Source organism: Xenopus laevis, chromosome 6L, assembly GCF_017654675.1.
Source record: "Xenopus laevis strain J_2021 chromosome 6L, Xenopus_laevis_v10.1, whole genome shotgun sequence".
NCBI lineage: Eukaryota > Metazoa > Chordata > Amphibia > Anura > Pipidae > Xenopus > Xenopus laevis.
The window spans coordinates 135,215,779-135,359,957 of record NC_054381.1 but is presented as its reverse complement, the minus strand read 5'-3'; the positions used below and the strand labels follow the sequence as shown (position 1 = coordinate 135,359,957).

General features: G+C 39.7%; 1 protein-coding gene and 1 long non-coding RNA gene across 2 annotated transcripts; both read left to right on the top strand.

The window, feature by feature from the left end:
* The first annotated feature begins 43,900 nt into the window (after positions 1-43,900).
* Positions 43,901-56,746, top strand: LOC121394895. The gene is made up of 3 exons (XR_005962073.1): positions 43,901-43,970; positions 47,101-47,173; positions 56,670-56,746. It is a non-coding gene; the product is annotated as an uncharacterized LOC121394895 (long non-coding RNA).
* A 22,728-nt stretch (positions 56,747-79,474) lies between these two features.
* cngb3.L (cyclic nucleotide gated channel beta 3 L homeolog) lies at positions 79,475-141,042 on the top strand. Its single transcript, XM_041566541.1, has 16 exons — positions 79,475-81,915; positions 92,872-93,026; positions 95,220-95,438; positions 96,526-96,734; positions 97,518-97,568; positions 99,615-99,701; positions 101,060-101,124; positions 103,483-103,605; positions 109,506-109,647; positions 110,141-110,300; positions 111,506-111,603; positions 114,086-114,169; positions 117,858-117,976; positions 121,022-121,168; positions 123,762-123,933; positions 140,771-141,042. The coding sequence occupies exons 1-16, from the start codon at positions 81,782-81,784 to the stop codon at positions 141,035-141,037; spliced, it is 2,232 nt and encodes a 743-aa protein (XP_041422475.1). The 5' UTR covers positions 79,475-81,781; the 3' UTR covers positions 141,038-141,042.
* Positions 141,043-144,179: the final 3,137 nt, after the last annotated feature.

Below are 144,179 nucleotides of genomic sequence, written 5' to 3'. Positions count from 1 at the left end.
TCACAATATGCTAAACTAAGGAAAGTACAGGTATGAGATCCGTTATCTGAAAACCCGTTTTCCAGAAAGCTCCAAATTACATCTCACATAGACTTAGTGTTGGCCCACCAGGGCTGCCACATCAGGGGCCTATTCACACCTGCTCTGGGCCCCCAACCCTGCCTTCGCCAACTGGTACCGCGACCCCCCCCTCAGCCATCTTTAGGGCCTACAACGCCAGCAGCCCACAACCCTCCTCTATTCACCTCCCTCCCCAGCCCCGACCAGCGTGTACCTGCTTTTCTTGCATCGGTCAGGGCCGAGAGAGAGATCACAGAGCACAGAGTGAGCGCAGACCTGGGTCAAGTGAGCTGAAATCTGGGCCGCCAGCACAGTCCGACCCTGCATAGACTCCATTTTAATTAAATTCACATTTATGAAAAGTATTTCCCTTTTCTCTCTAATAAACGTATTGGGGGCAAAACAATACTATAGGGATTAATAAATGTTTATATGATTTTTTTTTAGTATATTTAGGGTATGGAGATCCAATATATAGAATGACCCATTTTCCAGGTCCTGAGCATTCTAAATAACAGGCCCCATACCCATATTTGCTTTAATATCAACCAGCAGTTAGGCTTGACCTGCTGTGTAGCAAAGGTGAAAAATGAAAAAAGACTGACCCCAACAGCCAAAAACTATTTCTTTTAGAAGGTAACAATTTATTTTTGTTATTCTATTGTTATTCCTATTCAGTTCATCTCCTATTCCTATTCCAGTCTCTAATTCACACAACCTGATATATGTCAATATAATCTTGACCTAGCATCCAGATTACTGCTGAAATTCCAAACTGGATTGCTGGTGAACAAAAAGCTAAATCATTTAAAACCCATAAATAAAAAGAACATGAAGACCCTTTTTTACTCTATGCTTCATGCCAAAAATTCATTTGAAGGTAAACAACTCAAGTATTGGCTTGTCTATCCAATAGGAAGCATAGGTTTCTATTCTTACAACATTGTATTGGCAAATCTCCTGAAAAAAAAGTTGCTAAGAAATCAAAATATTTAATGCAGATTTAGATTTTAAGCATTTGATAGATTTCTGTTGGAAAGTTGTGACTGTAGCTAAAGATAGTCTTTGCACAATTCTGAACAAAATTATAGGCCGGCCCAGATTTTGGCCTTGGGCGCCCTAGTCTGTCGGGTCCTATCGCTGGACTCCCTCGCGAGCCCGCTCATGTACCGGAGAACTGGGGATTACATGTGGACATTCATTTTAAGTCACAACAAGTATGTAAGTATTTGCTAGGTTGGTTTTATGTTCAATACATGCTGCAAAACAAATGTTATCACTTTCTACTAGTGATGGGCTAATTGATCCCGTTTCGCTTTCGCCGAAAAAATTAGCGAAAGGCAATGGGCATCAAAAATTATTTTCACGAGAGCGATTATTTTTATACACGCGACTATTTTGTCCAAATCCATTAAAGTCAACGGGTGTTCAAATAATTTTGAAGTACGACAATTTTTATGCCCGCGACAATTTTGACGCGTGCCTATTTCTTTCCATCGCGGTGAATTTTCACCGCAAATCCATGCCTGGCTAATTTATTCACCCACACAAGACTACATAAAAGGTTACTGATTAAATCATGGAATATTGTCCTCATCCGTATTCTTTGTACTTGGATAGAGAGCTGACCGAAAGGTTGCAAATTGGGATCATAAAGAAAACATTTTCAAGTAGAGCTTTTAGTTGAGTTCCTCAGGGGTGTGTCCTTGGTCCATTGCTTTTTTATTTATTACTAAGGGTAAGGGCACACCTGGAGATTTGGGGAGATTTAGTCGTCTGGCGACTAATCGCCTCTTCTTTGGGGGCGACTAATCTCCCCGAACTGCTTCCTTGTGTCTTCTGCCTGCTTCAATGAAAAAACTTTGCGCCAATGCACTCGCGTCGCTTCGATTTCTGAAGGTGCCCGAAGTTTGCTCACGAGTAAACTTCGGGCGACTTCAGAAATCGAATCAAATCAAAGAAGAGGCGATTAGTCAACAGGCGACTAAATCTCCCTGAATCTCTAAGTGTGACCTTACCCTAAAAGGCAATTCGGGCTGGCATTGTAATTACCATCTCTGTCTTTTTTATTATACTAAATTGTGCAGAGGGATTTGAATAAATTGGGGTACTGGGCAGCAAACTGGAAACTTAGGTTCATTGTTGAAATATGCAATGTGATACTGGAAGATACAGCAAAAGCCTGAACTTGATTTGTCTTTTCTTCCAACCAAAAAACTATGCAACTATGTTATTAGACTATGTATTACATTCTAATACATGAGAAAGGCACCAAACCACAACTGTCCCTGGGAATTTATATTTATATCCAAGCCATGTTTCTGAATGTTTTAAATGAGTTGTTCACCTTTAAAGTAACTTTTAGTATGATGTAGAGAGTGATATTCCGAGACAATTTGCAATTGGTTTTCATTTTTTATTATTTGTGGTTTTTGAGTTAATTAGCTATTTATTCAGCAGCTCTCTAGTTTGCCATTTCAGCAGTCTGGTTGCTATAATCCAAATTACCCTAGCAACCATGCATTGATTTGAATAATAGACTGGAATGTGAATAGGAGAGGTCATGAATAGAAAGATGAGTAATAAAGAGTAGTAATAAAAATAAATGTGTAGCCTTATAGAGAACTTGTTTTTTAGATGGGGTCGGTGACCCCAATTTGAAAACTGGAAAGAGTCAGAAGAAGAAGGCAAATAATTCAAAAAGTAAAAAAAGAAAAAATGAAAGTTAATTGAAAAGTTGCTTAGAAGAGACCTTTCTATAACATACTAAAATGTAACTTAAAGGTGAACCACCCCTTTAAATACAAACACCAGTCACAATCATTAATGCAAAATTCAAATGCGATTCTAAAAAGAGGTGAAGAAGATAATGATGTTAGAAGTAGAAACATTTTCATACTCCAAGATCAACCTTGATATTATTGAAACGTAATACTTGCCAGTATTGCCAAAAAAGTAAAAATGATAATGAAATGAAAAGTCATTCCAAAACCAATATCAACAGATTACAATAGAAGTAATTACATAATGATATTGCTAAATGGATTTTACTGTTGAGTGTATTGTTAGTACAATATACTTCCCGTCATATTATGTTTAATTACTCAATACGATACACAAAAGAGCAACTAATTATAATTCTGATATTATTTTGGATGTGGATGATTTGATGTGAATGAGTGGATTTTGTGATGATACTTAATAAAGGTACCACTGTGGGACTTATTTATAAATAGAATTAGGAGAGAAGGCGCTCACCCTCACAAATAGAATGCAGGGTGCTAATCCATAGGAGGTCTCCACAAATAGCTACTGAATATAATCAAAAAACGGATAGCACACCCAATTAAAGAAAAATAAATTCATTACAAAAAGGAAAAATATAAAAAAAAAATACAAAATAATATTTAGTGAGCCCAACGTGTTTCCACCTTAAGGGGCACAAATGATAAAAAATGATAAAAATTGATAAAAAAAAATGATAAAATAAATTGATTAAAAAATCGTGCCTTTTTGATTTTTTTTTTAATCATTTGTGCCCCTGAGAAAGACCCTTAAGGTCGAAACGCGTTGGGCTCACTAAATATTATTTTGTAATTTTTGTTATATTTTTCCTATTTGTAATAAATTTCTTTTTCTCTAATGGGGTGTTCTATCCGTTTTTTGATTATATTCAGGACTTATTTATAAACACTGGGCAAATCAGCCCATAAGCAGTAACCCGTCGCAACCAATCAAATGCTTGCATTCATTGTTAAACCAGCAGCTGGCTGAAAAAAAGCCAATAACTGACTTGTTGCTATGGGTTACTGCCCAGGGGCAAATTTGCTCAGTGTTTATAAATGAGCCCAACTTCATTACAGACCAACATTGGAAGGCAAACAATCTCTACAAACAAGTCAACTAACATTGATTGTTCTAAAGAACTTCACAGGATCTACAGGAGATCAAGGAAAATGTTTCAGAATGACAAGGTGAAAACTATTTTATAACATGTGATTAACCAGCTGGGGTGCACTGCAAACGTCCTGAAGTATGAAGAAACACAGGGCTTTATCTTGTAAGGTTTAGGCATTTTAACACCTCTCTTTTTAACCTTGTGCCTTTTAAAACGTATTACTTAAAATACAAATTTAGTTCTACGCATTATGAGGCAGATTTATCAAGGGTCCAATTTCTAGTTTATGGGAGTTTCTAAAAACTCCCATAAACTCCCATATAATCGGAATTCGGAAAAAAACAACCAAAATTTATTAAAAAATGAAAAAAAATTAATTCAGGTGATTAGGATCGACCTGCAAACTAGGTCGATCTGAGCTTTTTTTTTTTTCAAAAGTCCACCTAATGACTCCAAATTGATTCTACGAGGTCCCCCCATAGGCTAAAACACCAATTCAGCAGGTTTTAGAAGGGGAATAGTTCAATTTGAATTCTTAAAGGGAATTTTTTTTAAACTCAAATCGAATTTGGACTATTCCCTAGTTGAATTACACTAAAATGGGCCTACTCCCTAAAATGTTTTTTTCTACTCCTACTTTATCTCCACTCGCCTTCTTTCTTATCCTCTAAATTTAGCCATATTTCTGCACTTGTCTGCTCTTTTCTTCTCTCTTGTACAGGAAAGGAAGGGCCTACTGGAAGTTTTCCTCATGTCCTGGTGGGTCAGTCCATCCCCGATCATTCAGAAGCTTGCCATTTAAGGGCAAATCTGACTTATAATATAGTTCAGGTAACACTTTAAGTTTATGTTAAGCCAACTTGAAAGCAAGTGAACCTGTCCACAAATAAACCTGGAGCTGAATAATAGCTATGGAAACACAGAGCCAATCATTTCTGTGCTTGTGCTTGTTTATGAACAGGCGCACTTAAAACAGATGGCTACACAGCAGATGGTTTCATTGAGAAGCTTTCTTAACTTTTGGGAAAGCCATATGGTTACTTGTTGAAAAGAATTTTTTTAAATGTCACTATCCAGAAGCTTTTCATGGTATTTGGCAGACGTTGCAGTAAATCTGTATTGACTTACTTTTCTCAAGCTGTAAGGTGTCTACTAAAACAGTTGCACTTTGGGTTCGGGAAAGCAGTAGCACAGTGTAGGAAGGCCATGGATCTGAATGCAGCTAAAACTCTTCTTTAAAATACTACTTTTTTTATTTGTTCAATGGATATATTAAAAGATTAATACATTGTAATTGTTCTTTAAACCTCCCATTCCCCCCATGGGGAATTGCTTCACTGTGCTCTGTGTATAAATACAGGCATGGGACCTGTTGTCCAAAATGTTCAGGATCTGGGGTTTTCTGTATAAAGGATCTTAATTTGGATCTCCATCCCTGAATTCTACTACAAAACAATTTAAACATTATATAAACCCAATAGGATTGTTTTGCCTCCAATGAGGATTAATAATATCTTTGTTTGTATCTAGTACAGGGCACTGTTTTATTATTATAGAGAAAAAGGAAATCAATTGCAATTATTTGTTTAAAAGAAAGTCTGTGGGAGATGGCCTTCCTGTAATTTGGAGCTTTCTGGATAATGGGTTTCCAGATAATGGATCCTATACCTGTTTAGGGATAGGATCCATAGTATAGGCCAATTTGTAGGAACAACTGGAAAGATTAACAGAGACACAAACTTTGGATTCTTCTTTATGGCTATCAGTTCTCAGCAACTTGTTCTTTCATTGCTACCCAAGGGCACAGACGATTTTCTTAGTGACAAACTAAATTACCTTGTGCATCCCAAATAACCAAACTCCCAAAAAGGCTTTTATATTATTACAGGACTCCTGTCTGCTTGAAGATACGAATCTTGAATCAACATCTGGCTAAAGAACAACATCTCTGACTTTCCTTGCATTTTCGTTGAAGGTCACCTTTTTGTCTTCGAGCAGCCGGATCTACAGGACAAACACAGGGATGAGAAAAAAACTGTTTGGCAAGTGTGAAATTCTTCAAATTTTAGGGGGGCATTGTCTCTAGCAATGTTATTCAGAGTGGATGGCTAAAAACTATTTTACCTGTATGGGTTAATTTATAAATGGCTAGGTGCAAATGCAGGAACCACTAAGGGACCTAAGGGCTCCATGCATAAATCACTTCTGGGGCTACAATAATAACATGGTGCAAAATACAGACATCCATTAGGGGTTCCCCAGTGCTATTGGTTTGCAAATTCTGAATGGCACACACGATTAGGACATGCAATCAGATGCCAACATAATGTCCACCTCCTGTCCTCCTATATGGAGTTCTGCCAAACAACAAGCAAACAACAAAACATACTAAGAGAAACACACATTGTGCATTCTATTACTACCACCCGAAGCAGCAATGAGCAAAACCATCTGCAAACTTGCATGTGTTGTCTGTGAAATTACGTGCAATTGGCTGTGTGATGCCCACACTGTGAGAATTAATGAAAACTTGCAGGAAATTGTTTTGCCTATAAGAGAATATAAAATTTAAGAGGAACAAGAAAATAAAAAAAAAATCATCATAAAAAATTATCATATTAAGGATTTACTAAGGTTTTTTTAATTCAAGGTGAACAGCCTTTTAATTGCTACTTTTCAACCAATAAAAAAAACTAAGGGGCAAATTTACTTACCTCCGAAATTGCGCCAGCGACGGCTTCTCTGACATCGCAACACTTCGCCAGGCATAGATTCGCCAGGACAACGCTAATTCACTAAAATCCGAAATTGCGTCCAAGGTGCAGAATGCTGGCGAAGCTGCGCTAGCGTTACAGCGCCAAGCGAAGCAAAGTTGCACTAGCGTTGGCTAATTTGCATATGGCGGGAAGTTAAAGTTCAATGGACGTATATGTTGCAGCAAATACATTACACTACACAAGCCCAGGGAACCTTAATAAAATAAAATAAAGTTGTTATATTGCCCTACACATGTGCCCAGTGTATAGTTTATGTGCCATATGTTAGGAAATCACCCTGAAAAAGTAAAAGACACCAGCGTTTTTTGGGACTTAGAACATTTTTCAACTAGAAATAGAAGAAGCCCTATACATTCTATTGCAATTCGCCTGGTCTGATGGCAAGTCTGGCGGAACAGGTAACGTTGAGTAAAAGATGCATCTTAGTGAATTTGCGAAGTAACACTCATTCGCCAGAGCGTTGTAAGAGTGTGAAATAGCTCTAGAGTCTATCTCCTTTGCTAGCAAAGATACGCCTGCACCCGTTAGTAAATTGGCAAAGTCGCAAAATGACGTCACACTGGTGAAATTGCCCCAGCGTCGGCTTCTCTGACATCGCAACACTTCGCCAGGCATAGATTCGCCAAGACAACGCTAATTCAATAAAATCCGAAATTGTGTCCAGGGTGCCAAACTTTGGTGAAGTTCAGCTAGCGTTACTGCTCCTAGCAAAGCAAAGTTGCGCTAGCGTTCGCTAATTTGCATATGGCGAAACTTCGCTTGGCGTAAGAGTGTGAGAGTCTATCTCCTTCGCTAGCAAAGATATGTCTGCACTCGTTAGTAAATCAGCGAAGTCGCAAAATGACGTCACACTGTTGAATTTTCGCTAACGTTAGTCACTTCGCCCTTTAGTGAATGTCCCCCTAAGGGAGAAATGTAATAAAAGACAGACGGCCTAATTTACTATTATGCAGGGCTGGGTGCAAAGTGCAGAAAATAGATGCATGTATTTTGCACTTCTGCAGAATAAATTGCAACGGTCTGCACCTTTCTTATGGATACAGCACTGTCTGGGTTTAGCAGTTCTGTATCCATGAGGGATTGGCTGTGGGAGGTCCTTGCATGCTTCTTAGATTGTATTTCATTAAGATGGGCAAACTATGGTTCCCTAATAAGCACAAGGAGCAACAGAGCCCTGTACTTGCTGGCTGCTCATACAAAGCTTAGCAATGCTCTGGACACAATTGCTAACAAATTTGTACCCATACTGCTACTGCACCTGGGCTCCAGTCCCATTATCTGGAAAAATGGGGAGGGTAGCTTCTTGATGTGTTTTTTTCCTAATAAAATCATTACATTTCCATGAAAACAGTAACCTCCAAGCACAAGGAATTTACTCAACTTACATCTCAGAAAACGTTGTAGAGATTGTCAGCATTTTCAATGAGGGTTATTTCTGCTATGTTGGCCCAGAAAAGTTGAAGTGATCAAGCGATGCATTTTAAAGCTCTCTAAGCAGGGTTTTTTTTTTTTTTCAAATTTCAATTTGCATGTTCCACATAGCCTCCATCTGGAAGTCTCTTTTTCAGCCAACATTATTATTATTGAGTAAAAATGTCATGATGCGTGAAAGACGCCAGATGCTGAATCAAATAATAATAGTAATAATAATCCTACCAAGGTGCAAATCATAACAAAGAAAATGAGTTTGACTTTTCCTTCCACCAGCTGACCTAATGCTGTACTCTCTGATATTTCCATCTATTTATAGCCTGGGCCATTGTAGCTCATAAGCCCCATTAAAATGCGCAATTGGAAGAAGAAACATTAGAATTTTATTTCATAATAAAACATGGCCAATGCTGTCCTGCAATTATCCAACAAAACCATTTATTAGCAATAATAATAAAAATATAGAACTGAGTTATATCTCTGTGAAATTTTGAATGCACTATTGGCACTAATAATAGGACCTACACATACTTTTGCTTGGTTTTACTACATCGCATGGACTGGGCTGAGACCTAAGCTGATTTAATTTAAAAAAAAAAAATCTTGTAACTTCCAGAGAATTACTGATGTTCTTTCAGAACACAATGAATGCCCTCCATGGTGGGTCATATGCTGCTATATCTATGGCCCCTCTGTATAGTATGTGACTGTAATATCTATAAAGGTGACCATAGACGTAGCAATTATGATCTTTCCTGCGACTATTGGTTGCAGGAAAGATCATTTGTTTTAAATACAGATGTCTGTGTTAGAGCCGAATCATCAGATATACAGGTAGAAACAATAGAATTCTACCTGTATCTGATGATTCAGCAGTAACAGTGGCCAATGTTTGGGCAGTTTCATCTCTCGCCATATGCACCAAATTTGTATGATATTATCTGTGCATCTAGACCAGGCTGCATACCTTTAAACATGGGGTAAGTAATTTTGCTGATTTTGGAGACAACACAGTATGCAAATAAACCATAAGCTGTTATCATTCGACATCTGGCTAAAAGAAAATCAATCAAAAATAAGCACTAAAATCTTTGGTATTCGCATGGTTTCACTTCTGGTGTTTGGCATCAAAATGATGTCTACCCCCGATTCTATGAGAGTTGCAGGTCACTGTGGGACCCCTGAAGCTACTGCCACCTTTGAGGATGGTGAAGCTTCAGAGTTCCTCTGGGTCAATAGGCCCGCTCTGTGTGATTCATTGGACATTTTAGACTCAAGTGCCTTTAATAAATGATGTAATATGGAAATGTTGCTCACCAACCCCTTGGATGTTGCTCACAGTGGCCTCAAAGCAGGTGCTTATTTTTGAATTCCAGGCTTGGAGGCAAGTTTTGGTTACATAAAAACCAGATGAACTGCCAAATAGAGCCTCCTGTAGTCTGTCAGTCCACACAGAGCAGTGATCCCCAATCAGTGGCTTGTGAGCAACATGTTGCTCTACAACCCCTTGGATGTTTCTCCCAGGGTCTTCAAAGCAGGTGCTTATTTTTGGATTCCAGGCTTGGAGGCAAGTTTTGGTTGAATAATAACCAGGTGTACGTTCAAGCAGAGCTTCCTGTAGGCTGTCAGTCCACATGAGGGTTACTAAAATAGCCAATCACAGCCTTTATTTGGCATCCCATAATTGTGTTGCCCCCAAACTCTTTTTACATATGAATGTGGCTCACGGGTGAAAAAGGTTGGAAGAATAGGGAATACCAAAAAAACAACAGCCCTTATTTGGTACCCCAGGAATGTTTTGGATACTTGTGTGTCTCTCCAACTCTTTTTACATTTGAATGTGGCTCATGGATAAAAAAATAACTAATGCCCAACTTTGTGTAACTGCAAATGTGATCATCTTTATAAAAAATTTTAAAGGGTCATTTATGACCTCCAAGTTGAGTTTGGGTCAGGCAATTGTAGACACAGTTTCATTAAAGGTATTTGTGTGTAAAACTGCCTATTGCACTTCACCACAGTTGTGTTGGCGCTATTACAACTCCATTTTGTCTCCTCTTCCAAATTGCACCTAGTGCTCATTGACACCAGGGTACACTGGAGATATCAACACTTTTGAAGTTCGTTGTAGCTGCAGGGTTCCCACACTGGCCTGGATCAACTGATGCAGCAAACTTGCACCTTGAAGGAACAGTTCAGTATAAACATAAAATCTGGCTAAATAGATAGGCTGTCCAAAATAAATGTTTCTAATATAGTTAATTAGGCAAAAATGTAATGTATAAAGGCTGGAGTGACGATGTCTGACATAACAGAACAGAACACTACTTCTTGCTTTTCAGCTCTCTAACTCTGAGTTAGTCAGTGACCATAAGGGGGGCCACTTGGGACATAACTGTTCAGTGAGTTTGCAATTGATCCTCGACATTCAGCTCAGATTCAAAAGCAACAGTTAGGGCCCATGTGGCCCCCCCCTCAAGTCACTGATTGGTTACTGCCTGGTAACCAATGAGTGGAGACCAAGAGAGCTGAAAAGCAAGAAGTAGTGTTCAGGTTATTATGTTAGACATCCAGTCACTCCAGCCATTATACATTATATTTTTGCCTAATTAACTATATTAGAAACATTTTTCATTTTGCACAGCCTATCTATTTACCCAGTTTTTATTTTTATACTGAACTGTTCCTTTAATAATTAGACATAGACATGATTTTATATGGTATCCAAAAGAAGTGCCAAGTCGAAATGTAAAAAAACAAATGCAGAAAAAAAGTGCCTCTATGTAGCACAACATATAACCAACAATTTTTTTAATTGCATATGGTTGATATTAAAACTGGGCTAGATTAACACGACATAAAAAACGATAATTTGTTGAGTAATAGCAAGTTAGATTTATATAATGTACAACAAACCACCAGCACATGACACATGTACTTCACACAATATATTACAGCTCAGATGGATTAGCAATAACCTCTATGGAACAAAATGTCATGACTTCCATTCTCGTTAATTAACCTGACTCAAATTCTAATTATAAAATTGTACTTTGGAGTAGGGTTAACAAGATATCTGTGCATCAAAATGTGCAATTATAATCTTTAACTAAATTGCTGGTTACGGTATATCGGAAGCACTTAGGAGACAAGCATTTGTCATATTGCAGTGCTGCTAATAAAATGCGTTTTCCATATATACATTATACATTAAATTTGTGTTGCTATCACGAGGACTGTGTTTTTCCACATCCATTAGATACATACTGTATTACCAAGGGACTTTGTTTATGCTTTGAGTCTGAGCCAAGATAGGGTTTTGATTAATTCATTTCTTTATTGTATTAGAGTTTGCCTTCACGGCATGTGGCATGTCTCTGGTATGAACATTTTCAATGGGTTTAATGTATACATATATTTATTTTAAAATATAAGGATAGTAGAAGTCACAGATCACATAATTGCAAACCAGGTATAGGATCTATTATCCGAAATGCTCGGGACTTGGGGTCTTCCAGATAAGGGAGCTTTCATTAATTTGGATCACCATACGTTAAGTCTGCTGAAAATCATTTTAACCCAATAAGATTGTTTTTCAACCAGTATGGATTCATGCAGCTTAGTTACCGTCACATAAAATGTACTTGTTATTACAGAGAAAAAAGAAATAATTTTTAAAAGTTAGAATTATTTTTATTTAACTGACTGTATGGGAGATGGCCTTCCTGTAATTTAGAGTATTCTGGATAAGAGGTTTCCACATAAAGAATCCCATACCTGATCCCATGCCTCAGAGGAAAGATTCACTGGCACTCGAAGGCTGGTACAAGCAAGGACAATCCCTTGCGTTTTTATTTAGCAGAAAGGTTCAACGTTTCTGGGATAAAACCCGTTTGTCAAGCATGGGCCAGGGTGTGCGAGCGGTGCCTCCTTTCTCCATCAGGAATAAAGGAAAAAGAATCATTCTAGATTTGTTTTGTTTTTTTCGGAAGCTATATCATTCGGCAGAAGAGCAGAAGTCTACTTCGTTCATCTAATATCCTGAAATATCACATGGAATCTGAGCATAGCTATAAATGGTAATTGACAATCTAGAGTGGAAGGCAATGTGCAATAACAATGGAGAGTTGCACTTATGAAGCTGCATGACAATGACTGCATTTTGCTTTTTGAGAACAATTTGCTGGAAGGAAAAATCCTTGTAATTCCAAGGGAATATTCTCCAAATGGGATGAGGAACACAAACACATGACTAAAATATTTTGACAAATGTCCTTGCAGATGAACTCTATTCTTAAAACTTTATCTTTAACGTTTTTGTCTTTATCTCAACCCAACAATATACATTGCTTCCACAACCTGAACATCCATCTAAATTCTCCTGCGTAAGTTATTATGGGCAGAATCTTGACAGAATGTTGCTTTATGGTCATAAGGGTCTAGTTTTCCTAAAGGGCATATACTATGCCTGGATCGTGGAAAAGAAGGTCATCAGTAGTGATACTGTTGGTTTTTATGAAGGGATGGCTCCTCTTAAAAAGCAACACTGCAACTCTAATACATAATACTACTTGGAATTAAAACAGTACAGTTGGCTTGAATTGCCCCACTGGGACTGCATTTTGCACATTTCTTCAGACCTTATGTCTCTTTGCTAGTGGTGGATTAATGATACATGGGGCCCTTAGGCTACATCCACACAGGCCTCCCTTCTAGGCAACTGCTGGGTCTGTTTGTGTGCAGATGCAGTTTGGCGCACACCAGGCCTGCTTTCTTCTCCCAGCAGGTGCATTGACCAGAACCAGCAGTGCAAATAGAAATAAATAAAGATAAGAAAATATAAATAATCATTGAAAAACTGATCACACTGGGTCCCAAGGCTATAGTCTAGGAAGCCTGTGCATTAACCCGTCCTGCTGAATGATTTACAGCAGCCAGTGTGTAATAATCACTTTTATTGTACAGTATATAAACGTATATATGGGGTTATTATGTTTTCCAAAAGACATCTTATTGAAAGATCTTACTTTGTTTATTAAGCTTTCCATCATTGTTCTGCTATAAAATTTAGTAAAAAAAAAAAAAAAAGACACGTGTTACATAAAAATATCCAAAAAGTGCTACTATATCATATAATGGAATTTTTTTAAATGTTTCCTACTTTGCAGCAACAGTTTTCCATTTCAGCAAAATAAAAGTAAGGTTCTTACTGAATTAATGTAATAAAGGTACCTGTGCGGTGGAGTCGCCCGCCACACCATCGGCGGGGACGCCCGCCGCATGGTCCTTAAGCACCGGCGCCATGTTTGTTCTAGGACACGCGCCCCCTTGATTGACTACCCGGTTTTGACCCTTGCCTGCCTGACGATTCTGATATCCGCCTGCCTTGACCCAGCCTGTCTGACCATCCTCCTGCTTAATCCTTTTCTACCGTGACCTTCGGCCCAAAAAGACTTTGCTAACAGCCGTGCCCCTTCGCCAGCCAGAACATCTCGCCTTGTACCCCTCGTTAAGTCCAGGTGGCACCCAAGTAAGCTGAGGGCTCCTCCCGAAGCCCAAAGGTGGTCACACTACTGGTGAAGCCGAGCCGAGACCAGGGTACTTGGCACTTGTTCTGGTATTGGGTGCCGGTCGTGACAATTAATTTACAGATATGGAAGTTGAAGAACCTTACTTGGCCTGCATAGAGCCCTCACCTCACACCAACTTAACACCTGTAGGATTTATTGGAACACCTACTGTCAGCCAGGCATGATCAGCCAACATCAGTGCCCAATCTTATACATACAAAAATGGAAGCAAATCCCGCCAACAATGTCCCAACATCTAGTGAAAAGGCTTCCTAGAAGGTTAAAGGGATTCTGTCAAGCTTTTCATGGTGCAATGTTAATTTCTATATTACACTGTTTACACTGAAAATAAATATAAATAATAATTCTACCATATAAACTTTTATAATATTGGTGTGTTGGCATCCATCACATGTCTGATCCTGTGCTTTTAAATAAGCCATTGTTTCTCCGACTTAATAAAACTAAAGGAGTCACAGTGGGACTTGGATTTTTACTATTGAGTGCTATTCTTATATCTACCAAGGAGCTTTTATCTTGTGTCAGGGAGCTGTTATGTTGTTCATTTACCATTGTTCTGTTGATAGGCAGCTGGGGGGAAGGGGGTGGTATCATTTCAACTTGCAATGCAGCAGTAAAGAGTGACTGAAGTTTATCAGAGCACAAGTCACATGACTGGGGGCACCTGGGAAACTGACAACATGTCTAGCCCCATATCAGATTTAAAAATATGAAAAAATCTGTTTGATTTCAGTGCAGAAGTCTGCTGGAAAAGCATTATTAACTGATGTGTTTTGAAAAGAAAATGTTTTCCCATGATATAATTTCTTTAAAGGCTTTCTTAGCAGCAAATTGAGGACCAGCTTCATAGTAATGCCCTTGGTATTGTAATGATATGTTGGACAGACAGGTGTCTGTATACTTTTGACCACATAGTGTATGTAAACAAGTGTTATTTTAAAAAAAATTTACTTCTTTGTGGTTATTAATAAAAAAAGAGGAAGCATACTCTTTATATCAGCATGGTTTTATTCCATTTATTTTTCCTGAAATTGTCAGATATAGGTAAGGTCAAATACATTGTGTGCACACAAGAGCCTTTTTATTTTTAAATGTCATCTTTGTTTTCCTTTCAGATTGTTTAAGATGTAAATGAAAAAAAAATAAACTACCCACAAAATAAGATGGAAAATGTGCTTTGAATGAGGAATTTTATGCTCATTATGTAAAAATGCACAATATAATTTAGTGATGAATCCAGGTGGTTTATTTATATGTTAAGCTCCATCCAGGTATAAAAATGACAGGGTAGCATGGCAATCAATGCACAACATTACTATGCGGATAGTGTTGAGGTCAAGGCTTATCTGCATCATATGACAAAACAGAGACTTGATATATTTGCATATTTGATTGAACCTTAACAAATATAGTTACATTTCGGAGCATTTCCATACAGCTGGATATTATTAATTAAGAATACATTTTCAGCTGAACATTAGAACAGAGCATGTGAGATGAATTTTTGGTTTTAGATGACTGTCAGTATAATGAAGAGCAGGTTTGGAAAATGAAAGATTGCCATGAAGACATCCTGAAAATGCTGATGTTCACTTCATTCCTACACAGTAGTCCTTTTGTATTCAGGAGCAGTCCGGGTCAGTATGGAATCCATTAAACACTTGACTAAACAACTACTATGCTGTAAGTATAAGACTTGTCTTTAGGTGGGTCCAGAAATTTTATTGCACAAACCATTGACATATTGGGGGCCCACAGTGCAGCAGCTGCACATTGGAAAAATGCAGGAAAGCTCAGGGAAAGCTATGTGATAAAGGTATAGTAGCAGTGGGATAATAGTCTCTGGGAAGGGAGTGTGACTGTGGGATAGCAGGTATAGTAGGGAGAGATGGTGCCTATAGTAACAGTGGGATAATAGTCTGTGTATAGTAGGGAGAAATGGTGCCTATAGTAACAGTGGGATAATAGTCTGTGTATAGTAGGGAGAAATTGTGCCTATAGTAACAGTGGGATAATAGTCTCTGGGAAGGGAGTGTGACTGTGGGATAGCAGGTATAGTAGGGAGAGATGGTGCCTATAGTAACAGGAGGATAATAGTCTCTGGGAAGGGAGTGTGACTGTGGGATAGCAGGTATAGTAGGGAGAGATGGTGCCTATAGTAACAGTGGGATAATAGTCTGTGTATAGTAGGGAGAAATGGTGCCTATAGTAACAGTGGGATAATAGTCTGTGTATAGTAGGGAGAAATGGTGCCTATAGTAACAGTGGGATAATAGTCTGTGTATTGTAGGGACAAATGGTGCCTATAGTAACAGTGGGATAATAGTCTCTGGGAAGGGAGTGTGACTGTGGGATAGCAGGTATAGTAGGGAGAGATGGTGCCTATAGTAACAGTAGGATAATAGTCTCTGGGAAGGGAGTGTGACTGTGGGATAGCAGGTATAGTAGGGAGAGATGGTGCCTATAGTAACAGTGGGATAATAGTCTCTGGGAAGGGAGTGTGACTGTGGGATAGCAGGTATAGTAGGGAGAGATGGTGCCTATAGTAACAGTGGGATAATAGTCTCTGGGAAGGGAGTGTGACTGTGGGATAGCAGGTATAGTAGGGAGAGATGGTGCCTATAGTAACAGTGGGATAATAGTCTGTGTATAGTAGGGAGAAATGGTGCCTATAGTAACAGTGGGATAATAGTCTGTGTATAGTAGGGAGAAATGGTGCCTATAGTAACAGTGGGATAATAGTCTCTGGGAAGGGAGTGTGACTGTGGGATAGCAGGTATAGTAGGGAGAGATGGTGCCTATAGTAACAGGAGGATAATAGTCTCTGGGAAGGGAGTGTGACTGTGGGATAGCAGGTATAGTAGGGAGAGATGGTGCCTATAGTAACAGTGGGATAATAGTCTGTGTATAGTAGGGAGAAATGGTGCCTATAGTAACAGTGGGATAATAGTCTGTGTATTGTAGGGAGAAATGGTGCCTATAGTAACAGTGGGATAATAGTCTCTGGGAAGGGAGTGTGACTGTGGGATAGCAGGTATAGTAGGGAGAGATGGTGCCTATAGTAACAGTAGGATAATAGTCTCTGGGAAGGGAGTGTGACTGTGGGATAGCAGGTATAGTAGGGAGAGATGGTGCCTATAGTAACAGTGGGATAATAGTCTCTGGGAAGGGAGTGTGACTGTGGGATAGCAGGTATAGTAGGGAGAGATGGAGGCTATATTAGCAGGGAAACAATAGGATTCAGGTTTGTGTTTATCCTAGTGGAAATCAAAAAGAAGTACAGTGTATGAACTTGTAGCAAAAAGTAGAGCAGATTGTTATATGGCTACAGAGATGGCAACCAGTATCAACCAGAAAACAACCAGTATCCACTTAACTTCTAGGTGCAAAATTAAAATGAATGGCTTCATACTTAAAACCTTACTTTAATTCATACTTTACCTGTTGTTTATATTACTAGTTCTGTCTCTCTTGACAGTGAGAAAGTAAACACATCACCAACACACACGGCAGGTACCGAAGAGATTTGCCTTGAAACATTGTACTACCGCAAATTAAATTGCAAACGCTTGTGGTTTAGAGCAGTGATCCCCAACTAGCAGTAACCCCTTGGATATTGGTCTCAAAGCAGGTGCTTATTTTTCAATTCCTGGCTTGGAGGTAAGTTATGTTTGCATAAAAACAAGATGCGCTGCCACACAGAGCCTCCTGTAGGCTGCCAATCCACAAAGGGCTTCCAAATAGCCAATCATATAATTGTATTCAGCACGCCCAGGAACTTTTTCATGCTTGTGTTGCTCCCCAACTCTTTTTACATTTGAATGTGGCTCACGGGAAAAATTGTGTGCTGGAAAGGTATTCCCTACTTTCTTGGCAGTGGTGCCATCTAGAACCCTTCCTCCTTGACTTCACATAGAAGAACTTTGAGTCCTGGCTTCATCCCACTTTCTCATTTATATTTACCTTTTTCATTTTGCACAAATAGTTGCTATGGGTATTAATGCATGGTTTAATTCAGGCTGGAGACAGATCTTTTTCAGCAGGCTTTTATCCCAGCAGTCAGACAATATGTTGCAGCGCTGTGATCTTTTATCTATACTGTCAGGCTCACAACGGAACTCACACATCTCCAGGTAAACATTTCTGTCTTTTTCTTAATTATGTTTATTGGTTACATTTTCAATGTAAGCAATAAAGTTCACGACCATATGTTTCGTTCAGTTATTCTTTTTGTTGAGTTTTGTTTTTGGCGGTTATTTACAGAAATTAAACATATACACTCCAAATTTCAGAGTGGCAAATATAAGCCCCCACTCCCACTATCTTCCTGCTCTAAAAGAAATGCTTCTCTCCAAACAAACTTTCATGCAAAAAGGCTTCACCCCCAACTGCCATCTCACAAATCAGCACTCCCCCAACCTGCTATCTCCTCAAAAACATTATCCCTGATCAATCACCTTACCTGAAAAAAAAAATAAAATCTGAAACTGAAGTCATAAGACAGAAGCTTTAGAGCAGCAAACCAAGTCCTCCAAATGTTGATGGTGTGTTTAATTGCAATCGCATTACGTTACAATGGTGCTCTGTCAGCATAAAAATAAAACAGCCCAAACAAAATTAACATTAAAACATTAAAAACATTAACTAAACAGTCTGCTACACAATCTTACAGTATATTCCCTTCCCTGTCTTTGTTCCATTATTTTGTCACTGACACCATCCCCATTCAGTCATCCACTACCCTCCTTCCCCCTGTCTGCACCCCACACCCACAAAGGTTGTCCACTGTCTCATCCATTTCTAGGTTTGCACCCCATTTCCTCACTGTGAGCCCCCTTTTTTTTTTACTATTGCCCTTCATTAGTTAATTTTCTCCCTACTGCACCAGTCACTGTTCCCCATTCCCATTGTCTGCTCACATGCACTCACTGTCCCCCATCTCACTCATTTCATACAGGCTGCTCCCTATTTGCTCACTGTCTGGCATATTCCCATTCTATATTCAATCATTATTTTGCTTCCCCTTGAATCTAACCCATTTTACCCTTGGCTGTTGGGGATATCTGGCTTATTGAAAAGAAAATCTAGTTTAAATGGGGTTATTCACCTTTGGATTAACTTGTAGTATGATGTAGAGATTGATATTCTGAGACAATTTGCAATTGGTTTTCATTTGCCTGTCCGCTATCTCTACCTGGATGTCGCAACGTTACCTTAAATTAAACCTCTCTAAAACTGAAATGGTTCTCTTTCCCCCAACTAACACCAGTAACATCCCCGAAGTATCCATCATAGTTAACAATTCCACTATCATCCCCTCTCCCCAGGCCCGGTGCCTTGGGGTTATCCTAGATTCTGCCCTGTCCTTCACTCCTCATATCCAGTCACTTATTAAATCATGTCACTTCCACCTAAGGAACATATCCAAAATACAATCATTTATCACCTAAGATGCTGCCAAAATTCTTATTCACTCTCTCCTCATATCGCGTCTAGACTACTGTAACTCTCTTTTAATTGGCCTTCCCCTCCAGAGACTGTCACCTCTCCAGTCCATAATGAACACTGCTGCGAGACTCATACACCTCAGCAACCGCTCCTCCTCTGCCTCGCCATTCTGTCAATCCCTGCACTGGCTTCCACTACCTCTCAGAATCAAATTCAAATTAATGACCCTGACATTCAAAGCACTTCATAACTCTGCCCCACCCTACATCTCTGAACTCATCTCTATATACTCTCCCACGGTTTGTCCGACTTTCTCCCAACCTTTCTGCTTTCAAGCAGGGATGGGCGAATTTGACCCGTTTCGCTTCGCCAAAAATTCGCCGCCAGCGAAATGTCGCAGACGCCCATTAAAGTCTATGGGCGTCAAAAAAATTTTGCGCGGCGAAACTGTTTTGACGCGCGTCTTTTTTTTTGACACACGCTGCCATACGAGTCTATGGGCGTCATTTTTTCGGCGAAACGAGGAGAAAAAATTCGCCCATCCCTAATTTCAAGAGATCTCTTAAAACGCACTTCTTTCGAGAAGCCTACCCTCACTCTGCTTAACTATCAAATGCAACACCACATACAATACCACATTCCTCACCCACTTCATTCGATCTTGCCCACTCCCACACCTTGTGTATTACTCCCAACCCTTTAGAGTGTATGCTCTTTTGCATAGGGCCTTCCTCACCTTTTGTGCTGGTATTGATTGTGATGTATGTAACTCCATATGTTCTATGTATAGAATTCATGTGATTTAGTTGTATAATCACATTTACTTTACAGTGCTACGCAATATGTTGGCGCTATATAAATACATGTTAATCATAATAATAATAATAATAATATTTTTTTATTATTTGTGTTTTTTGAGTTATTACGCTTTCTATTCAGCCGCTCTCCAGATATCTACCATCTGGTTGCTAAGGTCCAATTACCCTAGCAACCATGCATTGATTGAGACTGGAATGTGAATAGGAGTTGCCTGAATAGATGAGTAATAAAAAAGTAGCAATAACAATACATTTGTAGCCTAAGGATCTGGCCACACGGGCAGATTCGGGGAGATTGGTCGCCAATTGACAAATCTCTTCTTCACAGCGACTAAGCTGCCCGATCTTTCTTCCCCTACCTTCCACCGGATAAAATGTAAATCACCTGGGGGCAGGCACACAGAGTGCCTCATTTTCCGAAGTCGCCAGAAGTTTCCTCGTGAGGCAATTACGGGCGACTTCGGAAAATGAAGCGATCTGTTTGCCTGCCCCCAGGCGATTTAGATTTTAGCCGGGGGAAGGCAGTTCGGGGGATTAGTCGCGAAGAAGAGGAGATTTGTCATCTGGCAACTAATCTCCCCGTGTGGCAAGACCCATATAGAACAGAAAATCTTAGCGTGGTAAATGGCGGAGCTCAACCGTACGCCAGTGCCCCAGTGGTCGCTGCTTCTGAGCGCTGATCCAAGACAGGGGAGGCTTTGGTAATATCAATTTCGGCTTCTTTATTTAAGCACACATAGTCAAAATTACAGCAGTGGGGTGCAAAAACTAACGCGTTTTGTGCCTACAGCTCGGCACTTCCTCAGAATTTTGACTATGTGTTCTTAAATAAAGAAGCCGAAATTGATATTACCAAAGCCTCCCCTGTCTTGGATCAGCGCTCAGAAGCGAGATTGTTGATACGTTGTAGACCCATATAGAGCATTTGTTTTTAGATGGGGTCAGTAACCCCCACTTGAAACCTGGAAAGAGTCAGAAAAAGAAGGCAAATAATTCAAAAACGATAAAAAAAAGGTCAAATGAAAAGTTAGAATTCTATATCATAATAAATGTTATATTAACATTTAAAAGTAATTTGTTTTCAAGCATTGCTAGTTTATCTAGTATTGGAATCTAGATAAATCACATTTGAAATCTTGATCGCTCACATTTTAAACTGTAAGCACATCTTTAATATACCTCTTTGTGTTCCTTGCAGTAATTGATTTTTCTGGGTGCGGTGCCACACAATACAATTATACTTTATGTGGCTTCTGGTTTCTGGCTAGCTTTAGTTAATGACTTCCCACAGTTTTTGTCCTTCACAAACCAAATGGAAAGATATTGAAATTCAGATCCTAATCATAAAACTGTTTGCCTTTAAAGGAAAACTATACCTGAACAACGTAGGTCTCTATACAAAGATATTGCATAAAACAGCTCATGTGTAAAATCCTACTTCATGTAAATAAACCATTTTCATAATAATATACTTTTTTAGTAGTATGTGCCATTGGGTAATCATAAACAGAGAAATCGCCATTTTAAGAACTAAGGGCCGCCCTCTGGGATCGTAGGATTCACTGTGCACACAAACAAACCCTACATGTTAGGTCACATGAGCCAATTAACGGAGAAAGTCTGCAGTATTTCTGTCAGGTGATCTCTGATGCAGCACACAGACAGAACTGTGGCTCAAGGAAATTATTGAAAAGGGCAATATTTATTTAAAGGACCTTTACCACACTGAAATATATATATTTAATATGCCACTTAATAAACTCTTGCTTAAGTATTCATACTTCATACACACTTTTAGTCTACGAGCTATTGGTATCAATTTGCAGTTGGTCTTCATTGTTTTATTTTCTCAACTTTTTTTTTCTGCAGCCCTTACATTTTGAATGGAAAAGGGATAGGAAAGGGATTCCTTAGAAAGCAAAACAATAAAAAGTAACAACAAGAACAATCAGTCCCATAGAGAATACATTGTTGGTTGCTGGGGTCAATGACTTTAACAACAGGACACGGTTTTAGAAAAAGAGGCAGAATAGAACTCTTAAAAAAAAGGAAGATCAGTGAAAAGTTGGTCACTCTATACATATCACTGTAGTCTGTGGACATTCCAATATTCGGTGCTTCATTCAGCAGTATTATTACCATAAGTGGAGGGAGACTTTTTTTCCTCACTGTAAGGGCAGAGACAGACGAGAAGATTAAGGGAGATTTAGTCGCCGAGCGACTAATCGCCTCTTCTACGGGCGACTAAACTCCCCAAAAAGCCTTCCCGCCGGCCAGAATCTAAATTGCCGGTGGGATGGCACTCGAAGTACTTAGTTTTCCGAAGTCGCCCGAAGTTTCTTCATCAGAAAACAAAGCGATCTGAGTGCCTTCCAGCGGGCGATTTAGACTTTAGTCGGTGGGAAGGCTTTTCAGGGAGATTAGTCGCCCGAAGATAAGGCGATTAGTCACCAGGCGACTAAATCTCCCCGAATATTCTTGTCTGTCTCTGCTCTAAGACCTACAGGAGCCCTGGATATTGTATCACTTCAAATGAAAGTTTAGTTCCTCAAGTCTAAAGTGATGATATACTAAATGACTAAATAGAGTTCAAAAATCTAGTGACCCCGCCAAAAAAGACTTATCTTTGGATAAAACCAGAGATATTGAAATAAGCTTCCATCTGATTCCTCACACTTAGGGTAATAAGAATAGGTTCGATGTAAAATAATACCAGTTGAATAATTAGCATTTCCTGTAAACAATGGCTTTTTCTTTTACATACACTGGTTCATTTTATTATTTATGTATTTACTTTACTATAATTCTATTCGTTCACATTTAGAAAATGTCCTGATTATATGAACATTTTCTCATTTTATATTCTTGTTTATTTAGGAAAAGTCTTCCAATGTGTCTTATCCAAAACGTTTTTGTGATTGTAGGTTTGGAGCTGTCATGTTGTTCATTTCATGTCTATTGCAAAACGAAATAAAATGTATAAACACAGAAGCTCAAAAATATGTAAGTAGTATCTGTGTAAATAATAATTAGATTTAAGGTGTTGATTACTGTGTCCTACATTCTTACACAGCCCACAGATGCTTAACTATCTCCTAAAAAGCATTTATTATAAATTATAGCTCTGACTCTTCTTCAATACTCTACAGAGTGACATATTGAGTTGTAAATCTGATTTATGGTTAAACCCCGATTTTATGTTTTCCAAGGGACTGGAAAAAAAACAAAAATCTGGGAAACCATAAAATGGGTTTATGTAAATTCAGGATTAACAGTGAGAACTACAAATAAAACTTGTCATATTAATGGGGTGAATAGGGGTTTTAAGGAAAATGGGGCACTAGGTCATGCAGAAAAAATGCAAAATCCAGGAAAATATAGGGTGTATAAAATAAGGGTTTGACTGTGGTTTCACACTGTTTTGCTACTTGAAGTTTAGTTGCAAAACTACAGTTTATATTAGCAATAAATATTTGACACCCATTGACTTCAATGTGTTTTGCAAATACCTGGGGAATCCCTGGGGGGCAAATTTACTAAAGGGCGAAGTGGCTAACGCTTGCGAAAATGATGTCATTTTGCCACTTCGCCAATTTACTAACGGGTGCTGGAGTAAATTCACTAGCGAAGTGGACCTACTCTAGTGCTGTGCAAAAAGAAGAAAATAAGCCATTCCAAACTCACCCCCTGTGTGTTCTTAGTCTAGCTCCATTAATTTATTGAATTCATCCAGGTGCTCTTCCTTCAGCGTCCCCACTGGAATTATAGTAGCTCAAAAAATGAAAAAAGGTTAAATAAAAAAATGTGGTTTATTCCAACAGGTCACTGACCCACATCGCCTGACGCGTTTCGGGAGTAGCTCCCTTAATCATAGGCTCCCAAAAAAACGCTGCCGTCTTTTACTTTTTATTGGGTGATAGGCTGAAAAAGAGTGAAAGCTTTTTTTAGGGTACCCTCCTTCCCCCCCCCTACATTTGATAACATATGGCACCTAAACTATACTGTGGGCACATGTGTAGGGCATTAGAACACATTTATTAAGGTTCCCTGGCCTTGTGTAGTGTAATGTGTTTTCTGTTGCAAATACGGCCATTGTACTTTAACTGCATGCCGTATGCAAATTTCTGATCGCTAGCGCAACTTCGCAAATGATCGGTAACTTGTGCGCAACTTCGGATCTTCGTGAATTTGCGCAGCCCTGGCGAATCTACACCTGGTGAACGCTGGCGCAACTTTGAAGGTAAGTAAATTTGCCCCCTGGCCTGGTGTCTAGTGGATATGCAGGTTTAGTGATACCACCTCTAAGTGCCAAACCGGTGTGTTTGTATTCTGTAACTATTGATTTGTTATTAATTTGTGCTTACAAAGTGACCTTTTATGACTTAATCACATTAATTAAATGAAAATATAAAATGCACTAGTAGGGGAAGAGGACCTAGTGAATTCAGCCCCCTAAACTTCCCATGACTATTTGAAGGGTAACTGTGGTCTTGCTGTTTGAAATGTTATTTTTAACATGAGAAAAGGCTAATTCCATCAACAACTATAGACCAGCTTTTACGTGGATACGGTACAATGAAATGGCTGAAAGGCAGAGACAATTACCATTTCCAAGGTCAACCGTCTGCACAGAGAAGAGTTTTGTTTGGTGATGAAAGAGAAGACGTAAAAGAGCTGCGAGATAAACCCGACACCATCAATTTCTCAAACAGAATGTGATTCATTGGAAGTGATTGTAAGCGTCAAGGCCCCGTTATCAAGATCAATAGAACACTCCTAACTTTCCTAAATACATTAACAGTCGGTGCATCTATCAAAATGCATCAATGCCTTTACTACTTTGGGAAAAACTTGCGCGGATCAACTCACTTTTAGGGAACAAAGGGAGGGCAGGTACATTCCTCAAAGTGAGAGGAAGGTGCAGATTAGAGATGTTACTCAGTGCTATTTTCATCACTTGACATACACATGGGTCTTTATACCTGTCCTGCTGTCTGTCCGTCTATCACATGGCTGTTAGAAGCCGGGGTGCCCTAATAAGCACAGACAGAAGGTGAATGTAGGTATGTGCAGCGTATTGCATCACATGGGCCACCACAACAGATGCAGAAGAATCTCTTTATGTATAATGTGCATTCCTGCATCCAACTTCTGCCATCTTTTTACTATTCTCCTTAGCTAATGTTAGAAAAACCCTCCTTTTAAATAAATAATACAGGTGCCCATGGCATAAAAAGTATGTTTGTCCTCTTTCAATTTACTGATCTTTAGAGTTTTGAAAAAAAACACAAAAGATAATTTGCCATCTGTCTATCTAATCTATCATGCAATCTATTATCTATCTATTATCTAATCTATCTATTTATCTATCTATCTATCTATCATCTATCTACCTATTATTAAATGTGTCTTTCTGTCAATCATATAATCTATCAATCATCTATCTATTGCCTAATATATCTATTTAATATCTTACATATCTATCATCTATCTATATCTATCTATCTATCAATCTATCTATCTATCTATCTATCTATCTATCTATCTATCTATCTATCTATCTATCTATCTATCTATCTATCTATCATATATCTATCTAATCTATCTATCTATCTATCTATCTATCTATCTATCTATCTATCTATCTATCTATCTATCTACTGTCTATCGTCTATTATGTAATCTATTGATCTATCTGTTATATAATCTATTGATCTTTTTTTCAATCTATTGTCTAATCTATTGTCTAATCTATCTTTTATCTAATATATCTATCATCTATATATATCTGTCCACCTATTATCAAATGTATCTGTATCTGTATACAGAATATCACTGGACACACATAAAAAGGTTATGTTTCGATTTTGCTAAACCAAAATTGCCAACATCTGACATAAATTCTTTGATTTTCAGGCTGAGTCATGCAGACACAATTTGGCAAGCTGGTAAATATAATTATTGGCATGTATTATATATAAATATAGTCTATATCAGGCAATTAATTATTGACTGCCTACCTGATCTAATATTTCAAACAAACTGACTTGTATTGGTCAGTTTAACTACAATTATAATACTAAGGGGCAAATTTATAAAAATGTGAGCTTGTGTCTTGATTCACAAAAAAAAAGCAAAACACATGAACATAGCATCTCAGTGGGCAAAGCTGGGTACACAGAGCCTATCCTATTATATAACAAGAGAATATCCACTTTGCAAACACTATAATAAGCACATAATCCACCTCTGCTCATTGACAAAGAAGCCAACACCTTTAGAAGAAAGAAGGTTTGGATTTCCTTACTTATGTTGAAAAGAATTCAGTCATTAGTGAGTAAAAATAAAAGTTCATTCACGGCCCAGTTTTCCTCCTCTCACCCTATACCAGGCTAAAGGCCCCCCTACACGGGCCGATAAAAGCTGCTGACAGACCGAGTCGGCAGCTTATTGGCCTGTGTGTGCGGCCATCCGAAAGTCGGCCAGATCTTAATCGGGCAGGTTAAAAAATCCCATTAGATCACGGGCGCATCTGTGCGTGTATGCGGTCCCGCGAACCAACCACCCTAAGGCCCGCAATCGGATCAGCCCGCTATTGCCCACTTCAATGTGGGCATACCGGGGGGAGAGATCCGCTCATTTGGCGACATGACGCCAAACGAGCACATCTCTACGTCTATGGCCACCTTTAGTATTGTATCATACAAATTAAAGAAAAAAGCTCATATCTTGTGATATATCAAGAAGAAAAAAAAAGTCCCAGGAGTGAACTCTTCAAGTCAAAGCTGGTGAGTTTCTAAAGAAATCAGTGGGAATTGTCTCAAACTACTTCAGTGATTTAATTCTTCCCTGTTTATTTAAACATTTAATATTTTTAGCCTCATTGAAACTGAATGAACAATGGGTTTTTTCCGCTTGTGAGCAAACTTTTTATCTAAAAAACAGGATGATTCTGTCTGAGTTTAATCTTAAATGAACTAGAATGCTGTTTGATAAATCTACCCTTTCCTACATTGTATTTGCACTTCTGTTACATAAATTGTTGACCTGTTATAAATATCTGTAAAATAAAGCCTTAATTGGATTTTATTTCTACAGTCCAGTGTCAATATGAAATATAATATTCAAGAAACGCCAGTTACTGTGGCTATCATACTTGCTTCTTATTTCCAACGGGGATCTAATGTATAGATAAAACAATTCTTTCAGAAACAAATGGTAATTTGTCATCCGTATGGGATGAATGCAGAGGAAAACAATTAATAAAAAATGTTGATAGGTCTTGATATTATATCTCATCAATTTTTCCTCCATTAAGAAGATTTATAGCAATATGCACCATTACTTGGGTGATTAATCATACCAAGCAACTTACCTTATTAATTAATTTTTACAGGCCAGTTTTCCCAGGAAGGGATACATATTGGCAAAGCAATGGTGCATTGAGTTATCTATCATTAAACTATAGAATCCATCCTTACACCGGGACATAATGATGGTTCACTGATAAAATCATGATAAATCTTCGCTTGGAGATACAGAGTAAAATACATACATTTTTCACAAAGTAAAACACTTTTAATCTCTGGTTTCTTTTCTGAAGTTTGAAGTGGAAACTGGATGAAGCAGTAGGCATTTTGTTATATACCTCGTTCATTTCAGGTTGAACTAAAATGCTGTTTGAAAGCTTCAAGTACGGATAGAAAATATGTATTATCGTTAAGATACAAACATGATACAGAATAGTTGGTTACTCCAGTTTTGGTAACTTTCTCTACCAGTTTCCTGGGATTGAACAGATGAAGACCTTGTTGTTTCATGCTGTGATATTCCTTTTCAACCTGGACCCCCTCCAGGTGGTGGTTCATCTTTAAATTTGCTTTTATTATGTCATAGAATTGCCATTTCTAAGCAACGTTTTAATTGGTCTTCATTATTTATTTTTCATAGATTTTTTAAAATTATTTGCCTTTTACTTCTGACTCCTTCCATCCTTCAAATGGGGTCACTAACCCCCATATAAAAAACAAATGCTCTGTATGGCTACAAACTTTTATTGCTACTTTTTATTACTCATCTTTCTATTCAGGCCCTTTCCTATTCATATTCCAGTCTCTTATTCAAATCACTGCATGGTTGCTATGGTAATTTGGACCATAGCAACCAGACTGCTGAAATTGCAAACTGGAGAGCTGCTGAACAAAAATCTGAATAAATTAACTGGCCGTCAGTGAAGCTATGGTATCCCTGACTCTGGCTCATCACGTCATACTATTTCTTACATGTTCTGTGATTGTGAATCTAGTGAAAGAAATTGTAAACACCTAAAACAATTAATTCACTATAATCTAATCACTATTGCAATTGTCATGCATTTTTTCTAGTTTTCTAAATATTAGCAGATTCTAAACTGCTAATATAATACATTTGAAATCGCCACCTACTGTTAATTTTGGCTGACTGCTCACTTTACTCACCTTTATTTACTAAGCAAAAAAGACATTTGCAATGAACAGCGGGTAGTGCTGTTGTATCATATTCATTACATTAGCAAATTAAAAAACAGCTAATATCTTGAAAACCAAAAAAAATTGCAAAAGTGCTTAGAAGAGTGCTCTGAGTCATTTTACACCAAGGGTGGCAAAAAAACGCCTCTGGCAACTTTAAGAGCCAAATTTCTGTATTAGTGGTGCCCCCCCCCCCATCGTGTCCCACTCCGACTACAAAGTTGCAACTGCAGAGTGGGAGAGGAAACAGAATCCTGGATTCAGTGGGGATCCATTATCTGAAAACCCCTTATCCTGAAAGCTATAAAGCTGGTCACAAGGACCCACAATGAAGCAATGCAGTACTATGACCTGGTTGTCTAAATGGTACCAGTATGAGAGTTTGGCCTTATAACCATTAATAAATGTGGAATAGATCAAGACTTAAGTTGGCCATAGACGGAAAGATCCGATCATACGAATCAAGGAGAGTCCCGACAGTTTTCGTCTGGCGAAGATCGGTCGTTTGGTCAATCGGCCAGGTTAAAAGATTTCTGACGGCTGCCGATAATATCTCTGCGTGTATTGCCGATCATACGATCGTCAGTGGGAGACTGTCACTAGCTTTGGTCGGACATAACATTCGTACGATTGCTGTCAGGGGCAGAGCGTCGGCTGATCTGTTATTTTCTACTTTATTTGATCTGAATGGTTAATGGCAGGTCGGGAGATAGAGAAGTCCGTTCAGTCGAGGATTCGAACGATCAGATCTTTGCATCTATGGCCAGCTTTACTGTAAATGATACTTTGTATGTCATTACAAAAATTACACTAAAGTGCAACATCTGATCATCATATCATACAAATTGGACAAATATTAGTTATTTTTACTACTTTAAGGGGCAGATTTATTAAGGGTCGAATTTCGAAGTGAAAAAAACGTCAAAATTCGACCATCGAATAGGCTAGTCCGACATTCGAAGTCGAAGGATTTTTAAGATCATCCGATCGTACTACGATCATACTACGATCGTACTTCGAATCGCACAATTCGAAATATTTAACCGTACGATCATACGATTTTACAAAAAAATCCTTTGACTTCTCAAAACTTAGCCGAATACTGACTATAGGTTCTAGGAGGTCCCCATAGGCTAACATAGCAATTCGGCAGGTTTAAGGTGGTGAAGTGTCGAAGTCGAAGTTTTTTAAAGAGACAGTACGATTTTCGAATGGTCGAATAGTCAAAGCATTTTCACTTCAAATAGAAGTCAAAGTCGAATTTGGCCTATTCGATGGTCGAAGTACCCAAAAATTACTTTGAAAGTAATTTTTTTGAATTTGAATATTCACTTCGACCCTTAGTAAATGTGCCCCTAAGGGTAGAACTACACAAACGATTTTAGCTGCGATAGCGTCCATTCCGATGCACTGAGACTAAGGCAGATGCGCAGAATCTAAGGTAAGGAAAAGAAATGTCGGACATTGTCGCTGCGTGCATCCAAAAGATAAAGACGCAATATGCAGTGTTGGCATCCGACAGTCGTCGGATACACACAGCGACAAAGTCCAACATTCCTATTACTTACCTTAGATTCGGCAAATCCGACATGACGCCTGCGATTCATCTCAGCCCGTCGGAACGGATGCTATCGCACGTAAAATCGCTCGTGTAGTTCTACCCTGAAACCCTGAGTAAAAGATGATTAGTATCTAAGGAACTGCAACCACATTTTATTTTTGAGTGTAGATCAGCTTGAATTGTCTTCCAACTTATAATGTGCTTAACTGATGAGACTAAATATTACTCCAGGTTTTTGGAGTCGCTTTATATTGAATTGAATTGTAATTGGCATCATTGGTAAAATATTGGTGGAGGACAAACCGAAAAAGAGCAATGCAACAAACCCAGGCAATTTGTTTTATGAGTTCCGTATTTATTCAGCTTGTATTATATTCGCCATAACGGAAACTTTTTTGTAATATCTGCACAATATCAATTACGGCTCTTTCAGATAATGACAGTTTTCACAAACTGTTTTTTCATTTGACAGATTTCTTTGTCAGCCTCAAATGACTGCAACAAATGTTTTCACTCACCGATGCCCTTAATTTATCTTTTTTTCTAACTGTCGATAAACAAATGGAAATACTGAACATTAGCAACACAAAATAAAATATCCTCCCAAAGTGGCATTACGCAATTAATATGTATACAGGGTACAATCACATTAGTGCTCTGTATTTGAATTCAGACTCTGGCCCATTATTGCTATAGAGCTGACTGTTCTTTTGTGTGCAATTAGCTCGTTTTCTTTGGGCACCGCTCTTTTAAATTGACTTTAATGGCTTTTGCTTTGGAGAGCGAGTGACTAAACCCCAATAGCTGTGTCACAATGCAGATGCCCAGCTTGTTGCTGTGAATGGAAATGTTATTGGGGACCGTGACATTATTACAGCACCAGGATAATTGTAAGCTTCAGCTACAGCACTAATATATCATTTAGCCGTCCACAGGTAAAATCGAAAATGTTTTTAAAATCAAAGCTTGAGCTACAATAAATCCATTATTCGGCCTGTCATTAAAGTGTGCCATTAGTCTTTCCACTGCTGAGCTAAAAAACAGGTCCCCTATTTTCCGACCAAACATGCAATTAGAATGGAAAAGAAAACAAAAGACTAAGTATATGTTATAGATTAAAAGCCTGGAACTACATAATGCATTAAAAATTGCTGAGAATATATTATACAAAGTTCTGCTAAGCACCTTTATTATGATGATTATAAATAATAAGGATGATGATACAGATGTCATTCTCATGTGGTGTAAATAATTTCACTAATGACTGTAAATAAGCAAGGAGGGAGTCATTTGTGCGCTTGCATTAGAGAGGCCCATATTACTGATCTGGCTGGAAGAATTAGGGACGGCCTGGAGACTCATTTACCTCTGCTGCTTGAGCTAATCGTTGGTTTAATCAACCCAGTTATCACAACTAATATCAGAGGGGGCAAACCTGGCGTCATTGTTGCAGGACCAGCATTTTACCGACCCTACAGAGCTTACCTGAGATAAACCCATCATCACAAGGAGTGAGTCCTTCATCGCAACACTGAACACTTTTATGCTTAAGAAGAGCAACTATTTTGCCTGCTTCCTAATGAAGAAAAACAAAATCTGAAACCTAATTTTATTTAACTTTCAGAAACACGGGATAGTCATTTTTTTTGGTGTGAACACAAATATTCTGTCCTTGCAGGAAAGTAACTATTTCTAACTAGGTTTATCTGAGCAAAAATTGTGATCTGAAATGTTTAGAAGATTTGGAAAACTAAAGATAAGCAATATTCATCCAGTGTTGGACTGGGGTGTCCAGGCTGTCGTCTGGAAGCCCCCCCACCCCGGTCGCAAGCTCCAGTTCTTCCAAGTGCCATCCCCCGACCCCACAACCTCCTTGTGGCTGCAATCAGGGTAGGTGGGAGTGCTGCCGCCTGCTCTTCTCATCTGGGGGATGGCCCACAAGGGCTGGAGCCCATCTGTTTTTTTTTCCTGGTGTCCCACCGACCCAGTGGCCCAATGTTGAAACAACTATAGAAACATGTCAACCTTTTCAGACCTTAAACTTGGTGATTTTAGCCAGACTTTCCCCCCTACTACATATAAGTTATGGCTTCCAAAAAAGCCATGACATATCCATGTACCTCAACAGATGAACTACTCAAAGGAGCCTATTTATCATACTGTACAAAAAAACAGCGACCAAATACATCACACATCACCCAGAATCACTGCATACAGTATTTATCGATTTGTGTTTTGATTTTTTACAAATAAAATTTTTTTATAAAATTTCAGCCTCAAAGTAAGTAGCAGCTTGAAAATGCTATTGGATAATACTGTGTTCATTTTTTAAGCTTTTCTTTCCAGAGTTACTTCCAAAAACTTACTTGACCCTTTTTTTTCCATTGACAAGCCATGGGAATACAGGTGAAGTATGTCCATCCTTGTCTATTCATCTTCTGTAAAGTATTAAAAATGCTTTCTGCATAGATTACAAATGCACATTCTGTAAACTGCTGTAGCACCAGCATGGTTTCTCTCTCAAATTCAAGTGGTTGGTGCTGGACCACTTGGAACCTCTGTATAATATTTTCAAGCATATTCCCAACAGGCAAGGCGTGACATTATTTTATAGAGAAAACTATTTCCCATAGAAGACACTTTGGATAAACAATAAGACACACCGCCCCATTTTGTTTAAAGTTAGGGAACAGCTAGGATGGAGGTGGAATGCCTACTAGCTCCCATGTCTACCCCTAATGAATATATCTCACTGTATTCTACCGGCAACACTGTAATCATGGGGGCCTCCAGAGGTATCTGTGCTTGAAACAAATTGCAGGGACCTTTAGCAATTCAAAGAGAGTAGAAAGCAGGGTGCAAAGTTGCACCTGTTGTTTGCATTTTCTACCCTTGATAAATAAGCCCTTAAGAGTCTCTCTTTATCTGTGAGTGGAACTAGTGTCTGGACCTGACAAAAACACACAATATTTCTCTCTTGTAACCTGTTAGGGTGATGTCACATGGGCTGCATTTTTGGGCAGTATGGTGTAGCTCCATACCTTCCTTTCATTAACTTGGAATTGAAATTGCCTGAATTAGTGCTGTGTTCTCTAGCAATAATCAGCTCTGCAATACTGCAAAGGGTGCTTTCAATTTAAAGATAATGGAAGGGTGATCTGGAGCATGTTGTCCCTCTTGGAAGGAGCTACAAACACTGTGTCAACAAAAAGCTCCAAATTACCTGTCCTTACACTTGCGTATCTATCACAATACCAGTAAATTCCCAGGACCTCCCCCGACTCAGAGCTCCACTCTACACACTCCAAACACCTTAGTGTGCAGCACCACAACAATGAATCCTATTCATCATTTTCTCCATCTTTTAAGGCTCCGTCAAGAACTGTATGGTATCAGGGAGCTCCATTCATCATTAGCATAGCTTTTGGCCTCTTCTCACCTTACCACCTGCCCGCTTGATCCAATTCCCTCAAAACTTCTCAGCAATACCAATCCTTGTCTAATCAAAGCCTTAACTCACCTATTTAATCTTTCGCTCTCAACTGGACTGTATCCTTCTCAACTAAAACATGCTCTTGTCACCCCCATTCTTAAAAAAAAACCTCTCTTGATCCCTCCAATCTTGACAACCTCCGACCTCTCTCTCTGCTACCTTTCATCTCTAAACTACTTGAGCGCCTAGTCTACAACCAACTAACCTCATTCCTCTCTGACAATAACCTGCTGGACCCCCTACAATCTGGTTTTAAGCCACAACACTCCACGGAAACTGCCCTGACTCGACTAACTAATGACCTTTTAACCGATAAAGCCAACAATCATTTCTCACTACTAATACTGCTTGATCTCTCAGCTGCATTTGACACTGTAGATCACCCTCTCCTCCTCCAGTCCCTCCACTCGCTTGGCCTTCCTGACAAAGCACTGTCCTGGTTCTCTTCTTACATCACCAATCGTTCCTTCAGTGTCTCCTACAATGGAGTAGCATCTTGTCCCCTACCTCTTTCTGTTGGGGTTCCTCAAGGCTCTGTCCTGGGACCATTACTATTCTGTCTCTCTACTTCCTCCCTTGGCAAATTAATCACCTCGTATGGTTTCCGCTACCACCTCTATGCTGACGATACTCAGATCAATCTCTCATCTCCTGATCTCAACCCAGAACTCGTAACTCGCGTCTCTTCCTGCCTGTCTGCTATCTCTACCTGGATGTCGCAACGCTACCTTAAATTAAACCTCTCTAAAACTGAAATGGTTCTCTTTCCTCCAACTAACACCAGTAGCATCCCCGAAGTATCCATCATAGTTAACAATTCCACTATCACCCCCTCTCCCCAGGCCCGGTGCCTTGAGGTTATCCTAGATTCTGCCCTGTCATTCACTCCTCATATCCAGTCCCTTATTAAATCATGTCACTTCCACCTAAGGAACATATCCAAAATACGATCATTTATCACCCAAGATGCTGCCAAAATTGTTATTCACTCTCTCGTCATATCACGTCTAGACTACTGTACTCTCTTTTAATTGGCCTTCCCCTCCAGAGACTGTCAACTCTCCAGTCCATAATGAATACTGCTACTCAATAGAGATGGGCGAATTTGCGCCGTTTCGATTCGCCGAAAAATTCGCGAATTTTTTGTACGGCGGAGAAATTTTTTTTGACGCCGGCGAATTTTTTCGGGCGAATTATTGCGGGCGTTTCACAAATTTATTCACTGGCGGCAAATCTCGCAAATTCGCCGCAAATTCACGCCTGGCGAATAAATTCGCCCATCACTACTACTCAACTCTTCTCTCATTACCTCCTCACATGCTCGCATTCAAGACTTTGCAAGGGCTGCACCCCTCCTCTGGAATTCTCTCCCAGGGGCTGTCTGACTTTCTCCCAACCTTTCTGCTTTCAAGAAATCTCTTAAAACTCTTTCGAGAAGCCTACCCTCACTCTGCTTAACTACCAAATGCAACACCACATACAATATCACATTTCTCACCCACTTAATTAGATCTTGCCCACTCCCACACCTTGTGTATTACTCTCTTCCCTTTAGAGTGTAAGCTCTTTTGCATATTGCCTTCCTCACCTTTTGTACCGGTATTGATTGTGATGTAACTCCAAATGTTTTATGTATATAATTCATGTGATTTAGTTGTATAATCACATTTACTTTACAGTGCTACGCAATATGTTGGCACTATATAAATACATGTTAATAATAATAATAATAATAATAATAAGTAGATATTAGTATTATTAGATACTTTACACAACTGAAAGACAACAGTGTGTCCAGATCATTCAATCAAGCTTTAAAAATATATATCCAAATCTCTTTTTCTGCACAGGAACATTTACAAACAAGAGAACTGGCAAAAAAAAAAATGCAAATAGGAAAAAGCATGTTTTAATCTTCTGCTGAATCTCCACCACCAAAGGACTAAAACTATTGGTTCCAAAATAGTGGGTGACTGTTAGTATTGGCGAAAATCAAATTAATCTGTGCAGGAATTTCCACTTCAGCTTCTGATTGTCTATGGTGTCTGACAGGCAGCAATGTGATAATGATTAACCGGAGAGATTGCAAATATAAAGCACAGCGTGGATCTGATAACATTGCACGATGCCGCAGCAGTTACGCAGAAAAATATATAAGAAAATTTTGAAAACAAGATTAAAAACTGTTTGATGATAGGTTCCTGTCAAACAGCGCAGCTTGCCCAGCTGTGGAAGTTATTTTATTAGCAGTGACATCTGGTGCCTTGGCAGGAGCAGGAGACTGCGAGACAATATGCTTTTTGCTCTGAACAAAATGCCCACTAGATTTCTATTTGTTTTCTTGGGATGAAATTTTACTCTCTCTCGTCAATAATCCTCACATTTCTATTCAATCCTGCCCTTCCACTAAAGGAATCATTTAATCTGTTTAACAGTTATATTAATGGATTTTTAATAAAGACCTTTCATTAGCACCATCAGCTCACCATTAGTTAGTCATCAGTCAGCGACACTGCACCTAGCTGAATACCATTTGCTTACTACATGTTTGTCACAGCCTGAAAATGTTTGTAGACTGAAGATGAGGGGTCTTTCTGTAATTAGGATCTCCACACATTAAAATGGTAAACCCTATAGGATTGTGCTGCCACCAAGTTACTATCAAGTAAAAGTAACTGTTTTATTATTACAGAAAAATAGGAAATAATTTGAAAACATTGAATCATTTGCTTAAAGGAGAAGGAAAGTCTTCTTCCACTTGGGGGTGCCAAATGTTAGGCACCCCAAGTGATTGTATTTACTTACCTGAAACCCCGGGCTGGTGCTCCTATCAGCAGAATACTGTACCGGCCGGGGGTTATATCAGTGAGCATCACGGAACGATCCTCTTACGGCTTCTCCTTCCTTTTCGCTGATTCATATGCGCAGTAGAGCTAAAACCAAACTTTAACTAAAAAGTTGGCTATGTTGTTCTACTGTGCATGAGTCTGCCCCCGGAAATTTGAAGAAAGAAGAAGCCGGAAGAGGATCGCTCCGAGGTGCTTGCTGGTAGAACCCCGGGCTGGTGCAGTTTTCTGCTGATAGGAGCACTGGCCTGGGGTTTCAGGTAAGTAAATTCAATTAGTTGGGGGTGCCTAACATTTGGCACCCCCAAGTGGAAGAAGGCTTTCCTATACCTGTATTATACCTCAATTTATTAATAGGGTGCAAGATTCATCTCTTTAACTACTGATAGCATGAGCCAGGTTTTAAGCATAGGACATGTAAGGAGGTGAAATATATTTTATTTTTGAAGTGTTAATAGTTAGGTAGTATGAAAGTCAACCAGCAAGATGATCCATAAGGGAATTCACTTCCAGGAGCTTATAAAAGGAAGTGTCTGATCTGGGCACTTCCTCTTTGGCCTAGAATGAGCTGATGACAACATTAGCAACAGGGCCATAATGTAGAAGGGGTTTCAATTAGCTTGGACTTTGAGATGAAGCTCAGCATACCAGGATTTAGGTAGCAATGGCCACATGGATTTACATAGCGGGCTCCCCTAGGCCCGCTGCTGTTCGCCGCCCTCCATCCACTAACGTTCATCGTTGAAACCTATTGTATCTCCTGCACATCCCCAGTGTTTCTGAACCAATGTGGGTATGGTTGGACAGCTTGCGCCCCCTAACATCCTGCCACTCTAGGCCTGGGCCTTGGTGGCCTTTCCATAGATCTGGGCTTGAATGGCCCAACAAGAAGGTAGTGATTGGGGTTAGTGATGGGCGAATGTCTTCGCCAAAAAATTTGTGAATTTCCCACAAAATTCGTGAAAAATTGTGAAATCGGAAAGTTCACGAAAAAATTGTAGGTTTTCACAAAAAAATCGTGAAAAGCTGGAGGCGGGAGATTTGCAAATTTATCTGAAATGTGGAAATTTGCCGCAAATTTGTGCCAGGCAAATTTATTCGCCCATCACAAATTGGGGTTAGTACCCCAGGCGATTTTGTGCCAGACAGGGAAGTAAAGCATTTAGATGTAGGTTAGTAGGGAACCTGTAGGCTGCAGTGAGACAACTCAGGAGAAGCTTCCACATTGTATGTGAACACGGCTAAGAAAAGGGGGAGCAGTGTGAGAAGAGAGGAGGCCTTTCGACAGATAATGGCACTCTGTGAATGTCCTTATGACAGTCAGGGCCGGATGTACATAGTGAGCACCCCTAGGCCTGCTGTTATTTGTCACCCCTGTCCCCTCCCCTATAGTCACACAAATTTTGGAGCAATTGGAATTGGCACATGAGAAATTTAAAAAACTGTCATATTTCCTGCTCATCCCCAGTGTTTCTGAACCAATGTGGGTGTGTCTGGGCAGCATGCAACCTCCTAAAATCCTGCCGTCCTAGGCCCGGGCCTTGGTGGGCTCTCCACCAATCCGGCCCTAATGACAGTGGCACTTGAGGTTTCTGGGAAAGAAAGTGAACACTGTGAGAGTAATGATTGTATTAGTCTGTAACTGAAGATACAATGAAGTTGGGTCAGTTGTGCATTTCATGTTGTGCACCTTGTCATCACCTATGAGGATCAGTTGAATAAAGCCTGTCTTAATTTATCCCATCGCCAGGTGAAATGTCTGCTTTACACAGCAAAGGCCTATCCTTCTCTACGATGGAAAGTTATGTGAATGTGATCTAAGTCGGTTGTTTGGCCAATCAGCTCCGGATACACCATTTAAGTATCTGCCACTTGGACCTGTCAAATTATGTTCTGATACCAACAGGCCAGTCCTGCTCAACAATTTTATGACACAATCTTCAGATTTTTCTAGTTTGGAGAAGCAATTGCAACTTCCTAAAATTGTTGAATAATTCATTTTCTAATAGGACTGGAAGCAGACTTAATGATATATTGGTATCAGTGGTATATATCAGACAGACATATTACATTAGCTGTGCAACAAACTCTGGCAAAAAGTTTACAATCTGCTACACCAGGAACAATGACTATGAGCATTTACAGTCTGCTCCTTTGAATGAGAAGAGCAAAGAAAGAGCAGCCAGAAGTATATACTGGAATCAATAATAGAAGAAGACAGACTTGTAATGGAACATACTTGACACATCAGAAGTGTGAGAAAACTCACAGTGTCACAAAGGATTTAGAAGAAGAGAATGGGATTTGTTGAGTTGGGCCCAGATTCAGTTATAGAGTAAGAAAACTGACCTCAGGCATAATCTGATTTGAGTGATTTATAACACGGTACATCTGGGATTTCTGTTGGTGTTCTGATTCACAGGACCCTGTCTTGCTTATGTCTAATTTATTCCACATGTCATGATACAATTAAACAGCTTTTTTTTTTAAATAAACATTTCCATGTTTCTGGGCAAAATAAGGTTTGTAAGTAATCAGCTGTATAATAATGGGTGGCACTGACCCATGGTGCTGAGAAGGTCTGGGGTGGGGTAAAGGGACCTGGGTGGGGTAAAGGGACCCAACCCTTGCCATGTGTATATGTGTGTTGCAGGGGTCATAAATTGGGCTTGAGTGGGGCCAACAGCCAGTCTTGCTCCAGGGCCAATGAAAGTAAGGTTACGCCCCTGCAATGCTTTTCACTTCGCCGGAAAATTTGCGAATTTACCGAAAAAATTAGCAAAACGGCAAAAATGCATTGAAATCAATGGGCATCAAAATAATTTTGACGCACAACAATTTTGACGATAGCAGCAATTTTTATACATTACAATTTTGTCCAAATTCATTAAAGTCAATGGCCATCCGAATAATTTTGACGCGCAGCAATTTTTATGCGCTCGACTACTCTGACAATTTTTTTTTTTTGTACCAGCAGATTTTTCATCAGCGAATTTTCAGTTTCACTAATTTATTCGCTGCTGGCGAAATGTGGAATTTTCCAGCGAATCCATGCCTGTTAAATGTATTCACCCATCACTAATCATGATTATATAAAACCCCTAAGGGCTTGTTTATTTTCAGCACAATTGTGTCTATTTGACTTTGGAGCGCACACGTTTACTATGCATCCAGATGCAAAAACCTAATCAGTTCCAAAAAGAGGTGTAAACACATCACAAACAAGGTGTACAAGAGAAACCGAAGATAAACCAGGATATTATGCAACATAACTGTTTATAAGATGGGGAGGCCTATTTATCAAAATTCACATTTTTGTAATATTAGATGTTTTATATTAGATGTTTTTTCTCTGAATAAACTCATATTTTCCAAAAAAAATTAGTTCAAATATAAAGAATCCAAATATAAAAAACTTGATTGTGTAAAATTGTCAAAAAACTAGGAATTTGTGAGTTTATAATCTCAAAAAAAATCAAAAAAGTTGGACAACTCCCATTGGCTTCTACATAGTAACATACTGTAGTAGTAACATAGGTACATAGGACAACTCCCATTGGCTTCTACACGAACTTATGGCTTTAAGATGCCAAATGTTTAAAGGGCACATTTACTAAAGGTCGAATTTCGAAGTGCTAAAACTTCGAAATTCGACCATCGAATTTGAAAAATTCGATAGTCTATTTTTTTCTGGATTCAATTTAGCAGTTTTCGATCGAATTAAAATCGTTTGAACGATCGTAGAAATCTTTTGAATCGAATGATTCAAACGATTTAATCGATCGAACAAGCGATTTTACAAAAAACAACTTTGACTTCTAAAAACTTAGCCAAATGTTGGCTATAGTTTCTAGGAGGTCCCCACAGGGTAACATAGTAATTTGGCAGTTTTAAGGTGGCAAAGTGTCAAAGTCAAAGTAAATCGATTTTCGAATGGTCGAATATTCAAAGTATTTTCAATTCGAATCGAAGTCGAATTTGGCCTATTCAATGGTCGAGGTACCCAAAAATTACTAATTGTTTTTTTTTTAAAAATTACTAAGTTTTTGAATTCGAAAATTCACTTTGAATTCACTTCGACCTTTAGTAAATGTGCCCCCAAATGTGAGTTCTTCAAGTTTTTTTGTGCTTAATAAATCTCTAAAATTGAATTTTTGAAACTGTAATACGATTTTGTAAGTTTTAGGTAAAAAAAACTCAAATTGCAGCGAAAATTAAAATGCCTATAGTAACTGCAGGGCTTGCCAGTGTTCTCTTGGCCACCATCTGGGTCACATAATTTCTCAGCATTCTCTGTCTCTAACACAGGAGTGTTGGAGGGGAGCAAAATAACAGCAAATTTAAAAACTCACTTTATTAAGTGTCGAAGGGGGTCTGAAGGGGAATACAAATCCATCCTGTTGAATGGAGCAGCACATATGTACCACTCCCAGGATATGGCAGGTACACAGAAAGAGGGGCCTATGATGTCAGCCCAGGTCTAAATGCACAGCAGAAATTTTGGCAGTTACAGTGGTGAATGTAGCAAATTTGAGACACAGTACTAGGCTCATTTATCAACACTGGGCAAATTTGCACATGGGCAGTAACCCGTAGCAACTAATCAGTGTTTGGCTTTTTTCAGGCAGCTGCAGGTAGAACAATGAATGCAACAATCTGATGGTTGCTATGGGTAACTGCCCATGGGCTAATTTGCCCAGTGTTGATAAATGACCCAGTTATACAAATCATTTTAATAAAGACCTTAAACTAAACTATAACACTCATTTAAATCTGGACTTTCCTTGCCTCAGATCAGAGTGGGAGCAGCTTGGTGGCAACTTCAGTTATAATTATTGCATCCTCATTTATTTCCAAAAGAAAGTGTAAAAAATAAGAAGTTAATTGTGCAAGTTTAAACCACTGAGCCATATGCTCCATTAATCTTCTTAGTGCTGAGAGTAAAGTTCAGATTTAGATTCCTCTTATCATTCCCCTCAGCTTTCAAATAAGAACACTGTTGGAGTCCAAAGGGCATCGCTCTGTTAAAAACGGGGTTATTTTATTTTTCATTAATTCCATTTTTGAAGAAACACTGGCATAATGAAACTGAGATATTAACTGATATGAACTGCAAATGTCAGGTGAATAGCACTGTCGATCTGCTTGCGTTAGCGAGTGTTGACTTTATTTCCCTTCTGATTTGGTTTCTTTTTTACAGTCGTTCTCATATTTCTGATTCTGACCTTTTATTAAGGGACAATGGGGAATGAGATGTTTTATAACATTGTGTTTGCTCATGTCTTATCATGGTGATAACCAGGGCTGGAATTAGGGGTAGGCAATAAAGCAGGGGCGTAACTACAGAGGAAGCAGACCCTGTGGCTGCAGGGGGACCCAGGAGGTATAGGGGACCCCATGAGTTGTGATGGGCGAATTTATTCCCCAGGCGCGAATTCGCAGTGAATTCCCGCGATTCACAACCGGTGAATAAATTCGCAAAACCGCCATGAAAATTCGCCGGAGTAAAAAAAAATGGACGCCGGCATCCGTTTTTTTTGGACGGACGTCGGCGTCAAAAACAGACGCTGGCATCAAAAACAAGCCGCCGGCACCGTTTCACGAATTTTTCGCAAATTTCACTGGAAATTCGTGAATTTTTTGGCGAAACGCCCCAAATTCACCCATCACTACCCATGAGGCCCAAATAATGCTCAATTTCAACATCTATTAGTAAAACAAGACAACCTCTGGATATGTTGGGGGCCCCTAAAATTAATTTGCTGTGGGGCCCAGTAACATCTAGATACGCCACTGCAATATATGTATTTGTATATGTATATGCCTAGGGCACACTGGTGGTGGTGGTGGGTGGGGTATAGAATTGCCAGGGGCGTAACTATAGAGGAAGCAGACCCTGCGGTTGCAGGGGGGCCCCGGAGTGTAGGGGGCCCAGTGAGACCCTAATTAATTAGCAATTTTAATATATCTCGGTAAAATAGGCCAACTTATAAATATTTTGGGGCCCTAAATTGAATTTGCTATGGGGCCCAGTAATAACTAGTTACGCCACTGAGAATTGCTAATTCAAAGCAAACTTTCAATTGGTCTTCATTTTTCCTTTATAGTTATGAATTATTTGCCTTCTTCTTCAGACTCTTTTCAGCTTTCCAATGGGAGTCACTGACTCCATCTAATGCTCTGCAAGGCTACACATTTATAGTTATTGCTAATATTTATTACTTGTTTTTCTATTCAGGTCCTCTTCTAATCATATTCTAGTCTCATTTCAACCAGTGCATGGTTGCTAGGATAATTTGGACTCTAGAAACTAGATATGCAAACTAGAAAGCTGCAGACTAAAAAGTTAAATAAGTCAAAAACTACAAATAATAAAAAAAATTAAAACCAATTGCAAATTGCCTGAACTCTACACCATACTAAAAGTTAATTTAACTGTAACTCTCTGCACTCTGTTCATGAGCAGTAACAAGTCATTAAAGGATAAGTAAACCTTAAAAATAAGTGAATGTAAAATGAGTGAGGATGCTATTCTAAGCACTTTTGCAATGTATATTCGTTATTTATTTCTAATGCATTTTTCTACATTTTTTGTAGTCGAAGTAAAATCGTTCGATCAATCGCTGAAATCGTTTAAATCGTTAGAACGATTTTATTTGACCGCAAAACAGTCAAATTCGCTAAAAAATACTTCGACTTTGATATTCGAAGTCGAAGTATAGCCATTCGATGGTCGAGTTTCGAAGTATATTTCACTTCGAAATTCGACCTTTGATAAATCTGCCCCGTACTGTTAACATAAATGAATTATGATACAAAAGCGCCACCTGCTGGACATTTTCTGACCAGTCTGACCACCGAGAAGTCAAGGAAGTTGGAAAAACAAAGAGGCTGCTCTGATGTTCTTCTGCTTAGGAAAAAAAATAGAAACCTTTCTGAAATCTTTCCTAACCAGAACATCAGAGCAGCCTCTTTCTTTCTCTTGACAACTTCCTTGACTACTCGGTGGTCAGACTGGTCAGGAAAATGACCAGAGAGAGCTGCTGTAACAAAATTCATTCATGTTATCAGTACATGTATCCTTTAATATTTTGGAATTAAAAAAAAAAAAAATTATGAATTTACATTGCAAAAGTGCTTAGAATAGCATCCTCATTAATTTTACAATTTATAAGGTTTACTTATCCATTAATGACAGCAATACGTATTTGAATAGTGAGCAAGGTGTATTGTGGGTAAAAAATAGAGATTAGCGCCAGTTTTTGTGCATATACAACATTTAATAATTGTTTTATCTTTGCTCAAATTTTTGTTATTCTGGTTTATGTTAGGTCAACATTAATGCATAGAATCCTTACATGAGCTTTCTTTTTCTGGCCCAAGGCATGCATTATGGAATTAAATTACGCTAAATCCTAACGAGTAATACTTAAAGGACTGATTAGTTGGGCAGGTCAAAGCTCAGAATCATGTCAGGCTACCAGCGAAGAGGCAGAGTAAGGAGCTGAAGAGGTCTGTCGCTTAGAAATTAAGGCACAAGGTAAGCATTAAAGTCAAAAAGTGGGGTTTGTAAGAATGTTCCCCTTCTTCTCTTCTTCTGTAAACAATTGATTGAGCCAGTTACTGTCCAGTGTTTCCTGCACACAGACAAGGGGTTGTGCTACATTTTACATGGTATAAATAAAGGCAGCAGGAGTAAGAACATTTATGATATACTGTGGCATTCATTCATATATTTAAAGAACATTTTGAAATATACAGGTATGGGACCTATTATCCAGAATGTTCGGGACCTGGGGTTTTCCAGATAAGGGATCTTTCCGTAATGTGGCTCTCCATACTTCTAAAGTCTAGTAAAAAAATCATGTAAACATTAAATAAATCCAACAGAACTATTTTGCTTCCGATAAGGATTAATTATATCTTAGTTGGGATCAAGTACAAGGTATTGTTTTATTAATACAAAGAAAGGGGAAATAATGTTTTCAAAAATGAAAATTATTTGCTAATAATGAAGTCTATTCTGGAATAATGGATCTACTAGAAAATCATATAAACATTAAATAAACCCAATAGGCTGGTTTTACTTCCAACAAGGATTTATTATTTCTTAGTTTGGATCAAGTACAAGGTATTGTTTTTTATTACAGAGAAAAAGGAAATCATCTTTAAAAATTTGGATTATTTGGATAAATGGAGTCTAAATGGGAAGGCTATATAATTCTCACACATTTCTATTTAGAATTTTATGTAGCAGTGCCAGTGAGACATGAACAATCAGTTTTCAAGCAATATTAAATTGTAAAATTATTTTTAATTTTTTTTAATGAAAAAAAAATTAAATTCTTTTTCTTGCGCATAAAAATAACTGTTTTTGCCTTGGAATATTTTTTTAACTTAAATTTTTACTGTTTTGACAACACAACAACAATAAAAACATGCCTTGTTTTATATATATATATATATATATATATATATATATATATATATATATATATATATATATATATATATATATATATATATATATATATATATATGGGTTGAGTGCAGAGGACCTCTTGTAGTTGACTATATATATATATATATATATATATATATATATCTTCATGAAAAAAACTTGATGTTGCTGGCCTTTTTTGTAAGTACTATTTAAAACATTTGCCGTTTACCTGAGGCTAGTATTGGATCGATGTGCTGCGCTTGGCTTGTATATATATATATATATATATATATATATATATATATATATATATATATATATATATATATATATATCTTTACTTTTGACTACCACAGTTTGCCAAGAATATATTTAAAGAAAATATACAGTATGGGGCACATTTACTTAGCTCGAGTGAAGGAACAGAATAAAAAATACTTCGAATTTCAAATATTTTTTTTTGGCTACTTCAACCTTCGACTACGACTTTGACTTCGAATCGAACGATTCAAATTTAAAATCGTTAGACTATTCGACCATTCGATAGTCGAAGTACTGTTTCTTTAAAAAAAACTTCGACCCCCTACTTCGCCAATTGAACGATTTTTCCTTCGATCGAATGAATTGCTGTAAATCCTTTCGACTTCGATATTTTAAGCCGCAGGATTTAACTTCGACATTCCAATATCGAGGGTTAATTAACCCTCGATATTCAACCCTATGTAAATGTGCCCCTATGTGTAATGCTTTGTGTTGTGTGTGTGTGTATATCATCATCATCATTTATTTATTTATATAGCGTTGTCAAGATACGCAGTGTGTATATATATATATATATATATATATATAGATATATATAGATATATATATATCTATATATATATATATATTATATATATAGGTATGGGATCTGTTATCCAGAATACTCGGGACCTGGGGTTTTGCAGATAACGGATCTTTTCATAATTTGGATCTTCATCCCTTGAGTCTACTAGAAAATCATATAAACATTAAATAAACCCAATAGGCTGGTTTTGCTTCCAATAAGGATTAGTTATATCTTAGTTTGGATCAAGTTCAAGCTACTGTTTTATTATTACAGAGAAAAACGAAAAAAAAAATTTGAATTATTTATATTAAATGGAGCTTTCTGGATAATGGGTTTGTGGATAACGAATCCCATACCTGTATATATATATTTGTATACACATAACACAAAGCATTACACCTGCTGTATATTTTTCTTTAATAATATTCTAGGGAATCTGTGGTGCTTGAAAGAAAAGCTGATGATGTTCTCTAACAGTAACCAAGTACTGAGAATGAGAATCAAGGGTTCAAAGCTCCTTACAGTATTAGGCCTAATGTTATTATCCTCCTTATGTTGTGTTATGTGTACACACCATTACCTTTATATATATATATGATTCCTGCATTCATACTCATGTTCTAGAGAGGAAATATCATCTAAAACATACATTCTGTCAAGGTCAGTTTCTGTTCAATATAAAGACATAATAGGGACTTATTGTTCTTTTCTGTTCTACGATAACACTTGCTGTTTCTCAGCTGGCCATATCTGAAGAAGGAGCTATAGGTTAAACAAAATCATATTTATGCATCAGTAATAAGTCGCTCATCACAGCAAGGCGCCTTTATGACCCTTTCTGTTCCTGTGTCAACCCAAAGTTATTTCAGATGAATGTGGAGTAAAACACGGGCGTGTACATTCATTTACAAAGTTATAGATATAACATCTCAACCTTGAATTATTATAAATAGACTCCCTACACAAGCAGATGTCCCTGCCAAAAACAATTACAAATATTAACAAGGCAATAGTAAGTATTAAATTAACTTATTTACACTGAATTTATAATTTTACAAACTGAATCACTTCACAGATCATAATTACATTTATACTGTAATTCGTACGAGTAATTCATAGCTAAACTACAACTGTTTACGCACATAACAACCCTCCTGCATGTGGCCATAGGAATAATTTAGAGCTGCGATGTAATAGCACATATTTTATACGGTGTGTATGACAATGAGTACATGTGATGCAGTGGTTAAATGTGTTATATTAGAAAAGTGCAGCATATTAAGGATATAACATATAACAGAACTATCCTTCTGGTGTGCTGTATGTGAAATAATTATATATTGAATTGCATTAGCAGGTAGCTCTCTTCTCTGACGTGTTTTATCTTCTGTTATGTAGGTAGCACAGCCAGAAATCAGAAGAAACATCATGGAATCAAATAATTCCCGATCAGCTGACTCCAGAAGTAAAAGTAGGTTCTGGGATCATTTTGTAAATAGGAATATTGGGCTTTGGTGACATTTGCTCTTCTGATAAATCTTAATTAGATGAATGGTCAGCCTTGTCGAAGTTACTAAGCCATATTTAGGGTTAGGAAAAAATGGCTAATTTGGGTTATGGAAAATGGCAAAGTTACTATATCTGTGCCCTCTCTGCATGGAGCACTTTGGAAGGGGGGCTGGCGAGAGCAACAGTTATAGCAAATGGTTTGTGTGGAGAGGGAGTGGGCATGTAGAGGTAGGATTTAGTGGTTGGTTAGAGGGGGGAAAGGGGTTCAGGTCTAGCAGCTGGTTGTGGGGGGAAAGGGGGATCAGGTCTAGCAGCTGGTTGCGGGGGAAAGGGGGATTGCCTTGCGCACATCTATATCTGTTGATCCCCCCAGTAGGCATCCCCCTTTCAATCCCCACCTGTACCCTAACAGATGCACCAGTTAGGGAGCAGTTAGGGAGCAGCAGATGTGGCCAAAGTGTGTAGGTGCACATTCTAAGGGAACCATGGAAGTATCTCCTCCTCAAGGCAGGTGTTAATTCCAGAACTCCTTAAAGTGTGTGCAGCCTGTATTATGTACCATATGTACACAACTGCATGCATTTTATTAGAGTACAGAGGATAGGTGCAGTTACACTACAACCAAAGCATGTATTTCTAATTAGCATGTTTGAATCCTAGTGTTTTTCTGGCTATGTGAAAAGGTATAAAGCAGGAAGGGGACATGACAACCAATGGAAGGTCTAGCCTGAAGGCCATTTAGGGTTTGTTGTTTTTATTCTGGATCCTCCTGGTGCAGTACATGGATCATTTAACAATGGCATTCTGACCATTTTTATACAGCTTCCCTAAATGGATGTGTATATAGAAAACAAGGAGGAGAGCAGGAGTAGCCAAAATGAAGGCTTAGTATCAATAAATCAGTAGGAATAGTTTTCACTTTCAGTTCTGCAATATCTGACATTTAGAGGCACATTTATTAAAGGTCAAATTTCAAATTCATGTGAGTTTTTTTAAAACTCTATTAAATTTGAATATACTTGAAATCCGACTAGGGGGTTATTTATAAAAAAAATCGAACATCTAAAACTCGGACAAATTTTACTGACTTGAAAACTCGAATCGAATTCGACTAAACTCAATTCGAGTTTTTTCTCTAAAAAAAACTTGAATGTCAGGAAGGCTACTAACATGTTCAAATTGGTGGACCTCTCCCATTGACTTTTACATGAATGTGCCAGGTTTTAGGTGGAGAACAGTCAAATTCGAGTTCTTAAACGACCAGAGTATGATAAATATCGAAATTTAAATTTGAATTAAAACTCAAATTGAGTTTGAATCATTCACAATTCAAATTTGAAAATTTTGACCATAAAAAAAAAAATAAAATTTGAATTTTAAATTCGACCCTCAATAAATCTGCCCCTTATAGTTGAGCTAGTGGACGCTTTAACACCCTCAACAACTTAAGGGCATGTGTACCAGTTTCTGCTTCAAAATTGTGGCAGTCCTAGGTTGGAATGAACTCTCAGTTCTTATCCTCACTCTGTTGAAGGGTGATGGGTTCAGGTTGTCTACTAAAGAACAGCCTTGTGTATTACATTACCATACTTCCACATTGACTCATTGAATTGCAAATTGTAGTCTTTATTTTTATTTTTCAGAAGCTGATGGTATTGATATTAATCTAGTTCTTCCTTTGCTGCTAAACAGCTTCCTGATGTCCACTAAGGGGCACATTTACATAGGGTCAAATATCGAGGGTTAATTAACCCTCGATATTCGACTGTTGAAGTTAAATCCTTCGACTTCGAATATCGAAGTCGAAGGATTTACCGCAATTCGTTTGATCGAACAATTAAATCCTTCGAATCGAACGATTCAAAGGATTTTAATCCATCGATCGAAAGATTTTTCTTCAAACAAAAAAAGCTAAGAAAGCCTATGGGGACCTTCCCCATAGACTAACATTGAGGTTCGGTCAGTTTTAGGTGGCGAAGTAGGGGGTTGAAGTTTTTTTTAAAGAGACAGTACTTCGACTATTGAATGGTCGAATAGGCTACTTTGATTTTAATCCATCGATCGAACAATTTTTCTTCAACCATAAAAAGCTAAGAAAGCCTATGGGGACCTTCCCCATAGACTAACATTGAGGTTCGGTCAGTTTTAGGTGGCGAAGTAGGGGGTTGAAGTTTTTTTTAAAGAGACAGTACTTCGACTATTGAATGGTCGAAAAGGCTACTTTGACCTTCGACTATGACTTTGAATCGAACGACTGTTCGATTCAAAGTCATAGTCGAAGGTCAAAGTAGCCTTTTCGATGGTCGAAGTAGCCAAAAAAATACATTTGAAATTCTAAGGTTTTTTTATTCTATTCCTTGACTCAAACTAAGTAAATGTGCCCCTAGATGTTGCTGGTTGCAGGGAGTTGGCTCCGAGTTTAGTATTGAGGATGGACACTGATGTTGGGCATCAAACCTGGTTCCAACTGTTATTCATCCCAAAGCTGTACAGTTGAGCTGATGACAAAGGTGCATGGCAGTCAAGTTTATCCAAAGTTGTAGGGTTTTAATGGAACCAGGGGTCCTAGCCAAAACCATGAAAAAATGCCCAAAACCATTGTTTCACCTCCTCTATTAATATTTATGGTAGGCATAATAAACAAACCTCCAATTATCTGTTAACTACCGGCATTAAACATTATGGTCTGTAGTTCCAAGACTTGCATTTTCAGTGCTGTCCCTTGTATAGCCCTCGAGAAATTCCGAATTTTCACCGGTCTCAACGGTCACAATTGATGTTCATGAAGTTTTTCCATATAGAGTTTATGCACTGAATCGAAGTGAACCCATCCAGATGCATGGCGTGCCATTTTACAGTTGAATTCATTTAATCCCCATGAACACGTTTTGTTTCCTTTCCAAACATTTCTTTGAATTCTCGTGAACATTTGGAAATGTGGGATTAAAATCTGCTCATGCACCTGCTCTAATATCAGAGAGACATTCTATATAATGTTAAGTCTTTCGGTATACTAAGGTCTTGATATGAAAGCATGCTTCAAAAGCTAAGGAGGAACAAAACGTTGTTTATGTAGACTTGGATACCATTTGTTTCACAGCTCACCGCACATCTCGTGTGTTTATAATTATTACAGAACCCCTTCTCGATGTTTTTCCTTGGGCGTCTTGCTGTTCGTTTCATCTTCCCCGGCTTCATGTTTTCAGCTGGTGTTTTTCTTGCTTGTCATTATTGAGAGTTTATAAAGTGAGGCCGCATAGACACATAAAGCTATAAACAATTTTAATTGGTTCCCATGACGATATGTGGCATTATTAAACATTAAAGTCTGTGATAAAATATTTAATAGGACACTTTTAAGCCATAAAAATTAATGTTGTTATCACTAGTTTTCTGTTATATCACGAGAACCCTTCTTAGCATCCATCTGTAAACTTCATAATGGAGAAGCTGCCTGTGTTGAGAAATAAAGGGAGTTGGATGAACACAGCTATAAAGAAATCACTGCTTGCCAGTGAATACAAACTATGCTTGACTTCACATTAAAGTGTACTGTTACACTTGTAATACCACCTACACTCACTTCTTTCCGGAAGGGGGAACAACCATCTTTGCCAAATATTACCGATACACAATTTACAGTATATACTCCAGGGCGCTCAATAGTAAGTTAAATATTACCTATATGAAATGTTAGCTAGTTAAAATTCACAAGACACTAAAATAATTAGTAAAGCAATATTAATTAAGGCAGGAACGTGGGATGGATAAGAAAAGTGGTTGGAAGAGAAGAATGATACCAATGCCACAGGGGAGTGTTGTTAAAGGGGAACTATCTTGAAAATGAAAATTTAATATAAGCTTCATCAGACTGAAATACAATCAATTAAACATTCTGCATAATATCTGCCATAATCAAGTTTATCTTCACTATCCCTCTCTCAGCATCTGTTTTGCCTCATTCTCTCTTCATGCAGCAGTTGGGTGTCAAATATTTATTGACAGTTAAATCCAATATATACTCGAGTATAAGCCGACCCGAGTATAAGCCGAGGTACCTAATTTTACCTACAAAAACTGGGAAAATGTATTGACTCGAGTATAAGCCTAGGGTGAGTGGGTTAAAGAAAACTGGTACATTTCACAAGTCTAAGCCAAGGCAGTTTGTCAGCAATGGAGAATGGGTTGAAGTCTCTTGTACACACACATCACACATTTTTATGGTTCCTCAGTCTAGCTATGTATATCCATCAGTAAAAAGATAGTGTGTGCCATACAGGGGCAGCAGTAATTAGGCATGGTACACAGCTCCTAACACAAAATGGAGGCTTTAAAGGAGAAAGAAAGGCTTGGGGGTGCCAAACGTTAGGCACCCCCCAAGTGATTGTAGCGACTTACCAAAAACCCAGGGCCTATAGGAGTGAGCACCACGGAGAAAGCTACCGGTACTTCCGTCTTGACGCAGCTGCTCATGCGCATTAGAACGAAAAGCCGAACTTTAACTTTAAAGTCGACTTTTTCGTTCAAATGCGCATGCGCCAGTACAGGGAAATGCGCAGCTGCGCGAAGACAGAAGTACCGTAGCTTTCTCCGTGGTGCTCACTCCTATAGGCTGCTGGTTACTGCTGCTCCTGTATGTCCGTTTATACCATATATACTCGAGTATAAGCCGAGGTAGAGTTTTTTAGCACATTTTTGGTGCTGAAAAACTCGGCTTATACTTGAGTATATACAGTATATTTTATAGGGGGGCTTCTTTTCCTAGCAGATGTATTAGAGCTCACTCAAATAACTGATTCCAGTACAAATAAAATAGCTGCCTGCATGTAGAAAGACAGGATTTCTGGTGAGCGTGAGCTCTAATACTCTTCTAGGCAAAAGGAGTCCCCCTATATGATATAGTGTATCTAACTGTCAATGAATATCTGACACCCAACTGCTGCATGAAGAGAAAATTAAGAGAAACAGATGTGTTCTAATTCAAGCCCATGTTTCAAATCACTGACATTTTACCTAGGTATATTGCCAATAGATGCCCTAAGCATCAACTCTGCCTCTCCACCTATCTTTTCTGCTGAATGCACTGATGCTTCACATGATAATACACACAATGACATATTCTCACTCACAGCGTAGAGGTGGGTCAATTATAGGCTTTATTCTGCAGTGCACACCCCTGCCACAGGTGTAATAGTGAAATGCAATTAGAACAATAAACTGTGAATGAGCCAATAAGCAGTGCTTGCTGCAAAGGTGTTTATTCCAATGACATGTTTCGGACACAAAGGCCCTTTATCAAGTATAGTGTACAGGTCACATAGTGCAAGTATATATAGTGAGAGCAAGATGTGGTGTCACCTTCTCCGTAGGTGTGGTTATTAGCCCATTAGCATATCAGTCCATTCAATCCACCATAGTGTATCTTCAAACATCCATATTGCAAAATTTATGTTAACGTTCATGAAACAAATGGAACTGGCCTAGATTGTAAGGCCTACCATAAAACCTTGATATAACAAGAATTCAAATAAACAGTAGGAAGGAAAAATGCCCAATTTCTTTCCATTATCTTGTCTGGTAACTTACCGTAATATTCAATATATTCTTGCCTGTGTAAAAGGGCATACAGATATATTAAACTTTATCTGTAGGGGAAAAAGATACAAGTTAGTACCTTATTAGAGATTAACCCAGATAACATTTGCTGCTCCAACTGTCATTTAAGCCTTTAGGTTGCAATGTATCTAACTTTTTAATCCAAAAAGCTTCTCTTTGTAACCGATACTTTAGCATGTCTCCTCCTCTTTTAAGTGGTTGTATAACTCATGTAAGGGTGCCAGGTCCTTGGATCATCATTAAAATATATTTCTTGTCTCTCTTTCCCAATTCTGTCATCATTTTGTCCCATTCTCCAGTCATACATTAATCATACATTATTCTCTACAGCAGAAAGTATTGGAAGTTCTTTTTCAAAGCTCTTGTAGCAACTGTTTCTTCTCCCATGTTCCCTTTTTGCATAAGGAGATTGATGCTGGCATAGAAGCAATGTAGACCATTGTATGGATGTAGGGGATGAAGATGTATGGGAGATTAAAGGGGTTTTTATTCAGCAGCTCTCCAGTTTGCAATTTCAGCAAACTCAGGATCCTGCAATTTCAGGATCCAAAGTACCCTACCAACCATGCATTGGTATGAATAAGAAATATGAATAGGAGAGGACCTGATTAGTGATGGGCGAATTTATTCGGCAAGTGTGAATTTGCGGCGAATTTGCACGATTCGCCGCTGGCGAATAAAATAGCGAGATGGCTGCGAAAATTCGCTGGCAAAAATTCGCCGGCATAAAAAAAAATGGACGATTTTTGGACGCGTAAAAAAAACGGACGCCGGCGTAAAAAAAAACAACGCCGGTGTCAAAAATGAGACGCAGGCTCAGTTTCGTGAATTTTTCGGTGTTTTGCAAAAACAACGCAAATTCGCCCATCACTAGACCTGAATAGAAAGATGAGTAATAAAAAGTAGCAATAACAATTCATGTATATTCTTACAGGGCATGTGTTTTTAGATGGGCTCAGTGATCCCTATTTGAAAGCTGGCAAGAGTCAGAAGAAGAAGAAAGCAAATAATTCTAAAACTATTTAAAAAAAATGAAAGCCAATTGAAAAGTTGCTTAGAATTAGCCACTCTATAACATACTAAAAGTTAACCTAAAGGTGAACTACTCCTTTAACGGAATTCTGCCATAAGGAGTTTAGAGCAGGAATACCTGGGGATATATGATTGTTCTGTTGGACCAAGGATTTAGGGGTGAAGTATTTGGGGGGGGGGGTGGCAGTATCTAATGGTACTTGTTCCTTAAACTGTTCCTTAAATACAACTGATAAAAAAATAAATAAATCAGTAGTATAACTTTAAAGAGCTAGTGATAATACTTGCAAACAATGTCCTCAAAATACCCTTGTTTACCAACAAGTAAATACTGCCAGAAAAGAGAACTTATGTGTTGGTAATGACTGTAATGGAACAAGCAGTTCCTTAATGAGCTCGAAGAAAGCACGTTTTCCACATGCACAATTAATGCTGCTTGTCATAAACATTACTTTGAAAGGTTAGCATGTTAACAGCTTTTTCAGAAGTGCTTGTTAGTGATAAGTACATTCAGCTTAATTGTAGAGCATATATACCCAAATAATGAGCACAGCAGAGTACAGCATATATAAAAGTCTCTCTACAATATTAGACAGGAATGAGATCTGTTATCCAGAAAGCTCTGAATTGCAGGATCATCTCCCAATCCAAGTTTTGAAAAGATTTCCTTTTTCTCTGTAATTATAAAACAATACCTTGTTCCTGATCCAAGCAAAGATATAATATGAAATGCTGTATTTTTTATACTAACTATAAACATGAACTTACTGCACCACAAGCCTAATCAAACAAATAATTTCTGCTTTCAAAGTTGGCTACAGGGGGTCCCCATCTTGTAACTTTGTTAAACATCTTTGCAAGACCAAGACTGTGCACATGCTCAGTGTGGTCTGGGCTGCTTCGGGATCGTCATAAACAAAGCTGCTTGAGTTCTGCATGGCTGGGAAGTAAGGGGGGCTCCCCCTGCTGTTCATAAGTATGATTGTTTCCCTGCTCAGCAGTTAGGGACCGTCTGACAATTCCTATCCACAGCAGTAAATGAAGGGAGAATTTCACTGCATACAGTCAGGTTTCTTATAAAAACAGTACACGTTTTTAATTAAAGTATATTGGAGGTTTCTTTCTTCATTAAAGAAAGTAAAAATGGGATTTTATTTTTTTGCCTTTACATGCCCTTTAAGCACTATTTCCCCCACTCCACCACATGGTGTCCATTTTGAAATTATGAAAATACTACACCAGATTTTACAGATATATCAGTATTGGTTCACCAAGGCAATCTGAATTTAACAGTAAGGGGGGAATGTAATAAAAATCTGTAACGGAAAAAAGATTTGCAATGCGAAAAATTATGTCTCTCTGCAAATAAATTTGCCTTTGTGCAAATTTAATACAGCTTTTGAGAACCCAGAAACAGTTTAGCGACCACAACCGACAGTGGAAGAAGGTTGGCGAATTTTATAGTTAGCGTCAGTGCGCAGAGAATGTAATTAAACCTCTTAATGAAAAAGTTATGTCTGTTCCAAAAGATTAACGACACCTTCTAGCACTTCTTAACAGTGGGCAATGCGCAATTAAATTTGCAATGTAATAACAGTTTAAAGAAGAGTATTACATTGCGAAATTATACGTTTTATTCTTATTTGTGCTGATTGTTTTGATCTTTTCGACTTTTATTACATTCCCCCATAAGTCTTTAACTGAGCGCAATAGAGTTATGGAGTTCCTGCCAGCTACTTTGCATAGCGCAAACAACAGGGAATATAATATGGGCAAAAGAGCTGGCACAAGTTTGAATCCTAGAGCATTCTATGCACTTTGTATTCACAAATTCACTCTGCTCTTTTATCACATTCCATGTGATGTTTAACTTTAAGACAATTACTTTGCCAATGTGATCTGTTATGGACTCAAAATCCAGAATCCTTTCTCTGTGCTTGGGATTTGCATTGGGGAGCAGGAAAGTTGCTTCCCAATAAAAAGTTTTGATAAATGCCAAATCAGCACCTTAGATCAGTTAGAGGAGAACTCAACCCTACAAATAAATATGGGTAGAAATGCCATTTTATATTCCGAATTTACTGCACCAGCACTAAAGTTTCAGAACCAGAAATGATTCGGGCCTTAAAATTGTGCGCAAGAGCTCACCATCTTGGACTTTGTTAGGAGTGTCAGTGACACCGCACATGCTTGGTGAGTTCTGGTCATCAACTAAAATTAAGGTTGCACATCATAGAAGCTGAAGCTAAGTAGTGCTTTCAAATGACACTCCCAATGTCATATTATCCAGTACTCTAGTAATGTGATTTAAATAATCCTTTTTCTTTTGCTTTTTGTTAATTGTTAGTCTTTTCTTTCCTTTTTTGTTATTTAAAGTTCTGTTCATTGACATGAAAAATACTTTGTTGATACCTGTAACCTATGATATGTTTTTCAAGTGTCTGTCATTATAATAAGATAGATAAGTGTATTTATAAGATATATTTAAACAGAACCTATATATCCAGAGCTGGTAATTTTATTTTTTACAGTGCCACCATAAAAAAATTTTTGGGCTACCAGGGACTTGCAAACATAAAGTGACATATACAATACAGATGAACTGGAGACCTACAATTGTTTCAGGTGTCCATAGAGCAGCCAGGCCTACAGTTTGGGAACCATAGTATTAACTGGTAACTGTTTACATCTTGGGCTATTGCAGCATATTGACTGAATTCTGTTCTAGTAGCCAAGCAGCCTTATTATAGGATCAAGCAGAATATGTTTGTTTTTTTGCTGATTATGTGTTTGTACAATTTCATGTCTAGATTCATCAGGCAAAAAGGAAGATGGAAAGCAGGAAGCTTCCAAAGAAGAAGATAATAAACCTTCAGATGAAGAAGGGTAAGTGCCACTACTGGGGGATCTATTATCTGGAATGCGTAGCATCCAGGGCTTTGCAGAAAAGAGATCTTTACATAATGCAGAGTACCATGGTTAGACTTCTAAAAACTGTAAACATTAAAAATACACCAACATTGCCATCAACATGGATTCATACAGCTTCCTTACCATTGAGGTCAACGGAATTTGTTATTCCAGAGGAAAGGCCAAACAGTCTTTCTAGATCAGGGGTCCCCAACCTTATATTTACCCGTGAGCCACATTCAAATGTAAAATGAATTGGGAAGCAACACAAGCATGGAAAAGTACCTTGGGGTGCAAAATAAGGGCTGTGATTGCCTATTTGGTAGCCCCTATGTGGACTGGCAGCCTACAGGAGGCTCTACTTGGCACTATACTTAGTTTTTATACAATTAAAACTCGCCTCCAAGCCCGGAATTCTGAAATAAGCCCCTGATTTGAGGACACTGAGAGCAACATTCAAAGGGGTTGGAGAGCAACATGTTGCTCATGAGCTATGGGTTGGGGATCACTGTTCTAGATCTTCTAGACTAACTGGTATCTAGATAACAGATCTCAAATGTGTATTTACTTGGAGAGCGCTAAAATTATCACTTCATTTGCTTTTTTATATCAAGTTAAAACCAAATGTTCCAGGAACAAAACATGAATGGAATTGAAGGCAGTGGTTTGTGGCCAGTCTTCCATTGCATCATAAACCTCCCAGGCATATAGGAACTGTATATTATAATACAGGATTATATTTAGTAAACGCCATTCTGCATTACACATGTTAGACACAAATTCCATCTGTTTTGCTTCAAAAATGTAGCCACAATTATGTTGGAATTATGGGAGAAATTCTACATTACAGGCAAAAAGTGGTGATTTGCAATCCAGATTGTACTTTGCACAGTGCCCTTGAGTTCATGGATGACACTTGGTCTGCTTTGAATTCTGAATGTTAACACAATGTTAACTTTGTGTAATACGCCCCATCCATTGGTTTTGCTTCTCTATTCTCTAAGGGCAGAGACACACGTGGAGATTCGGGGAGATTTAGTCGCCCGGCGACAAATCGCCTCTTCTTCGGGTGACTAATTTCCCTAGAATCTAAATCACCAGCGGGATGGCACTCAGGGTGCTTTGTTTTCCGAAATGCCCAAAGTTGCATTACGAGGAAACTTTGGGTGACTTTGGAAAACGAATCGATCTGAGTCATCCCACTGGCGATTTAGGTTCTAGCCGGCGTGAAGGCAGTTCAGGGAGATTAGTTGCCCGAAGAAGAGGTTATTTGTCACCGGGCAACTAATCTCCCCGAATATCAACATGTGTCTCTGCCCTAATACAAATAAGATAAAGCAATAGACATGTGAAAGTCAAGATGGGTAAAACTACATGTGCAATAAATAAATAAATAGTTTTCTTCATTTGCATTTTTGAAGAACATCCTTATCTCACAAGATACCTTCTTTGAAGTTGTCTAGGCTGCCATTCAGTGCTCCAGGGTTTCATTTACTCAGAATTTACCTGTTAATCATTTAGGCCATAATTGCCTAACCATTTCAAGGACTAGTAACAGCAAGAATGAAAATGTTTTATCTTGTTATGCCAGCTCTTCTGTGTTCAGCCATCATTTTTCTGTTGTCTTAACAAAGTCCTATACCAGATGGTATTCATCCCAGGGTAATTAGCGAGCTTAGCTCTGTGATTGCCAAACCTCTTTACTTAATTTTTCAGGATTCATTGAGATCTGGTATTGTGCCAAGAGACTGGCGAATTGCTAATGTGGTGCCTCTATTCAAAAAAGGATCCCGTTCTCAGCCTCAAAACTATAGGCCAGTTAGTCTGACGTCAGTATTAGGAAAGCTTTTCGAAGGGTTAATAAAGGATAAGATACTGGACTTCATAGCAAATCATAATACTATGAGTTTGTGCCAGCATGGTTTTATACGTAATAGATCTTGCCAGACTAACTTAATTTCTTTTTACGAGAATGTAAGTAGAGACCTCGATTCTGGGATGGCAGTGGATGTGATTTACTTAGACTTTGCTAAAGCATTTGATACAGTGCCACACAAAAGGTTACTGGTTAAATTAAGGAATGTTGGCCTGGAACATAGTATTTGTACCTGGATAGCGAACTGGCTAAAAGATAGACTACAAAGAGTGGTGGTAAATGGAACATTTTCTAATTGGACCAGTGTTGTTAGTGGAGTACCGCAGGGCTCTGTACTAGGTCCCTTGCTTTTCAACTTGTTTATTAATGACCTGGAGGTGGGCATTGAAAGTACTGTTTCTATTTTTGCAGATGATACTAAATTGTGCAGAACTATAGGTTCCATGCAGGATGCTGCCACTTTGCAAAGTGATCTGTCTAAACTGGAAAACTGGGCAGCAAACTGGAAAATGAGGTTCAATGTTGATAAATGCAAGGTTATGCACTTTGGCAAAAATAATATAAATGCAAGTTATACACTAAATGGCAATGTGTTGGGAGTTTCCTTAAATGAAAAGGATCTAGGGGTCTTTGTAGATAACACGTTGTCTAATTCTGGGCAGTGTCATTCTGTGGCTACTAAAGCAAATAAAGTTCTGTCTTGCATAAAAAAGGGCATTAACTCAAGGGATGAAAACATAATTATGCCTCTTTATAGGTCCCTGGTAAGGCCTCATCTGGAGTATGCAGTTCAGTTTTGGACTCCAGTCCTTAAGAGGGATATAAATGAGCTGGAGAGAGTGCAGAGACGTGCAACTAAATTGGTTAGAGGGACGGAAGACTTAAATTATGAGGGTAGACTGTCAAGGTTGGGGTTGTTTTCTCTGGAAAAAAGGCGCTTGCGAGGGGACATGATTACACTTTACAAGTACATTAGAGGACATTATAGACAAATGGCAGGGGACCTTTTTACCCATAAAGTGGATCACCGTACCAGAGGCCACCCCTTTAGACTAGAAGAAAAGAACTTTCATTTGAAGCAACGTAGAGGGTTCTTCACAGTCAGGACAGTGAGGTTGTGGAATGCACTGCCGGGTGATGTTGTGATGGCTGATTCAGTTAATGCCTTTAAGAATGGCTTGGATGATTTTTTGGACAGACATAATATTAAAGGCTATTGTGATACTAAACTCTATAGTTAATATAGGTATGGGTATATAGAATTTTAATTAAAAGTAGGGAGGGGTGTGTGTATGGATGCTGGGTTTTCATTTGGAGGGGTTGAACTTGATGGACTTTGTCTTTTTTCAACCCAATTTAACTATGTAACTATGTAACTATTAAAGGGTGGTTCCCCTTAGTTAACTTTTAGGGTAAGTCCACACAGGGCGACCAAATCTCCCCAAAACTCCCTGTGAGGCCTGACCCTAAGTATGTTATAGAACGGCCAATCCTAAGCAACTTTTCAGTTGGTCTTCATTATTTATTTTTTATAGTTTATGTTTTATAGTTCAGATATTATTATTGGATGTGAAGGTTCGTCTGGAAAAACGTGTGCTCTTATAACGGATTTTGGTCATTTTACCAGTTGGGCATGTTGAAGATTTCAGTTGGTTTGGCTCAAACAAACAACGTCCTTTGTTGTATAGTCAGTCTGAAAGTGAACAATTAAGAGAACGGATGATGTTCCTGCCAACTGATCTTTTCTTCAGCCATATTATCAAGATAACTGTTTCTATGTGAATGAATCAACCTGCTCCCAAATAATTAGTTGCCTGTTAATTATTCAATAATACCTATTATCACCATTTGTATGGTCTTTAACGTTAATAGGAATAAACGCTCAGACTTGAGTTGTAGGCTCTTGTATAAGTTTAGGAAGGATGCCCCCATCTCTTATTTCATGATGCTGAGGATGACTTCTGTGAATGTAAGCCATGCAAATATTCTTCTGTCTTATTTAAAGGTGAACAAAACCAGCGTTTGAAAAATAACAGGCATTATTTAAACGGCATGTGTCTTCAAATGCACTGGTAAACTTCTGCCTTTGTACTGATGCACATGTCAGGCTTCCAAAAAGCAGCAATGCAGTGAAAAGATATTAATTGAACCACTGATTTTACCCTATTGTATTGTGATGACTTACCTTGGTGGTCTAGTGGGAGGAGGTCTGCAGGGACACCTGTAGCCTCCTCGATGGGGACGCCCGCCACGCAGCCGCTCCTCTAGGCTGCAAGTAGGGGAATAGTTCGGGTGAGCGTGGCGCGCCACTTCCTGGTTTATCTGCGCATGCATGCTGGCGTGTGACGTCAGAGCGCAGTGGCGCAAAATTGGAAAATATTTAAAGCCAAATCACTTTCCACACATTGCCCGTTATAGGAATCGTTCCTGGTGCTTTCTGAGCTTTGTGCTAACTTGTTATTCTGATTCCTGTTTTGACCCCTGCCTGGCTATTTGACGATCATGACTTCTGAATTCTGACCCTTGCCTGAATTCCGACTTTGATTCTGCTTAACCCCTCTGTTTGACTTCCTGGTGTGACCCTTTCCTGCCTGACTACGTTTATTCTCTGCCTGCCCCGACCCGGCCTGATTTGACTACTCTATTGCTTAACGCCTTGTACTACAACCTTCTGCCCAAAGACTCTCGCTAAACTGTCGTGCCCCTCTGCCTATCCAGAACATCTGGCCTTGCACCTCTCGTTTAAGTCCTGGTGGCATCCAAGTAGCTGAAGGCTCCTCCCGAAGCCAAAGGCGGTCACACTACAGGTGAAGCACGAGCCGAGACCAGGGTGCTTGGCATTTGTTCTGGTGTTGGGTGCCGACCGTTACATGTATGAAGAGGTGCCAAAGGTATAATTCATGCCTCTAAATCTGCCATTCATTCCAAAAGAGTGGCACTCACTTTGCCTTAACAGTTCCTGATATATTACACTTTGCTGTTTTTTTCTCTGACATGAACCTCCTTCAAGAAGACATTCCTTAATCCTTTAGGGCAGTGATCCCCAACCAGTAGCTCCCGAGCAACATGTTGCTCTCCAACCTCTTGGATGTTGCTCTCAGTGGCCTCAAAGCAGGAGCCTATTTTTGAATTCCAGGCTTGGAGGCAAGTTTTGGTTGCATAAAAACCAGGTCCACTGCCAAACAGAGCCTCAATGTAGGTTGACAATCCACTTAGGGGCTACCAAATGGCCAATCACAGCCCTTATTTGGCACCCCAAGAACATTTTTCATGCTAGTGTTGCTCCCCAACTCCTTTTACTTCTGAATGTTGCTCACGGGTTCAAAAGGTTGGGGATCTCTGCTTTAGGGCAAGGACCCCCAACCTTTCTTACTGATGAGCCACAGTCAAATGTAAAAAGAGTTGGGGAGCAACACAACTAAGATACAAGTTCCTGGGGGTGCCAAATAAGGGCTGTGATTGGCTAAATGGTAGCCTCTGCACGGACAGTCAGCCCATAGATGGCTCTGTTGGGAGGTACATTTTGTTTTTATTCAACCAAAACTTGCCACAAAAGCACAAAGCCTTCCATTTATGTGCAGTTCATACAATCAGTTCAGTATATAAAATATGGCATTTTTAGCCACATTAATTTTTAGGGTTTAGTTCTCCTTGAAGTCCCAGGCTCTTGGTGTAGCTCAGTTGTCTCATTACAATGCTTCTTTGATGAGGAAGAATACCTCCTGTCATCCACTAACAGCATAGTGTCACCTCCTGTAGAGCAGGATCACCCCGGCCCTGTCTTTCATTCATCACGCTGGGCAGCCACACACAGAGATTATAAAGGCTCAGAAGCTCCAGGCTGTCAGCAAAGCTTAGGTGGCTTATGTGCTTAATTGGCTGAGCGTCTCTTTAGAGGTACATTATAGCAACCAATTAAAGATTTCAAGAATCATTGACATAGTAAATACAAAGTCTGAGAGTAACTAATTGGTATAACCAGCCAAACATAATACCTTTTTGAAGATCAATGTCTTATTGATATCTTAACTTGCTACAGTTTCTGCTTGTGTTAATACATGTAAATATGTAGATAAATATGACTAACTGTACAGTCACGTATATATTGATGATCTAAAATTCCCAGACCGCAGAGGACTGCAGTGGACAAATAATTCAAATTTTGAAAATGCTTTGCTTTTTTTGTAATAATAAAACAGTACCTTGTACTTGATCCCACCTAAGATTTCATTCATCCTTATTGGAGGCAAAACAATCCTATGGGGTTTAATTAATGTTTAAATGACTTTTAGCAAAGTATGGAGATCCAAATGCACGCATGTTTTTATCTCTAAAAGCACTAATTGTATATGCAGCACTGTACAGCAAAACAATGAATTAATAGAAAAAAACACGGTCATTATAATAATATAAAAATTACAAAGTACAATAATAAAGACAAATAAATATAAATTTACAGCTGCATTAAAGATTCTGTAGAGCTAATGGGGTTATTTATCAAAGTCCAAATTTAGCTCAATATTTTCTGTTACAAACGCCGTTCGGGTTTTTTACTCTTATTTATTATTACATTTTCCTGAAAATTTGCTTTGGGGGAAAAAATTAGATTTTCAAGATTTTTCACCCGAAAACTCAGATTTTTGCCCGAAAACTCTGTAAAGTTCGGGGTATTGCATGAAACCCAGCGCACATCAAAAAATCATTGACTTATATGCAACCTCGACAGGTCTGAGATGCCGGATTTTATTTTAATAAATTCCGAAAAATTTGTGATTTTATAAAAAATCTAACATTTTTCGTGATTTTTGCATTCGGAGTTTAGTAAATAACCCCCTAAGGGGCAGATTTAGCAAAGGTCGAAGTGAAAATTCAAATAAAAAAAAATTTGAATTTCAAATTTTATTCGAAATTTATCATGTACTGTCTGTTTAAAAATTTTGACGATTCACCATCTAAAACCTGCCAAATTGCTGTTTTAGCCTATGGGGGACCTCCTACAACTTATTTGGAGTCAATTGGTGGACTTTGAAAAATCAAAAACAGAACTATTCGTCAAAAAAAATGATTTATTTTTTTCATAAATTTCGGTTGGTCTTTTTTAATTCGAATTTCAATGTTTTTTAAATTCGAAATTCGACCCTTGATAAATCTGCCCCTAAGTGTCATAGACACAAGAGGATGAAGGACCCTGCCCCATTGAGTTTACAATCTGAATTGATCAAATTGCAGAAAGATCTCTTATCCATAAATCCCCAGGTCGTGATCATTCTGGATAACAGGTCCCATACCTGTACCTGTCTTTTTATCAAGGGAACTGAACGTTTTCACTTGCTAGTAATGTATAAAGTAAAAGTTTGGTTGCTTCTATGGAATTAGAATCCAGTAGACCATTTCAACTTTTGTTGTTGTTTATGTGTAGGTTGCTTCTAATTGTGGCTGCAACAGAATCGCGTATGTATAGCATACCAATGTACTATCTAAATTGAAATTGTAATAGGGGATGACCAAATGGGTCAGTAAGGTTGCTATCAGGAGTGGGCATTTGGTGAAAATGCCCTTACCCCTGTCACTGTTTTCAATATGAATCTATTTAAAGGGCTGTACCTGTAGCAGTGACAAGTTGGCCTCCAATCAAGAACTAGAATTTTTTAGCAGAACTCCTCTTGTCCCTACTACTTTTGCTTCAGGTTTCAGGCACAGCCTTTCTATAAATGAATATGGGAGGGGGCATCACCCCTGTTCTTTTTTTTGTTTTACAGATGTCAGCAATGGGCAAATTGAGATTAGTGTAACAGCATATCAAAGTGCAAATAAGAAAATATGAAGGGAATAATGGGTTATGATAACACTTAACCAGACCACTGTAGCAATGTAGGACATTGTATCATCGTCATCATCATTTATTTATATAGCGCTGTCAAGATACGCAGTGCTTTACTGCAGTTATAGCAAACAGGGAATAAATGGTGGATAACAAACAAGGATTACAGAATACAATGGGGTTAGAAGGACCTAGAGATTAGAGTTTACAAACTAAAAGGGTAGGGTACAATTGAGACATTAGGATTTTTTAAACATTTTGTCATTTTTGATACAGCAATGATTAATTAAGGTACATCAAATAAGCCTCTTTAAACAGATGGGTCTTTAAGGAGCGCTTGAAAGTTTGGAAAGAAGGAGAAAGTCTGACAGCTTGTGGCAGAGAGTTCCAGAGAAAAGCAGAAGCCCGAGAGAAGTCTTGTAGACGACAATGGGCAGAAGTGATGAGAGGAGAAACGAGGTGAAGGTCAGAAGCAGAGCGTAGGTTTCGTGAAGGAGTGTATTTGGAGATTAGAGATGAAATATAGGGAGGGGTTTCATTATTAAGGGCCTTGAATGTGAGTGTAAGTAATTTGAATTTGATTCTAGAAGAGATTGGGAGCCAGTGAAGGGACATGCATATGGGAGCAGCTGATGTTGAGCGGCGAGCTAGATGAATGAGTCTAGCGGCCGCGTTTAGAACAGATTGGAGTTGTGAAAGGTGACTTGTTGGAATACCTGTGAGAAGTAAATGGCAGTTGTCAAGGCGAGAGATAATGAGAGACTGAATCAGTGTTTTAGTTGATTCTGAACTGAGATAGGGTCGTATTCGAGCAATGTTGCGCAGTTGAATACTATGGGGTGCCGTTTGTCCCAAATACATTATGTATACAAAACTATCCCTAATACACAGAATGAATGTCTCTCATGTTATATAAGTATTTGTGACCATACACAGAGAAAACAAATATACAAAAGACTTATTTCTATTAAAGAATGAAAACAAAATCTGTTTAGTGCACAAAAGGATGTCATTATATCACAAACTCCATTCTGTACATTTTAACAAGCAATCTGTCGCACAAATGTATAACCTCCATGTAATGGACACACTTATGTGCAAAGTTACTTACAGAATGAATTATATAAAAACAAAGTTGGACATAATATATAATAGTGAAACTAACTAGTGCTTGTCAAGCTAGATTTGACTGACAAAATAGATATCTGTGACAGAAAGCAAGATTTTTTAGTACAGGATTCATTCTTTCCACAAAATTACAGTTTTGTTTCACAAAACAGATAAAATAACCATTCTGTGAAGCAACACTGTCAGTCACATTCCTGAACCAATAAGAACAAAGCTTATTGCCATATACAAACAAGATGAGAAGTGGCCAGCTCTGCTCCACATGGCTAAGCCAAAGTATCTGACCTGCTATAGAGGGCGCCCTCTAATGTCCCCTGTGCTGCATAGTAATAAACATGAACAAACATTTCCTAAAAGAGCTGCTGAGAAATATAATGCTGCACTTATAATGATTGTAGAGAAAGAAAAGTATGCAAAACTTATATAAATATGATCATTTTCAGGTGATATGGCTATTCTTATTGTAGTGATCTGCTTGTGTGGCCATTTTGGTTAAGGGCATTCCTGCTGTTTTGCCATTATCTTATGACTCACTCCTGTTCCTCTTCCTGTCTAAGCTGAGAGTAATTATGGGACAGGCCACACCCACCTGCGATGTTGTATTAAATGTACCAGAAGTTACTGTGCTTGTCTGGCTGCTTTGCCTGACTCTCAGAGTCAGTTATAAGTTTTGTATATGATAGTTAGACTCCAATGTCTCCTCCTAGCTGTAATCTTGCACCAATTAGCTTGTAGTAGTCTCTTAATAATGTGCTTAGCTATAGTTCAACTACGCTTTAGCCAGAGACTTGGGACTAGGGTTGCCACTTTTTTAAAAATGTTTTACCGGCTGCTGGGGGGGCGGGGACACAAAGGGGCGGACCGTGATGTCAAAAGGGACAGGCCGTGATGTCAAAAGGGGTGGGCCACACCACGGACGCTAGAAGGAGTAAACGAAAAGGCAAGTTCCAGAGGATTGGGGACAGGCTGAGGGCTCCTTTTAATCGTATTACAAATTTACCGGCAGCTACATTGCCGGTAAATTTGTAATACCGGCCCCGACCTTGGCAGGTATTTTACCGGCTTGGCCGGTAAAATACCGGCCGGGTGGCAACCCTACTTGGGACTGATCATGTGCACACATACCTCCCAACTGTCCCTTTTTCAGAGGGACAGTCCCTCTTTTGACAGCTCAACCTGAGGTCCCTCATTTGTACTGGAAAGTCCCTCTTTTCTCTGCACTGAACAGCCAGAAAAAGAAACAAAGTTTCTAACTTAATTGGCTTTTGGCAGAGAGGTCAGTACAGCTAACAGGTGCAAGTAAGATGCTTTATAACAATTTTGAGATAAGAAAATAAGTAATTTTAACAGTTTAGATAAGGAGAAATATTTTCAAACTTTTATAACCTGCCATCAGAGTGTGTCGAGGGGGGCACAACACTAGAGCAGAGAGCACAACTATGCCCATGTCACATGCATGTCCAGGGCCGCCAGCAGGGGGGACAAGTGTTCCGGCCTGAAGGGGGCCCAGAAGTGCTGCATTTTTCAAAGAGCCGGGTCCCCTTTACGAGCGCCCGAGCCATGCGGCCATTTCGCATATTACAGAATGCGGAAGTGCCAAAAAGACGAAGCTGAAGTCCCGAAGCGGCGAAAAGACCCGAATTCACGAAAGGAGGTGAAGTTGAAGTCCTGAAGCCTTTTGTTTACACACAGTACTCAGGAGTGGCTGCTCATATAACCTACACATCATACTAAACACAATGTGTGATGCACATGATCAGTCCCAAGTCTCTGGCTAAAGATGTAGTAGTTAAACTATAGCTAAGCACATTATTAAGAGACTACTACAAGCTAATTGGTGCAAGATTACAGCTAGGAGGAGACATTGGAGTCTAACTATCATATACAAAACTTATAACTGACTCTGAGAGTCAGGCAAAGCAGCCAGACAAGCACAGTAACTTCTGGTACATTTAATACAACATCACAGGTGGGTGTGGCCTGTCCCATAATTACTGTCAGCTTAGACAGGAAGAGGAACAGAAGTGAGATAATGGCAAAACAGCAGGAATGCCCTTAACCAAAATGGCCACACAAGCAGGTCACTACAATAAGAATAGCCATATCACCTAAAATGATCATATTTATGTTTTGCATACTTTTCTTTCTCTACAATCATTATAAGTGCAGCATTATATTTCTCAGCCATTTGTAAAAACTTCCATTTATGAACCTGTAGTGTTTAACAGCAGCTCTAGGAAAGGTTTGTTCATGTTTATTACTATGCTGCATAGGGGACATTAGAGGGCGCCCTCTATAGCAGGCCAGATACTTTGCCTTAGCCATGTGGAGCAGAGCTGGCCACTTCTCATCTTGTTTGTATATGGCAATAAGCTTTGTTCTTATTGGTTCAGGAATGTGACTGACCGTGTTGCTTCACAGAATAGTTATTTTATCTGTTTTGTGGAACAAAACTGTCATTTTGTGGAAAGAATGAATCCTGTACTATAAAATCTTGCTTTCTGTCACAGATATCTATTTTGTCAATCAAATCTAGCTTGACAAGCACTAGTTAGTTACACTATTATATATTATGTCCAACTTTGTTTTTACATAATTCATTCTGTAAGTAACTTTGCACATAAGTGCGTCCGTTACATGGAGGTTAAACATTTGTGAGACAGATTGCTTGTTAAACTGTACAGAATGGAGTTTGTGATATAATGACATCCTTTTGTGCACTAACCAGATTTTGTTTTCATTCTTTAATAGAAATAAGTATTTTGTATATTTGTTTTCTCTGTGTATGGTCACAAATACTTATATAACATGAGAGACATTCATTCTGTGTATTAGGGATAGTTTTGTATACATAATGTATTTGGGACAAACGGCACCCCATAGAATACGGCAAGATTTTGCAAGTGTTTGAATGTGTGGTGAAAAAGACAGATGAGAGTCTAAGATAACTCCTAGGCAGCGTGCCTGTGTGGAGGAATGAAAGGTGGTGTTGTTTACGGCGATATCTGAGGGACAGGGGAAGATCTTGGAGGAAATATAATGAGTTCTGTTTTAGAAAGGTTCAGTTTCAGGTGATGCTGTGACATCCAGGAGGAGACAGCAGAGAGACAGTCTGTGACTTGGGAAAGGACAGAATTAGAAAGATCAGGAGTAGACAAGTAGAGTTGGGTGTCATCAGCATAAAGGTGATACTGAAGTCCAAATGACTGAATAAGTTTTCCTAGTGAAGTTGTATAGAGCGAGAACAGCAGGGGGCCAAGAACAGAGCCTTGAGGAACTCCAACAGAGAGTGGGAAAGTAGTAGAAGTAGAGTTAGAGAAGGAAACTTTAAAGGAACGGTCAGACAGATAAGATGTAAACCATGAAAGAGCAGTGTCCTGAATGCCAGATGAGTGTAGAATGTCAACGAGGAGTGTGTGGTCAACTGTGTCAAAGGCTGCAGAGAGATCTAGAAGGATTAGAATGGAATAGTGACCTTTAGACTTTGCCAATAGAAGATCATTGGTTACTTTGGTGAGTGCGGTTTCAGTTGAGTGTGATGGGCGGAATCCAGATTGCAATGGGTCGAGAAGGGAGATGTGAGTGAGATGCTGGATCAGGCGTTTGAATACAAGCCTTTCTAGTAATTTGGATGCGAATGGAAGAAGGGAGACCGGTCGATAGTTAGTGGGAGAGCTGGGATCAAGGGAAGGTTTTTTGAGGATAGGAGTGATTAGTGCTTGTTTGTATAATGATGGAAAGGTACCAGTAGAGAGTGAAAGATTTAATAGGTGGGTAAGTGCAGGAGAGAGTGTATCAGAGATTGGGTGGAGGAGGCGAGAGGGTATGGGCTCAAGGGAGCAGGTGGTGGGTTTTGAGCTGGCTAGAAGTTTGCTAACTTCATCTAGAGTTGCAGGGGTGAAGGAGTGCAAAGTAGATGTGAGTGGACTGCACGTTGGTCTGAGATTGTTGTCGGACGGTATGCTTAGCCTAATAAGATCGATTTTTTCATTAAAGAAATGAGCCAGGTCTTGGGGCTGGGCGGTAACATTAATAGGTGGAGGGGGTGGAGGGGGGCATAGGAGTGAGTTAAATGTGGCAAACAGCTGCTGTGGTTTGGAGGATATAGTAGATATTAGATAAGAGAAGTATTGTTCTTTGGCTTATGATAGAGCTCAGTTATAGCAGGAGAGCATGAATTTGAAGTGGATGAAGTCAGGATCAGTTTGTGACTTTCTCAACCATCGCTCAGCTGATCTACTACATCTTCTGAGGTACCGTGTTACACTAGTGTGCCAGGGCTGGGGTTTAGCTGGCCGGCTGTGACGGGTGGTAGATGGTGCAAGGGAGTCAAGTGCTGTTGTAGAGAGAAGCTGCCATATTGGGACAGGAGAGAGTATTAATATGAGATATGGATTGTGCTGATACTGTTGATAATTGTTGTGGTTCAAAGGCATTAAGGTTTCTGTACGTGTGGGTAGAGAGAGATGGTTGTGAAGGTGCAGATGAAAGCAGTATCTGAAAGGAGAGTAGATGATGGTCAGACAGAGGGTAGGGAGAGTTAATTCAATTGGATGGGCAGTATGAGTGGCAGAATATAAGGTCAAGAGCATGACCCTCGATGTGGGTAGGTGAGTCGGTCCACTGAGAGAGACCAAATGAAGCTGTTAGAGAGAGAAGTTTAGAGGTGGCAGCAGAAGCAGAGTTGTCAATGGGGATGTTGAAGTCCCCTAAAATGAGAGCAGGTGTCTCACTGGAGAGAAAGTATGGAAGCCAGGCAGCAAAGTGATCCAAGAAGGTGGAGAGAGATTGGAGAAAACAAACGTATGCTGTGGACTTCAAAAGAAATGAAGGAGAGAGAAGTCGGTGTAGTTAGATTTTGAAACCTACATTTGGGGGGGAGAAGAAATCCCACCCCACCGCGATGACGGCCATCCGGTCTAGGAGTGTGACTAAGTGAGAAGCCTCCATAGCAGAGGGCAGCAGGTGAAGCAGTGTCTGAGGGGGAGAGCCATGTTTCAGTGATTGCACAAAGGTGAAGGGATTGTATAAATGAGTCCTCTGGTCTAACCAAATTATAGTGGCCAAAGTGCCTGTATGCCCCCATGGAGGGGAAGGAATTAAACCCATGTTAAGTAGTGGTGGTGGTGGACACAGTAGGGTTGCAGGAAGGACAGGGTAGCACAGCGGCCAGGCTCGGGCCGGTAATCTGTGGATTCTGGCAAATGCTAGAGGGGCTGCTATAAGATGCCTTAGAATCTTAGGCTGGTGGGAGGCTATTTGGGCCTTTGGCACTTGGAATGCCAGGGCCAATTTTGACTCCCTGTTCAGAGTCCACTTATGATCCGCTCTTCTCCACTCGTCAGGTTTTTATCAGGCGTGGCATCAGCTCACAGTTTTTAGCTATAATAGCCTCTTATCATATGATATAGTAAATATAAAAAAAAAACTAATTTACCTCCCTACTTTAGGAGACAGGATGTTTTATGTCATTAGAGTATGAAAAGGCTTTATACAAACAAAGATGGCATCATGCTCTGAGATCATAGCGCATGTAACAAAACTAAGTGCCTTTTAAACTTATGGAAAAACAAGAGAAACTATTCGCTGGCACATTTAGCAATCATCCAGTGGTACTGAAGAGGCAATTAGAGCACTACAAAGACACATAAAAATTATAAATCCTAATGACAGAACTTTCTCTTGATTTCAGAGCGTCTAGTGTTTTGTTTGTTTTGAAGACGGTGCCTTTCATTGGTGGGCCTCATCTTGTAGTTTTTGTCTCTGAGCAAGAATGTATTTCTGTAAATGATACAGAATGTCTCCTTTTTGGTATCAATTTTATTATTATGTCACAAAAGGGTTTAATGTTTACTTCTGAAAAACTGCTTCTGAAAAGTTAGGAAATCCAGACAGGACATTAAAGTGAAAAACTGCTTCTGAAAAGTTAGGAAATCCAGACAGGACATTAAAGTGAATGACATGGCGATCAGCTAATCACTGATCGGCACGTCATCAGTCCCGCCCCTGACATCACCCGCTCCACCCCCCCCCAATGTCACCCACCCCCTATGTCACCAGCCCGCCACCTGCCCATTTTCGTCCAAAAAAAAAGGTGGCAACCCTAATTGCAATGCTGGGGTCCTTGGTTTGATCTCAGCCAGGCAATGATCTGCAAAAAGTTTGTATCTTCCCCCTGGTCTAAAATGAAATACGACTGTTTTTTCCTCCCAGAAACAGCCAGGTATGTGAGTTGGCTCTTGATCAAATTGACCATAGTGTGTGAATGGGGTAGGGCCTTAGATTGTAAGCTCCACTGGGGCAGGGACTGATGTGAATGATTTAAAATCTCTATAACGTGATGTTGAATACACTGCTGCTTCATACATTCAGCTTATTAGCACTGCCTGAGCACTACCTTTGAATGCTGGAAATATGAAGGAAATTTTAGATTCTTCCATTTACAGGAGCAAATTATTTTGTCTAAAAAATACAAAGCTGTTTCTTTTCTGATCTAAATCATAATACTGATATTCTGCCGGTGAAGCTAACCTCTGTGGTGCACTGATTCATAATAATCATTTTTTTCCAGCATTTCCCTGCAATTCACCAGTTTTTTACTTAAGGTGGCCATAGACGCAAAGATCCGCTCGTTTGGCAACATCGCCAAACGAGTGGATCTTTCGCCGATATGCCATTAACAAGCATGGCTATATCGGGGGTAATCTGATTGTTTGGCCGTATGGCTGAAAGATCCGATTACGATGCGCCATGGGCTCTGGCGGGATCGGTCGGGTCAAAATCAAACCTGACCGATCGACCAAACGACCGATCTCTGCCGGACGAAAGATGTCGGCACACGCCACACACGATCCGAAAATCGTACGAATCCTCGATTCATACAATTGGATCTGTGTGTCTATGGCCACCTTTACTTTGTAGTTCACATTTCATTGAATATTTCAAATGAATCCTTACTTTTCTACTCTGGAGGACTATTTTGACATTGCATGCAGAGCAAATAGGGGGTTATTTAGTCCGAATTAAATTTTCTGAAATAAACTCTTACCAAATTCGCACTGATTTTTTGGCTTATTTATTAATACACTTTCCCAAAATCTTTTTGAAAAATATGAATTTTAGAAATCTTTCTATATTTCCACCCGAAGATTTTTTCAAATTTTTGACCGAAAACCCCGAAAACTTTGAATTATTGCACGAAACCCAGCTCACATCTTTGGGATATTTCCCTTTGACTTATATGCAACCTTTGCAGGTCTGAGATGCCAGATTTTCAGATTCAGACTTTTTCCATCCTCAGGGTATAATAAATTCCGAAAATTTGTGATTTTTTTTTTTATTAAAAATTAGGATTTTATACTAAAAAAACACAAATTCAGAGTTTAGTAAATAACCCCCTAAATTGTTGTATTTTTTTAAGCATTCCAAAAAAAAAGCATACAGTGCAACTTGGGCTTGATTATCCAATATTTGAGGGAATTTGACGCTGGGATGGGCAGCTCTCAGACTTGAGATTTTTACTGGGGCAGGGGGCAAGGGAAGTCCATTAATGGAGAGTGTAATATTTAAGAGAGAGTGGGGAGTGTCTGACTAAAGGGATCTGTAGGATTAATCCAGTCGTTTCCGTATTAGAATAATGTGATAATGCTTTACAGTGAAAATAATCTGTTTATAAATAAATAAGATATTTATCTGACATGTATTAGTAGTAATAATGTGCTTTAACAACAATTGCAGCATTGTGCCTGCTGCCTGTAAGTTTCATCCACCACCCTTAGGCACAATGTTTTTTGCTTGCAAAATGAAGAGTTGTGGTCCTTAATGACTGCAGCGCTGGTAGCGCTTTCCAGCTCTACATGCTACATTGGCAGCCAAGGTTAGAAAGTGGGTGTCAGCCAAATATATATTTAAGCATAAAAGATTCACCAATGAAGTAACTCACCAAATTAAATAGGTGGCCCAGGTGCTCCTGCCCCAGGCCCTCAGCTCAAGGGAGCGGACAATCTGTAAACAGATAAACAAAAATATTGGAGCAAGGCACTCTGATGGGTCACACATAGATCAGACCAATCAATGGGTAAAAATATGAAAATGTTATTTATATAAGCATCTCTCGCCTAACGAGTTTCGTGTCACTGGGACACTGGAAGTGGGTGTCCCCTGGCACATTTTGACCTTGCTCTTTATCCAGAACACTCAAGGTAAAAACACCAGGGAGCACAAAGGGCAAGGGCCTGCCAAAAGTAGCTAATGGGCTTTCTGTGCTCTACATAAGGGCAGGGGCAAGTGTGCTGAATATGAACCCTAATGGAGGCAATCTTTCACCTCTAAGCCTTTCACAAACTTGCCCCTATATCTATGATAAACAAGCTCTGAGCCCTTAGATCTCTGAGTACACTGTCATAGGGATTACTAGAAAGAGAATCAAACAGCCTGAAAATGTAACAAGACTGCTTGGATACTGAGAGAAGGAAAGAAGAATTTCTTCTGCTAGCAGACATGTTTCCTTTTAAGGGATGGTTCACTTTAAAGTTGACTTTTTCATGTTATAGAATGGCCAATTATAAGAAACATTCCAATTTTTTAATGATTTTCCTTTTTCTTCTGACTTCTTTTAGCTTTCAAAGGAGGGTCATCGACCCCATCTAAAAAACAAATGTTCTTTTTCTAATTTTATTGTTATTGCTCCTTTTTATTACTCATTTATCTATTCAGGCCCTCTCCTATTCATATTCCAGTCTCTTATTCAAACATTGCTGGTAAAAGCTGAGAAAATGAATGTTGACTCTTGTCTCAGGCATCAGAAATGGCAACCCTATTTATCATGCATTTACAATAACGAGAGACATATGTACTGTATTGATATTGTCTGGGTTAAGAGTTCCATTATTATTGTTTTTTAACAATGTCACATCTTCCCAAGCTAAAGGATATTCATAGTCATCTTCAGACGATTTACAGGAATAAATTCTATTTGCTTTGTTGACTTTACAGTTAATCTTTAAATCACCATCTTAGGTGAGATGATGCAACTGCCACTCCTGCTGATTCAATTTAGCTATTTGTTATTATAGCTAACATGATAACAATCTAATAATGGGATAATATGGGAGAATGCATGGTAAGGAACAAGAGAAATGTCAGCATGAAAGTGGAAAAGACTTACTGGAAATGTGTAGCCTGACCTCTTCTGTAACAGGTGGCCGACTAAGGAAGGCATCTCATTTGTAGTGTACTAGTGGATAAGTAGACTCCTGGGATTAAATTAGTTGATGTTGTAGATGAATACATGTGTCACAAGCAGTTTAGTCATGTGCTCAGTCACTTAACCACATAATCTTATTTTTCCAGCTTTTAGCTATGGAGCCATGCAGTAAATTAAATTAGACCTTTCCATCAGGCAAATGAGTCAGAGTACCAAAGTCAGACACATTTAATGTGTTTTATGCCAAGCACATCATTTGGGTTTAGCAAATAAACTAGCTAAAGTTGTTTGTGTATGTATGTAAAACTGATGATATGTGTACCTGTATGTACTATGAGTGTGTCCCTAAATACAGTAATACTCTGATTTTAAGGTGGTTATTTACTAAAAACTTGAATTTATCCCGTCGTCGGAAAAAGACTTAAATTCAAGCGAAAACTTGAATCATACGATTTTTTTCAGATTTGATGCCCGAATTTTTTTGATTTTTTGGGTTATCACCCAAAACCCATACATTCTTCGGATTATCGGACGAAACCCAGAGCAGATCATAATATCTTCAAATTGGACCACATCTGCCATTGACTTCTACATGAGCTCTGCAGGTTTGAGATGGAGGATTTTCAAATTCGGACTTTTAGCAGCATCGGGGTATAATAAATCTTGAGAAATTTGATTTTTTGCCCAAAAAACCTCAATCAGGAAAAATCAAGGTTTAGCAAATAACCCTCTAAGTGTCAATTTTTGTAACCTTGTATTGTAAGATTAAAACGTTTTGGGGGCACATGAAAATACAGTTGACTGAGCATGATGTGCTTCTAAAATCTTTGCACCAGAACTGCTATTTATCAGGATCATCAAGCCTAAAAGGAAACAACCTTATATTTATTCCGATACTGATGGCGACACGCTGCTGCCAGCTTTGTCCCAATAGAAAATGAAGAACAAGAGGATATATCTGAGGTCCTTCCCAAGGGGGTATAGTATGCACTAAAAACTCTACAAGAAGTGTAGAGGTAAATACACCAAATGAAATAATTGGGAAATTAGACATACTTCAAGCACAATGCACTACAAGAGGATCAGTAACACTAACCAGGCCATCCCCAGCTCATACAAGCACTGGAAAACAAAGTAGTGGACCTGAAATTCAGACCCAGGGGAGGGAATGTCTGTGTTAGAGGAGTACCATAAACACTGATGAATAAATATATTTGTAGAGAATATGCCACCACTTAATGAGAAGCAAAGATACACCTAGGAATGTCCACCAAAATCTTTATTTGAAAAGAGAACCTAACTCAAGCACAACCCTTTATTAGAATGTATCACATCATGAACAGCCCAGATCCAGAATGGACCGTGATCACCACTGAAAACACCTACAAACCAACACCAACGGCTGTATCTGACAAAGTTCCCTTCATTCCAGAGACACTAGACAACATGTAGTTCAGTGTAAATAACCCTCATAAAAGCTATTCTCCATAATAAATCTTAAAACGCATGTTCTGAGTATGATGTGGTTGTAACAGCCCTCCAGACTCTCCTGTTAAATCACTCCAAATCAAGATTAAATGAGCAGACATAGCACACTTCAGGTAGTGAGATCTGTGCTATAAAAACAATTTTACACATATTTTACCTCATACCAGTTAGCAAGGGTATAGTCAACACATATGTATATATGTATATGTCTTCATAAATGGTTGCATATCCTAGCCAATATACCACATTGTTGGGATATGAGTTTTTCCTACATTCATGAAGGGGCCGATTCACTAAGGGTTGAATATCGAGGGTTGATTAACCCTCAATATTCGACTAGGAATTAAAATCCTTCGACTTCAATTCGATTAACCCTCGATATTCGACTAGGAATTAAAATCCTTCGACTTCGAATATTGAAGTCGAAGGATTTAGCGCAGATAGTTCGATCGAACGATCGAAAGATAATTCCTTCGATTGAACGATAAATTCCTTCGAATCGAACGATTCGAAGGATTTTAATCCAACGATCGAAGGAATATCCTTCGATCAAAAAAAGTTAGCCAAGCCTATGGGGACCTTCCCCATAGGCTAACATTGACTTCGGTAGCTTTTAGATGGCGAACTAGGGGGTTGAAGTTTTTTTTAAAGAGACAGTACTTCGACTATCGAATGGTCGAATAGTCAAACGATTTTTACTTCGAATCCTACGATTCGAAGTCGTAGTCGAAGGTCGAAGTAGCCCATTCGATGGTCGAAGTAGCCCAAAAAAAACGTTGAAATTCAAAGTTTTTTACCTTCGAATCCTTCACTCGAAGTTAGTGAATCGGCCCCGAAGTGTCAGGGTCTCGCAGCAATTTGAACTTAAAATTAATGTATTGATTAAAAACTAATCAATGTCTATTCTACTACATTTTTCCAGGTAGAACCCCTAGACTGCTTGCTCCAATTTTAATAAGGATTCTAATAATCAAAGATCAAACATTCACAATCGTCTGTACATCAAATCATGCTTCTGTGCGGTGCAGGGAATTAACCCAGCTCCAGCATGGGCAGGTTGATGGCAAATAAAGGTTAGCCTAACCTGCCAAGCGTTTTTGTTGTTACCGAGGCAGGCCCGGCAGGTGAGGTGATTTAGATTCCGATTGGTTGTATCCAGTCACGTGATGGAACCTGTAGGGTATAAAAGAAAGGTGCTTACCGGGATTCGGGTTCTTCGGCGAAAGTCATCAGCGGAGAAGGTCTGCGGCAGAAGAGAGGAGCACCGGCATGGACGTCCTTCAATGGATGCGGAACTCCGCCAGCGATGATGATCTTCGTTGGCTTCTACCGAACAAAGGAAGTGATGGATGACGCGGATGTGACGTCGGAGGAGGTGGCCAGCGTGATGGAACGGGAGGCGAAGCCGAATCAACTTCAAGCAACTAGGAGGCGGATCCTGCGCGGAAAGAAGAGAGCTGTCACAGCTAAGAAGATTCCGGCGAAGAAGCCAGCGAAGAGGAGCGCCGCAGCCCAGCAGCACACAGCAGGAGGATGGCCATCGATTTCACCACCACGACAAGAAGCAAGAGAAGACTTTCCTGTGAGGTCTGGCACACCAAGAGGGAGGTAGTGGTTCCTGGGGCACTTAGTCAGACTGTGTTGCAAGTGGGTCTAACTACATAAGAGCTGTAACCACCGCTCAGGAATCACTGCCCTCCACATCTACAGCCCCATCGACAGCATATCCAGGACCAGCGCCAACAGCACAGTCGGAGGAGGCAACACAAGGCAAGGATGTCGCGAGTGCGTTAGGTAATGTACAGCTACTAACTTTTAGAGAGGCGATTAACTCGATCTCGTCATTAATTAATAATATAGCTCCTGCAAATAATTCAGGTTTAAAAGTACCTGAAGTATACTTAAAAAATGCAGTAATATGTATCACTACACCATTGGGCCTACATCTGTCAGCCAATGTAAAGGAAAAAATTGTAAAAGGGGAATACATGGACATTTTGTCTTTAATTCCATCAGCCAATGATTTTACAAATAAAGCAGATAAAGAGGAAGACAGAAGGAGACCTATGGTTCGTACGTTCACAAATTGGTTGCAAGACTTTTGTATCTATGGCAATGTAATGACTGAGAAAAAAACACAACTTGGACCACAATTGTTTAAACATATTGACATTATCCTTGAAGCTTACAAAAGTTATGGGGGATTATCATGGTATTTCTATGACGACAGATTTAGACAAAAAATGTCAGTCCACCCAGAAGTCACTTGGGGAAAGAAAGATGTAGATCTTTGGTTAGGAATGTTAGCTCCTTTACAGTTATTTACTGATTCAGCGTCTTCAATGGGCTATGGCGCATTTTTTGAAGGGCAGTGAAGTGTAGGTACTTGGCCTCAAAGTTGGATAGACACAGAACTTACAAAAAAATTGTGTTACTAGAACTATTTCCTATAGTGGTGGCAGTAGAAATTTGGGGTCACATACTAGCAAATAAAAGAATACTTTTTAGAACAGATAATTTGGGAGTTGTTCAAATTATAAATAACTTATCTTCAAAGTCCTTGCTGGTTCTTAAAGGGATCCTGTCATCAGAAAACATGTTTTTTTCAAAACGCATCAGACAATAGTGCTGCTCCAGCAGACTTCTGCACTGAAATCCATTTCTCAAAAGAGCAAACAGATTTTTTTATATTCAATTTTGAAATCTGACATGGGGCTAGACATTTTGTCAATTTCCCAGCTGCCCCTGGTCATGTGACTTGTGTCTGCACTTTAGGAGAGAAATGCTTTCTGGCAGGCTGCTGTTTTTCCTTCTCAATGTAACTGAATGTGTCTCAGTGGGACATGGGTTTTTACTATTGAGTGTTGTTCTTAGATCTACCAGCAAGCTGTTATCTTGTGTTAGGGAGCTGCTATCTGGTTACCTTCCCACTGTTCTTTTGTTTGGCTGCTGGGGGGGGAAGGGAGGGGGGTGATATTACTCCAACTTGCAGTACAGCAGTAAAGAGTGATTGAAGTTTATCAGAGCACAAGTCACATGACTTGGGGCAGCTGGGAAATTGACAATATGTCTAGCCCCATGTCAGATTTCAAAATTCAATATAAAAAAATCTGTTTGCTCTTTTGAGAAATGGATTTCAGAGCAGAATTCTGCTGGAGCAGCACTATTAACTAATTCATTTTGAAAAAAAAAGAAGTTTTTTCCCATGACAGTATCTTTTGAGGCATTTAGTGAGACTAGAGAAAGGGAACGGAAGCGCAAGGAACGGCATGTCCAGAGTATCTTTGGGATTTGGTTTGGTGAAACTTAAGGAAGCAGTGATTAATTCGTTGTCCGTGAAGACTTTATCGCAATATATATCTGACTGGAAGACTTGGGATCAGAATCTGAATTATTTTTGTATTTCTTGTTAAAACACATGGAATATCAGAATAGTGTCGCCACTTTAAAAAGGAGAGTTGCTGGAATATCATTCTTTCTGAAACTTATGGGTAGGATGGACTTTACTAAAACATACATAGTAAAACAGATTCTAAAAGGTTTAACCAGAAAAAACAAATCTGTTGATACAAGGAAACCCATTACTATTGAGTTGTTAAATGAATTGATAAATGTTTTACCTGAAGTTGCCGTGAATGCTTATGAATGTATATTGTTTAGAGCTCTATTTATACTTGCCTTTTTTGCAGCATTGAGGGTAAGCGAAGTTGTTGCCCCATCCAAAATAAAAACGGGGTCTACAGGTTGAGGATTTAACCATTGTTGAAGGGAAATTGAAAATAGTGGTGAACAACTCCAAGACTGACAAGAAGGCAAAAGGTTGGATCTCATGGCTAGGCCCTTTGGGCAATAATATCTTATGCCCAATTAAAGCTTTTAGAGAGTTTGCAGCCATCAGGCCAAAAGTCACAGGTCCATTTTTCTTCACCAGGATGGTAAATTTGTTTCGAGATATCAATTTGCCAGCATGCAGAAAATGTGCTTACTTAAATTGGCCATTCCTACTGAAGGCTTCAAGACACATTCATTTCGTATTGGGGCGGCTCTGCAGGCGGCTCTGTTGGGATTCAATGAAAACACCATCAAAACAATAGGTCGTTGGGAATCTGCTAGATACAAACTGTATGTTCGATCAAATATGGTTTAAAATGTTGTATTTCTATTTTAGGCCCTACGATCAAGATCTGGATGCTCGGACATTCGTTTATTTTTTGGGCAAAAAACAGAGCAGGCAGCAGATCATATGGAGTCAATTTGAGTTTGGACTGTCAAAAATACAAGATATTATGGATGGGTATCAGAGGTCTAAGGTGGAATGATCTAATTTCAGTTTTATTGCAAATGCTTGTTAGATGGGGTTACCCAGATGTAGTACATATTCATCTTGGTGGAAATGATATTGGAAAAGACAGAACTGTTGATTTAATAAATCAAATGAAAAGAGATCTTTCGCAAATTCGGGCAATGATGGAAGATGTGATCAGTATTTGGTCAGAAATTGTTCCAAGATTGGTTTGGTTTTCACCAGAAAAGAAGCTGCTTGAGAAATGCAGAAGAAAAGTAAACCATTGTGTGAGCAAATTTGCGAAAACTCTCAATATTATTGTGTTTAGACACTTTGATTTGGAACCAATTGAGATTGGTCTATATAGACCTGACGGAGTTCACCTGTCAGACATATGATATCTCTAACAATGGTTTGCAGACGGCACTGGAGAAAGCACTATTTATTGGAGGGGTGTCAACCGCAGTTAGAGGTTTATAACGCGCTTGACATGGCGGCCATAACAAATAAATATGGCATGGATATTATAATTTTCTAAGTTTTTCAATAGTCATATGGCAGCCTGCTGGGTATGAGCAGAGGCTGCCTGGTTTTCGGATATCAAAGTATGGATAACTTTTATTTAAAATTACACTGTAATGTTTAAAATGCTAATAAACAGTGCTGCGGCCAACCCTCCAACCAAAAAATGTGTTCCTGGTGTCATGTGCAATTATTTTCTATATATATGTATGGTTATATATTAAAGTACATCATACCTTGCCCATGCTTTTTTGCTTTTGTTCTGGTTTTTAACTTTTTGCTGGCATTTTTCTCCATCCTTCTATTTTGCCACCGCATTTATTGCTCCTGTGCTCTTCTTCTTCATCCAGAAAGTTGAGTATGAATTATAGTGAGCAGGGGAAGGCGGTATCCTTGGTAGGATGGGGATAACCATGACTTTAGTATAACTCAACATTTGCTGATTTCTCTTATTCATAACAATACCACTGGGTTTTTTTTCTAAATTGATGATTTTATTTTACATTTCAGATGATTTTTTAACAATGTATACTAAAGAAAATCTCATTACTTAGTATACTTTTTATAATAAAAGAAATATTACATTTTCAAACACCACTAGCACCCAAAAGGCTTTAACTACATTGACACCCAATTATTAGAAAAATTTAGATGTACTGACTGCAATTTTTGTCTCTTTTTTTTCTCATGAATAAAAGTAATGAAGTAGCTCCTAAAATGAATACAGGAGCAATCTTCAGAATCCCATTGGTCATCAGCTGCATGAAGGGTGTATTACATGCCAAAAGAAAACTGAACCCGAAAAGGTCTTTTCAAAAGAGGTATGGTTTTTTTTCAGAGTGCGATCAAAATCGTTTTTCCATAAAATTGTTGTTGTTTTTGTTTTTTAATAAAGTGTTTTTTCAACACCTGACATGATAGTCATTGAGCCAGTATCACACCACACCTCTAAAAATTGGTTTCCAATTTTTGCCATAAGTCAAGTGTACAATCGCAAAGTTTTACACTGAAAAGAGAGTACAATTTTTTCCCCAGAAGAGTCCCAAGATACATAGGTTGGTCTTACAAAGTGTCTTCCAATACATATGGCAAAATGGCGGCATAAGGCACAAGAAGGCACTACCCATGGCCACAATGATATGTAGCACAGCCAAAGCAATACAAGTTCATATACTGCTGCTCATGAGTCTGGACCCACTGTTGGAATTGGTAAGCTGTTGGCTGAGGATGAACATATACAGTGGAATACTGTTAGAAGTGATACATAGCTAAGACATAAAGAGAACTGACGAAATATATTCCAGATAAGCTTTATTGTCCTACCAGTCATGATGGATGGCATTCTAGTATCATCTTTTTTGAATATTATTCTAACATCCAAGTACAGTAGCCGGTATGTATGCATGTTCACTGAGAGTCATGATAATGGATGATTACTGTGCTCCATCTTGAATACTTGTACAGGTATGGGATTGTTATTCAAAAACCCATAATCCAGAATGCTCCGAATTACTATAATTAATAATAATTAATTAATTAATTAAACTATTGGATTTAATTAACATTTAGATTCATTCTAAGTAGACTTACTGTATGAAGAACCAAATTAGAGAGATCCTTATACGGAAAACCCCAGGCACCAAGCATTCTGGATAATAAGTCTGTACCTGTATTTGTTTAATGATGTCAGGATTGACCACAATCCTGCTTGTCGAATCTGACCTGCTTTGCGGAAAATTCACGAAACAGCCAAAATTCGACAAAATGCATGGAAGTCTACGGGCAACAACATTTTTTTAAAACGACAAAAAAAAATTTATGCGCAACAATGTTTTGGACGCGCAAGAAATTTTTGCAGTGAAGCTTGCCGAAACGTTTCACTCATCACTATGCATGAGATACAGTATGTCTGCTAAAAAACCTGTATTAGCATTGTTTCAAGGGTAAGCAAACACAGCGATTGGTAACTGAACTAGTCTGTTTATTGCTGTACTACCATGTACTGTATGGTATTTTATTAAAAAAATCTCAGTAATAAATTATAGTTGTTATTAAAATACATGGGTGTTTTTGCTATTTCTCTTCCAACAATAGTTTTCAGAAGTGTTTATCTTGCTTTCTTGTGTCTAAATATATAGAATTAACCTCTTTAAATGGGCACGTGTGTATCATTATCTGGTAATGTGGTCGTTTGTGAATCCATAATGCTTGGCCTGAGTAAAGCTCACCAAATATAGGAAAATCTGTTCATTTGGTATAATTTGACCATCCCTTAGATGGGTCAGATTGGGCTGATTCAATCATTTGGCACCCAGTCTCATGGAGACCTGTTGGTAGAATATACATTGATGTGTTGTCTGGGATTTTCTACTCTGCCCAATAGATATCTGGGAATTTTTGGCAAGGTATTGGTCAGGCATTATGTTGTAAAGTCCCTGTACATGGGCCAATAAGCTGCCAACAAAGTCCGGTTGGCTGAAAAAGCCATACTGGTATTTTATATTTATTCATTAGTTCATTTCTTCTGTTTGAATTAAAAATTCATGAATTTGAGGGAGTTGTCGGGGGCGTGGCCAGCATGAGTTAGAGGGAAGACGTACTTTTCTGCTGCTCCCGCTATTATCCTGAAATTACCCTGCAATATTGTGCCCTTTTGGACTATAACTACAGCTGACCTACTGCCTGTACTACTCTGGTCATCGAGGGTGAGCTATGAGGCGATTAAGGCGTCTACAAGCACCTCCAAAGCGAAAGAGCTCAAAGACGCTACGCGTCTCCAAAATGGCGCCGACTCTATCAAGGAGACCCCGCAGTCTGCTGGTAAGGTGAGCGGCACTAAATCTACGCTTAGTGTTTCGGCGGCCAAGAAACTGGAGGCCTTCACACATGACCCTGCTGTGGGTAAAGCAGACTGTCTGCCTACAGACCCGACTGATGCGCCAGCTAGTCCCTCCTCTATGGCTTCCCCGCAAACGCCATCTGTACCCTGTGATGCAGAGCCGTCTCTATCGGAGCTGATGCAATTTATGAGGCAAAACCATGAGGCTTCTGGTGGATAAGATGGATGGGCTCATATCTGACTTTGCGATTGTTAAACAAGACCTCTCTAAGTTGCGTGACCGCACCTCGGAAGCGGAACGTAGAATTGGGGAATTGGAGGATGCCACTGGCCCTTTGCAAACAAACATGGCGGGCGCAACAAAGCACATACAATTGTTGGAGGCCAAGACCGACGATCTTGAAAATCGCCTGAGGCGAAATAATATTCGTTTGGTGGGAGTACCTGAGGGGGCCGAGGGGACTACCCCAGAGACATTTGTTGAGCAATTCCTTCTCTCGCAATTTGGCGATAAAGTATTTTCGACTATGCTGTTGGTTGAACGAGTTCATAGGATACCGGCCAGACCATTGCCACCAGGAGCTGGGCATAGGCCGCTGATAGCACGCTTGCTGAATTACAGGGATCGAGATGCCGCACTGAGGGAGGCGCGAACCAAGGAGCTATGTTTCCAAAATGCCACCATCTCCCTGTACCCGGATTTCTCAACGGAGGTGAGAAAACAGAGGGCCAAGTTTACCGATGTAAAGAGGAGACTACAGAAGATGAATCTCAAGTATGCCATGCTCTTCCCGGCTAAGCTGCGTGTTGTTCATATGGGAAAAGCGTCCTTCTTTGTGACTCCGCAACAAGTGTCAGAATGGCTTGATTCGATTCCTGATCTTCGCAGACACACTGGAGCTACATCTGGCCAGAGTGACTAGGAGCGACTTCTATCATTTTTCGCAATGTTGCGGGTATTTTCCCTTTAGTGGTTTGTTGGACGTATCACCACAATATTTCCGTTTACAGGTTCGGACTTACTTTGGGGAGCGTTAAGGGCTCCACAACTATGGCACATGCTTCTGGGAGCGGTATGTTTAAAAGTATTGAACTGTTCATTTGACTTTACCTTTGCACTTCACTGCTGTTCACATTTGAGCTATAGGCTCGGTCCTGGAATTTCCCCAGGCTATATAGAGTTTGATTAGTTAGGGATCCAGTTAAGCTGAACCCAAGTAGGGGATATGGGTTTAAAGCAGGGAGGGCAGAAGGGTAGTTTAGTTCGGTGGGTATTGTTTTATGACAACTGTAAATGGTCCGAATGTGGGTTGACCAATTTTTTCACAAAATCTGACATGACAGGATTACTTGATCTCCTGAAATATTTGGGACTTGAATATCACTATGGCGAATAAGTTGCAATTTCTTAGCTGGAATGTGAGGGGCTTACGGGATAAAATCAAACGATCATTAGTGTTCAATTTTTTAAAGAAACACCCACATGATATCGTAATACTTCAGGAAACACATATGACACATGACAAAATTCTGTCTCTCAGACGTTCCTGGCTCAGTAATACATATCATGCGTGTTACTCGAACTATACAAGAGGGGTATCTATAATGGTTAGAAGGGGGCTGGCATTCCAACCGGTTGAAGTCAAAACTGACCCTAAAGGTAGATTTGTTTATGTGCATGCCAAAATAGAGAATACTGAGTTGCTAATAGTAGGGATGTACCTGCCCCCTCCGTTTACTCTGGAACTACTGGCAGAATGTTTTGCATCGCTATCTAAATTTCCTACTCTCCCGGTAATTTGTATGGGGGATTTCAACTGTGTTTTAGATGCTAACTTGGATAAGCTTTCTACCACTTCAATGTCAGGTTCACGGTTTTCCCAGCGTTTTCAACAATTTTTAGCAGCACTTGGGCTGGTGGATGTCTGGAGGGCCAAGCACCCGACCATGATACAGTACACCTGTTATTCAGCTACACATAGTGCAATGTCCCGAATTGATCTGGCTTTGGTGTCTTCAGATATCCTTCCGCTCACACGACACGTGCAAATCTTACCCCGTGGGATATCTGATCACTCCCCCCTCTCTCTGGCCGTATCTATGGTTTCCCAGTCCAACAAACCATGGAGAATGCAGCCTTATTGGCTTAAACTCCCAGACGTGGCCACGGGGCTACCCCAAGCGATAGAGGACTATTGGTCATTTAACGAGCATACGGCTTCTCCCTCTAGTGAGTGGGATGCAATGAAAGCTTACTTGAGGGGTTTGGTTAAGTCCAGAGTCAGTACCTGGGAAAAGAAAAGGGTAGAAAAGATCTCTGCTCTAGAAACAAGTTCGGCCGCTGCTGAATCACTATATACTCAACACCCCACCAATGAGAATCGGGACATTTGGTTACTTAAAACTCGGGAATATCAGGAGTGTTTGAGACAGCAAGCACATAAAAGTATATTATACACTAAACATAAAGTTGCTCAGTTTGGGGACAAAACTGGACACCTTTTGGCATTGCTGTGCAGGGAGATTTCACCATCTACAGCAATTTTGAGCATTTGTAAACGGGATGGTGTCCAGGTGACTGATACTCAGGAAATTAACGTCACATTTCGAACTTATTTCTCGGATGCCTATGCGTCCAAGGTAACATATTCGGAATCAGAACTCCACACTTATTTGGATGGGGTGTGCTTCCCCACTTTGTCGGCTACAGATAGAGACCTTCTGGACAGTGCAATAACTGAACAGGAAATTGAAGATGCGATAAGTACATTCCCTTCTGGTAAGGCACCGGGTACTGATGGGATCCCCATAGAGGTATATAAGCAATATAAAGAAACTATGATTGCTAGACTGAAAGGTTGTTATGATCATGCTTTGTCTACCACCTCCTTGCCTCAATCCATGACGGAGGCCCTTATAGCACTAATTCCTAAAAAAGGGAAGGACCCCACACAATGTGAATCTTATCGTCCGATATCTCTGTTAAATTGTGATATAAAAATATTGGCAAAAATTCTGGCCCTCAGACTTAATAAGGTTATTCTTACATTAGTACATGGGGACCAGACAGGATTCATGCCGGGCAGGGCAACCACTATAAATATCCGAAGACTTTACACAAATTTACAAATGCCTCACGTGAATGCTGGAAAAAGAGTTGTCCTGTCTTTGGATGCTGCAAAGGCATTCGATTCGATTGAATGGGAATTTCTGTGGGAGACTCTTAATAGATTTGGCTTTGGGAAGCAGTTTATATCCTGGGTGCAATTGCTCTATAACAGCCCAAAAGCTAGGGTATGCACGAATAACCGAGTTTCAGAACCCTTCCTGCTTGAAAGGGCACGAGGCAGGGCTGTCCGATGTCCCCGGGTCTGTTTGCCCTAGCTATAGAGGTGTTAGCTATTATAATTAGGACGGACGCGAACATTGTGGGCTGCAAGTATAATGGCATAGAAGAGAAAATTGCACTCTATGCTGATGATATGTTGTTGTTTTTAGCCGACCCAGCAGATTCACTGGTGCAGTTGTTGCATGTCATCAACACCTATGGCACTTTTTCTGGTTTGTTGATTAATTGGGGTAAGTCCCACATATTTCCGTTGGATGCCTCTGCCCCTCATCACCAAATGCCCAATCAACCCTTGCAATGGGTAGAGAGCTTTCAGTATTTAGGCATTCGCTTTGCGAAAAAACAAACCCACTACTTAAAAGATGACCTAGAACCGGTGCTTTCCAGAATTGGTAGTCAAATGAAGGCATGGAGATCCCTTCCTCTGTCACCACCGGGCAGGATAGCCATTTGTAAAATGATTTTCCTTCCCCAACTTTTGTACATATTCGCGAACTCCCCAATTTATATACCCAAAAGGATTTTTGCACGCCTAGATTCTGAGACTAAAGCTTTTATTTGGGCAGGCAAGCGTAGTAGGCTGGCATACACTGTACTACAACTCCCCGCTATGGAGGGAGGCCTAGCTCTACCTGAGTGGAGGTCCTACTATCTGGCCTGGCAATTACAACATTTTTTGCCTTGGATCAGGGGGATCTGACTGATGCTTCCTATAAAATATTACGCACTTGCTGGGGTAACGAGGCAGTACCTCTACTGATTTTTCTAGAAGCAGCAAACAATTTTGCCCTCCTGCTCCCAATCATTAAAACGCTCCTCAAAATATGGCAGGTGTCACATACACTTATACAGTACCAGGGGATCTCACCCAATACCTCTCTGTGGGAAAATGAGCGGCTTCCCCATCTGAACACTACCACATTACAGGAATACTGGCACCCGCAAGCTCTCCAAATAATAGATGATTTGTTTATTGAGGGAGTATTCAAATCCTTTCCGCAAATGCAGGCTGATTATGGGGTTACATCTAAGGCATGGTTGCAGTACTACCAGCTTAACCATGCGATCAAGGCGCAATGGCCAGTCTCACCTGTTAAAATTGTTAAATCACCGGTTGAAAATATATTGGACTACCTGGTCACTATATGTAGAACTCATCCTTTGGCATGGATTTACTCCGTTCTATTTAAGAATAAGAAGCACACGCCCAGTAATGCTAGGACTAAATGGGAAAGTACTGTTCCTGATTTGGAGGATGAGGATTGGGAGGAGGCACTGGAAGCCCCTAGCTTAGTGTCATTTAATGTTAGGAGTAGATTCTCACAAACACTTATCTTACATCAGGCATACATTACCCCTACTCGTCTGTATAAAGCGAAATTAAGACCAGATGATTGCTATCCGAAATGTCAATTGCCTGGTGCAAATTTTTTTCATTTGCTGTGGACTTCTCCTACTGTAGCACTATTCTGGGTTCGTGTTTGTGAAATTCTCACCGAAATCACTGAGCTGCAGGTTACTGCCACACCTCGATTATGCTTGCTGGAAATAGTATCACATCTTACTAAGTCACATTCTATGCTTATTCTTTTACGGGAAACACTGTTTCTTGCCCAAAAATGTATTGCTCTAAAATGGCTTGCAGGGGAACCCCCTCTTATAGCAATGTGGACAAATTTGGTACAGGAACATCTCACATTGGCTCAACTGGTGTACATGCAAAGGGAAAACCCAGGCAAATTTGAGCTTGTATGGCAACCCTGGTTGGACTCTCCAATGTATAAGAATTGTAACCCCTGAACCGGCTAAACTGTAACTTGTCCTTTGCAACCTTCTACTGCTTGAATATGTAGTGTTGTGATTTCTGTGCTTGTCAGACTGTTGGGAGGCATTCTAATGCTTATTGATATTACCCACGACTGCTTGATATGTATTATTTTTTTTTTTTTTTTTTTTTTTTGCTTCTTATTTCTGTATTTGACATGTTTGTTGAAAACAATAAAAATGATTTTAAAAAAAACCCACGTAGCAAGAAATGAATTATTCACAAAGTGGGAAGGGTAAGCAGGAGCTAATAATGAGAAAAGCCAAAAAGCTACTGTCCTTTTATGGGCATATTCAGTTGTTATTGCTTTTAGCAATAAAATGTGTTTCGTATATGTCTGTATGTCGCCTGCAGGACGAATGCTTCTGCTTATTGGTAATTAAAAGGGAAGTGACATCATGATGAAAAACTGGTCAACCCTGTGACCTTTCCCTTAAAGGCGACTCAATGATAGTGAAAAGCTCTTTAGATAATGTGCATTATCAAGCTTTATACTGCTCGAAGGTTTACGTTCTAGTGGCTCAATAACTATTTTCAGAGCTGTTTATTATCACTAATGGGATCTGCACATTAAGCTTGGCTGTACCACTTGCTTTCAAGCACGGTTACAAAAGGTCACATTTTTCAAGCACATTCATTGAGGGATTAAGCCATTTTCATATTAACTCAAGTTGCATCAGTTATCTAGAAATTAACTAAGTATGTTCTTGTAGCCTTTGTTGTAAAGGAGAAAAAAACTGTATAATTGACAAAAAAACAGAGGGAATTCAGCACTATAAAATATATTTGCTGTCCATCAGACACAAAAAGAAAAAAGTGTTTGAAATGAAAAATTAATTGCCACTTTAGTCTCGCTCTCTTTCCTCTTTCAGGGTGCCTGGTGTAAAATTTGTAATTAACTTTTCAATCATTTTCTCATTTATTCTGGTACCTGGGAATGAATTTATCGGCTGAAAATAGACTTATAGTTCTCCTAAGAGGGTTCGGGGGAAGGAAAAAAAAAAAAGATTAGAGGATTCATCCTGGAACGACGGATTCTTTGGGAATAAAGAGAGAAGTCAGTCTTTTTGACTTCTCGCTGAAAATCTAACACAGGGAAATCTTCAGAGGAAAAACTTTTCCCCTGCAATTGGGGTTTTGGGAAACTTTGATACAATTAAAAGAAAATTAAAATCAAATGTGTTTGCTGAGTATAATTAATGTGCAACAAAGTTCATCCTAACTAAGGGTGATTAGGCACGATACTGAGATAATTGCATTTCCTGACACTTTGATCCACAGTTATGGAATGACGCATTTCACGCATGGCCTTGTATTGCTTTTCAATGAGAAGTATGATGGTCCATTTATCGGAATGCTATGGGGATAATGGGGAGGCTATGGGTGTAATGTATATGAACTTTGCCCAGGTCTGGTAACCCATAGCAACTAATCAACAGGAGGGACCTTTTACTAACTCTTGAAAATTAGGCATCTAATTGGTTGCTATAGGTTACTAGACCTGGTCAGCCTTTGTCCTTTTAGCAGTTCTCTAGTCTTTGGGCCTTTTTGCATATATGGGACAATGGATTCCTCTCCTATGCACTGGGCCTTCATTAGACAAATTGATAAGACAGCAGTTCGGGGGCTGTGATGTTTATCATTGTTATTTTACATTGTGTATTTGAGTGCATTTGATCCATTTGCAACATCCCCTTGTGTTGATTTTAACGAGGAAATGAAGGTTTTACTCTGTAAATCATCCATGCCCAGAGTCTATTCCCTTATCCGTTATCTGATGGATCTGATATTTTTTATTGCCTCTGCCTCATGTTTTGAGTAAAATACTGAGTGGTTAGTTATGAAAAATAGAAAACCTGAGAGTATTGTATTCTTTGCTGCTGTTCCATGAATTATGTATGAGGTTACAACAAGTGTATTTTATGATCGCACAAGTGCCTGAGAGCTTTATTAGAAAATGATTCCCATGCCGTCATCTACTCCAAACATTTTCCTTAAGGAGCATCTTGTTTGAGATTGAAAGCAACTTTGCATTTCATCTTCAAAACGCGACATATGTTGTTTTCTTTTCTACTATATCCACATTTTGGACCTGTTGATGGCAATACACTGGAAAATGCACAATCAATCAGCCTAACACCGTCATAGTTAAATTTCACAGGCCAAGTAATGACTTTAATATTTACTAACTTGTAAGACTTTAAAGGGGTGTTATTGAAATTATAAAGTGTATTTTGTGGTTTATTAATATTGTACTGCTATAGGATCTGTTATCTAGAATGCTCAAGACATGTGTTTTGAGGATAAAGGATGTTTCCCTAACTTGGATCTCCATACCTTAAACCATTTTAAAATATTTTTTTTATTAATTAAATAAACCCAATAGTCTGGTTTTGCTTTAAGGATTCATTTTATCTTTAAATTAATAAGGTACCCGAATAACGGGTTTCAGGATTATGTATCCCATACCTGTGCCTAATTTTTTTCTCATTATTTTTTTTTTTCCTATCATTGTTTTAAAAATGTATTCAACTAAAGTTTTACAGGGAGACTTTTCATTCTCTGTAATAAAAGCCGTAAGCAGAATATATTGTGCAAATGTAGAAGATTTATTCAACTAAAGTTTTGCATGGACACCCAATGTTTTCTGTAATGAAATCCCTAAACAGAATATGCAAAATCCAGACTAATGTAAAAAAAAAGTTTCTGCAATGTAATTTGAATTTAAAATTTTATTGCACGTTGTTTAAGGCCTGTTTGTAGATGAATGTATTTATGTCACACAAGAATGGCTTAGTGAACACATTTTATAACATACATGTTGCACACTATGGGGCCGATTCACTAAGGGTCGAATATTGAGAGTTAATTAACCCTCGATATTCAACTAGGAATTAAAATCCTTCGACTTCGAATATCGAAGTCGAAGGATTTAGCGCAGATAGTTCGATCGAACGATCGAAGGATAATTCCTTCGATCGAACGATAAAATCCTTTGAATGTAACGATTCGAAGGATTTTAATTCAACGATCGAAGGAATATCCTTCGATCAAAAAAAGTTAGCCAAGACTATGGGGACCTTCCCCATAGGCTAACATTGACTTCGGTAGCTTTTAGATGGCGAACTAGGGGGTCGAAGTTTTTTTTAAAGAGACAGTACTTCGACTATCGAATGGTCGAATAGTCGAACGATTGTTACTACAAATCCTTTGATTCGAAGTCGTAGTGGAAGGTCGAAGTAGCCCATTCGATGGTCGAAGTTTTTTTACTTCGAATCCTTCACTCGAAGTTAGTGAATCGGCCCCTATATATTTCACTGATAAAATGAATATGTTTACAGTAGGGTTGTTATCTGTCTGGTTTTCTGAAGGGCATTCCTGGTGAAAACTACCTTTCCAGATTTCCAAATTATCAGCCAATTGGCCCACCAACATCACTGGCACGCCCATGAACATCATCAACACCCCCTGACATCATCTTCCTGCCCCCAGTGTCATAGGTCCAGCCCCCAGCCCAGGCTTAGTAGGGGCAGTAGGTGGTAACCCTTCTAAACAGCCATACAGCCTTTGCTCACAAAGAGACATTTTTTTTTTGCACAAAAGGAATAATTGTTCACAATGTGCACATTTTTTCTGTTGACAACTTTCATTACAATTCCCTTTTAGTCTTTCCAAGGTCTGGAATATTTATTTCTACACATGTATAGGAGTGTGTGTAGGCATTGCCTTACTTTATTTTGCATTCCATTGTGTTTGTCTTACAGCAGGGAAAGCCTACAAAAACTAAGTGGCATAAAGAATGAGTACGCTGAAGCCCAACTCCAAGATCTCATTAAACGCATGCGAGAAAGGACAAGCCACTATAAGGAAAAGCTAACAGATCCAGATATATCTTCAGCTGAACCAAGTCCAACAGCAAGTAATTTTCATATAGAGTCCTGGATAATAGCATTGTATAGTCTTCAGCCTGTTAGCATAATAACATATTTATTTGATGGTTCCAAGAGCAGAATATATTAGAACTACAGTAATGGCAAACACAGCAATGTCAGGATTTTGCCCCAAATAACTCCCTGTCTCTCTGACTGCTATCAATGGGAATCACATGAAAAATGGCAGCACTGGTGCTTTTTGTATGAAAAGAAGGTATTTGACATGACCAATAGGGGGAGAAGGGCATGGGAAAGTGCTGTATAAACATGTCAGCACCATATTAATATGAACAAATTAACAGACTAATACTGTAAGTCTATGGGGGTTATTTACTAAACTCCGAATGCAAAAATCACGAAAAATGTGTGATTTTTTTTTTTATAAAATCTGACTTTTAAAAAAATCACCAATTTTTTGAAATTTATTAAACCACGAGGATGGAAAAGCCAGAATCAGAAAATCTGGCATCTCAGACCTGTCGAGGTTGCATATAATTCAATGGGAGAAGTCCCAATGATTTTTTGATGTGCGCTGGGTTTCGTGCAATACCCCAAAGTTTTCGGAGTTTTCGGATGAAAAATCCAAAAAAATTGTGAAAATCTGATTTTTTCCAGCAAATTTTCAGGAAAATTTAATAATAAATAAGCGTAAAAAAATTTGAGGGCATTTGATCGGAGTTTGTAGCAAAAAATATTGAGAATATAATATTACCAGAGGAAAGGAGACCTTGTCAGAAGAGCAACATATTTTGCTGTAAGTAAAGCAAACCTGGAAAGATATAGTACATATCGCACCTAACCACACATATAGCTATATGTACATAAAGGAGGCTATTTATTAGAGTCTGAATGCCAAAAACTCGAAAAATTTGAGCTTCTTTTTACTTGAATTTTTCGTGATTTATTATACCCGAATCCGAAAATACTTAATCTCCAAACTGTTTGGGTCCTGTAGAAGTCAAATGCAAAGGTCCCATTTCAAATTTGAAGATATCATGGTCTGCACTGAGTTTCGGCCAAAAATCTGAAAAATTCGGGGGGTTTGAAGATTTCACGAAAAATTTAAGCTTTTTGGGCATAAAACCCAAAAAATTACTTTTTTTCCACAATCAAGTTTTTTTCAATGATAAATAAGTTTATATTGTGGATTATAGTTGGAATTGTTTTTTACTTGAAAAATCAGATATATCGGATTTTAATAAATAACCCCCTTTATGTAATTGTTTTCGACCATGCATCATCATGTTGTGCATGGAGTGGCAATCCTTTCTTTTCAACAACAACATTATGAGGGTTATTTCTGAAAATTCATATATGTGTAATTTTAATAAAATAAATAAATGGGACTAAGTTTGCCCAGGAGCAGAAACCCGCAGCAACCAATAAGATTTTAAACCGGTGACCAGTAAATGCTACCTGCTAATATGGTTGTTATGGGTTACTGCTCCTGGGCAAACTTAGTGCCTTTTATTACATAACCCCAAAGTATTTTAAAAGAGTGACAATATAATGTATTGTTGCCCTGCATTGGTAAAATGGGTATGTTTGCTTCAGAAATACTATAGTTTATATAAACAAGATGCTGTAAAGCCGTGGGGGCAGCCATTCAAGCACAGAATACACAGTAGATAACAGATAAGCTCTGAAGAATCCCATTGTATACTACAATTATCGGTTATCTGTAGTGATGGGCGAATTTGCGCCGTTTCGCTTCGCCGAAAAATTCGCGAATTTCGCGCGAAACGGCGAAAAATTCGCGAAACGTTTTTGACGCCGGCGCCCGTTTTTTCGACGCCGGCGCCCGTTTTTGACGCCGGCGCCCGTTTTTTCCGCGAATTTCCGCGGGTGTTTCGCTAATTTATTCGCTGGCGGCGAATCGCGCAAATTCGCCGCAAATTCGCGCCTGGCGAATAAATTCGCCCATCACTAGTTATCTGCTGTGTATCCTATGCCTTTTTCTCCTTTTTCAGCTTTGAATGGCTGCCCCCATGGCTAAACTGCAGCTTGTTTATATAAACTATATTAATCTTTCTAAAGCAAACACACCAGTTGTACCAGTGCAGGACAACACTGTACTATATTTTCATTACTTTAAAAGATTTTAATCTATTCCTTTAAGTGCAGTCAGTAAGAAATGCTTGAACAGATGTATATTTCAGAAGTGAATTTTCTATTCTCAGCTCCTGTTAAACCAAAGCCTGCACCTCCACCTCCAATTCCTCCTCCTCCAAAAAAGGAGGAGAAACCGGAGACCAAAGATGAGAAAAAGGCAGAAACAGAGGCGGAAGAAGCAGAGAAGGAGCATTACTGTGACATGCTCTGTTGCAAATTTAAGAGACCCACATTAAAACAGACCTTCCAGAAGTTCAAGCTGCCAAGCTCCATTGATTCCTATACAGGTAGGATGTATGTAAGTATAACATATGAGGGTACTAAGGGAACGACTAACATGGAAGAAGAGTTTGGAGGAGTTTGGTGGAAATAGGTAACAAGTATAAATGAGAGATTTCAGCAAGTCTCAGTAGTGATGGGCGAATTTGCGCCGTTTCGCTTCGCCGAAAAATTCGCGAATTTCGCGAAACGGCGAAAAATTCGCAAAACGGCGCCGGCGTCTCGTTTTTGACGCTGGCGTCCGTTTTTGACGCCGGAGACCGTTTTTCCGACGCCGGCGCCCGTTTTTTACGCCGGCACCCGTTTTTTACGCCGGCGCCCGTTTTTTCGAAAAAAAAATTTTGACGCCGGCGAATTTTTTCCGCGAATTTTCGCGGGCGTTTCGCGAATTTATTCGCCTGACGCGAATCGCGCAAATTCGCCGCGAATTCGCGCCTGGCGAATAAATTCGCCCATCACTAAGTCTCAGTACAAAATGCCCCTTGCTTCTTGATGGCCATTACTTATACAACATCATGTGTAAATGAATCAAAATCTTTAATATAACAGTGGTCTACAAACTATCCATGAGATTATCATGTCCCCATGCTGATTATTTGTGGTTGAATATTATCTGACGGATATCTGACTGGCAGATATCGCTCGGAGAGGTTATAAAATCTCATTGCATGAAGTCTGCATCTTTCCTTATGAATCACTGTATGATCTGATCATTGTCCTTAAGGTCAATTCTGAATCAGCACAATTCCATCTAGTGCTTTTGTTGCCAAAGATCGAGTTTTTAAGATCATATTATCTGACATACTTTTACTAAATGAACAATAGAAATGACAGCGCTAAAAAATAGTGGGATGTTGGCAGCAGGGCTAGTAATCCTACAGCAACCAAACCTTCAAACAGGTGACTGCCTACTAATCGGTGACTATGGGTTACTATTATTCCATACAATAAAATAACCCAAGGTGAACTCCCTGAGTATTTAAAACTCAGACTAGGAAAAATTTTTTTTTTAAATAATTAGGTTTTAAGGATATTATCCCCCTGTTTGGAGACTTGTATATATACACATGGGTAATAGTCTCTGTTTTCTTCCAGATCGTTCCTATTTGCTGTGGCTGCTATTTGTCACTCTCTCCTTCAACTGGAACTGCTGGTTCATTCCAATTCGCTGCGTCTTTCCAATTCAAACGTCCCACAACATCCTGTACTGGATGATCGCAGACTATATATGTGACGCCATTTATCTTATCGACATTTTTGTATTTCAGCCACGTCTGCAGTTTATAAAGGGAGGAGACATTATTGTAAGTGCAACCAATCAAATACGGGGTGGGGGGGATTTCCATGATGAAAAAGTACAGATGAACAGAATTTCTGTCAATGATTCAAGTTTTAGTCCTATGCAAATAACCGAATATTTACTGGCAGTGTCGGACTGACCCACAGGGATACCAGGAAAACTCCCAGTGGGCCCAGTTGTCAGTGGCCCCTCCTGCTTTAAAACATTTGGCCTATTTCATGGCCATTCCCTATTTCTATGAGAACAAAGAGACTAAATAGACTGAATAATAGATTAGAGTATATAAAGAAAAGAGACTAGCAGAATAAAGGTTACGCGAGGAGAGGAATCTAAGATTTTTGGGTGGGCCCCTGGTGTCCCAGTCCGATACTGTTTGGTGACCTGACCACATAACAAGACAGCTGCAAAGCAGCCATGTTTTTTGTACTTGCAGGTGCTGCAGGCAGAAAGCAAAGCGCAAAAAACATGACTGATTGCAATTGTTTTCTGCAGTGTGCATCCTTTAACATTTACTGAAAATTATAATTTACAACAACAAAAAACTCTTCTTTATTGGGAAATTGAAAATCATTTGCCAGCTGTTCAATATGTTGCCATTCATTTTAATGTTAAACGAGTGCACCTTTTTTAAAATTATTTTTTTTTTTTGTTTGCTTATTTTTTTTTGAAACTGCAAACCTTACTAGGCCCAATTTCTGTTCTGTTCTGTTCTATTATGTCCAGTTGTCTTGGGCACAGTAAATAAGATCTAAGTGCACTTAGTAAACTTTCCTTTTTCCCCCACTAGACTGACAGAAAACAAACAAAGGCAAACTACGGGGAATCTACAAAATTCCGGGTGAGTAAGTGTTTGTTGAACAGACAGAGATATAGTACTCATTTAGTACAATGTTGTTATAGAGGTAGAAAGGTTGCAACAACAGACATTTACAGAACAGATGTACACTGGCAGCACGGTGGTGCAAATAACCAAATATTCATTGGGAATTTATAGGCCCTATTTATAGGCCCATGGACCTTTCTATGCCCCAAATTCAAGGTGCGGGAGATCATCTGTAAGTGTTCATCCACACAATTTATAGCTATATGCAACTGCATACAGTTACAGTTACAGAATACAAAAAATGGAATGCATATATTTTGTGCCCACATTTCCCACAGTCTAGTGCCAATGTATCTATCACTTAGGTGCAGGGGTGTAACTACAGAGGAAGCAGACCTTGTGCCCAAGAGGTATAGGGGCCTTAATTCATATACTATTTCTATAAATATTGGTAAAACAGGTCATTTTGGGAGCTTAAAAAATAATTTGCTGTTGGGCCCAGTAATATCTAGTTATGCCACTGCTTAGGTGTAATGTACCAATCATGCAAGAGATGCCTGTAATTTATAACTGCCATTGACCAGGATTGTCATTGTGCCCAAATGTGTTATACAATTTCTCTTCCGAAACAGCACACAAAAGTTACCTGCCATCTAATCTATGAAGCGGAATTAATGGATTTGATTTCCCTCAATGTTTCTCGTAACCAGAGGCATTCTGCGTAATTCTTCTGTGCCTTACCCTCATTTTGCATTCAGTGCTATGTCGGCAGCAAAATCAACTTTGTATTTGTACCTGGAAACAATGTTTACAACAGGAGACTAATTTTCCAAAAAAAAAATCCAAAATCTGAAAAAGCTTTTAAGGCATTGGCCTGACATGCAGTAACAATAGTCATATGTAATATATGTATATATATAATTGGTTGCTATTGGTTACTGCCCCATGGCAAATGTAGTGCCTTATATTACATAACCCCAATAGAGTTTAAGAAATAATAACATCAGTTATTATCAGAGGGCATAAAAATGCTTTAAAGGGAAACTGTCCTATAAAACACCATTCACTAAAGTGCTTTTGCCAAATTATGCTTAGGTCGCAACTGTTGCACATGCTTTGAAGAATGGCACAAAATGTGCAAATGCAAAGAGCATGTCTATCAGCAGAGTGGCATCTCCTCTTATTAAAGGAGAAGGAATAGCATTTTACACTTGGGGTGCCAAAAGTTATGCATCCCCAAGTGACTACTTTTAGTTACCTGACACCCTGTGATGGTGCTCCTATCAGCAGAAAACAGCACAAGCCCGGGCTTCTTCTAGCAACAACCATGGAGAGATCCTCTTCCTGCTTTAACGAAAAAGCCGACTATTTCTCTCTACTGCGCATGCGTCTGCCCCGGGAAATTTGAAAACCGTTGAAGCAGGAAGAGGATCTCAGGTAAGTAAAAATAGTCATTTGGGGGTGCCTATCTTTTGGCACCCCAATTGTAAAATGCTATTCCTTCTCCTTGCTTTATGCCCACTGGGGTGTAGGGTCTAGGGGTTTTGGCACCTGGACCACTGACTCCCTTGGGTGAATTATCATTGAAATGCATTAGTGATTGGTTATTTATAAGGTCCAGGGCTTGAGTACCAGGGCCCCTTCCCCTGCCTGGGAAGTAAATTGGGGGTGAACACTAGAGTATTCCTTGTTATAGGGGAAGATTAACCCTTCATTCAGCTGGATAAGAAAAAGACTCATCTACAAAACTGTCCTTAAAGCATATCCTGAACTGATATATATATCAAAGTGAGTTGAGAATGACAGAGATACACCCAGAATGTTCATTTCCTTAATGCAAAATAATAACATCCATCAATCCGTATTTGTGTAGCAGCAGCGGAATACCAGTGTCCATGTATTATTTGCATGCTCGCTATGCAAATTCATTAGTGTGGCCGTGTAAGTCTCAATGCATTAATCCATTCATGTATCCAGCATGAACATCCAGCGCAGCAGATGAACAAAATGTCATTTGTTTAATGTCATTGGCGCCTCACACAGTGTTATGTTGTTCCACAGCTTGATGTAGCATCTGTGATCCCATTTGATCTTCTCTACGTAGTCTTTGGCTTCCAACCTGCGTTCAGAGCGAACCGATTGTTAAAGGTACATTTTGGATCTCAGGCCTTGTGTGCTATCAATGAGTATAAAGAGTGGTATACATTTGATTTCCATATGGAAAACATTTGAACCACGTTGCTGTTCAATTTAGCAACAGTATAATTAATGGTAACCTATTATTAGTGACTTTCATGCCAATAAGATATATATATAAAGGGCCCTAAATATTGCTCTAGTCCTAGCTTACAGATAAGGAGGAGTTTAATATATGAAAGGATCAAGTATAAAGAAGAATCTGAGCTAACTAACACACAGCGGGGCCTGGTTTATGGTTCCTTATCTTCCACCACCTGCTGCCGCAAGCTAGCGTATGGGGGGGGCCCAAACCATTTTCACCCACCCATATAAAGAGTTATGGTCATTATTGCAATGGTCAAGTCTATATACCCACAGGGGTCATAAAACTCAAGCAGTGTCTTGCTAAATGGGACTCCCTCTTAATTAATAAACAGCAAACATCAATACCGTGTAACCTACCCCAGCCCAGATATTCCTATCTGATAAACTAGTTAGATATAGGAGTCATGTTTGGACGTATAAGGCAGCCGATACTGTATTATACCTGAAAAGAGCTTATCTGCCAGGGTTTAGGACAAGGAATTGGTGACTTTGCAGCTGGCTGGCTCCAGACCTTAAAGGGGTTAACTTCTATTATGTCATTGATTGGCTTAAAAAGTAACTTTTTAATTGTAATTTTTTCGTTTTTTATAGTTTTTGAATTATTTACTTCTTCTTCTGACTCTTTGTAGCTCTCAAATAGGGGTCACTGACCCCATCTAAACACAAATACTCTGTAAGGCTACAAGTTTATTGTTATTGCTACTTTTTATTACTCATCTTTATGTTTAGACCCTCTCCTATTCATTTTCCTGTCTCTTATTCAACAATGAATGGCTGTTAGGGTAATTTGGACCCTAGCAACCAGATTGCTGAAATTGCTGTTGCTGAATAAACAGCTAAATATCTCAAAAACCACAAATGATAAAAAATTAAAACCACTGCAAATTGTCTTAAAATATCACTCTATACATTATACTAAAATTAATTTAAAGATGAACAACCCTTATTAATTAACAGATTCCTGTAGATTTCTGGTCTTCCAGAACTTTAGATATGGCTGGCTAGCTCCAGACCTTTCCAGACCATAATTAAGAGATTCCTGTTGATTTCTGGCCTGGCTTTTACCATCACCATAACATTTGAATACCATTAGCATGTTTTCAATGTTTCATCCATTTAGTTTAATTCTTAAAAAAATATATGAGCATTGTTGAATGAAAGAGAACATGTCTTCAAAGGGACAAACATAGATTCCTTAACTACTTTTCTTTCTTTCTTCCCAGTATGCTTCATTTTTTGAATTTAATGACCGACTAGAGGCCGTTCTGGAGAAAGCCTATATTTACAGGTGATTTACTGACACATTAGTGTGGAATTCCTAAAGTGCAACATAATCATGAGATCGATTCTGACTGACAAGCTGATATCCAAGCAAAAGAACCCAATGCAATGTACTGTATGTTCCTGATCCCGTCACCAAATGTTTAGGGTTGGTCTTTCCCACCAGGTGACATCATGCGGGACTTGCAGGGCAAGGCTATGCATTGTGGGTGGCTTTTTTGTGCATTCCACCAAACAGAACCACATGAGTTAATAAGACAATTCTTCCCTATGTTGCCTGTATTCCAGCACCACACTGAACCCCTGAACACCTTTGGTCATTCAATATGGTGCCATGGGTACATACAACACAGGGAATAATGGGGTTCATTAATTAGTTCAAAAATAATTTTCCTCTCCTCTACTGATGATGTGAGTATGTATTAGTAGAAGTGTGTATGCCTGTGTTCCAGTGCACATGGGCCAGTGTACATGTATGTTTGAGCAGTTTGTGCATATCTGCATGGGCACCAATCATAGCACACATTTCATTTTTATATATATCATGTAATACAGTACCTTTAGGTTTATTCAAGTTATAGCCCAAATTCAGCTGAAACACAACGCTTCTTAAACATTTTTTTTTACAAGGTTGTCGAGATAAATGAAACAATGTTGTCAAGGGCAATACCAAATTAGGTGAGATGCCCTTAGACTTTTATGGATTTTTTTTCCTTGATGAATATGTTTGAAGCCAGCCCCTTAGATGAATCCACTTTTAATCTCTTTCATTTAAATGGCTGAGCACTATTTTGAATTGGCACCTTCCACTTTGCCCTTCATATTGACAATAATAAATTCATGATGTCTGCCCTGTTGCTCTCTTTTAAATTTGTATCCCTGTAGTTATCCGTGCCGGAGGATCTCAAATGTCAGCAGCGACTGATGGATGTTGACAAAAAGCAAATTATAACATTTTCTGCAACACAGACAGAGCTTAAATATATACAATCAAATCGGATGTCACGTGGGGGAAATGTGGGTTAATTATAAGGGCTAAGAATAGTAGGGATGCACAGAATCCAGGATTCGGTTCGGGATTTTTCAGCAGCAATCGGTTTCGGCCGAATCCTTCTGCCAGGCTGAACTAAATGCGAATACTAATTTGTATATGCAAATTAGGGGCGAGGAGGGAAATCACATGATGCAAATTAGGATTTGTATTTGGTTTGGCCTGGCAGAAGTATTCAGCCGAATCTTTCTCAAAGGATTCGGGGGTTTGGCCGAATCCAAAATAGATTCAGTGCATCTCTAAAGAATAGTAATCATTAACCCCTTTCTTTCTCTGTGTGCAACTGGCCCTTTAGGCTGCAAGTCCTAAAGCGCAGGTACTGACAGTAATAAATAACTCTATTCTGGAATGAATAAGGAAGGTTATATCAAACTATGATGTTTGGCTTTGGTGATCCAGGCATAGGCAATATCTAATGATGCTGCTTCAGGCCCAAATCTCTAAGCAACTAATCCCACCTTGCAAGGAGTCAAAACATCAATGCTGTGTGCAAATGTCACAGCTGACACTTACAGTATGTACATAATGCTTAAGAACAATGGTTCACAATTAGTGGTGACCTCCCTGAGCTTTAATTCACATACATATACACGCTACTCACACACGAGTATGGCTTTTGCTATCAAGACAAAAGGAGGTCCTCCAGTGACTACAGACTATTTAGGTAAAGAAAAATAATAGCAAAAAGCACAGGAGCCCATTAATGACCGCAAGTGCAGTGTACAATGTGTAGTTTCAGCCGCCTTGTTTTTATACCCATAATGCAGTATTTGTTCCTTAATTCCAGCATAATTGCGGCACACACAGTTACAAGTAAGTACAGTAGCGTATGGGATGCAAGTTCCAATTAACATTTTCAAAGTCGGGATTATGTTGCTTCCAAAGCTTGGCGTTAAAATTACATTTGTGCGTGATTCTTTTTTAGAAAGTCTCCTGTGCCTATTGACGCAAACTGCTGTAGGAACCCTGAAATGACCTGCGGTAGCTCCAGTGACAATAGGTGCACAAGATTTGGTAAAAGAGGCAGGGTGGACACAATGAAGCTTGACAGAGCTATACAGAAGTGTAAGGAGCATGTTCCTGTGCAAATACCTTTAATACATAGTGTCTATAAAAGCAACACTTGTGTCCATTTTAGCACAACCACACTGGGGTATTGGTCTATTTTACAATATGGTTGGAGGCAAGAGCCATCACAGGGTATTGATTTATAATATTATTTCAAGTCATTTGGTGAAAGAAACCCCTCTTGTTTATCATAACATGATGAATAAAATAACGGATCTCGCACAATTATGTGTTTCGTCTCTGCAGAGTTTTTCGAACAACTGGGTATCTCCTGTTTATTCTTCACATCAACGGCTGCATCTATTACTGGGCGTCGAGCTACGAAGGGATTGCCAGCACTAAATGGGTCTATGACGGCAATGGAAACATGTACGTTCTTTTAATGTCGCCAGCATGAACTGCGAAAGATATGTCGGTGTATTTATCAAGAGTAAAATGGGTTGCTTGTTGCTTAGTGAAAGTATACCTTTCTGTTCTAAACTATGTTATGTTTACTGGAAAGAAACCTAATGTTTTAAATTGAATTGAATACATCTCTATTTCTCATGACTATTTAGTCCACCTGAATGTGATTGACTGAAGATTGCCACACATGGGCCAACCAGGCAATGTATGTGGCAAGCCAAATGGACAGATACTGTACCTTAAAGGAGAAGGAAAGCTACCGAAGCAGTTTATTGACAATAGATTAGCCACAATAGTGCAAGCTAGAACACTATATTTATTCTGTAGAATGCTTTATCATACCTGAGTAAACAGTTCTAGAAGTTTCCACTGTTTTTTTAGGATAGCAGCTGCCATATTAGCTTGGTGCAACATCACTTCCTGCCTGTCTATCTCCCTGCTCACTCATAGCTCTCTGCTCAGATTACAGCAGAGAGGGGTAGAGGAGCAAACTGAGCATGCTCAAGCCCTAGCCCTGGAGGTTTATGCTGAAAACAGGAAGTCTGATATAGAAGCCCATGTGTACACAATAGAAGAAAGACTCAGAGCAGCATTACTTTGAGGGTTTACTGGTGTATTTATATAGATCTTTCTGATAAAGCCTTTCCTTCTCCTTTAAAAAGGGCCATACACTTATATTGTTCCACTGGAACAGTCAGAACATAGCTGTGACTTCTCTTGACTGGTCAGGCAGTATGGTCAAAATTGGCCAATATGCTCCAATTTACCCCTTTAGTTTTTTTTGTAGTGCATATCAATCTCCGCAGATCCTCTAACTGAGCACAAAAGCAATTCATACCCAAGGCAAGAAGAATCTTAAAACAAGATGCCAATCTAAATCTGGCCACAATGGCTGACCATCTGGAAATGTATTGCAAACCAGGGGGCCTGCAATCATGATGGATTGAGGATTATCATTCCTGGCATAAAAATTCAGTTGGACGACTGAAAAAAAAGTGTAGAGATGCCATCCCACGGGCAGATTGGTTGTATAGCATGCTTGGTTTGTCCATGAATGGTCACCTTTATTCAGAGAGTTCCTCCATTAGAAGTATCCTCTCTATAGCTCCATACAGGCAAGGCAATAGCATTGCATTGTAGTGTTAAAACCTTTATTTCTTAAAGCCTAGAGCAGGGTTGCATGTGTACCGCCAAAAGATTTTTTTTATGAACTTCAGATTGGTCCATTGACGTCTTTGGATGGAGTCATCATTTTTTGCCACACTGGAAATGTAAATAATTGGCTGGCATTATCTACAGCAGTGGTCCCCAAAAAGTGACCAATGAGCAACATGTTGCTCACCAACTGCTTGAATGTTGCCCCCAGTGGCCTCAAAGCAGGTGCTTATTTTTGAATACCTGGTTTGGAGGCAAGTTTTGGTTGTATAAAAACCAAGTACTGCCAAACAGAGCCTCCTGTAGACTGTCCATGCACCGAATCCACTATTTTGGATTCGGCCGAACCCCCGAATCCTTCGCGAAAGATTCACCCGAATACCGAACCGAATCCAAATCCTAATTTGCATATCTGAATCCTTGCATATGCAAATTAGCGGTTGGAATGGGGAAACCGTTTTTTACTTCCTTGTTCTGTGACAAAAGTCACACGATTTTCTCCCCGCACTTAATTTGCATATGCAAATTAGGATTTGGATTCGGCCGAATCCAAATCCTGATGAAAAAGGCAGAATCCCGAACCGGATCCTAGATTCGGTGCATCCCTACTATCCACACAATGGCTACCATTAGTAAACCACAGCCCATAATTGGCATCCCCAGTAACTTTTTGCATACTTGTGTTGCTCTCCGATTTTTCCTTATATTTCAGTGTGACTCATGGACCCCTGATGTACAATATCAGCGTAGGGGGAAATGCATTAATATAGCAATCCTCCATTGTAACAGCTGAGCCCCATTTTCCCATCCCTTAATGATTTCACTGACTTACCAAACTTTTCTTGAAGAACTTACAAGATTGAATGTTGCTGCCTTGTTTCAGAAGCCGTTTCTCAAGGCATCCCTCTAATGGACACATAGGCTTAAACTTAATCGTTTCCTCAGCCGAAACATAGCACTGCCCCATCCGTCTCCCAACTTGCGTGAAAGGCCAAAATGTTTCAGCAAATATCTGTAATCATTCATCACTTTCGGTGAATTTTAATGTGTCGTTACAAAAGGTCATGTTCAGAATTCACCGGAATAATTAAGCATCAAAATATTTTCCCCTGACCACTAGCTATTTTATTATAGCTGCAGATGGCACTAGAAAGAATACAAATGAATGACCTGCACAGTATACGCAGCAGATGTTTTATTTTATTATTTATAGTAAAAAATATTCAACTTCCATCTTGGTACAGTCAATAACCTCAGTATCCCCAATGACTCTCAGAAATGCTGGGATTTGTACTGTAGTTTAACAATATCCGTAGGGATGAATTTCTGACTATAACCAGTATCCAAAGCCATATAAGTAACATTTCATTATATTGTTTGGACTCGCGCTTGTGCTGTGGTTCTCTTGGGTAACTTTAAAGGCAATGGCAGTAGAGGTCAATTTGACGTTATCTTCCCAAGCTCCTTTCATTTTGGTGTAGTTTCTCCTTCAGTGTGTGAAACCAGTTAAAAAATATTGCCAGAACCGGTGGAGCATTAAAGAAAATGCACCTCGTAAAACTCTGATCCTGACCTGAATCTCTCACATTATTTTCCCTCTACTAAATTATATTGCAGCTATTAACATATTAGCATGTTGCTGCATAATAGCATTCCTTTTTTTCTGGTGTCTGGAGGGCGTGGGATACGATTTAGTGAATGTCGCCCGTAGTCTCTTTGTTAGCCATCCTTATGAATCCAATTCATGTGTTTATTGTACCTTATATTACTCATTTGTTATTCTCTAACAATCAGTTTTAGAATTTGATTTAAAAAAAAAAAATATGTTGCTACATTACAGATCATTTGTTCTGGCCATATTGCTCGTTATTGTAGCTTTACAAACGCAATCCATATCTATAGATGATGAAAGTTGAAGGGCTTGAAAAAGCAATCGTTTTATTTGCATATTTTATGAGCAAGCGAAGCTATCTTCTGATTGGTTTCCATAATAGAAGACAGAAAATTAGACATCCTATTTATTAGGCAGGGTTGAGCTAGGCGAGACACTTAATTTTGATAAGAAAGCCCATTATAATGCCTTGTGGATATTTTTTTAATGTCAATAAAATTAAAATGTGTTTTAATTTTTGTTTGGGGATTGGTTTGGTTACACATATTACAAGCTTTCCTTGCTGAACAACATATTTCTTTTTGCACATACAATTGAAAACGCATTTGGAAAAAGGGAGAACGGACACTAATGATAAACATAATTGTTGTAAGGGCTGTTTTAAGGCACTGGGGGTCCAAGGCAAGGACCTTTTTGGTGGGCCCCTTAAAGGGGAACTAAAGCTTAACTAAAGAAGTAGCTATAAATGTTATACATTATGTTTTGGGCTTCTGTACCATCCCTAGGCAACCACAACCCTTTAGCAGTAAAGATCTGTGTCTCCAAAGATGCCCCAGTAGCTCCCCATCTTCTTTTCTGCTGATTCACTGCACATGCTCTGTGCTGCTGTCACTTACTGAGCTGAGGGACCCACTCACAATATACAGTACACATAGAATAGAAATGTCACAATATAAGGCTGATTAGTAATTAATACAGATAATTGTGACATGGCAGCACAGAAACCAGTGTAATTAGCATCAGAATTTAATAATCAGTCCTGTAGCATCAACTTATATTACAGACCAACCTCATTTTCTGCTGGATAATTAGTGACGACCTCTAAGCTTAGCTTCTCAACAGCTGCCCAGAGCCCACTGAGCATGTGAGTGTCACAGACACTTTCCAAGATGGTGACTCCCTGTGACAAGTTTAAAGTCCTGGATCATTGCTGCTATTGACAAGCTGAAACTTTAGGCTGTTGCAATAAGTTTGAAATATAAAATATGGCATTTTTAGCCATTTTTAGGGTTTAGTTCTCCTTTAGTTTGAATCACTAGCCCACTGATTTAATGCAGCAATACGCCCCAATCTTACCCATTCTCTTACTTGATCTCTTCATAATCATCCCTCATCCTGTCCATCATGTCATAGTGCCATCGTTTTTGCCATCGCCCCAGCCACATTTATGTCATGCTTCACCTATAGTGATGAGCAAATCGATTCCGTTTCGCGGAATAATTCGCGGAACATTGAAAAAACTAGAAGAAATGGCGGAAATTCTAAGTCAATCTAATGGGCGTCAAAATAATTTTGACGTGCGACAATTTTTATACGTGCAACTATTTTGTCTAAATGCATTAGAGTCAATTGGTGTCCGAATAATTTTGATGCACAAAATTTTTTTTAGTCGCAGCAGTTTTTTCGGCCGGTGAATTTTCAACGCAGTTTGCAGGCTGTGAAAAGCGGAAATTCTTTGCGAATCCATGCCTAGCGAATTTATTCACCCGTCACTATTCACCTACCTTCGCTGCTGCCCCTTCCAGCTGGCACCCTAGCTAGGACATCACAAATTTAAGTTGTGTTCATTGGTTCCATTCCTTGCTGAAGTCTTATGGGAGTGGGCAGTCTAGAACTAAGAATGTATTAGAGGAATACTTGGGACCAATTAAAAGTATGAAGGTGTGTGTGTATGGATGCTGGGTTTTCATTTGGAGGGGTTGAACTTGATGGACTTTGTCTTTTTTCAACCCAATTTAACTATGTAACTATGTAACTATGTAACCATACCTTGTCTACTAAAAATCATTTAAACTTTAAATAAGCTCAATTGGATTGCTTTATCACCAATATGGTTTAATGCAGCTTAGTCACCATTAAGTACAAGGTATTGTTTTACAGGTATGGGACCTGTTATCCAGAATGTTTGGGACCTGGGGTTTTCCAGATAATGGGTCTTTCCATAATTTGGATCTTCATATCTTAAGTGTGCAAAAAAAAACATGTAGACATTAAATACCCCAGAAGGCTGGTTTTGCCTCCAATAAGGATTAATTATATCTTAGTTTGGATCAAATTTAAGGTACTGTTTTATTATTACAGAGAAAAAGGAAAGCATGTTTAAAAATTTGGATTATTTGGAGTCTATCGGAGACTTTTGTAATTCGGAGCTTTCTGGATTATGGGTTTCCAATTAACGGATCCCATACCTGTATTATTACAGAGAAAAAGGAAATCATGTTTAAAAATTAGAATTATTTGCTTGTAACGGGCTATTCGGGAGATGACCTTCCAGTGATTTGGAGCTTTCTGGAAAATGGGTTTCCAGTAAAGGGATGCCACACCTTTGCTCATCATGAGCACAATAAATAGGTCAAACAACACAATGATAGAATTCAGAAAGCAAACCATAAGGCAATAGAACACCAGTAACCACAATCTTTATTTATTATCATAATTGTTTTTACAGGTATGGGATCCATTATCCGGTAACTTATTATCCAGAAAGCTCTGAATTACGGGAAGGCCATCTCCCATGCACTCCATTTTAATCAAATAATTAAAAAATTTAAAAATGATTTCCTTTTTCTCTGTAAAAATACACCAATACCTTGTATGTGATGATAAAAAGAAAATGAATTCTTATTGGAGGCAAAGCAACCCAATTGTCTTTAACTAATGTTACAATAATTTTAAGTTAATTTTAGGTATAGAGATCCAAATTACAGGAAAACTGGAAAACCCCAGGTCCCAAGCATTCTGGATAACAGGTCCCCTACTTGTATAGGTATCGAATTTTGCTTCTCAAATGATTTGGTGATTGTCTTGTCTTCTCTAGGTATCTGCGTTGCTATTATTTTGCCGTCCGGACATTGATCACCATTGGTGGCCTGGCTGAGCCTCAAACAGTATTTGAAATAATCTTTCAGTTGTTAAATTATTTCACTGGTGTATTTGTCTTCTCGAGTTTGATCGGACAGGTAAGTAAATATATGTGTATGTACTAGGGCTGCCTGATTGTTAGCAGTAAGTAGAAACCCCTTTAGAAATGAAAAGCTTCATAAAAATGAGGAATTTTAGAAATAGAAGGATAAAAAATGTGGCACTTTTCCAGTTGGGGGTCTGGAGGGTCACATGTCAGAAATCTCAGTTATAAATTGTGAAACTCTAACAAATATTAAACAATGTATGTCTTTTGTACTATACACTTCTTTTCTTCTGGGGTCTTGCTGGTGCTGATGGACAAGTCTAAATGCCCTTTCTGTCTATCAAAATAAGGGGAATCTGGCGCTTTTTAAAGTTTCTGAGTTAAGGAACAAAAACACAATGGCTAAGCCTCAGATTAGCGGGGATATAAAGGGAAGCATATTGCTTAGATTTAAAAATGTCATTTCTTTCCAGGAAACTTTATTGAATCCATTGCTGTCAGGGCAGATTGTTTCAATGAAAGATCTTGTTGAATTTCCTTCTTAGATGCGTGATGTAATTGGAGCAGCAACTGCGGGTCAAAGCTGTTACCGCGCCTCCTTAGACAAAACCGTCTCTTACATGAACAAAAACAAAATTCCCAAACTCGTACAGAACCGCGTGAAGACCTGGTATGAATACACGTGGGACTCCCAAGGAATGTTAGGTATGAATCTGAAATGACATATCTAAGCACTAGATAGAGTGAAAAACCATGCTGGATTATTAGAAGGTAAAGTTATGAAGATATCTGAGGCAAAAACAATTCCCACTATAGAAATAAATGATAATGATGTAAGTGCTCTGAAAATTAGGTATACACAGCTGAAAAGGTGGTCATTTAGTACATTTTTATGCTCCCGTATCAAATATAATATATTATTATCCTTTACTTTATTAGTGTCAATATAGTACAGTCCAGTTACAGAGAATGTTTCATAATTCCCATATGTCCCTACTCCATTGTGGCTTACAATATAGCTTTGCAGTTGTAGGTTGAAATTTGGATAACCATTGCAGGTTAGGGTTAGGTGCAGGTCAGACTGGGGAAGTACAGTGTTCCACTGCTCCCGAAGATTCCCTGTCTTGGAACCAGAGGAACATTGAGAAGTAGAGAAAGAATGAGATGATGTGGGTACGGTTGGGTGCAGGCCTACAATGGTAACATTTTTCAGGATAGGAATGGGTGCTGTGAAGGTTTTGTAGGTTAGGGTTGGGTGCAGGTTGAGATATTCCTGACCCACACCACAACAGGAGAACTTACCATGTTAGAGTGTGCAGAAGGCAGGTAGCCCAAATAACTGGCAAGGGTTCAGTTCAAGATTAGAGTAGATACAGGCAGCCCCTGCTGAGAGGTCACTAATAAGGGTAGAGGATTGAAGAGAACAAGATCTTGGGTTCAAACTCCCAGAGAACAAAAAAACACAGGGGGTTATTTAATAAAAGGTTGAATTTCGAGTTGATGTGATTTTTTTTTTTACTCAAATAAATTCGAATGTATTCACGACTCAAAATTTGAATCAAATTTTCCCCCGAAAAAAAACTAGAATGCCAGGAAGGCTATTAACATCTTCAAATGGGTCAACGGACCTCTGCCATTGACTTGTAAATGAATTTGGCAGGTTTTAGGTGGTGAATATTCGAATTAGAACTGTTTCCGGGGTTCACATTTGAATTTATATTCGAGCTGGTGCTTTTAAATTCAAATTTTTGACACTAAAAAGATTTGAACATTCGATTTCAAATTTAATCTGCCCTTTAATGTGAAATAATCAGGTAAAGCTTGTGGGGATATGTCACAAAATGATTTCTCTTAAAACTACTTGACATTGTTATTTGCTTGGTAATCAAATACATCTCGATTGCTTACAGATGAATCAGACATAATGGAAGAGATGCCAACTAAGATGCAGTTGGCTATTGCAATCGATGTAAACTTTGCCATTGTTGACCGAGTGGAGTTGTTCAAAGTAAGTTTCTTTACAATTTACAACTGAGGTTGTGACTATTTTATAACTATAATCTTTACCCCAATACTTTGCTACAGATGAGACCTTAATTCTCAGGGGGTAAGCCCTTGCAACAGTGTGGAGGCAGAGTGTAGTACAATTGTAACAATTTACAATAATTGGGCGCCAATGGTTCTTGTAACTTAACCAGAGAACGTATTTATTGAACAGAATAATCTACACAGGAGTTTACATAATAAGCAAGCAGGATCATAGAGCAACAGTGGATAGGCATATACTCACAGCACCGATGGTCATTATAAATTCTCGCAGGGAAGAGAACATACACAGCAGCAATGAAGGTTCGCCCAGCTTTCAGCCTTCTCCCAAACTGGAACCCAGGGGAATCTCTACATCCCTGATTATATACACTTACCCCCATATGTAATAAAAGGCTCTAAGTTTGCCCAGGAGCAGTAACCTATAGCCAGGGGCGATCCTGGCCCCTCCGCCGCCTGAGGCAGCAGCAGTTGCTCCTGCCCCCCCTCCCCTCATTTTTGCTGCCCCTGGTACCTAGTGGGGCGCTGCTGCCTGAGGCGACAGCCTCAACTCACCTCATTGGCGAAGCACCCCTGCCTATAGCAACCAATAAGATGTTTACTTTTAAACAGGTGACCAGTAAATTCTACCCGCTGATTGGTTGCTATGGGTTACTGCTCCTGGGCAAAGTTAGTGCCTTTTATTATATAACCCCCAAAGTCCCTACTTCTGGGCAATTAGCACCCAGGATCTTAATTTCACTCACAATCCTCCTAGGAGCCTTGGGCTGCTCAGCTAAATAGCCTGACTATCTTTTCACTCCTAGATTGACCTCTTAATGTGAGTAGCCTATCCTTACTAGACCTGACCTGTCTAGGTTCCACTTTACTCTGCCTGCCTGTTCAGGCCATGGCTAACACAAAATGGACCCTGAGCACATGGCTGCCCAGGACTTTATACTTTAGAACAGGGCCATCTACTGGGCACTGGTTGGGGGGTATATCTTTAGGCAGGATAAGGAAACAAGTCCCCCTCCCAACTGTATTTTAGGACACAGATAGGCGTCTACAACACTTGGGGACTGTCTGCTAAATAATACTTGGAGACTAATTTACCAGTCCCCTACAGAAGCATGTCACTCCTTGTTTTATAATGATAGAGTGCTAAGAAATGACCTTTCTATACGGTGCATGGGTTCAGGAAAATTACTGCATACAGGACTTCTACATTGCCCACTTTAAAGGAGAATTCAACCCTAAAGTTAAAAACCATAACCCCCCTACCCTACATATACCCCCCTACCTCCTAAGTGTTACCCCAGGCAAATGCCCCTAATGTTTTACTTACCCCTCAGTGCAGATTCAAGCATCTGAGTTCACAAGCACCATTTTCAGTCGGTTCTGTCATCTTCGGAATGAGACCAGCATTCGGCGATTTTCGTGAGTTTCAGTGGAGGTGCAGTGGCCGCTAAACAGAGAATTGCTCCAACTGCGCAAGCGCCACCACGCCGGTCTCATTCTGAAGATTTACGAACAGAAGAAGATGGCGCCCGTGAACTCCGATGCCTGAATCTGCACGGAGGGGTAAGTAAAATGTTAGGGGCATTTGCCGGGGTAACACTTAGGCTGGGGGAGGAGGGAGGAGGGGTCTATTTAGGGTAGCGGGGTAGGGTTTTTTTAAATTTAGGGTTGAATTCTCCTTTAAGAGATAAGAGATTGTCAGTTATGCTTTCAGTGGGCCATTTTTAAGTTATGATAAATGTTGTTATGAACTGTTCTCTTCTACTCACACTTCACCTTTCCCCCATATTTCTGCTCTCATGCCTTCTGGATTTTTTCCAGGTGTTGTGGGTTCAAGTTCCCCTTTGTCCAACCTCCCTTAGCTCATAGCAAGGTTACCTAACATAGCGGTGCCCAATCTTTTTTTTGTACTATGGACCAGTTTCAAGCAAGAGAATTTTTACGAGGACTGGGGGGTGTATATGTGTGGGCTACCATAAAACCATTAAAACTGTCCAAACAGTAGTAGTGGTCCTTATCGGTAGAAATCTTCCTGTTCTTCGTTCAGCTGTTGTCATGACAATGATGCATCAGGGAGCTGGGATTGCAGGTAATTAGGGCCTTTTTCATTTTTTTTGCAGCTATTATAGACTGCATCTGGGACCAGAGGGGTCCAAGTTCGGCACAGCCCGCGGCCCCCCACTGGTGGTTGGGGACCCCTGACAGATTATGAAACCTGGCTGTAACAATCACTTTGATACAGTTATTGTGAGAATAATGACATTTTATTCACCCCAAATTCACCCTGATTTTCTCTCACTATTACTAAGCACCCCCTAACACCCACCCCAGTGGCTGATCAGGTGCCAGTAGGTGCCCATTCAATCCTTTCCCAAAAGCATTTGATGTAATACATTGTATATATTTTATATAACTTAGCTGCTGTCTGTTGTTTATTTCAATAGGGATGTGATGGCCAAATGATCCAGGACCTTCTGCTGAGACTAAAATCTATAGTATATTTACCTGGGGATTTTGTTTGCAAAAAGGTGAGCTAAAAAAATCTCCTTTCTTAACATAGTTTGCATTATCTTTCCCTTGTGTTTCAACTGATAATAGATTTTGCTTAGCTGACTTAATTGGCATGGTTAAGACAATGCTATGGAATATGTTCAAGCTCAGCCTGAAGTTATTGATGGAAAAGACAGTTGGTTGGCTGCAGGTTGATATATAAATATATGATTTGTGCTATAATTTATTATATTGACCCTGTAATATTGGACACCCATTACCTCTCTGTCACAATCGAAGTCTCTTCCTACTTAGCCTGTGGGAGGCGCTGCTCTTCATTTACTATATTGGTGAATAAAATACATTTCAGCAGAGAGTTAATTTCAACAGAAGATTTAACCTGCTGGAATTACTGTCACACTCTTAGTATTAAATTGCTCAGCTCAGCGATAAATTCAGCTCGTGGCACTTCTCTGCTGTAAGATAGAATATTCCCAGCTGACACCCCTGTCTCGGCGTCAATTTATCTGCAGGTAAAACTTGTTAAACTTACTATGAAAAAAAAAAAAACGAAAGAAAAGCGCCTATTTATCAAGAGTGACTCATTTATTTTAATTTATTATTAGAGCATCTTAAACTTCTGCTGCCAATGGTCAGACAGCGAGGGCTGCAAAACAGAGGGAATTCAATATAACAAGAGCCTTTTTCATGGACACCTCTGTTGCACGGTGACAGCACCAAATGAATGATGGGACCTTCAGAGCTATGTGCACCGTGGCAGCAGACGTGTTCATTTAAAAGTCAAGAGATAATGATTTCAAATATATTGCAGGTGGGGTTTAGCTGTAGATCTGAGGGTTTCACTGGAATGCACCAGGTATATATTGTCTAAAAATAAGGCAGCTACAGGTATTTATTAACTTCAGATTGATGCAGTTATTCTCATATATTTTTGACATGAGAATGATATCAGACATCTACAGGGCGTCAGCGAAAGGGTAGGATTTAATTATGAAATTTTGATATCAAATTGGTATATTAAAGGAGAACTGAAGCTCAAGGTAAATGTAGTCCAGAAATATTGTACATTATGTTTTGGGCTTCTGTACCAGCCTAAAGGTGGCCATAGACGCACAGATAATATCGTACGAAACAAATTTTCGTCCGCGTGTATGGTGGAAAAAGAGCCGACCGATATCGGCATAAGACTTGGATATCGGTTGGCTCGTCGATCAGGCTGGATGGAAAATTTTGATCGGGTGCCTTTGAAGGGACCCAAACATCGCCCATTGTAAGTGCTGAATCATCAGATACAGGTAGAATTCCATTGTTTCTTCCCGTATATACACGTGTATATCTGACGATTCAGCTCTACACGTGTGTATTGAAACGAACGTTCTTTCTTGGAAAGATATTTTCCAAGAAAGATCGTAATTGTTACGTCTATGGCCACCTTAAGACAACCACAGCCCTTTAGCAGTGAAGATCTGTGTCTCCAAAGATGCCCCAGTAGCTCCCCATATTCTTTTCTGCTGATTTAAATCACATGCTCTGAGCTGCTCACTTACCTGAACTTTACCTGAATAAACAGTAAATATGTACAAATACACAAAGCCCATGAGTATTCTGTAAATGATATCCTTATAAATGGTGCTTAATGATGTCCTAATTTATGCTCAGTGATGTAATTTCTGTCACATGACTCCAACACAAGCTGCGTTTCTATCTATCTATCATCTCTCTCTTTCTCTTGCTATATCTATCTATCTATCTATCTATCTATCTATCTATCTATCTATCTATCTATCTATCTATCTATCATCATCATATTATTATTATTATTATTATTATTCTCTCTCTCTCTTTCTCTCTCTCTCTCTCTCTCTCTCTCTCTCTTGCTATATCTATCTATTATCTATTTATCATCTATCATCTCTCTCTCTCTCTCTTGCTATATCTCTCTCTCTCTTGCTCAGTGTCGGACTGGCCCGACAGGACACCGGGAAAAAACCCAGTGGGCCGACCCTCATGGGCCCCCGCCGGGCCAGACCCCCTCTGCAGATATCTCTCTCTCTCTCTCTCACTTGCTATATCTATCATCTATCTATTATCTGTCATCTCTCTCTCTCTCTCTCTCTCTCTCTCTCTCTCTCTCTCTCTCTCACTCTCTCTCTCTCTCTCACTCTCTCTATCTCTCTCTCTCACTCTCTCTCTTGCTATATCTATTTATCATCTATCATCTCTCACTCTCTCTCTCTTGCTCTATCTATCTATCTATCTATCTATCTATCTATCTATCTATCTATCTATCATCTATCACCTATCTTTCTCTCTTGCTATATCTATCTATCTATCTATCTATCTATCTATCTATCGGTCTATCTATCTACCTATCTATCTATCTATCTATCGGTCTATCATCGGTCTATCTATAGCTCAGACCAGCACATTAGGATGTACAGTATAAGACAGTAGCAGAGGGAACATTATTTAAAGCAAATTATACTGACAGTTATGGATTTTTAAAGCAATGCCTGTTTCTCTGTACAACTGGGATAATCTCACGTCAGATGAAAAATAAATAGTCATTGATGAATAAATCTATAAGGAAGTAAATCTATATGGATGAGAGGGAGGTCAAACACCATCTCCTGATTTTCATTCCCCTGTTTTAAAGCCAAGATGATATTGATAATAATGGGGCAATGCTTAAAGGCTGTTTTTACCCCTTTCTATATTTGGACTGATATAACCCCTGGTTAATCTTTAGCCGCTGGGGAATACTGCTACCATCCTTGGTAGTTGGACTTTTTAGTACAAGTTCCCCTTGAAGGGCCAATGTATGGTCAGGGCTCCCCTTAGCTCATAATAAGATATGCATCAGCCATTCAGCCACAGTTCCAAGGGGAACAAATATATTTTCCCCCCAGGCCTTACCCTAACTGACTCAAGCTGGGCATTCAGATGTATCTTGTGAATCAAATAGACATTCGCCCCAATTCTCACTCTAACTAACCTTAAAGCTGAGCCCTTTCACTGTTCTGGCCCCACCAGGAAGGGTAGCCCCATAGTTTGGAAACCGCTTTATTAGAGTCTATAACTAGAGCTTATAGATAACAAGCAGAGTAGAAGATCCCATTTGTTGGCCAAGGGCATCATAAAAAGAACAATTTGGAATATTAAAGTAGAAGCAGAGACCCCAGTGTTAGTCCATGTCAAATGTATTTTTCAATTGTTCAATAAAATGGTCTTGTTCTCCAACAACTGTCGGATGGGAAATCACCTGGCGATGGGATTACAGCGAGTTTGATTGATTAACCCTTCTGCAAGTTTTAATTTGCCTCGGTCCACTCAATGGGACAGATTCAGCCACTTCCCATAGAATTACAATTAAAGCTAGCTTGTCAGATTGACTGGTTTACACATAAACATTCAGAGTATCGATTGTCAATGGAAAACTAGTTCCTCCCCTCACAAATAAGCCAACAATTTAGTATCTGTTTGTATTATCCATTTACAGTATGTTAGTTTGCTGCCCATGATTTAGTCTACCAGTTAGCCCAGCCAGTGAAGGAACAAACCTGTGGCCCTGCAGCTATTTCTGAACTCCCAGAACCCCTGAGGTCCTTGTAGACTGGCATCTAAAATCATATCTTCTAAATGGCATGTATGAATAATATTATGTTTCTCTCACATGTAAAATGGCTTTATTATGTGTGCACCCAGGGGGAGATTGGAAGAGAGATGTACATCATAAAGCAAGGTGCTGTCCAAGTATTGGGAGGGCCCGATAACCAGAAAGTGTTGGTTACCCTGAAGGCCGGAGCTGTGTTTGGAGAAATAAGGTTGGTCTCACATTTAGGGGGTTACTTACTAAAATCCAAATTTATTTCTTATTTTATTTTTAAAAAAACACAACCAAACTCTCACAGTCGAATTTGACCTTATTTATTAATAAAATAACCTGAATTAATTGGATTGTGGAAAAACTCAATAAAATTGAACAAAAACCCGAATAACTTGAATTTTTCCAGCTTTTTTCCCGATTCTCTAAATTTTTTGGAGTTTTCCCCCGAAACCCTGAAAATGTCGGGTTGTTTGGGCTAAACCCAGCACAAACCACGAAAAATTCAGAAATAGGTGCCTCTCCCACTGACTTATACAGGACCTCAACAGGTCAGAGATGGCAGATTTCCGGGTTTGGGCTTTCTGCTGCATCGAGGTATAAAATAATCTCAAAAAGAGTTTTTCCCACAAAAATTTTTAGTTTTTGCCCAAAAAAGACCTATCAGATAAATTTTGTAAAAACCCCTTAGAGTAATTTTTCCCTAAACCAGTCAGACTGATATCACTGACAAAAATGACACAAAATTTTTCTATATTTGTCAATATGTGGCAAATTCTCAGTAAGAAGCCTCCCGCACGTCACACTGTCTGCACAAAACTGTGTTCTTCAAATGGTTTAAGGTTTCACTTTGTATGTATATTACAGGTATGGGATCCGTTATCCAGCTATAATTAATCCTTATTGGAGGAAAAGTGATGCTATTGGGTTTATTTAATGCTTACATGATTTTTAGTAGACTTTAGGCATGCTGAACCAATTATTGGAAAGAACCCTTATCCGGTAACCCCCAGTTCCAGAGCATTCTGGATAACAGGTCCTGTACCTGTATTTAGCACTGACATCAGTCCCTGCCCCAGTGGAACTTACAGTCTAGGTCCCAATCATATTCTCACTATGGTCAGTTTTATCAGGAGCCAGTTAATCTGCCTGTATAGTTTTGGAACATGGGAAGAAATCTAAACAGACAGACAGACCAAACTGAGGATGTCAGTGCATCATGGTAGCAATGCGGCTGCATTCCCTGTTGAAAAACTGCAGCAGGTCTCTGTGCTCCGTTTCAGAATGCAAAGACCTTCATTTGTCCCAATGAATTAAATGCTGCCTGCATTCACATAGACATCCCCCCTCTGTGCCCTAATTCAGCTCTTATTCAGACAGAGCCCTATGGCATTGCTGGCCTGCACCCCCTGATACTGTGGTCTGCACCTTGAGCCAGATGGTTTTTTTCAGTATGAGGTGCCAATCACAACCCGAATGTGCACTAAGGAGCACTCTTGCCATATTTCCCATATTTTTTTTTATATATATTTTTACACACAATACAGAGTTTTTCCTATTATTCCAACATCATTGTGGCCTTAAGGGGAGCTGATGTTGCAAATTGGATGAAAATTTTTAACGCCCAGTTGCCTTCCCTTTTGGTGTCAAAATGATACCTGCACCTCATTCCTTTGGAGCAAGTTTGCTGCAGCAATTGAAGCATGATGGTACCTTGGTTCTGGGTGCAGAATTGTGCAGCTGATTTACCTTAAAGGAATTTGAGTTTAGCTATATGGATGCAGAAGGGTGAATGAGTGAATCACATGGGCAGTAGAGCCAGTGCATTGAGATGTTGTTGATTGGAAAAATACACCAGTCAGGGGGTCGCGACTACAGAGGAAGCAGACCCTAGGGGGGCCCAGGAGGAATAGGGGTCCCCATGAGCCACCACTTAAAGGTGTGTGTCACTTTTAAGTTAATTTTTATTATGTTGCAGAATGGCAAATTCTTACTCAACTGGTCATCTTTTTTTTATAGTTTTTGAATTATTTGCCTTGTTCTTCTGACTCTTTCCAGCTTTCAAATGGAGGTCACTGACCCCAGCAGCCAAAAAAACGATTGCTCTGTGAGGCCACAATGTTGTTGTTCTCTAATTGTAATGACTGCCTAGTTGGTATGGTAATTTGAACCCTAGCAATCAGCTGCTGAAATTCCAAAATGGAGAGTTGCTGATCAAAAAAGCAAATAATAAAATACATCACACTAAAATTTAACTCAAAGTTGAACAACCCCTTTAATTAGCTATTTCAATCTATATTGGTAAAACGGGTCACCTCTGGATATTTTGGGGGTCCTAACATGAATTTGCTGTGGGACCCTGTAGCACCTAGCCTATGATTAGGTGTCTTAGGGACACGAAATGCGTCAGGCTCGAGATGATTGTTTTCTACTTTTTAATCTATTTGCTTTTGGTCTGATCTATTGGCGGCTTCCCAGAATGCCCTAAACTGTTTCGTTTTTTCTGCCCTGTAGCACTTTGTTACACCAGCAGCTCAGTTCAGGTAGTGGACGTAAGGGGGGCTTGTTACTAGGGTTGCCATCTTTCTGATTTTGACCTGGATAGCCCAATTTTCGAAAGGGCTGCCCAGGTAAAAACTGCCTGCCTGCTTTTCCAAATTAGGAAAGCCGGGCAGTATTCTCCTAGATTGACATGGCAATTGACCACATCGGCCTGCCCCCGCAACGCCATTGGCCCACCCTGTGACGCAATTGGGCCACAACATCATAGACCCTCTCTGTCTGGAGGGTGGTGCAGAAAAAAGCTAGTTACTGAGAATTTGCCTGTGAAACCATGGAGTTACTGGCACCTTTGTGGGTGGTGGAAGCTCCAGGATTCTACATCATCAATAGACATGCACTCGGCTTGACTCGAACTGCACTTGTGGGTCTTAAATGATCCCTTGTATTTTGTGCTTGTGGCCTCACTAGCAGAACAAATCACACTGCTAACAGCCACCTCCTGCACAGACCAGGAAATACTCATTTATAGGAATTGTGTCTACATTATGAAGACGTTAGACATTCTCCATTAGGTACAAAAAGCTTTATATATTAATGTGGGCTTTAAAAGATATTGTTGCATTGTTGTCAATGGTGTGTCAAATCTATACCATACTCAGTGCCAGCCTATGCACAGGGAGCATCCAGATTATAATAGTGACAGCAATAATTGTCAGAATCTGCTTTACGTGTAGGAATAACCCCAGTATTGACATTGTTGCAGCCTCCTAGCCTCTGGAGGGGGGAACCGCCGGACTGCCAACGTCGTAGCCTATGGATTCGCTAATCTCTTTATTCTGGACAAAAAGAGTCTTAATGAGATTCTGGTTCACTATCCGGATTCAAAGAAACTCCTGACAAAGAAAGCTAAGTATGTTCTATTCTCCCTGTCGTTGCGCTTGATACCAATGCATGAAAAGACTTGTATCGTGGTTTAGAGAAAGGGATTGTATAAAGTAAATGTATAGAATATAGCTCAACGGGGGTCATATAATAAAAGTCCCAACGTGTGCACTTGGCCTAGAAACCGAAAGCAACCAATCAGCAGGTAGAATTAACTGGCCACATATCTGACTGGTTACTGAACCTTTTATTATAAAACCCAAATGTCTGTTAACGTGTAAAAGGGAATGGGACGGGATAGTGGTTTTTTTTTCCTTGAAGAAATAGAGTGAGAGGCAAACTCCAGCCATTAAAACAACATTACTCTGCCCTGAGAGGTCTGGCTTTTAAACCAATTTAGCTGAAGCCACCATTTATATAAGGCACCTGGGCAAGCAAGGCTAGTTTCTGATACTACATTGTTTAGAATGGAGTTTTCTTTCATTATACAACATGTTCTATTTATATTATCTATCTATCTATCTATCTATCTATCTATCTATCTATCTATTTATCTATCTATCTATCTATCCATCCATCTATCTATCTGTCTATTTATCTATTTTTCCATCAGCCCGCCTGTCTGTCTGTCTGTCTATCTATCCATCTAGCTATCATCTATCTCTCTAACATCTATCTCTCTATCATCTATCTCTTTATCATCTATCTCTCTATTATCTACCTCTCGATCATCTATCTATCTATCTATCTGTCTGTCTGTCTGTCTGTCTGTCTGTCTGTCTGCCTGTCTGTCTATCTATCTATCATCTATCTATCTATCATCTATCTCTCTATCATCTACTGTATCTCTTTATCATCTATCTCTCTATCATCTATCTCTCTATCATCTATCTCTCTATTATCTATCTCTCTATCATCTATCTATCTATCTATCTGTCTGTCAGTCTGTCTATCTATCTATCTATCTATCTATCTATCTATCTATCTATCTATCATCTATCATCTATCTCTTTATCATCTATATCTCTGTCATCTCTCTCTCTCTCTCTATCATCTATATGTCAGTGTTTATGTTTCCTAATTTTGTTCCTACCTGGGCTAACATTTGCTATAAAACCTGCCTGCAGTGTGTTTCTATAAATATCGGCGGCTCGGGTCCTTTGTTGCTAAATGGTTAGTACATTTTCCTGCTGCCTATGAGCTATAAGAAATTGCTGGAGTATTAGCTGTGGCATGTGCTAATGCAGTACTGCCGCTCTCCGATTAGGTATCAAGGCAGAAGTATGGCACAAAGAGTCTTCCCGGAACAGTCCCTGTATCTCTGGGCGCCCAAGAGCCGCAAGACACAAATCTCTCACTAAAGCAGAACACAGAAAACTGCTTATTTTGAAGCCTGCTTGGTTTGGGAGTCCCAGGAATAAAGAAAGAAAGAGATAAATATGACATGTGCTCTTCCATAAGTCACTGGGCAAACAAGCTGTGTATATGTTCTTAATTGCCCTTTTTAAAGTCAAAATAAAGGGGTAAACTGTTCTAAAAGCCTAGTGGGCATTTGGACCCCAAAATTCCCCTAGAAAAAGGTACATACAGGTATGGGATCCATTATCCAGAAACCCATTATCCAGAATGCTCTGAATAACATAAAGGTCATCTCCCATAGACTCCATTTCATCCAAATAATCAACATTTTTAAATAAACCAGTACCTTGTACTTGATCCCCACTAAGGTATAATTTATCCTTAATGGAAGCACAACCAGCCTATTGGGTTTATTTAATAGGTATGAAGAACCAAATTACAGAAAGATCTGTTATCCAGAAAACCCCAGGTCCTGAGCACTCTGGATAACAATATACCTGTGTCAATATAGTGACAACACCCAAATATTTTATCCTGGGACCTTCCAACTGTTAATAAACTATAGTTCCAGGCCCAAGACAAGCCAATATATGAAGTTGGGCAGGAGGGTAAAAAATAGGCAGCGTGTATAGCATGGCACATTGATTGACTGGTCATTTTATTATTCCCCTTCAATATCCCCTTCAATATGCCATAGAGATGCCTTTGAAATTCTCACTCCCTGTGCATCTCATTCCTGCAGGTACAAGTATTTAGTTTACAGCAGAATAGAAAGGTGGAGGGAGAGAGGGGAAAAAGGGTTGTAAGAAGGATTACATAAGGGAGGATCAGGAGATACAGAAGGGAAAGACTTAGGTCAATGGGAAATACAATTGAATGTAGCTAAAGAACAGTGAAGAATATAAGAGCTGTAGAAGAAGGGATAGGGTGGAGTACAGAACTGTAGCAGAACCAAGAATGAGTGGGTCAGTTGTATTGTACTTACTGGATGTAGTTGGAAGATGTGCTCTGGATCTGTTGGGTACCTGAAAACTCCCCTGATTCCCCATGTTCTGATTTAATTGAGTTCAGATGTTTAGGATGTGCCTAATATTATGGGTTTGGGAGTTCAACATTAAAGAGGGTTGACCAAAACATTTTGAAGACCTCTGCTCTACAGTCTTCCCCAAAAACTGGGTTCATGGTCAATTATTATAGTTTCTGGAAACCAATGAGTTTGATGTTACTAAAACAACCCACACTATAATCTAACTCTGTTACAGGAAACTACTGATAGAGAAGGGCAAGCCTGCAGGACCCACCGTGGTGAATAAAGGTTTTGGCCACCTCATACCCCCGAAACCTGAGACGCCTCGTCTGTTCAAGGCCATGATGTCTGCTACTGGCAGCCGCACTGGGCTTAGTCTATTGATGAGGCTCAAACAAGCAGCGATGGTAAGGAATCCATAACATACACACAAGCTGTTTGTTCTCTTGTGATTTATCACTAAGGTTCCAGCATATATATTTATATACTGTACTGAATGAACTTTGGGAAGAGAAGCAGAAATATGGGTTTATGAAAATGGAAGAAAATCTAAAGGGGATCTAAAATCTCCATTTTTTTTTGTAATTTTCAAGATATCCACAGTTTTCACAATGCTGATATAATAGATTTGATAAAACAGTGCCATCTGCTGCTGAGTTCAGCCAACCAGCCATGAGAAAACTTATTGAGCAGATAAACAACAGAAGACCCTTCTCTGCTCACTAACTTAATTTTTAGCAAAGTAGTTTTAGCAGACTTTTCTATTCTCCACAATAGCACCCCGCACAAGACTTTGCAGATTTTCCAATGTACAGTGAAACCTCAATTTTACATACCCTGATTTTAAGGGGGTTATTTATCAAAGGTCAAGTTTTAAAGGTGTGTGAGGTTTTATATACCTCGAATGAACTTACAACTTGAATGTTTTCTAATTCAAGAGAAAAACTTCAATGGGAAAAAACTCGAATCAATAAATTCGGGGTTAAAACCCCGAAAACTCAAATTAATCGAGTTCCCAGCTGGAAAAAACTCTAATTGCTCGAATGAATCAAGTTTTTGAGGGAAACTCGTGAAAAAAAACTCCTGAAAAACCCACTAAACCCCCCCCCCCCAACATCATGAAGGCTATTAACATCTTCAAATGGTTCAAAGGCCTTCTGCCATTGACTCCTACATGACCTTAAAAGCTTTTAGATGGTGTATTTTCGGAGTCGAGCTTTTCCAACTTTGGGATATAATAAATCTCAAAAAATGGGTTGTTTTTTTTTATAATACTAGAAAAATTAGAGGTTTTTGACTGAAAACTACCCTCGCAAAACGCAAATTTTTCGGAAAAACCTCGACCTTTGACAAATTTGCCCCTAACTTTTTCTACATTTTACACTGTTTTTCTGTGGCCCCACCAATATATATATACTACGTCATATATTTCCCTTATTTCACATTTTCCTGGATTTTACGTAATGTTTTTCTGGTTCTGGGGTTCTACTGTATATTGTATTTCCACCATTCCATTAGTGTCTACAGCGGCAGTGGGCAACTTGTGTTTTTCCCAGCAGTGAGTTGCATCTAAAACCATTTTCATTAAAGGTAGTTTCATCCAATTGAGCCCTTTGCACTTCCGGATAGTTACACTCAGCACTGATCAGTCTTTCCTTCCCTGCATTCCTAACTGAGCGCTGCTGTAGCTTACGGAATGCATTTTAAGAAATCATCAGGATACTTTCCGTAGTGGCTACTGACACACATGCTGTGCAAACCCTGGAGCTACTGTCACCCCCTGAGCAGGCAGTTGCTCCAAGGTTCCCTAAGTTCCCTGCGGCAATGGGCACAGCACATTTGCACCTAAAACATCAGACACAGATGTCATTTACAAACTGACACCAGAAAGACTGAGAAAATATTCACTAATTTGCAACAAAGTGCACAAACAGCTGCTCCCATTTGACAAATCAGATGCAGTTGCGTCAGACCCACAACCTTGCTAGAATTCTGGGGGAATTGGTGCATTGTGCTTGCACTTTGCACGCAGTGTCGAGGTAAGTAAATACATCCTTGTGTAAAATTAGAAAACTCTGCTTTAGTGCTGTGTCCCCAGAATCACATCTTCCATTAGAATGTTTATCCCTCAAACTCAGCACACTCCAGGTTCGGACTGGGATACTGGGAAAAAACCCATCGCCTTTATGGGTCCCGCTGGCCCAGATTCACTCCCTGTGGATGCTGACTATGCTCTACCTCCCCTATACGGCCGCCCACTGGCAGCAGTCGTGCCTCGCTGTGCAGGAGTGACGGAAAATTGGCGGGGGGGCCCTGAGGTTGTAAGGGGGACCTTCAGATTGCAGCCCTGTTTGGCCCAGGAGACCCCAGTTCAATGCTCGCATATTCCCAGCAGCCCATCTGTCCTTCTTGAATTACTTCCTTCAGCCAGTATGTCTGTCATTCCAGCATTAGGTCTGGCTAATCTCTCTACCACTGTTTCCCTTTATTTGTTTGTTCTTCTGGTTCTATACTTGCCCCTGATGTACTGTACCCCATCTCAGTATATCTGTACCAACAGCACTGTGCCTCTTCAGCTACAAAGGAATACGTATCCCACCAGCAAACAAATGGTTCTGTACTATGCACTGACCCCCAATAGATTGTCTATTCCTCCAACCTTGAGTATCACAGAAAATTACATCTGCCTCTCAGACAGGCCTGGACTGACAATCAATGGGGTATATTTATCAAAGAGTTAGAGATCACCACCCCAGTCCACTGTCAAATTCCGCCTCTATCCATTCATTTCTATTTCAAGGCGTATTTATCAATGGGTGAACCTTCAATTTCACTCATTGATAAATACTCTTTTAAAAATCCCTTAGCAATGAAAGGAGACAGGCGGTATTTCACTCTAATGGACTGTGGCAATCTCAGACGTCACTCCTTGATAAATATACCCCTGTGAGTTCTGGCAAATGCCAAAGGGGCTGCTTTAAGTTACCATAGACAATCGCTATTTATTGGGACTGTAGGTGCTGTTTGGGCCTCTGTCTACTTGAAATGCACTATATTATAGTGATTCACCTTTAAGTTAACATTTAGTACATTATAGGACAGCCAATTCTACGCAAATTCTCAATTGGTCTTCATTGTTTATTTTTTATGGTTCTATTTATTTGCCTTTTCCTTCTGACTCTTTCCAGCTTTCAAATGGGGGTCACTGACCTCATCTGCAAAACAAAAGCTCTGTAAGGCTACAAATATATTGTTATTGCCAGGGATGAACTGAATCCACTATTTGGGATTTGGCCGAATCCCGTATACCGAACCAAATCCGAATCCAAATTAGGGGCCGGAAATGAAAAAGTGGAAAAAATTCTTCTTTTGTGACAAAAAGTCACGTGATTTCCCTACCCGCCCCTAATTAACATATGCAGATTAGTTTAATTCAGTTCGGTCAGGCACAAGGAAAAAGGCCGAATCCAGAACCGAATCCTGGATTTGTGCATCCCTAGTTATTGCTAATTTTTATTAATCGCCTTCCTATTCAGCTCCTCTCCTATTTATAATTATAATTAAATTATTATTGCTAGGATAGTTTTGACCCTAGCAACTAGAACTGCTGAATAAAAAGCTAAATAAGTCAAAAAGTACACATAATAAAAAATGAAAAGCAATTACAAATGGCCTCAGAATATCATTTTCTATATCATACTAAACGTTAACTCAGAGGTGAACAACCCCTTTAAATCCCAGTCTAGACCTGACCTCAGATAATGTCCATCAATATAAATTTCCCTCCAGGTACAGCAATAAATATAAACAGGCAGCCAATAGCCATTAGGTCCCTCCGGCAGCTGGAAACTTGAACAAACGCTCCCAGGCAATACGTTTCTATAAATGCCAAGGCCCTAAAATAATGGTTGCTGGACAAAGTCTACAAGTAGTAAAGAGGATAAAGCCCAAGGTCATGAAACCGATGATAAAGTTGCAGAAGAAAACTTTTGTAATACAGGGAAACAGTAATTCTGCCCTTAGTGACACGATTCAACAAAGAGGCCGATAGATACATCATAGGGGGAAGATGATGGATATCCACTTACAAAAAATCTAGCAGAAAAGATAGATTGCATAAGCAGAGGAATTCTAATGCGGATCATCCTTAAAGCTGGCGAAGCACTAGGCTGGGGAGCCTGGAGGACAATCGCGGCAGATGCTTTGGAAAATACAAAGTTAAAGAAAATTGCTAACACAACACAGTCAGTTAGGAAAACTTCTAGAAAGTACCCAATCTCCCCAAATAAAAAAAACAGTTGACAGTTTTTTTAACACAGTTGTTAACAAATAGATGAGGCCTCAGACTTATACAGGAACTTGATTTTGATACCAAGGTGTCTATATTTTATACATTGCATTGATTTTTGACACGTAAAACTAAGAATTTCAATGAATTATCAAATTAAATAGGCCATAATAGAGGTCGGTACTGGTGCAATAAAGTCCAAAAGTGCTGAAGCATTAAGGGTCCATTAGAGCTCATACACCATTTGCTCCCCCACTTATAGAACATAACACTGGCCTTGAGCACAGGGCTCCCTCGTGCCTTATATTACAGGGGATGCCAACGAAAATGAGAAATGTGCAAATTTTGCCAGCATAGGATAGGCACCATCTCTTCTTATCCACACTCCCTTCCCAGAGACTATTATCCCACTGTTACTATAGGCACCATCTCTCCCTACTATACCTGCTATCCCACAGTCACACTCCCTTCCCAGAGACTATTATCCCACTGTTACTATAGGCACCATCTCTCCCTACTATACCTGCTATCCCACAGTCACACTCCCTTCCCAGAGACTATTATCCACTGTTACTATAGGCACCATCTCTCCCTACTTTACCTGCTATCCCACAGTCACACTCCATTCCCAGAGACTATTATCCCACTGTTACTATAGGCACCATCTCTCCCTACTATACCTGCTATCCCACAGCCACATTCCCTTCCCAGAGACTATTATCCCACTGTTACTATAGGCACCATCTCTCCCTACTATACCTGCTATCCCACAGTCACACTCCCTTCCCAGAGACTATTATCCCACTGTTACTATAGGCACCATCTCTCCCTACTATACCTGCTATCCTACACTCACACTACCTTCCCAGAGACTATTATCCCATTGTTACTATAGGCACCATCTCTCCCTACTATACCTGCTATCCCACAGTCACATTCCCTTCCCAGAGACTATTATCCCACTGTTACTATAGGCACCATCTCTCCCTACTATACCTGCTATCCCACAGCCACATTCCCTTCCCAGAGACTATTATCCCACTGTTACTATAGGCACCATCTCTCCCTACTATACCTGCTATCCCACAGTCACACTCCCTTCCCAGAGACTATTATCCCACTGTTACTATAGGCACCATCTCTCCCTACTATACCTGCTATCCTACACTCACACTCCCTTCCCAGAGACTATTATCGCACTGTTACTAAAGGAACCATCTCTCCCTACTATACCTGCTATCCTACAGTCACACTCCCTTCCCAGAGACTATTATCCACTGTTACTATAGGCACCATCTCTCCCTACTTTACCTGCTATCCCACAGTCACACTCCATTCCCAGAGACTATTATCCCACTGTTACTATAGGCACCATCTCTCCCTACTATACCTGCTATCCCACAGCCACATTCCCTTCCCAGAGACTATTATCCCACTGTTACTATAGGCACCATCTCTCCCTACTATACCTGCTATCCCACAGTCACACTCCCTTCCCAGAGACTATTATCCCACTGTTACTATAGGCACCATCTCTCCCTACTATACCTGCTATCCTACACTCACACTACCTTCCCAGAGACTATTATCCCATTGTTACTATAGGCACCATCTCTCCCTACTATACCTGCTATCCCACAGTCACATTCCCTTCCCAGAGACTATTATCCCACTGTTACTATAGGCACCATCTCTCCCTACTATACCTGCTATCCCACAGCCACATTCCCTTCCCAGAGACTATTATCCCACTGTTACTATAGGCACCATCTCTCCCTACTATACCTGCTATCCCACAGTCACACTCCCTTCCCAGAGACTATTATCCCACTGTTACTATAGGCACCATCTCTCCCTACTATACCTGCTATCCCACAGTCACATTCCCTTCCCAGAGACTATTATCCCACTGTTACTATAGGCACCATCTCTCCCTACTATACCTGCTATCCCACAGCCACATTCCCTTCCCAGAGACTATTATCCCACTGTTACTATAGGCACCATCTCTCCCTACTATACCTGCTATCCCACAGTCACACTCCCTTCCCAGAGACTATTATCCCACTGTTACTATAGGCACCATCTCTCCCTACTATACCTGCTATCCTACACTCACACTACCTTCCCAGAGACTATTATCCCATTGTTACTATAGGCACCATCTCTCCCTACTATACCTGCTATCCCACAGTCACATTCCCTTCCCAGAGACTATTATCCCACTGTTACTATAGGCACCATCTCTCCCTACTATACCTGCTATCCCACAGCCACATTCCCTTCCCAGAGACTATTATCCCACTGTTACTATAGGCACCATCTCTCCCTACTATACCTGCTATCCCACAGTCACACTCCCTTCCCAGAGACTATTATCCCACTGTTACTATAGGCACCATCTCTCCCTACTATACCTGCTATCCCACAGTCACACTCCCTTCCCAGAGACTATTATCCACTGTTACTATAGGCACCATCTCTCCCTACTATACCTGCTATCCCACAGCCACATTCCCTTCCCAGAGACTATTATCCCACTGTTACTATAGGCACCATCTCTCCCTACTATACCTGCTATCCCACAGTCACACTCCCTTCCCAGAGACTATTATCCCACTGTTACTATAGGCACCATCTCTCCCTACTATACCTGCTATCCTACACTCACACTCCCTTCCCAGAGACTATTATCGCACTGTTACTAAAGGAACCATCTCTCCCTACTATACCTGCTATCCTACAGTCACACTCCCTTCCCAGAGACTATTATCCACTGTTACTATAGGCACCATCTCTCCCTACTTTACCTGCTATCCCACAGTCACACTCCATTCCCAGAGACTATTATCCCACTGTTACTATAGGCACCATCTCTCCCTACTATACCTGCTATCCCACAGCCACATTCCCTTCCCAGAGACTATTATCCCACTGTTACTATAGGCACCATCTCTCCCTACTATACCTGCTATCCCACAGTCACACTCCCTTCCCAGAGACTATTATCCCACTGTTACTATAGGCACCATCTCTCCCTACTATACCTGCTATCCTACACTCACACTACCTTCCCAGAGACTATTATCCCATTGTTACTATAGGCACCATCTCTCCCTACTATACCTGCTATCCCACAGTCACATTCCCTTCCCAGAGACTATTATCCCACTGTTACTATAGGCACCATCTCTCCCTACTATACCTGCTATCCCACAGCCACATTCCCTTCCCAGAGACTATTATCCCACTGTTACTATAGGCACCATCTCTCCCTACTATACCTGCTATCCCACAGTCACACTCCCTTCCCAGAGACTATTATCCCACTGTTACTATAGGCACCATCTCTCCCTACTATACCTGCTATCCCACAGTCACATTCCCTTCCCAGAGACTATTATCCCACTGTTACTATAGGCACCATCTCTCCCTACTATACCTGCTATCCCACAGCCACATTCCCTTCCCAGAGACTATTATCCCACTGTTACTATAGGCACCATCTCTCCCTACTATACCTGCTATCCCACAGTCACACTCCCTTCCCAGAGACTATTATCCCACTGTTACTATAGGCACCATCTCTCCCTACTATACCTGCTATCCTACACTCACACTACCTTCCCAGAGACTATTATCCCATTGTTACTATAGGCACCATCTCTCCCTACTATACCTGCTATCCCACAGTCACATTCCCTTCCCAGAGACTATTATCCCACTGTTACTATAGGCACCATCTCTCCCTACTATACCTGCTATCCCACAGCCACATTCCCTTCCCAGAGACTATTATCCCACTGTTACTATAGGCACCATCTCTCCCTACTATACCTGCTATCCCACAGTCACACTCCCTTCCCAGAGACTATTATCCCACTGTTACTATAGGCACCATCTCTCCCTACTATACCTGCTATCCCACAGTCACACTCCCTTCCCAGAGACTATTATCCACTGTTACTATAGGCACCATCTCTCCCTACTTTACCTGCTATCCCACAGTCACACTCCATTCCCAGAGACTATTATCCCACTGTTACTATAGGCACCATCTCTCCCTACTATACCTGCTATCCCACAGCCACATTCCCTTCCCAGAGACTATTATCCCACTGTTACTATAGGCACCATCTCTCCCTACTATACCTGCTATCCCACAGTCACACTCCCTTCCCAGAGACTATTATCCCACTGTTACTATAGGCACCATCTCTCCCTACTATACCTGCTATCCTACACTCACACTACCTTCCCAGAGACTATTATCCCATTGTTACTATAGGCACCATCTCTCCCTACTATACCTGCTATCCCACAGTCACATTCCCTTCCCAGAGACTATTATCCCACTGTTACTATAGGCACCATCTCTCCCTACTATACCTGCTATCCCACAGCCACATTCCCTTCCCAGAGACTATTATCCCACTGTTACTATAGGCACCATCTCTCCCTACTATACCTGCTATCCCACAGTCACACTCCCTTCCCAGAGACTATTATCCCACTGTTACTATAGGCACCATCTCTCCCTACTATACCTGCTATCCTACACTCACACTCCCTTCCCAGAGACTATTATCGCACTGTTACTAAAGGAACCATCTCTCCCTACTATACCTGCTATCCTACAGTCACACTCCCTTCCCAGAGACTATTATCCACTGTTACTATAGGCACCATCTCTCCCTACTTTACCTGCTATCCCACAGTCACACTCCATTCCCAGAGACTATTATCCCACTGTTACTATAGGCACCATCTCTCCCTACTATACCTGCTATCCCACAGCCACATTCCCTTCCCAGAGACTATTATCCCACTGTTACTATAGGCACCATCTCTCCCTACTATACCTGCTATCCCACAGTCACACTCCCTTCCCAGAGACTATTATCCCACTGTTACTATAGGCACCATCTCTCCCTACTATACCTGCTATCCTACACTCACACTACCTTCCCAGAGACTATTATCCCATTGTTACTATAGGCACCATCTCTCCCTACTATACCTGCTATCCCACAGTCACATTCCCTTCCCAGAGACTATTATCCCACTGTTACTATAGGCACCATCTCTCCCTACTATACCTGCTATCCCACAGCCACATTCCCTTCCCAGAGACTATTATCCCACTGTTACTATAGGCACCATCTCTCCCTACTATACCTGCTATCCCACAGTCACACTCCCTTCCCAGAGACTATTATCCCACTGTTACTATAGGCACCATCTCTCCCTACTATACCTGCTATCCCACAGTCACATTCCCTTCCCAGAGACTATTATCCCACTGTTACTATAGGCACCATCTCTCCCTACTATACCTGCTATCCCACAGCCACATTCCCTTCCCAGAGACTATTATCCCACTGTTACTATAGGCACCATCTCTCCCTACTATACCTGCTATCCCACAGTCACACTCCCTTCCCAGAGACTATTATCCCACTGTTACTATAGGCACCATCTCTCCCTACTATACCTGCTATCCTACACTCACACTACCTTCCCAGAGACTATTATCCCATTGTTACTATAGGCACCATCTCTCCCTACTATACCTGCTATCCCACAGTCACATTCCCTTCCCAGAGACTATTATCCCACTGTTACTATAGGCACCATCTCTCCCTACTATACCTGCTATCCCACAGCCACATTCCCTTCCCAGAGACTATTATCCCACTGTTACTATAGGCACCATCTCTCCCTACTATACCTGCTATCCCACAGTCACACTCCCTTCCCAGAGACTATTATCCCACTGTTACTATAGGCACCATCTCTCCCTACTATACCTGCTATCCTACACTCACACTCCCTTCCCAGAGACTATTATCGCACTGTTACTAAAGGAACCATCTCTCCCTACTATACCTGCTATCCTACAGTCACACTCCCTTCCCAGAGACTATTATCCCACTGTTACTATAGGCACCATCTCTCCCTACTATACCTGCTATCCCACAGCTACACTTCCTTCCCAGAGACTATTATCCCACTGTTACTATAGGCACCATCTCTCCCTACTATACCTGATATCCCACAGTTACACTTCCTTCCCAGAGACTATTATCCCACTGTTACTATAGGCACCATCTCTCCCTACTATACCTGCTATCCCACAGTCACACTCCCTTCCCAGAGACTATTATCCCACTGTTACTATAGGTACCATCTCTCCCTACTATACCTGCTATCCCATAGTCACACTCCCTTCCCAGAGACTATTATCCCACTGTTACTATAGGCACCATCTCTCCCTACTATACCTGCTATCCCACAGTCACACTCCCTTCCCAGAGACTATTATCCCCACTGTTACTATAGGCACCATCTCTCCTTACTATACCTGCTATCCCACAGTCACACTACCTTCCCAGAGACTATTATCCCACTGTTACTATAGGCACCATCTCTCCCTACTTTACCTGCTATCCCACAGTCACACTCCCTTCCCAGAGACTATTATCCCACTGTTACTATAGGCACCATCTCTCCCTACTATACCTGCTATCCCACAGTCACACTCCCTTCCCAGAGACTATTATCCCACTGTTACTATAGGCACCATCTCTCCCTACTATACCTGCTATCCCACAGCCAAAGTCCCTTCCCAGAGACTATTATCCCACTGTTACTATAGGCACCATCTCTCCCTACTATACCTGCTATCCCACAGTCACACTCCCTTCCCAGAGACTATTATCCGACTGTTACTATAGGTACCATCTCTCCCTACTATACCTGCTATCCCACAGTCACACTCCCTTCCCAGAGACTACTATCCACTGTTACTATAGGCACCATCTCTCCCTACTATACCTGCTATCCCACAGCCACAGTATACATTGTTTAACTCAAAACATATCTCTATTTAACTGACATGTCAGAGATGACACATGCCTCAAGTCATTAATTTCCATTACTATTATTAATGAAAGTGTTTATTAAATGTCAATGCATAGGTATAGTCACAGTAATATAGTAGAGAATACATATAGTAGATAATACATACAGAATTTTCTACTGAAAGCAGATTTTGTTATAAACTGTTTAGAATCTTCTGCAATCTCTTGTCATCGCTGCCCTCTAGTGTAATTTAAGGTGAATTTGGGTTCTATTCCCCCCATTCAATTACTCACTCAGAAAATATGACTTTAGTCCTTAGGAAGAACAAGCCTAGAAATTTGTAGCAATGTCAGAAGAAGCAAATTCAATTACCATTGAGTAACTAGAGAGCTAGCAGTTGGGCATTATTCACTTGGGCTGAACTTGACACACATAGGCTGAACTTGATGGACCTTTGTCATTTTTCATCCTCCACTTCTATGTGTGTCACATTGGGGATTCATTAAAAACCAGTGCAGGTCTAATTAGTCTCATTGTCTAATAACAATTAGCAGGAGTATGCATCAGTGTTAATTAATAGTGAGATGGAAGTTTAGTTAATTAATAGTGAGATGGAAGTTTAGTTAATTAATAGTGAGCTGGAGTATCCTTCTAATTAGATAAGGGGTTGAACCTGTAACTGCAGAGAAACAGATTTGGTCTGACCTTTAATCTATAAGGGTAGGACTACATAGACGTTTTCAGCGTGATCCGACGCGCTGCTACAAGCGACATGACTGTCAGATACAGACACTGCACAATGCATCTGCATCCGACAGTCATGTCGGATCAACATTGCGACTTCATCCGACATTTCAATCTCTTAATTTATTTCCGTTGCATGCGTTTTGCTGCAGCACGTGTCGGATCGCGCCAAAAATGTCCATGTAGTCCTACCCTTAGGGCCCTTACACACATGCGTTTTGAGCTGCGATCCCCTGTGTTTCGGTTTCCTGCGTTCAGCCGCAGGGGAGCGCAGGAGTAAATGCACACCATTACTGTAAAGAGGGCTTTACTCACACAGACGCATGTAAGCGCCGAACGCAGGTAAAATGCAACATGCTGGTCTCAAACTGCATCCAGCGCTTACATGTGTCTGTGTGAGTACAGCCCCCTTGACAGTAATGGAGTGCGTTTACTCCTGCGCTCCCCTGCGGCTGAACGCAGGAAACCGAAACGCAGGGGAGCGTTACATGTGTGACTGTATTACTGCAGAGACATCGCTATGTTCCACTATGTCTCTTTATGACACTTTCTATTAAAAGGCAAATAAATGGAAAATCTTTCATCTCACTGAACTATAGCTGTGGATGTAAATGAATAATAGCAAACAGTCAAGCAAAGCAATTACAGGCACACCACAACTTCCATCACTCTAAAATGTTTATGCATTGGGTGCAATTGTGTTGGGTGCAAATCTTTTGTACTGGCGCTAGGGGTAAGTAGTGATGGGCGAATGTGTGGCATTTTGATTCGCCAAAAATTTATAGAATTTACCGAAGATTTTTCAAAAAAGGCAAAAAATTGTCAATGGGCGTCAAAATTATTTTGACGCGAGCTACAATTTTATTACGCACAACTATTTTGTCCAAATGCAAAATTCTCACCACAGTTTTGCAAATTTATTCGCTGGTGGCGAAATGAGAAAGTTCAACAGGGAATCCATGCTTGGCGAATATTAATATTGATGCTGGGATTACTAATAGGACTGAATTGTGTGCCAAGGAAAGTAACTGCATGATGGAAACATCTGTTTCATGTGCTTACAGCAAGATGTAGCAATTTCAAATAAACAATATTGAAAAAAAAGTGTGAAAGTTCTGTCTCTGGCGAAGAAAAATGCATCTCGGCTTCTTGTTTTTTAACTGACTCCCCGGAGCCACAGCCGCCTTCACACTTATATGTCTATCTGTCAGTTTGCTGGTGATCAGATGATTTCGCTGGAGGATGAACAAGCTCAGCATTTCTAATATCTCTGGCCAGACATTGGGGTGACAACCTGTCTGGATCTCGCCTTTGAATGCTCATGTCTCATTTCTGTACAGGAATAACCAGACATGCTAATTTATCTTCATAAACAGGAACAGTGGAAAAACATTCGTTTTAACCAACCGCAACCGACTATAGTGCTCATTTACAAGCCCAAGTGCAGAGTACAGAGAGCAGTTTCCAACTCAGTTCATGTTTTTCCCCACAACAAGTGTTGTTTTTGGCCAACTTCCGAGTTGAGTCTGCTGCAATTGCACCCAAAACAGACACTATTGTGATTGATCTTTGATGGAGATAGGTTGCAAGTGGCATCTAGAATTTTCAGAGTAAAGTTTGTGTCAATTCCACAGTGTACATTTACAATGGGGTACACAGCTCCAAGTATTATACAAATGAAGCTGACATGGTAAATGGAACATTTTCTAATTGGACCAGTGTTGTTAGTGGAGTACTGCAGGGCTCTGTACTAGGTCCCTTGCTTTTCAACTTGTTTATTAATGACCTGGAGGTGGGCATTGAAAGTACTGTTTCTATTTTTGCAGATGATACTAAATTGTGCAGAACTATAGGTTCCATGCAGGATGCTGCCACTTTGCACAGTGATTTGTCTAAACTGGAAAACTGGGCAGCAAACTGGAAAATGAGGTTCAATGTTGATAAATGCAGGTTATGCACTTTGGCAAAAATAATATAAATGCAAGTTATACACTAAATGGCAGTGTGTTGGGAGTTTCCTTAAATGAGAAGGATCTAGGGGTCTTTGTAGATAACACGTTGTCTAATTCTGGGCAGTGTCATTCTGTGGCTACTAAAGCAAATAAAGTTCTGTCTTGCATAAAAAAGGGCATTAACTCAAGGGATGAAAACATAATTCTGCCTCTTTATAGGTCCCTGGTGAGGCCTCATCTGGAGTATGCAGTGCAGTTTTGGACTCCAGTCCTTAGGCTAAGGCCACACTAGGCGATAGCGCCGCGATTTGACTCGCCGCGACTTTTCGCCGCGACTTTTAAGCCGCAATCGCGGCGATCTTTCTTCTATTGTCGCTCGAAATCGCCTAGCGAGGCAATTTCGAGCGACAGTAGAGAAAAGATCGCCGTGTGTGTTTTTACGCTGGCGATTTTTCGCGATTCCCCATAGACGCCAGCGCAAAAGTTTCCCCAGCGATTGCGGCTTAAAAGTCGCGGCGAAAAGTCGCCGCGAGTCAAATCTCGGCGCTATCGCCTAGTGTGGCCTTAGCCTCAAGAGGGATATAAATGAGCTGGAGAGAGTGCAGAGACTAAGTGAAACTAAATTGGTTAGAGGGATGAAAGACTTAAATTATGAGGGTAGACTGTCAAGGTTGGGGTTGTTTTCTCTGGAAAAAAGGCGCTTGCGAGGGGACATGATTACACTTTCCAAGTACATTAGAGGACATTATAGACAAATGGCAGGGGACCTTTTTACCCATAAAGTGGATCACCGTACCAGAGGCCACCCCTTTAGACTAGAAGAAAAGAACTTTCATTTGAAGCAACGTAGGGGGTTCTTCACAGTCAGGACAGTGAGGTTGTGGAATGCACTGCCGGGTGGTGTTGTGATGCTGATTCAGTTAATGCCTTTAAGAATGGCTTGGATGATTTTTTGGACAGACATAATATCAAAGGCTATTGTGATACTAAACTCTATAGTTAGTATAGGTATGGGTATATAGAATTTAATTAAAAGTAGAGAGGGGTGTATGTATGGATGCTAGGTTTTCATTTGGAGGGGTTGAACTTGGTGGACTTGATGTCTTTTTTCAACCCAATTTAACTATGTAACTAACTATGTAACTATGTAACTATGGACCCAATGGAGAGCACAAGTTGATGCAGTTCATTAAAGGGGTTGTTCACCTTCCAAACACTTCTTTCAGCTCAGTTGTTTGCAGATTGTTCCCCAGAAATAGATACTTTTTTCAAGTGCTTTGCAACTTTTATTTCTTGACCATTTTCTCCTGTCTCTGGTATTTGAGTCTGGCAGCTCAGTAATCCAGGTTCTAAACTGTTACAATTTGCTCCCTTAGTTGATACATTTCTCAGCAGCATCTCTGGAGTATTAGCAACTATTGTATCAATTCTAACAGCTGCCTGTAATGAAACCCAGAGATTCTGCTCAGCAGGGACAAAGATAACTAAACTAAATGTATCAATCTAGAGAGTCGGCGACCCCCCCAAACAGAGCTGATTCAGAAAGATATGAGGTTGAAAAAACAGTCACGAATAGAAATTATAAAGTAATTTTAAAAATGTTTCATTTTGGTAAACTATCTGAAAACAAAATAAAAAAAAGAGTTGGAAGGTGAATGAGCCCTTTAAGGTACTTCCATATGGGTGCTAATTGCATCCATTCAGGCTCTTCTGATGAATGGGGCACCTATTGACTATTGGAAATCCTAGAGCTTCCGCGACCCTGGAGCTCAGATACAGAAACTTTGAAATTGTGGGAAAAAAACACGGCATTAATGCGGAGTAGGGTCTATTTTGGTAAATCACGTGCAAGTTGAGGAGCACATTATTGCCCCCATATTTGTATTGGAATGGCATTTTAGCTAAATAAGGGCATCTTTACCCTTGGCTAGGGATGCACTGAATCCACTATTTTGGATTTGGCTGAATCCTTCACAAAAGATTCGGCCGAACGGAATCACAATTTGCATATACGAATTAGGGGTGGAAGGGGAAACATTTTTTTACTTCCTTGTTTTTACTTCCTTGTTCCCTCTGCTAATTTGCATATGCAAATTAGGATTCACTCGAATCGGAATCCTGCTGAAAAAGTCCAGATCCCGAACCGAATCCTGGATTCAGTGCAACCCTATCTTTGCCACAAGTCAGTAGTGATGAGCAAATCTGTCCCCGTTGCTGGAAAATTAGTAAAACTGCGAAATTTCGCAAAACTGCGAAATTTTGCGTAATGCACTGAAGTCAATGGGCGTATTGACACGTGACAATTTTTTTTGGAGGGCCCTAATATTATTTTGTTTGTTTGTAACCTATTACTTGATTTGACTTAAGCAAAAAAGTTTTTGTTTGAACAGAAACCTGATACAGAAATAAAGAAGATAGGAGGAGGCACACATTTCTTTTACTTACAAAAAATCCTATTTTATGTTTGTTTTTCTTTCCTGTATGTGAAACGTCTTGCTCTTCGTACATGTCTCTATTACTGTTTCTCTCCGGGGAAACTCGGCATTACTTGCCTCTCTGCGTCAGACATATTTTCACATAATGCGGCAGATTTACATCTTGTTCGGCTCAATACATTTAGGCTTGAAAGTAAGTGAGAGAAAGGCCCCGTAACTCAAAGGCTTATTACTGCAGCTGTGACTGATAGAATTTATAGAGTGGCACAGATATATTGGGGTTGGGACTTCTAGCCATAGAACAGTCTTATACAATCTGTGTTATCTCTGGGGCAGGTATTGTAATTATTCTATATATGACAGTGTGTTCTTTATGTCAAACAGAGATCCAAAAGGAGTTATTATTGCTATTGACAAACAGCTCCAAACATCCCATTACATAAATAAAAACAAAGTTTAAGAAGTTGGCAATGCCAGGCCAAGTTCTGTTGTTGAAGAAAAATATATATCTGGTGGGGGGGGTCTATATTGTCAGTCCGTATTGGGCACCATTAAAAAGTCATTTATCAAAAATATATCCCGTAACTCACAATTAATAAAAAGTCCAAATTTTATTAAATTAGCATATTTAATAAAATTAGCTAATTTAATAAAATTTGGACTTTTAATTAATCATGAGCTTCAGGATATATCTTTGATAAATGGCTATTCAGTTTCTGTTGGTGCCCAATGCCCAGCACCCTGCCCCTCCCCCTGCTTTTTATGTATCTGCATTTGCTGCCTACCCCTAATCCTGGCCCTAGTTGTCCCCATTGCCAGTCCAAATTCTGTTGGTGGCCAAGACCCAGCGCCCAATCATGCCATCGCTAGTCACTCACAGACCAACCTGTTGTCACCACCTGGAAGTTGGGCATCTTTATTGCATAACCATATTACATGAATGCATGTATTTTTATTTTAGAATGAAAACAAGGAAGCGGACAAGATCTCAGACATGGCCAAGAGCAGCAATGATCCTGCAAAGGAAAACATTCACGATGCCAAATTGATTGAGGGAAAGAAGGAACAGTCAGCAGAGGAACATCCAACTCCTGGGGCTGCTTCCAAGCCAGACGCCCTAGCAGATAGCAGGAGCAAATCCTTGGTTATCACCATGTCACCATCAGCCAAAGCTGGAGAAGGAGAACTGCTCACTGTCGAAGTCTGCGACAGCAAAATGAATAAATAGAGTTATATCCTAAAAAAAGTTGATTATTCTTTCTGCTATATGAACACAGACTGATTTATGGGTTGCTTCTCATCAAGAGGTGCATCCATAGACAGAATATTGTCTCACTCACCTCCAGTTGCAGCACGCACAGTCCTACTCCAAGGTTTTGTGGTTGGACAGTTTCATGTTTCCAGGAATCTCTTGGGTAGGAAGCAATGTCAACCATTCCACTTCTCCTGTAGTGTATAATAAACTTACAAATGCATGAAAACGTACTCCTAATCATGCATTTACTGCATCTGTTCCTATAACTGGGATTCAGGATAGAAACCCCCCATGTTCTGTAGTAGCCCACACCAAGGGTGCAGTCCAGTAGTTTGCAAACCAGTGGTTGGTGATGGTCTTGCACATTAGTAATAACTAATGATCATTTTACAAATTCCAAAATTCTATTAAATTATATAAAAAAAATAGCTGAAAAGAAATGATTTTCAAGTATTCTTAATGCCCTTAGAAAACCCTTTGATCTTGTCTTGCTTGGTACCATTAGATTTCTGTAGTACAGGTGAGATCTAATTTTAGGAATTTGCAGAGATTTCACTTGCAGACTAAATATGAATCAAGTGTTAAAGTTTGAGAGGTTCAGGTATTCAGGAGAGGGAGCTCTGCAACAAGGTTGGAATGAGGTGGAAAATAGATGGACATAGATGGACCTATGGGAAGAGTTCACATTAAGGTAACTGCTAATAATGGTAATAGCAATGATCAATTAAAGCTGTTGTATCTTCTTCTTCCAGAAGTGGTGGTTCCCAAGCTGTGGAGTTGGTTAGGAACTCAAACGTCATTTAGGGAGAGATCTGGGCTGAACATTTATATGTTGTCTTAGATTAGATATTTTAAGATCCATGGCTGAATAGACCCTACAGCAATACATTCACATATTATGCTACATTGCTTTGATCTAAGGGGTCTGTAGCCAAACGTTGGCCCTCAAGAGTAGGACTTGAACAGAAAAGTCAGAAAACCTCTACATATATGTTTGTGTCACGTTTGGCACCCTTTATCCAGAACCCAAGCTAAGCTCCCTGGTCTCGGCTCTCACTTCTGCCTTTAACCGCCGCCTTTCACCTCGGGAGGAGCCCTCGGCTAATCGGATGCCGCCAAGTCTTAACAGAGAGAGGAGCAAAGCTAACGGTTCCGGACGAGCAAAGGGGCACGATCGTCTCACCAGGATACAGGCCAGAATCAGGATTAGAGATCGTCGAATAGTCGGAGGACAGGCAAAGGTTCAGTATTGGAGAGATCAACGTAGTCACAGACAGGCAAGGTCAGGATTGGAGAGGTCAGAGTAGTACGCATGCAGGCAAGGGTCAAACACAGTAGAATCAGTCAGGAATCAGGATAACACCCAGGAACTTGCTAATAGAACCTAACAACGGGCAATTTGCTGAAGACTGAATTCCCCTTTTAAACAGTTTGAATTTCGCGCCAATGCGCACTGGCGTCATCACGCCAGCGCCTTTAAGAAACGGACGCGTGCGGGCCATAAGGGAGCCCGGAACCAGGAAGGGAGCAGCGCAGCAGCGGGCATCTACACCAGGGACCCCGCTGCCCACTAGACCACCAGGTAACTTCCTTACAGTTTGTCCTTGACTTTGTGCTCTAGAGCTTGCATTATTTTGGGTTTATTTATTAAGGTTGGAGTTGATTTTTCAATGAAAATTCAAGGGGTTTTTTTTTGGCCAAAACTGTATGAGTACAGCCCCACTGAAAAAAAATTGAATGTGTCTACTCCTGCGCTCCCCTGCGGCTGAACGCATAAAAACGGAATGCAGGGGAGCGCAGCTTCAAACGCTCGCCTGTAAGAGCTCTAAAAAAAAAAGTAATTATTTTTATTTTTTTTAAAAACTCGAATATTTGAAATGTATTATACTGCGACCCTGGAAATAGCTTGAATCCAGAAATACACCATCTAAAACCTGTCAAGGTCATGTAGGAGTCAATTGCAGAGATCCCTTGAACCATTTGATGATGTTAACAGCCTGTTTGATGTTCGAGTTTTTCTTAGGGTTTTGCCTGAAAACTCAAATGATTCCAGTGATTCGAATTAATTCGAGTTTTCGGGTCGCAGAACTCACAGAATCAGGATTTTGCCATTCAAGTTTTTTCCTAAATAAGTTCATTTGAGGTAAAAAACCACTCGACCTTTGATAAATAACCCCCTTTATATCAATATGGAAATATTCCACCCATGAAAAAAAGTCCATTTCATTAGCATTGAATCAGAAGTTTATCTCAAGGTGATGTGCTCATTTTACACAAGGGCAGCTCTAACGTTGTGCATGCACAGATAAGGGTTTATTGAATCCATTATAAAAAAGAAATAAATAACCAATATAGTAATATATTTCCTACGATGTCACCATACATTGAGTTATATACTATCATAATATATTGTATCTGGATTGGCAAAACACCTTCAAAGCAATTACATCTATTTTCTGGACATCACGAAATGGCCTTTGGTAATATTATATACTGAGTATGAAAATATGTTACTGTTTATAGTCAGTAGTACATATAGGGGTGACAATAAAGACCACATTTCCTAAAGGTTGCCAAGCAAATGTTCTTTTGGCTAAATTTACATGTCACCAGGGTGTCACCTATAGATCATGGACCTAATTCAGTAATGTTTCTCACCATATTTTTATCCTGAGAATTTCAGCATGACTGCAGCCAGTGCTACGATACATTTGCATCCCCATCATTGTGTGTTTTACAAAAGACTTTGCTCATCATGTTCTGTTGGTTCACCTTTAACTTTTAGTATATTATAGAATGGCTAATTCTAAGCAACTGTTCAAATGTATAACTTAAAGAATTATTCCAAAGCATGCTTAGAAGTTAAAAAAGGTATACGTTTGTTACACATTATAAAAGTCAAACAATCCCCTCATGGCGCCTATATGGTGGAGGAGCCAGCGTTTGACCACTCACTGTTTTTAAACCACACCTGTGTTACCACAAGACCAAGTCCACATTAATGGTGGTAGCACACTAAAAATACAATTGGTTGGTGCTCACTGCAGGGATATCACTTATCACCCATCACTCATATGTAAAAAACAAAAAAGTTAAGTCATGTTAAGACATATGC

What these genes read in the sequence shown, in the direction of transcription:
- cngb3.L (XM_041566541.1), top strand. Translation starts at nt 81,782, where the DNA reads ATGAATAAAAGTAATGAAGTAGCTCCTAAAATGAATACAGGAGCAATC. An exon ending in GAGCGAACCGATTGTTAAAG is followed by an intron (nt 99,702 to 101,059) that starts GTACATTTTGGA and finishes CTTTCTTCCCAG; the next exon opens with TATGCTTCATTTTTTGAATT. An exon ending in GCTGTGTTTGGAGAAATAAG is followed by an intron (nt 117,977 to 121,021) that starts GTTGGTCTCACA and finishes ACATTGTTGCAG; the next exon opens with CCTCCTAGCCTCTGGAGGGG.